At 48.6% G+C, this 113,451-nt stretch overlaps 1 protein-coding gene and 1 pseudogene across 1 annotated transcript; one reads left to right on the top strand and one right to left on the bottom strand.

The window, feature by feature from the left end:
• Positions 1-4,374: 4,374 nt before the first annotated feature.
• Positions 4,375-77,102, top strand: NUDCD3 (NudC domain containing 3). Its single transcript, XM_022593088.2, has 6 exons — positions 4,375-4,641; positions 10,218-10,510; positions 53,524-53,656; positions 62,148-62,291; positions 71,965-72,153; positions 75,334-77,102. Exons 1-6 carry the CDS (start codon positions 4,450-4,452, stop codon positions 75,442-75,444), a joined length of 1,062 nt encoding a protein of 353 aa, XP_022448796.1. The 5' UTR covers positions 4,375-4,449; the 3' UTR covers positions 75,445-77,102.
• A 15,666-nt stretch (positions 77,103-92,768) lies between these two features.
• LOC111184567 (homer protein homolog 2 pseudogene) lies at positions 92,769-112,574 on the bottom strand (annotated as a pseudogene).
• Positions 112,575-113,451: the final 877 nt, after the last annotated feature.

Genomic DNA, 113,451 nt, shown 5'->3' with positions numbered 1-113,451 from the left:
ACTCATTTGGTGGCAAAAACCGATCAGACAAGATGTATCTATTTATACTTTATAAATAGGACACTTACACTGTTCAACCAACTTGTTGTGAATAGTCATATATTTCAGTGCATTAATGAGTTTGATTTTGTGTCGCTGCCCCAGATCCTCCTGGGGTCTAATATCTAATGTACTGTAAGCATCAAATTACCTTTCTAAAAAATGTTCTAAATCCTGAAATTCAGCTCACCTATGGGATTTCAGGTATGGAACCATGGACCTGTGTGATGAGCACGTGCTTACACGTCTCCTGTCTATGTGTGGGGAGCTACCATCGCTGTAGCACTGAACAGCATACAGGCAAATGCCTCCCAGAGAGGTTGCCCTGTTCACACCAGCAGTGGATGAGGGTGCCTCTCTCCCTGCACCAATACCACCGAAACGCTCCACTTACTTTTGAGAGGCAGGAGGGTACGATTATGGATGATTATCCCTTTTTTAAAAACACTTTTTTAAAAGAAGACTTTTAAATTTTAGAATAGTTTTACAGAAATATTACAGAGATAGTACAGAGTTTCTGTATGCCCCCCACCCAGTTTACCCTGCTAACATATTACATTAGTATAATACACTTGTCAGTGTACAATTAATGAACCAGTACTGATAATTACTACTAACTAAAGCCCATACTTTGTTTAGATTTCCGTAGCTTTTATCTAGTGTCCATTTTCTGTGCTAGGATCCCATCCAGGACACCACATAATACTCAGATGTTATGTCTACTTAGGCTCCTCTGGGCTGTGACAGTTTGTCAGACTCTCCTTTTCTTTGTTTTTGATGACCCGGACAGTTGAAGACTGGTCAGGCATTTTACAGAATGTCCTTCAAATGGGGTTTGTCTGGTGTTTCTCCTGATTAAACTAGGGTGATGGGCTTTTGGGAGGGAGACCGCAGAGGCAGAGCACCGTTCTCAGCATATCGTGCCAGGGGTGCCTGCAGTCGCCACCACGCATCGCTGTGATGCTGACTCTGACCACCTGGCTGAGGTTGCAACGGCCAGGCGTCTTCCCTGTACAGTTATCTTGCACCTGTTTCCACGCTGTGCTCTTTGGACGGAAGTCGCTGTGCACAGCCCACACTTAAGGAGGGGGGAGTTATGTTCCACTTCCTGGCAGGTGGGGTGTTTACATAACTTATTCGGAACTCTTCTGAACAGGAAAATTGTCTGTTCCTCTCCATTTATTTATTTATTCGGTATGATATCTATATCAGTATGGACTCACGGATACTCATTTTGAACTTTGGGTTCTAATATACTACTTTATCTGAGGCTCAAATTGTTCCACGTTTGGCCATTGGGAGCTCTTTCAATTGGCTCCTGGGTCCCTTTGGCATACTCCCATCACTGTGGAATTTTTTCCCCTTTTTGAGCACTTCCTTACTTTCTGGCATTATAAGATGATCCAGGCTCAACTTGTATATTTCTGCCCCAGTCCTAGAGTCAGTTGTTTCTCCTAGGAGTTCTAGCCCTTCTATTGGAGATGGGATTAGAAACCAGGATCGGGGTGTTCAGTGTGTGCGTTGCTGCTGGGGCATTGTTGCTTCTGGGTCCTCTCAGCTGAGAGAGCAAGGAAACGTGTGTACGCTGACCCATGTATGTACACATTTCTATAAATATTGCTATATGTAGCCATTTGTATCTATATTAAGCTAAACAGGAGTTAATGCTGATGCCTCCGCCTCTAACCCATAACCACGCGAATCATTCTAGACTGCTCTCTTGCTTATCTGTAGCCTCCCATGCCAATAGTGAGAAGCCCGGCTGTACCACCCTCACCATTTACATAATTGTTCATTTCCTCTGTACATACGTAGTAGTTTCAGAAATGATAACTCATATCCCTGTGGAAAACAACCTTAGAATTAAGTGTCTGCTATGTACAGTTCCTTTAGCCTTTAGTCTTCCAGACACCATTCATTTCCAAAGTTACTTAGGTCAGCATCTTCTTCTACCACCCCTTTCGGAGAGGCTGTTTCGTACATTTTTAATACAGTTAGATTCTTGTGTCACATTCTTCCTTCCATTCTGGTGTTACAAAATCATGTGTGTAAAAAAGATTGTTGGGGGCGGGTAATCAAGAGAACACTATCCCTGGTTGACCCTCCAGCTGGACTCAGGCAATAGGAGACCCCTCACCCCTTCTGCTGTCCTTGTACGCTCTGCCTACCGTTCCCACAGTGGGAGCTGTTTTCAGGGAAATGGCCTTGAGAGAGTAAGGTGTTGATGAGACCATCCAGTCAGTGTACGTGACTGAACCCAGTTAAGGCTTCTGTATAAACTTCTAAGATTCTGGCAGAGTGGCTGCCCAGGCTAGCCTTGTAAGTTACTTCCCTTGCTTATTAAACCTGCCACCTACCAATCTGAAGTGGTTTGCCTCTTTCTTCGGTCTCTCCTTGCCCTGGGTGTATGGGGGCTAGATTGTGAACCAACAAAGATCCATTCAAAGTATAGGATAGACCAATGGGTATTAATGTGACAAAGTAGGAAACATTTATTGATTGGGTTTTCAGCGTCCATATTGCAACTAACCACTGACAAACTACAATCTGTAGAATTTTGGTGTAGTGTCCAAGAATAATACTCACGTTTATTTAAAAAGACAAACTACTATTTGTATGAGACTGGGTTTCTTTTTTTTTTCTTTTTTTTGCGGTACGCGGGCCTCTCACTGTTGTGGCCTCTCCCGTTGCGGAGCACAGGCTCCGGATGCGCAGGCTCAGCGGCCATGGCTCACGGGCCCAGCCGCTCCGTGGCATGTGGGATCTTCCCGGACCGGGGCACGAACTCGTGTCCCCTGCATCGGCAGGTGGACTCTCAACCACTGCGCCACCAGGGAAGCCCCAAGACTGGGTTTCTTATACTTCAATCAAAACAACATATTGCAATGCAGTGAATGCAGCAGATGAGAGAATCTTGCTGTCTTCAATTAGCTAGATAGTAAAGAGATTTGCAAAATTTAAAAGGATGCTATGTTTCTCATAAACTTTTACTGTTTTGAAGAACATTATTTCTTCATAAAAATATGTTAATACATAATGTGTTTTTTATGGTTATTAGAATGCATAAAGAAATATTTAAAAATTTTCTCAGTTTTAATTTCCAATGTGGTAACTACCGATAAGCATAATCTACATAAAATATTGAAGACTCTTTGGAGTCTTCAATAAATCTTAAGAGTGAAAATGGGTCCTTTTTTTTTCTTTTTCTTTTGGCCGTGCCTTACGAAATGTGGGATCTTAGTTCCCTGACCAGGGATTGAACCTGGGCCCTCGGCAGTGAGAGCTCAGAGTCCTAACCACCGGACCGCCAAGGAATTCCCAGTAAATGGGTCCTAAGTCCAGGAAGTTTCAAAACCACTGCTCTAGGGCAATTTATCTGAGTTTGCCTTTATTTACAATTCATTAGCGCCCATGCACTATGAAGATATATGTTAACGTGTAGATTTTAGGCCAGTAGAGATGCAAATCATTTCTATCCACTGGAAAAGATAATCTACATCATTTTGTAGGACACCAGCCAGCTTCATATCCCACCTAGCAATCTTACTCTGTTTTCTCAAAGTGCTGATAAATATCCAGTTTCTCCAAAAGCTTCTCCAAACTAGCTTTGTCATATCACTGGTTACTTTACTTAAAATGTATAAATGTTTCACATGTGTTCATGACATATTTGTATGAGTGTTATATTTTTAGTTTAAGATTATGCTTTGACAGACACTTAGGACACGTATACACGCTGGGTGTATACTACGCATACAATGTACATACTACACACAAATACATACGTATGTGTATATTTCACGGGATGGCACGCCAGATTCTCTACTCTGCACCTAGCTCTTTCCATTTAATATTTGTGCATGCACTCACTTTACATTCTTGTCTTTTTGTATTTATGCACTTCACCTTGCATTTCACCCACGGCTCCGTTATTAACAGGACAGACACCACCCGCAAGCGCTCGCATTTCCTCTTCTGACGCGCCAGCAAAAGGCTCCCGCCGTCCCGCCTGGGGCTCGGGACACCCAGTTGGGAACGCAACCCAAAGACCACGTGACAACAGCGAGGCGCACTTAACACTTGCCCGCGCTACACGTCTTCCGTCCGTTGCCAACATGGCCACTAGGCGCCCTCAGTCCCGCAGCTCCGGGCTTTCTTGCGTTTATGGGCCCACGTCCGCTCCTCAAGCGAGACCGCTCGGGAAGCCAGGGGCGGTGGGGGCGGGGCCCGCGTCAAGTCGACTCAAACTCAGCCCAGCCGAGCCCTACCGCTGGGGCGAACTAGCGCGGACCGGAAGTTTCACGGGCGAGCTGGCTGCCGGCGCCATAATCACAGCGCACCGGAAGTGGGCCCAGGCCGGCGTCCGGGCCGCGCCCGCAGTGAGTGAGCTTCCCTCCGGCCAGCGACGCCATGGAGCCCGGGGCGGCGGAGCTGTACGATCAGGCCCTGTTGGGCATCCTGCAGCACGTGGGCAACGTTCAGGACTTTCTGCGTGTGCTCTTCGGCTTCCTCTACCGCAAGACGGACTTCTACCGCCTGCTGCGCCACCCGTCGGATCGCATGGGCTTCCCGCCGGGGGCCGCGCAGGCTCTGGTGCTGCAGGTAATGCGCGGCCGGCGGGAAGCTCGGGGTCGGGGGAGGCCGTGGGAGCCCCGACCCCGACCCCAGCGAGCGCGACCCCGTAGTCCCCGACTCTCCGGGAGCCCAGACCCCTGTGAGCCCGCCGCTCCGTTCGCTGCCGGCCTCAGTTCATCCTCTGGCGCTGCCCCGGACCAGCCTCCTGGGGCCGCGGCTTCAGCCGACATGCTCTTGGGGTATCAGTTTACTCCTTCCGTGCGAGAGGGGCTGGCTCTCGAGCAGCCTGGTACGACCGGGTGCACTTGGATATCAGAAGTAGTACATAGACGCTCAGGGCCAGGGTTAGCTCCCGCAGCGTGTAACCCCCTTCGAGGTGCCAGGGCCTGCCAGTCAGAGAATGAAAATAGTGCAGGCTAGACGGGGGAACGGGCGGCAGCACGGACACCTGCACACCCCAGAACTGCGACGACTGGACGTGGAAGGGAGACTGATTGATGGGTGTGGTCCCCCTGTTCGAAGTGTGACTTTTCAGGTCAAAGACGGTCATAGTAGTACTTAATAAGTTTACATTTGAACATATATCTGTACATCCCAGGTTAAGTTTATTGTCTGTTTGAGGTGCTAGTAATACTTATTCACTGACGTTGACGGGGTACTTGGAATGTACTAACCAAGAGTTTATGTACTGAATGTATTTATACTCTCAGCTGCCAGAAGCATTGGAGATACACTGGTAATGCAGATGGTTAAATAATGGTCTCTCTCCTTGGGATACTTATGGTCTAGTTAAGGAGGTGAAATACAGTAACAGAGAGCTATGCAAGGCCAATTATGTGACAGAGCCCATTGGAAGGAAAGGAATAGAAATGATGGTTTGGAAATGGAGAAAAGTTTTATAGAGGAGGTGGGACTTTTTTTTTTTTAACATCTTTTTTGGAGTATAATTGCTTTACAATGTTGTGTTAGTTTTTGCTGTATAACAAAGTGAATCAGCTATATGTATACATATATCCCCATATCCCCTCCCTCCTGTGTCTCCCTCCCACCCTCCCTATCCCACCCCTCTAGGTGGTCACAAAGCACCGAGCTGATCTCCCCCTGCGATGCAGCTGCTTCCCACTAGCTCTCTATTTTACATTTGGTAGTGTATATACGTCAGTGCTACTCGAAGAGGTGGGACTTGGATGGGATTGAAAGACGGTACTCAGTCAAGCATTGAGCCTGTTTCTAGGAGCCTGAGAAGGTAGAAATGCTGGTGATAACCTCCTGCGGTTCTGTAGCGTTTTACAGTTTATGAAGTGATTTCAAATGTTCATCTTCTGAAGACTTTCTACAAGCTGCAGGTTGGTCAGGTATTTTCCTCAGTGCCTGCATGAAGAAACAGAAGTTTACAATGTTTAACTACCAAAGATAACATGGTCCGGTGAGGAGTGAGGGTGGTATTCAATTTCAAGACTTAAGGCTGTTCCTCACCCTTGTAGTTGTTAAGTGCCATCTGAGTGATCAGAGAGCTGTGTGTCAGAGATGGTTTTTAGGAGGCCCTTATGTCAGATTAATGCTTTCATGGAAGACTGTGAAATAGATAAGGTGGAATTTTATGTGGCAGATGAGGGTGCCAGTTCAGCAAGGTTAGGTGATTTGACGAAACTCATCATAGAGCTGGAACTCAAAACTTCATTTTTCGGATTCCAGATCTTTCTGTTCCTTTATTTAGCCAATCCATTGTAGGGTGGGAACACTTTTGTCTAGGGTGATCTTTTTTTTTTTTGCGGTACTCGGGCCTCTCACTGTTGTGACCTCTCCTGTTGCGGAGCACAGGCTCTAGACGCGCAGGTTCAGCGGCCATGGCTCACGGGGCCAGCCGCTCCGCGGCATGTGGGATCTTCCCGGACCGGGGCACAAACCCGCGTCCCCTGCATCGGCAGGCGGACTCTCAACCACTGCGCCACCAGGGAAGCCCCTGTCTAGGGTGATCTTTTGCAGAAAAGATGTAAAGGAGAAAGGAACATTTACTGAGCACCTAGTATGTACCAGTTGTTATGTAATTTACATTCTAGGATGTTATTTATTTCTAACACAACCTGAAAGGTTGGTCTTTTCCCTTGTTTTACAGGTGAACTGACAGAGGTAATTCATGTAAGACACCTACTATGTTTCAGACACCCTTAAGGTTAAGACTTGGTGAACAGTTTAATAAAGTGGAGGTGGAGAACAGGGCAGAGAGAGGGTTGGGATGGGCCAGAGGTGATCCAGGGTTTCAAACCTGGGCACTGTAATAATGATAATGCATTCACTGAACTGTCACCTGAGTTTAGGGGAAGAAGCTTAGTTGAATTGGAGATTGCAGGCAGAAGTCCCTTCCCACAGGCTGTTGAATTGTGGGGCTGGATTTTAAGGGAGGTAGAGGAGTCTGAGTGGTTTGAAGGAGAGGAACTGCAGGTGGAGGATAGCCCTTTGGGGAAGGATCACAGAGAAGGGATGGGAGACGGAAGAGGCTGCGTGAGTGGGAGGGGGATGGAGGGAAGTGGGCAGGGCAGTAAGTTTCAGGGAAACCAAGGGGGACAGTTTCCAGCAGACGGTTAGGAGGGGTGTAGTGCTTTTTTAAAGTGGTTCTGAATCATCAATATTGCCCAAGGAACTTTAAAAGAGCAGATATTCCCTGGGTATTTTGGTTGGGTAGATCAGGGTAAGTCCTGGGGAGCTGTTCTTTTATCCACAGAGGCATTTGGCAGTGGGGTGCTTGGGGGTCTCTTCAGAACTCAGGCAAAGAGGGTTTGGATGGGAGTATTGGGGTACTCTGTTCTGGAACCCAAAAGTTCTCCGTTGATATTTTGGGGTATGGGCTGTTGGTGAGGTTTAAGCCTTCTCAGACTTTTCCTGCTAATTCTTAGGGCTTGCACAGTCTGAATGTACAGCTTGCCAGACCCTCAGCAGGGAAGATGCATGTAGAAATTGTATTGCACTCCATGATTTATTAGTATGTTTTAAGAAAACAATGATTTTGAATGACGTTTCATTCGTATCAGTGGATCCTCTGTGTTTATTCTGGAGTCCAGTTTGGCAAGCTTAGAGGTCCCCCCATGAGAGTCAGGAAAGCTGGCTCTGTCTGTTCTGAGCTTGCTGGGAAGTCTTGGGAGAATCACTCTCCTCTCTGTCAGTTGAGAAGGTTGATTGGAGGTCAGGGACATCTCTTCCAGCTCCGCAGTCCAGGATTCTGAAATGAGTGCTGAGGTCAGTGGCGACATGAGAGGTGTAGCCAGGGGGCAGGCGGGGTGCTGAGTAAGCAGGGGCGGTGGGCGCCGCAGTGTAGTGAGGAACGTGAGGCCCAGGGTCCGAGGGAGGCCCCCGGCGTTTGGAGAGAGCCCTTGCTGTTGCTTGTTTTCTGGAGTTAAGATGAAGATGTGTGGCGTCAGGAGGATGAATGGCTCTGAGGGCAACGGGTCTGGTGTCCGGTGTCACTGACGTGAGTACAAGAGGAGTGAGTCAGGGGCTCAGGTTCTCTGAAGAAGTAGAGAGAGATATTGTTTCCAGTTTTTAGCCTTAGGGCTTTACTTATCTTCCTCTGCCTACATCTCCTTTCAGTGTTTGGTGTGTTTCCTGTATAATTTTTTACTTTCTTCTTTCACTGGCAGGACCTTGGGCAGGTTACCCTCTCCGAGCTTAGTTTTCCATTATCTTTGAAATGTCAGTGCTGTCTTCCTCACAGCGTTTTCACGAGGGTTTTGAGAGAATGTCTAAAAACATTGGCAGTTAGTAACTTCTTTGGCTCTGTCTTCCTGCCCAGTGCACGCAACAGTTATTGAGCACTTGTCTGCATTCTAGCCCTTTGGAAACTGACTCCTACACACGTTAAAACATTTTTATTTTATTAAGACTGTTTTTTAGAGTAGTTTTAGGTTCAGAGCGAAATGGAGGGGAAGGTACAGAGATTTCTCATGTCCCGACCCTGCCCACCCCCCCCCCCAGCGTCCCCTATACCAACAGCTGCCACCAGAGTGGTGCATTTCTTACAGTTGATGGACTTACATTGACATATCATAGTCACCTAAACCCACAGTTTACTTCAGGGTTCTCTCTTACTGTTCATTTTACGGGGCTTGGACAAATGTGTGATGGCATGTAATCCTCATTGTGGTACCACACGAAGTATTTTCACTCCCCTAAAAAAATCCTGTGCTCTCTACCTGCTGCCTCCCACCTCCCTCCCTGCATCCTCTGGCCACCACTGGTCTTTTTATTGTCTTTAAAATTTTGCCTTTTCCACAGTGTCATATAGTTGGAATCATACACTGTGTAGCCTTCTCAGATTGGTTTCTTTTCCTAATATGCGTTTAAGGTTCTTCCATGTTTTTTCATGGCTTAATAATAGCTCATTTCTTTCATCACAGAATAATATTCCATTGTCTGGATGTACCACAATTTGTTTATCCATTCACCTGCTGAAGGATATCGTGGTTGCTTCCAAGTTTTGGCAATTATGAATAAAGTTGCTATACACAATCCGTGTACAGGTTTTTGGGTGGACATATTTACAACTCCTTTGGGTAAATACCTTGGAGCGAGGTTGCTGGATTGAATGTAAGGGTCTTCTCCCACCCACTTTTCAAGGTGGATCTCCCAGCTTTCCTGTCTCTGGGAGGAGATACCATAGGATATATTTCCTGATGACCCTTCCTCCTGTCATTCCCTCTGGAAGGTGTGCCTTTCATTCAAGGTCTGATGCAGAGCGCCTTCTTCCAAGAAACTTCCTTAGCTCTCTTTCACCGGAAATGCTCATTTGCACCCTCATTCTGATGGCATCACATGTATTCATCACAGCCTCTTCCTGTCAGAGTTGTCACGTCTGGGTCTGTCCTGGCTGCACTTCAGGGTTATGTGCGCTCTTGAATGGTGCATACAAAAGGCCATTTTCTTGTGCACTTTTTGGATGGAGAGTCCCAGCACTTTTGTGGGTGTGACTGTGGCCCTGAAAAGATTAATGACTGATCCACACACCAGAAAATGGAGTTCTTCGAGGTTGGGAGCTGTCATTTGGATTTTGGGTGCCCCTTGCACATTGTAGGCACATCATGGATGTTTGTTGAATTCCCAGGCTAAGACCCGCACCTTCCCTCAGCCCATGCAGTATGGGAAGATAGCAGCAGTCCAGTGAGCCAGCTTGTATTTTGTGGATTGAAATTCAACTAATTCCCATCTTCTCTTCTTTCGTCTGAGTTGTTGGTGCCTTTACGGCTCTCAGTACCAGGACAGCGTGTTCTTTGCATTTCGAACAAGGCTCTCTGGGGCTATAAAAGTAATGACAGGTGAGACCATTTAGTTATGCATCATTTAGACTTGAAAGTTGGCCTCATAGGCGTGTAAATATTTTGAGCCTTGGCTTGTAAAGGTTTCACTTTCATTGATTTATAACTTCCCTTTAAAGATTGTTTTCCTAGCGGCATTTGTTGAAGTTGAAGTGCATTTCCATTTTGCCAATGGGAACATTTTTTTAGTCTACTGCTTTTTCATTCGTTATTTACCAGATTTTGCTGTATTTCTGCAGAATGTGTGGTACAGTACTGGGCGGATGAACTCATTGCAGGATTGCTGTTTGATTTTAGGTATTCAAAACCTTTGACCGCATGGCCCGTCAGGATGATGAAAAGAGGAGGAAGGAGCTGGAGGAGAAGATCAGGAGGAAGGAAGGGGAGGAGGCCGCGGCCGAGCAGGAGCCAGTCCCAGCTCCGGTTCAGGAGGTGGAGGTTGACTCCACCACAGACTCAGGCGGCCCTCAGGAGCCCCCCGGCCCGCAGGACGCCGTACAGGAAGTGGCCCACCGCGCCAGGGAGGCAGAGCCACCAGGAGCGGATGCTGGCGCTGCTGAAGTCCCGAGGAGCCCGCCAGCTCTTCCCAAGTAAGAATTTCTACTTTGTGGCTTCTTTCTTTTCTTTTCTTTTTTTCATCATGGTTTATGACAAGATTTTGAATATAGCTCCCTGTGCTATACAGTAGGGCCTTATTGGTTATCGATTTTATACATGGCAGTGTGTATCTGCTAATCCCAGACTCCTAACTTATCCCCACCTCCCTTTCCCCTTTGGTAACAATAAGTTTGTTTTCTGTGTCTGTGGGTCTGTTTCTGTTTTGTATATAAGTTCATTTGTATCTTCTTCTTTTTTTTTTTTTAAGATTCCATATAAGTGATATCATATATTTGTCTTTGTCCGGCTTACTTCACTTAGTGTGATAATTTCTAGGTCCATCCATGTTGCTGCAAATGGCATTATTTTGTTCTTTTTTATGGCTGAGTAGTATTCCATTGTGTGTGTGTGTGTGTGTGTGTGTGTGTGTATCTCACATCTTCATCCATTCATCTGTTGATGGACACTTATGTTGCTTCCATGTCTTGCCTATTGTAAATAGCGCTGTAGTGAACACTGGGGTGCATATATATTTTCAGATTAGAGTTTTCTCTGGGTATATGCCCAGGAGTGGGATTGCTGGATCATACGGTAACTCTATTTTTAGTTGTTTAAGGAACCTCCATACTGTTCTCCATAGTGGCTGCACCAATTTACATTCCCACTAGCAGTGCAAGAGGGTCCCTTTCCTCCACACCTTCTCCAGCATTTGTTATTTGTAGAGTTTTTAAATGATGGCCATTCTGACCTGTGTGAAGTGATACCTCATTGTAGTTTTGATTTGCATTTCTCTAACAATTAGCGATTTGAGCATCTTTTCACATGCCTGTTGGCCATCTGTATGTCTTCTTTGGAGAAACGTCTATTTAGGTCTTCTGCCCATTTTTCATTTGGGTTATTTGTTTTTTTATTATTGAGTTGTGTGAGTTATTTGTATATTTTGGGAATTAAGCCCTTGTTGGTTGCATTGTTCGCAAATATTTTCTCGCATTCCTTGGGTTGTCTTTTCGTTTTGTTTATGGTTTCCTTTGCTCTGAAGAAGCTTATAAGTTTGATTACGTCCTATTTGTTTATTTTGCTTTTGTTCCTTTTGCCTTGGGAGACTGACCTAAGGAAACATCGCTAGTTTTATGTCAGAGGTGGCCTCTTTCTTGCTTGACATCTGGTGGTTGGGTTTGTCCCTAAGTGGGTCTTACTTGGTAACACACTGACTCTATTTCAGCATTTAGTTAGCTCTTCATGTTTGCAAACTGCCTTACAGTGTGTAGGATGGGAGGTCAGCTGGTTTCGGTATTCTTCCTTTTTCTCTCTATAGGGTAAGGTAATAATCTGCCCACAGTCAAACAGCCAGTTGAGAGCTAGACCAGAGTTAGAGTGCTGGGCTCATAGAGTTATGCTTTCCCGTGAGACCTGCCGGTCTGTGTGTCTTGACTCTGTTTTTTCCCTGCAGGAGCAACTGCTGGGACATGGGCCCACAGTCCTCTTGGTCTGACGTACACCCGAAGAGGTTGTCTGGAATGGGGGTCTGCGGACCCAGAGTCCCCTCAGAGCCTGCCACTTAGTAAATGTATTACCTTGGGCAAGCTGCGTCACCTCTGTGTCTCAGTTTCCTCCTTTGTAAAGCGGAGGTGATGACAGCACCTCCCTCAGAGGCTGTTGTGAATATTGAATGAGCCGAGGGCCATGCAGCTGATGGGTGGTAGGGCTTCGACCAAGCCCTGTGCTGTACTTGTCCTCGCTTCTCAGGAGTTCTGCTTCCTGGTGCTTCCCTGCCTCTGTTTGGGTGAGAAGAGCTGATGCCTCCTTGTGTATGAGCTGTGGCAGTGTCTGAAAGACAGCATGCTGCTCCTGGCCTGCTCTGTTCTTAGGCGAATCTGCGCTCTTCCCTCTTTCATGGGACTGTTCCCTGCCCTCTCCTGGGTTTTCTCTCCCCCTTGGCCCTTCTCTGACTAAACTTCGCATCTCCCCTCTCCTTGCACTCTCCCTCTAACCTGTTTTGGGGACTCTTTGAATGTAGTTCCTAGTTAATGAAGCAAAGTGAACAACTTGGAGTGGCATAAAATGCGGAGTAGGGGGAAAATAAACTTTGTGGAGATAGGTTGGGGCAAGACTGCAGAGTCTCAAAGTCCAAGTTCGACTGCATGGCGGGTCGGTGCCCCTAACCCCCTGTTGTTCAAGGGGGGTTAACTGTACATGCAGAGAAAAAGCCCAGAAGGAAATACATTATGAATAGTGGTGGAATTGTGAGTGTTTTTCATTGCCATCGTTGCCCCTTACTGTATTTTCTAATTTTTCTACAATGAACTATACACTTTGCTTTACTAATTTTTTTGCATTCTTTTTATAATTTCTAAAAACTCTATTAAAAGAGGGGATTTGTTTTTAATTCCTGAATAATAGATTAGAATAGCTGCCTTGTTATCTTGTAGAGACCCTATTCTTTATTCTTGGACCAATGAGTTGTATTCCAGGTGAGTATCAGCGTTAGTTTTACTAGTCCTGCCGTGGTGTAAGCATAGACTGAAGACTTGGGTGTGTTCCAGGAAACCTTAGTTTGGTGCTGCAGGCTCAGCGCTTCCATGGACTGAACCTTCTCAGCCTTCAGGTATTCACTGGTTTTCTATGAACAAAACAAGAAATTGTGGTCCACATCTCTCTAGTTCCATCTGAAAGGCTGCTCTGTGGCAGATCTGAAATGGAACATGAAAGCCATCCTTATCTTTGTTGTAGCTTTTGTGGCCCCCCAAGTCCCTCCAGTCAGTGCCCAGAATTGCTTATCCTATAAGCTGTAGATCTGGGGGTTCTGTTAATTAAATAACGTAAGATAGTTGTTCTTCAGGTGACCACCAGAAGCACTGCCTTTGTGGGGCACCCTGTCCAAAAACCAGTTACATACCTAGAATCTGGGTCTGACGTCGCTGACTTGTGATTACTCCTGCTTGCTACCCATTTGCTGGTGGTTCTGCCCAGTATTAGGTAGTGGTGATGGCAACTTCGCTCCACCTACAGGCAAATCACACTTTGGAGTCAACCCCCTGTCCCCAGCCTAGGCCCTGCCAACCGTGGGTTAAAGTTTTTGAAGTGTACATTTTCATTTATACATAAAATAAAGTACAGATTTTTACACATAAAGCCACATGCCACCACCCTAGTGCTCAAAGTGCCCAGTTTTATTCCTTAGAGATGAGAGAATTTGGGTACACAAAAATTTCCTTGTCCATACAAGATAGCTTTGAGAGGTGCACATACTCTGCAAAGGAGCTTCACAGTTTATGAGTTATCCGTAGTGAAGATATTGTAAAAAGTGCTGCTTAGAGCCCCAGTGTTTATATTGTACTTGACCCAGTGATCTGTGCTCAAAGGACTTCTAGGGAGCTGGGAAGCTTTCAGAAATGCTGATGACATTACTAGTGCTGTGGAAGGAGAGAGGGATGCAAAACCAACAGCATCAACGTCCTAATCACTAAGTCGGGCACCTCTCAGAGCTGTTGGTGGGGTTTGCTTCTTGGGTTCCATCTGTGTCTGGTCCCGCTTCGGTGGCCATAGGTCCTGCAGTTTCCCTCTCGATCTGCAGGTGTCGCTGTAGGCAAAACAGTGATAACTGCATTTGCTTGTGCTGGGATGCACAAGCAAAATGTACAAAAGGCTGTGCCACCTCTGGCTTTTGCCCTTGTAAATCACAAACAGGATTCTTTAAAAAGAAGAAAAAGGAAAGAAAGTAGCACTGAGAGTAAATTACAGTTGGCCCTGAACAACACAACCTTGAACTGCACAGATCCACCTATACATGGATTTTTTCCCGTAGTAAACGCTACAATACCACAGAATCTGTGGTTGGTTGAATCGTGGATGTGGAACTGTGGATACAGAGGAGCCGCTCCTGCGCTGTCAGTGTTGAATGGTGGTACATGCCCTGAGTCCCTCCCGAGCTACCCCTCTGTCCTGCACAGGGAAGCAGACAGCAGGGCCTCGTGAGAAGGGGGTGTCATGGAACTACTTGATGTGTTGACCCATCTGGTGAAATCCTGGTAGAACAAGGGTGTGTTAGAAAGCTGCTCAGTGCTTTCTTTTATTTTGGGTGGCATGGCCTTTGTGTCCAGCTGTTACAGGGATCCATCTTGGGAAAGGGGTGGTGTAGTTTGGAAGAGAAGTTTCAGATTTCTAATAGTATCCTCAGCAGATGCTTCGTCTTCATCACGCCTGGTTCACTTGCCCCAAGCACAGCACTGTTCACGTTCTTCAGTGCTCTTGTCCACGCAGCAAGGCCTTCCAGCGCCTCTGTCCCTCTGCTCCCTGCCGCAGGTAACTGTGTCTCCTCTGAGCCTGGGTTTCATCTTACATCTGTTTATGGCTAGTTCTTACACCTTTCATTTTTGGGGCAGAGACTTACTCAGCCCCTCTCAGCTCCCAGCTGTGTGTTAGGTGAGCATCCGATGCGTGCTGAGTTCATTCCTTAGTGCCTCTCCTTTGGTTCTACTCACCCATGTCTCGTGATGTCTGTGGCTTAGATGTCCCTTAGGCAGGCTGTCACAAGAGCCAGAAGGGTGCTGCTCTCTGCTGGGGCATCCTTTCTGTGTGCAGTCATGCTGCCTGAGAGCTGGCTTCCTGGATTTGTCTCTAAATGGGGTCCTTCCTTTGTTGGTCCCTGCTTTTTCAGGTGCCCGTTGCAGGAGGCCCTTTGATAGAGTCACGTGGACATACCGGAATGCTACCCCAAATACCCACCCTGTTGGCTTATGGTGAAGATTGACTGAGGTCAGTGTGTAAGACCTGGTGAGCAGGATTCCTGGCGCATAGTGAGCCCTCAAGTAGGTACGAGCTGTTCTCAGTATTGCTTTTCTTAACTTAAACAAGAACAAACTGTTTTTCTTCCTCATTATGCTCAGTGTAGACTATTTGGAAAATAAAGATAAGTGTGTAAAGAAGAGAAAACATCCTACCACTCCCTATTAACTTTCTGGGATATTTCTACAGTTTTTTTATGCATATAAACGTGTGCGTGGGTGTGTTTGAACACACACACACACACACACACACACAACAAAGTATGCTTATAAAATTGTCTTACACTGTGGCTTCTGTTTTGCTGAACATTGTATGCTGAGCGTTTCCTGCATCCCTTTTGCTGATTTTGAATTCATGTTGTACACTCTTGAGTGTTGTGTGCCCAAGAGGTTCTTTTGCTCAGATGAGGTTGTTGGCTGTAATCATGCACTCAAGAGAATAGTAAACAGAAAGCCAGCAGTCCAGGGATGTCTGCCAGCTTTCCCCGACTGGGGCTCTGCTGGGCCTGCCGGCCTCAGGGTCTGTTTTCAGTCTCATCTGGTATAGAAGCTGTTCTTTCACCCAATTCGCCCTGAAACTGCCCCTTCTCTAAGGAACCTCAGGTGTAAGTGGCCTCAGGGATTTGATTTAAATCACAGATGAGGAAAGGTTGTTTGTTAGAAGTATTTTTTTTCCTCTAGAAGCATTGTGTTTTTGTTTTCATTTTGCAATTCATTTCTAGCTTATAGGCTTCATTTTTAGAAGAGGTTGGCCTGTATATCTTACAGCGATGACTTATGTTGAGTTGGTTGGATACTGAAGCCGGATGGTAAAAATGACCTGGCGTCCTAGCCTGTGAGAGTGAGCATGTTTTGGGGCCGGAGGAGGAGGCCAGTGAGACTCCCCCAGGGTACTCTTCCCCCTGGGAAGTGTGTACTTCCAGATGCCAGAGCCCAATCGGCTTCCTTTTAACAGATGGAGAAATGGAGATGAACAGTGGTGAAGTGCTTTGCTTGAAACCGTAGTTAGAAAGGAGGGCCAGAGTCATGGGGAGCTGAAGCAGTTCCCAGTGCGCTTAGAGGCCCAGACATGGGTATGTTTGCTTTGCTGTTGTTAAGAAAAAGGAACTATTACCAGAACTGTCTAAGAGATACTTTTCAAAACTAACACAACCAGTTTCTAATTGAATATTTTTCTATGTCACTAAAGAAGTATAACTTTTTATGCTAGCTTTTTTTTTTTTTTCCTATTGAAAAAAAGGTATATGCACCTTGTGGAAAATGTATTAGGTTGAATTTAAATACAAAGGTGAGTAGACAGAAGAATGCAGTGAATCCGCGTGTACTGACTGCCAACCCTGTGAAGTACACCCGGCCACTTCTCCCCTTCCTGTGTTACTCAGAAGCAAATTCTACCTCATCATTTCATCTGTAAATGTTTTCAACTGGTGTTTAAACTTCCAGTTTTCTCATAATGTCATAATTTTTTAAAAAAAGTTTACGTCTATAAGGCTCCAAGCACATATCACTTTGTAGCTGACTCTCTGTTTCTCTTGCTTTTATTCTCTCAATTTATTTGTTAAGAAAAAAATCAGGTTGTTGGTATGTTGAGTTTCCCACTCTCTGATTGTTACGTGGTGTAGTAAATTGGCAATTGGATTTAGGGTCAATACTTTTGGAAGTTATAAGCCTGTGTAATGAAAGTGAATTCTCCCTAAAGGCAGCCATTGTGTGTACTTTTGTAAAAGTTTTCTGTTTTATAAACTTTTTATTTTTCATATTTGTTTATGTATATCTTATCTTTTGTATACAATATGCTGTGTGTGGACTTCTAGTTACATCCCCCCGAGCAGCTGACAAGCAGCTAACAAGGAGGCAGTCTCCCTGTTGCCAGGTGCCATTTTTCCTGGTGTGCGTTGTATCTGTCCTCACATCTGTGGGGCTTTAAGATGCTGATTCCTGGGCCTGCCCCTGGAGATCAGATTTAACTGGCCCAGGTGCGACCATGTGTCAGGATTTTCAGAAGCTTCCCAGGTGACTCTGCCTGTAACCAAGAGTCAGACTTGACTACAGTCTTTCTCTCGACTCCCTCAGAGTTCTGTCCTGTGGATGTAGCGTCATTATTTAGTGAGTCTCCACAGGCAGTGTAATTAGGTTGTTTCCAATCTACTGCGGTCACAAATGATGCTGCAGTGACTGTGCTGTATGTGTTTCTTGGAACATGTGTATGAATATCTGTTGGACGAATTCCCAGAACAGGAATTACTGGGTCAAAGGGTATGAAGTGTGTAATTTTGATGGATGTTGCTAAAGTGGCCCCAGAGAGATTGTACCAGTTTGTTCTCTCACTGCCAGGCTGTCTGATGGTGGGTACCTGACCCACCCCAGGTGCCAGCCGGCATCCCTAACCCATTTCTTGGCTGCTCTTGCTTTTGCTTCATTGGTTTTATTTGAAATGCCATTCATTGTGACGTATGTTGGGTTCTGATTGGCTCTGTGTATGTTTCTGTGTTTTTTTCCTTTTCTATTCCATTTATTCATAGATACTAAACCATTTGTTCTATTTGTTTGCCAGTACCAAGCTGTTTTATTTACCATAGCTTCATTATGATACATTTTAATACTTGGTGGGACTAGTGTTTAATCCCTTGCCCCCAGACTTTTCTGGAAACTTTTTCCATGTGAAAAGTCTGTTGAAGTTTTCATTGGGAATACATTAAATTTATGTTTTGAATTAGAGAGAAATGACAGGTTTACATTATTGAGTCTTTCTGTCTAAGAACAGGGTATATTTTATTTATTCAAGTCTTGTTTTATGTTCTTCTGTAGAATTTTAATGTTTTTATTCAATAAGCCCTGTACACCGATACTGAATTCTCTATTTTCTGATAGTTTCTCTGTTGATTTTCTTGGATTTTCTAGGAATATAGACTCTTCAGTTTTTATTATAGTATTTTAGTGACAAGTATATTTAGTAATAAATACATTTTTAATATTTTGAATTTTAAATGTAACTTCATTTTTTTTCTCCTTCTCAAAATGTGTTGCCCCGAGCACCTGGAAGGATGGAGCTGACACTGGCTGCAGAGGGAAGGGGTCGCGGGCGGCTGGTTCTGAGGCTGGCAGGTTAGCCTTTGGCCACAGCGGGGTCTCTGGGGTCTGAGAAGCTGTGAGCCATGTAGGTGGAGTCCGAGGGGAGCAGGACTGGAGGTGGGAGTTTGAAAAACATCGGCATATCAGTGGGTTTAAAGGTACAGACTGGATGAGGTCACCGAGGCTGTGAGTGTAGATGGAGAAGAGGTCCAAGGATTGAGAGCCGGGGGGTCGTACATGAGGTGAGGGGCCGTCTGCCTAGGGGGCCAGGAGAACGGGGTGTGTGACCTGGGGGAGCAGGCCCGAGCAGGGCAACCAGGAGAGTGTCCTGTCACGCGGGAGGAGGCCAGTGGTGACACGCGCTGCACCGTCACATGCGCTGCTACTTCACCCTTCGCTTGCTCCGTGCAGCCGTCCAGCCCTGAAGTCCTCAGCTCGCTTGTCACCCCTTTCCTTTGGGATACACTCCTGACCTGTCCTCTGGTTTCTGTTTCTGCGGTTGGCTCACCTTGTGGCAGGTGATTCTCTGGCCTCTGGCTCAGACCGCACCCTTGTCTCTGGCCCCGGGTGGCGGCTCCCGTGTGTGTCCCCGTTTTTTTGTGTGTGTCTAGTTCTCTCACCGGGGAAGCCAGGAGGAGGGCAGTCGGCAGAAAGTGCAGCTTTTCTGTTACTGTGTGCACCTTGGTCTATTTATCTTGTCCACCGCGTGTCCAGTGCCTGGAACGTCCCTGGCGGCATAGTTGGCACTTAGTAACCAGCTGAGTGAGTGAGTGATTCAAATTAAAAGTCATGTGAAAAAATGATAAACCTTTGAATTTTAACATATCGAATGAATTCCATTATCCAGTAACATTGAGTTTTTCTTGAATTTTCATAGTTAGGGCTTTCACGTCTTCTGTGTACTGTTCATCCCTGTCTTCTTTTAGGGCAACTCAGTGTTCTGTAACCTCCCTAATTGAGTCCTGTGTGGTCATAGAGCCCTGAGGCCTCTATCGTTTCCCTGTCTCTGTACTGAAGGGCCAGGCACTCAGCTTCCCTAGTGGCGAAGAACCCTCTAGGGACAGAGCCCGGGACTGGGAGTCAAGAGCCCTGGTGTGAGCAGGCCTTGGGCCCTGTAGGCTGTACTGCAAGGGAGCCGGGAGCAGGCCTGAGTTGTTTTTTTTTTTTGCGGTACGCGGGCCTCTCACTGTTGTGGCCTCTCCTGTTGCGGTCCAGACATGGGAGCACAGGCTCCGGACGCGCAGGCTCAGCGGCCATGGCTCACGGGCCCAACCGCTCCACGGCATGTGGGATCTTCCCGGACCGGGGCACGAACCCGCGTCCCCTACATCGGCAGGCAGACTCTCAACCACTGCGCCACTAGGGAAGCCCGGCCTGAGTTTTTTGTCTCTTTTTCTTAAGCCAGGGAACCTGCCCTCCTGTGGGTAAGTGGAGTCCTGGGAAGGCCTCTGCGTACAACAGGTGAGGGCTCAGCAGTTGGCTGATGTAGGGCTGCGAGGCACGGGTGGCTTCATCTCCAGGCTCACTTTGAGAACCCCTGGAGTAGGACGTCTGGGATGACTCAGCTCTGAATCCTGCGTGTCTGGTTGGTTGTGAGCCTGGGTTCTGAGTATCTCTCGAGGGTCAGGTCCGTGGCTTCGACAATGTGATGGAATGGGGCCAGTCCTTAGCTGAGCAAGGGCCACCACGTGTTCTCGCATATAACCCTCAAGGTCTATTTATTTTGTGGTCTCTAAAGAAAACTTTCATTTTTAGATAATTAAGATCTGCCCCCAAAAGTTGCAAAAATCATGCACAGGACCCCATACATCCTTCTCCCAGCGTGCCAGATGTCTGTGCCTCCTGTAACCCGGGGCTGCTGTGAGCGCATCTGAAGACCTTGTTCCAGTTTCATCCATTGTTCCAGTAGTGTCCTTTCTCCCAGGCCAGCGTTGCATCCGTTGTCGTCACTGCATTATGGGCACGTCTCCTCAGTCTCCTCTGTCTGGCACAGTTTCTTAGTCTTGTCTCTCATGACCTTGACCCTTTCAAGGAGTACTGACTTCTTTTTTTCCTTGGTAGAATGTCTCTCAGTGTGGTTTTGTCTGATGTTTCCTTGTGACCGGCTAAGGCTGCCGCAGTGGCTGCTTTTCTTCTGTGCTAAAGAGTTACTATTTTCCCTTTTGTGATTAATAAGTGTCTTGTGTGGAGATACTTTGAGACTCTAAATATCTTGTTTCTTCTCATACTTTGCCCACTAATCTTAGCAACCATTGATTATTCTTGCCTGAATCAGTTATTGCTGTGGTGTCTGCCAAATTGCGATTTCCTGTTTATATCCTTCTTTCTACATTTATTAATTGGGATTATATTGCTAGGAATGGCTTTTCTTTCTCCTCCACTCACTCACTCATTCATGCACTTGTTTGTGTGTGTCATCGTGTCCTTACAGATGTTGACTACATAGTTATGGCCCCACTGTCTTGGGTTGTTGCTCAGGGTGCCCTTCAAATGGGCTTGTCCTTTTGACATGTTCGCATCATTTTTTGAGCACTCCTCTGTGTGCTTGCACCACAAGATGTTCCATGTCATCCTGCTGTGAAGTCGGCTTTTTCTCCAAGTGGCCTTCGCTTTTTTTGCTTAAATTTAAATTTATTTATTTATTTTTGGCTGCGTTGGGTCTTTGTTGCTGCGTGCGGGCTTTCTCTAGTTGCAGTGAGCGGGGGCTACTCTTCGCTGTGATGTGCGGGCTTCTCATTGCGGTGGCTTCTCTTGTTGTGGAGCACGGGCTCTAGGTGTGCAGGCTTCAGTAGTTGTGGCATGCGGACTCAGTAGTTGTGGCACGCGGGCTTCAGTAGTTGTGGCTCGCGGGCTCTAGAGCACAGGCTCAGTAGCTGTGGCGCACGGGCTTAGTTGCTCCGAGGCATGTGGGATCTTCCCGGACCAGGGCTCGAACCTGTGTCCCCTGCATTGGGAGGCGGATTCTTAACCACTGCTCCACCAGGGAAGTCCCCAGCCTTGGCTTTTGATTGGAGAATGGTCTGAAATCAAGGATCTGGGCACCAGGTGTGCTGTCGCTGCTGGTGTCCTGGCTTCTAGGCCTGTTTTATGCCCATTTCCTGGTTACTTTACCCTCTGAAACCATCCTGCCCAACTTTTCACTTCCAGTTTTCTTTCCTCCCTTTTGAAAAATTCATGGTATGGATTAAGAGTGTGAATCTCGGAGTCAGAAGCCCTGCATTCAGATGCCAGCTCAGACCTTGCTGAGCCATCTGGCCTTCAGGCCTTAGTTTTCCCGCATGTCAGGTAGGGGTGATGATTCTCAGCTTAAAGGGTTGTTGTGAGGGTTAAATGAGAGAGTAAAATGAGAGTGGTCAGCACATGCTGAGTGCTCAGTTGGGTGCTTTCATTCAGTAAGTATTTATGGAATGAATGCTTGTGTAGGTTTGTTTCAGGGCCTGGGGCATGTGGGGTTTGGGAGTGCCAGCCCGGTGGGGCCTCTGGCCGGCTGGTGCAGGGGCAGCGCCTCCGACGCCTCCTTGATCTCGAGCTGCTCTACAGCTGGAGGGATGCGGGGAGAGAGGAGTGGGTGCTTCGCTGTCCCCAGTTAAAGGAGCAGTCCTGGTTCTAGCAGTACGTTCTGCTTCCGACAGCAAGCACCCCGCTCATTGCCCATCTCTGGGTGGCACTGTCCTGTGTGGGGTTGGAAGGAACTTCTCCTCCTCCTCTGGCGTAACCTTTCTGCCTTTCTTGGCCGGTTCTTCCGTGGAGTGGGGTGTGGCTCGCAGTAAGTGCAGCCTGGGGGCTGGTGAGGGGGGCAGTCGGAAGGAAACCAGCCAGCGCCCCTTAGTTTTCTGCAGTGGTGGCCACGAGCCCCCAGATGCTTAGACAGAATCTTCTCTGCGGGGGAACGGCAGGAGGGGTGGGAGACAGGTCTGGGCTGGTCCCCCCACGAAGCCCTGTGCCTTGGGCACCCGATCCGCCCCTGCCAGTGTCCCTGGGCAGGAAGACAGGCTCCCTGAGAGCTTTCTGTTCTGCTGCTGCTGCTGGAGCGTTGCAGTAAGTGGGTAGGTAGGACTAGCTGTGACCTAAAAACACTTGAGCATTTTCTGGGCGTCCCTGGGGAAAGCTGAATAAAGTAGGAGGAATGTCATTTCAGATGCTCATGTTCTCCCAGGAGAACAAACTTCCAGGTCTCTTCTTGCCTCTTGTTTCTGAAGGCAGTGCTGCTGACTCTGTGAGCCTGGTGCCTACAAGCTGACCTTGTGACCTTGGTACCTCCGGGGTGACCCCATGACCCCAGTGCCTGCATGCCTGGCAGGATGGGTGCTGCACAACGCGGTGTGGTGACGACTGGTTTCCTAACTTGCTTCGTGGGACCGCCCACCCCTGCCCACCCTGCTGGGTCCGGAGTAAGAGAACAGAAAGAAGTCTCTTCTCCTTCCCAAGAAAAACAAGTCCCAAACTCTCCAAACAGCAAAAGCAGCAAAACTCATGGAAGTACCTCGCAGAGCTCAGAGTCAGGAAGGAGGGGGACGGTTGCCACACAGCGGATGTGGGGTGTGGTCCCTGTCCTCCAGCAGGTTGGCAGTGCCCTCTTAGCGACACAGAGTAGATCTCACTATTACCAGCAGTTTTCAGGTTTAGGCTGAAATCTGATGAGGAGGATGGTAGAGAGAGCCCTGCGAGCGAGGGTGGCCCTGGGCCCTACAGTCGCAGTTGGCTGCAGGGTAGAGGCTGTGCCCCTGGGTCCCGTGGTCGTTTCTTTACAGACTCTGCCTCCTTGTGCCAGTCTCTTCCCCACTTTGTGGCTGAGCGCCTTTGATTTTGCTGCTGCAGCCTTTACTTAGATCTGTCTCCCTTGTACCCCTTTAGCCCTAGAACTTCCTTTTTCCTTGAAACCATTTTTTACTGGTGTTTTGAAAAATGCCACATGCCGATATTTAAAGAGATCGCAGTAGCAGAAAGGGGGGCCGTGGAACATTAGTCCTCCTCCCATGACCCCACCTCCCTGTTCTGTCTGCAGAGAGGCCCCCCGGCGTGAGCCTGTCACCACGGGGACACCACAGGGGAAGTCTGTGAGGATCCGAGGGTGCTTATGTGCTCCTCTCCCCTACTTTTTAGAAAAACAAGCTGTATATTTTAGAGTAGTTTTAGGTTCCCAGCAAAAGTGAGCAGAGCACAGAGTCTACGCGCAGCCCCGCTCCCACACGCACAGCCTCCCTGTGTCACCATCGTGCCTTTCGGGTTGATTTCCTGGGGGATAGCGTGCTGTGTACACTGCTCATCCCTGGCTTTTTTCACACGGTGAACCTTATAAATGTGTCCTCTTCGGTGCTCTGTGTTCTTTGGAGCGGCCACCTGTCGTGTTCCTCTGTGTAAACTGTGCTCAGTGACTCTGTCTGCTCCGTCGGCCTCGTTTCTCATGGAACTAGAGGAGAACAGTGACTAAACAGACTATGAGATTCTAACAGTTCTAAAAATACCTTCCGAAGTAATGTGTATTCACTGAGGAAAATGAATGAGGGGGCACAGACTGTCCAGAAGCCCAGGAGTGGGCGTTGCCTTTTTTCCAAAAGGCTTTTGGTTCATAGAATAAAAAAGAATGAAAGCTGACACGCAGATTTGGGCATCTCCAGTCGTGAATGTTTCTGTGGCAGGTGTTCTTGGAGCATCAGTGACTCACTGGCCTGCGCTGTGGCACCGTCACCTGGTGGCCCTGGAAGAGAGAAACGTGTGATCTAACCCAGCATTTACCAAATCAGTTAGACCGCAGGGCCTTTTCCTTCCTTCCTAATTGGCCTGCTGTCACCTTGAGGGACTTTTTTTTCGGAGGAGCCTGAAAGGTTATAGAAGTACTAAGTTCTCATTTATTTCATCCAGAAAATATATTTCTTCGAAGTTTTTCATTAATTTTAATTTACACAATAGTTAAAGAGTACGCTCAGAAGCATAGGTAAATCTCAGGCCCCCTTTGACCACCCCGATTGCAGTTTGCTCCCAGAGGCAACTGCTTTTCTGGAGCTCACCTTCTGTGTTTGTTTTTTTAATTTCAGTGATCACAGGTTTTAGTTTCTCAGATGGCTGGTTGAGTTTTCGGAGTGCAGTGTCCCTCCCGTCACTTGGAAGGGTGATCGTGTCTGTTGTGGAGTCCTGGTGCCCGGTTTCCTCCGTGGCTCTCAGCAGCACTTCTTTCCCTGTAGAATTTGGTGGCCTCCGCCCTGGGAAGCTGGCTTTTCCCAGGGTTTGGTGATTCCTGATTTTGTGTTCATTTTTGTGCTTGAGACTCCTGTTACCCTGTCTGTGAATGCTGTCACTGTTCCACACCTGGTCTCTAGAAATTTTTAGGCAGTGGCCTAGGGTGTCCTGTGCTGGTTGCTGTTCTGCAGGAATGGAGTTCCACTTCCCGGCTGTCACCAGACATGTCCCCACACTCTCTGGGCTGGGTGCCACTTGGTTCAGATTTTGTATGTGTTGGGAAGGGGGCAGGAGGTGGACTCGTGGCCCTTCTGTTGTCCTGCCATCAGCACGCTGGCCCTCCTTATTTGGGAGAGACCAGAGCTGGGTCCATCTCTGCATCTTTGACCCCTCCACGCAGACCGGGGCTTGAAGCCTCCTGCTTGGTCCGTGGCCTTTCTCCATTCCACTTAGCCTCATACACATTCATGCAGGTATGTAAAATACTTCCCTGAAGCCGGGTGGCCTCCTCCCTCCCTGAGGCTCTGAGTCACTCAGCCCCGTCTCAGGACCCAAGCTCGTTGGGTGCTTTCTCTCCGGTCCCTGTCCTCCTGCAAGTCTCATGCTCTGCACTTCAGACTTCTGCCCAGGGTGGCGTCTCCTGCTGTTCCCCCTCCATCCTCGGCTCATCCCCTGATGCCTCTGTGGACCTTCCTTCCCCCTCACAGGAGGATGCTCCCCCCTGCGCGCCGACTCCTTTTCTGTCGGCCTCCCTCTCCGGCCTGTGCACGCTCGCTCCAGTGCTGTCCAGGCCGGGCCTCCCTGAAGTCTCTCGGGTGCGTTTTCCCAGCATGTATCACTTTCTGCATCTCAGACTTCATTCGTGTGCGTAAGTACGACATAGGCTTGAGGGGTGCGCCCTGCAGCTAATTATCCGAAGCAGGTTGTAAGTTAGAAACCCAAAAGGTTATCCTGCCTGAACTGCCCCCTCCACGTGCAGCCTGGCCAGCTCTCCTGATTCTGGGGAGGGAAGTACTCTGGGCACCGGCGCTGCCTCCGTCCACCTGCTCAGCAAGGTACCATCTCAGCACAGGGCTCACCCCCGTCTCTGCTGAGGAGTCGGGGCCACCCCTGCATGCTGCTGAGGGCCCCCCGACCCTGTGATCTTCCCTCTGTCCCTAGTCACCAGCTCACCTGGGCCCAGACCTGGAAGGCCCCTGGAATACTTGGTGGATTTAGCCACATACTGCTTAGTAGTGGCTCTTGCAGGCCTGATGGGGGTCTGTTCAGCCACCAGCAGGCGAAGTAATCCTAGTTAGGTCTAAGTCACGAGGTTGAGCTGGAGCCCACCAGACACCCCGGGCCTGTCTGACAGTTGAGGCTGCTACCCCCTCAAAGCTTTCACTTCCATCCCTGGGCAGCTTCTGGCCGACTCTAATTCAGAACCCCCTGGGGAAGGGGGTTCGGAGAGACAGGCCCCCTTAGCCAGGGTGGCACAGCACACACATCTGTTATGGGTGCAGTTTTCAAGTGCAGTCTGATGTATTTTTACAAATGAGCATTGCCGTGAATCACCACCCAGAACAAGATATTCCCAAACGAGAAATAACTGGAAGTTTCCCCACGCGCTCCTTCTGTGTGCCACCCACTCCCTTACAGTCGCTGCATGTGTGTGTGTCCGTGGTTTTGTTAGATAAGCCAATGACATTAAGGCTGTGCCGTCTGCATCCCTACTGCGAGCCTGTCCCCACAGCTGGGCAGTGGACTGTGTGTGCTGAGCTTTTGAATTTTTACTCTTTGAAAGATGAGATACACTCATGTTTTAATGTTTATTTATTTTATCATGTGTGAAGTTGTGCGGTGTCATGCATTTAAGGGCTGATTGTATATCTTTTTTCTGAGAATACTCTATGTCTTTTGCTCATTTTTCTGTTAGGGTTTGTTACTTTTTTCAACGTTTAAGAGCTCGCTCTCTATATTGGGGAAATTAGACCTCTATCTGTAATATATTATAAATATTTTCCTCCAGTTTGTCTTTTGACTTGGCTTATGATAGGTTTTGCTCCAAGCGAAACTTTTTTTTAATATTTAAAATGTTTGTCATAAACTTTATCAGTTTTTTATCTTTTTAAATTTTGAGTTAGAAAGCTTTCCCTGTGTTGAGTTCAGGAAGGATTTCACCCATTTTCCTGTGGTACTTGTGTGCTTTTTTTCTATAGTTCTGTGAAAATAACCCTTGTGTGGTATCATTTTTTATATCTATGCCTCTGATCCATTTGCTCTCTTTGTACGTGTGAGGTGTGGATCCAGTGTTACCATTTCCGAAATGGCTTTTCAGGTGTCCTTATGACATCTGTTAGGGACCGCGTTTTGCAAGAGGACTTGACAGGTCTGAGCCCCAGGGGATGTGAACCTTTGGCTCAGCCTTGGTCCTCCCTGAGGCACTGGTGACACTGCCCGGGTCCGCACATCGTCCAGAAGGCGTGTCCCACGGGCCACTAGTCTCCTGTTGAGTGGCGCTCCTGCCAGGGAAAAGCTCCCTCGCTTCCCTCTTTTAGGGTGTCTCTGAGGCACCGCTTCAGCACCTACTCCCCGAACGTGTCTGAGCGGACTTGACTGCTGAGCCTGGGTCAGGGACAAGGCGGTGGCAGAGCTGTGTGCCTGTGGACAAGTCACAGTTCTGTCCTGGATAAATGAGGGGGATTGTGCCGGATGATCTCTGCGGTCCTTCCAGCCCTCCGTTCTGTAATGCTGGGGGCACAGCATTTGCACAGAGCACTTGTCCTGCATGGAGCCACAGCGTCCCCTGAGCGTGGCCCGAGCCCTGTGCGTGCTGCTCGTGGGGGGCACAGGGCCGGCGGGTGGCTTTGTCTGTGGGGAAAAGCTGTGTGGCTTGGAGCCTCACAGCCAGCTCCTTATGTTGTGTTTGCTTTTCAGACCCGTAAGTTTATATCAAGAGGTGATTCTCTGAAGAGTTGCTAAGCGTTCATTTATTTAAAAGTGAAAACTAGGTTTCCTCCTAAACTTCTTAACCCTGCCAGACCATGCTCCATGTTTGTAAGAAATATTTTGTGCCACTGCATTTGACTATTCTAGGTGAAGTCTACCAGTGTCGCTTCAGTAGCGCTGTGCTGGTCATGAGTTTTCAAAAAGGTGACTAACTTTGAGCCCAGAATCAAACAGATTCACACACGGTTGTGTGCCTGGAAGATTCACAGTGTGATGAGACCAGGCAAAAGATTGTTAGGGTTTGTATCTAAAATTGAGCTCTTTTCCAGGCTCAGATTAATTATGAACGTGCTGCCACCTGCCTGCTGTCTAGAGGGATGTGTAGAGGGGTGTGGGTCAGAGGACAGTGCATAGGGCCCAGCGTCACCTGCTCCCTCCAGGCCACCAACACTCCACGGTGTCCCTCCCTTTGAGAGCTGCCCATCAAGTAGGGCTTTCCTGGTTTCATGTACATTTAAACAAGCGGAGTAATCTGCTTTAGGGTTTCTTTATTCCACTAGAAGTTAAGCTTATATATTGATCAGTTTTTCTTACCTAGGACTTTTCCTGGAGACATGGCCATTAGAGGATTTTAGCAGGTGAATTGCATGTGTGTTAATTTATTATAGGTTACATTTGTTCAGTAACTGTGACTAGAACCCTGGAAATTAGTTTTTGTTGAAATTTTAGGGCCATTTGTGAAATGTTTGTAAGCAAAACATATCCAGCCCTTTGACTGAGTAAGTTGAAATATGCTCAAGGATCTGGAGGTAACACACATTTCTCTTTGTCTTTCCCTCTCTCCCAGGGAGTGTGTGTGTGGCTTTATTTTTACAATGCTACAGAAAGTCTCCTAGGGAGGCCACCTGTTCACGGACATCTGCCTGCACAGCTGACTGGTCTGAGCACTGATGTTTGCTGTAGAAGTTGTCCTGTCATCACCTGTTCATCGCAAGTGTGGACAGCTTCCATGGGGTCACGGGTTCGGGGCCGGCTGCCGAGGAGGGTGGCAGTGCCCCCAGGAGCCGCTCTGTCCCACCTGTCTGGGCTTGGCTCCCAGGCTTCCCTTTTCCTCAGTTTCCTCTGTTCCGGCCGCTGGGGCTAAAGGCATGGCCACACTCCATTCAGAGCATGGCCCAGTATGCACTCACAGCTGTGGGCGCCGGGTTCTGACCCTCAGCGCTGGGGGTGGGTTGTCCTCTGCCTTCCCACACACCCCCAAGGGTGGGACTCAATCAGGCCAGTGACGGGAAACTCCGGTTATTTGCAACGCCCCTTGTTTCACAGGCCGCTCTGATGTTAGAGGAGGTGTCTGTTCACGGGCCTACCCTTCTCCCCTCGCATCCGACGTGCGTGTTGTGTCTCTTGCGTGCTGTACCAGGCCCTGCTGTAGGTGCTGGGGGGACAGGGGTTGCTTGCAGGCTCACGGTGTGGGGACAGGGACAGACAGCTGTAGTCCAGTGTGCTGAGTGTAAGGAAGAGGTCAGACAGCTCCCTTAGACATCCGAAATGCTTCCTGGCGAGGGTGTGCTGGCCAGGGCCCTGGGAGCCAGGGGCGGGGGCTTCCCAGTCCTCCAGCCTGTGTGGCGGCAGGCGGGCAGGCGGGCGGGCGGGCACGCCAGGGCCCTTCCCCGGAAGGGTGCAGCCTTGAAGGAGCTTGTGAGGCGGGTAGGGTTGCGGCCAGGCTAGTCCTTGGGTCTGCTGTCTGGGGCCACCTAGGATGTGTGGGCGTGGAAAAGAACCATGATGCAGTTCAAATAGACTTTAACAAAGACTGAAAGTTTTTCCAAGAAAACTAAAATCCCTTATTGCAAATTTTGTGAAAAGTATAACGGTCACAGGTTGGGTAGTGGAATTACTTCATGTGGAGTGTCTTGTGTTTATGAATTCAGTGTAAATTGCAGTTGTTTCATCCTCCATCCAGTACTTAAACTTTTGATCTCCCTTTTCTTTTTTCCCCCAAAGTTAAAGCATCAGGTCCTTTTCACCTTTATTTTCATGCCACAGTCATATTTTCCTCTATTTCTTGGAGGTAGTTGGTTCGTTAGTGTCCTTTGGGGAGAGTGTGTATGGGTAGATTTGAAGCCTCAGGGGTCATCAGTGGTGAAAGTTTTTTTCCTGTGGTTAGTCTAGCTTTGGTGGTGGTGAATATTACACATACTGATGGTTTTTTAAAAAGGGCTTGTGGTAGAGTCTGGTATGCTGTCTGTAGAGAGTCTTGTGGTGACGGGATGGAGCACATTCCTATTTCTCTGTGTTTTGCCTCTTCTGGGACAGGCCTACTTGGTCGTCATGGATAACAAGCAAGTTTTAAATTTCAGTTAAACATATGTGACAGTACTTTACACCTTAATTTGCATTAATTTAATTATAAGAAAGATTACATTTTCTGTGCAGTGATTTAAAATTGGTGTTTCCTTCTGTTAACTATTCCAGTACCTGGAATCTGGGTATTTCCCTTCTGTAGAGTTTCACAAATAAAACTTAACGTGTCTTCTTATTTGCTGCTTTTCTTTTTCCAGTTGATTCATTGAACTTTGTGCAGGGAGTTTGCCACATCTATCTTGTGTTCAGTGATTTCCTTTATGTTGTTAGATTTTAGAAATTTCTCTTTTCAAGTCGTAGGTTGGATGTACCGTTCCATTTGTGTACAAGGGGCTTGAGACTGTTCTTTAATATTGTTTGATTTCTTTAAAATGAATTTTACTGTGACTTGATCAAGTTCTGTGTTATATGCCTTGGGGTCTTTAATTGATGTTACGGTAAAACTGCATATTACCTTGCAGTATATGTTATCATTATACTCCCATTAAATACCCTGTTAAAAGCAGGTATATCATTGCATTATTCATGGCTTCCTTTCCTTCTCTCATTAAATTCAGTTACAGAAAGTTGCCCTGGAGGGTTATAGACAGATTTCATGTATCCTGAGTTCAATTAATATCCACGTTTTTAATGTTCGTGTTGCATTTAGGAATGGCATTTTCTCTGCCACTGTTCGTTACAGCTCGTGGCAGTTAGGAAAGCAGTTAATTAATTATAAAAGTAATAAAGGCAGGTTTTAGAAAATTTGGAAAATAGAGAAAATTATTCAAGTTCCATCAGTATTACTATACTGTTGAATTTCCTTCCAATTAAAAAAATTACATTTGCTATTTCTTTTTTTAGGTCATTTTAACATTAGAAACTACTTGGCCACTATAATAGGTGAATTACAAGTATATTTAAAAGTAAACTCTTCCTCCTAATTCTGTAGCTAGTGTTAATATACCACGAAATATATTCTTGCATACCTTCCTCCATGCTCACAACACACACACACACACATACACACCCAGTTTTTAAAACTTGAGATACAATTCACACATCATAAAATACCTATTATCATATGCTATTTAGTGTTTTTAGTAAATTTGCAAGGTTGTGCAATCATCACTGCAATCTAATTCTGTTCCAGAATATATTTATTATCCCCAGAAGAACTTTATGCCCATTAGCAGTCACTCCTCATTTCCTCCCAAACCTCCCAGGCCTAGGCAACCAGCATCCTACTTTCTGTCTATATTTGCTAGTTCTAACATTTCATTTAAATGGAATCATATGATATTTGGCTTTTTGTGTCTAGCTTCTTTCACTTAGCATAATGCTTTCGGGATTCATCAGTGGTATAGCATGGGTCAGGACTCATTCCTTTTATTGGCTGAATAATACTTCCTTGAAAGGACGGACCACATTTTGTTAAGTCATCCACTGATGCATATTTTGGTTGTCTGTTATGAATAATGCTGCTGTGAACATTCACATACAAGTTTCTGCCTGGATACATGTTTTCGTTTCTCTTGTGCATATTCCTAGGAGTGGAATTGCTGTGTCACATGGTAGCTCAATGTTTAACCTTTTGAAGAACTGCCAGACTGTCTTCCACGGCGGCTGCACCATTGTACACCAGCACTTTATGGGGCTCCAATCTCTCCACGTCATTGCCAACACTTGTTATTATCTATCTTTTTGATTGTAGCCATCCTAATGATTTTGATTTGTATTTCCTAGTGACTACAAATGTTGAGAGTTTTTGCATGTGATTATTGACCATTTGTATATCTTCTTTGGAGAAATGTCTGTTCAGATCCTTTAATACCGTTTTTAATTGTGTTGTCTTTTTATCATTAGATAGAAGAGTTCTTTACATGTTCTGGATACTAGGCCCTTATCAAATAAATGATTTGCAAATATTTTCTCCCATTTTGTGGGTTATCTTTTCTCTTTCTTGAAAATGTCCTTTGAAGCTCAAAAGGTTAAAATTTTGATGAAGTCTGTCTAGTTTTTCTTTGGTTGCATATGCTTGTGGTGTCATATTTAAGAAATCATTGCCTAACCCAAGATCACAAAGATTTACTCTTATATTTTCTTAGAGTTTTATTATTTTAGCTCTTGCATTTAGGTCTCTGATCCATTTTGAGTTCATTTTTGCATATGATATGAGCTATTGGTTTAACTTTATTCTTTTGCATATCCAGTTATTCCAGCACCATTTGTTGAAAAGACTGTTCTTTTCCCCATTTGATACTCTTGTTGAAAATCAGTTGACCGTGAATTTGAGAGTTTCTGGACTCTCGGTTCTGTTCTGTTGATCTCCATGTCTGTCCTTACGCAAGTACCGCATTGTCTTGATTACTACACCTTTGTTAGTAAGTAAGCTTTGAAATTGGAACCTTTGTTCTCCTTTTTTTAAGATTGTTTCGGTTATTCTGGATCACTTGCATTTCCGTATGGATTTTAGAATCAGCTTGCCAGTTTCTGCAAAGAAGCCAGTGGGGGTGTTGATAGGTATTGCATTGACTCTGTAGATCAGTCTGGGGAGTATTGTCATCTTAACAGTATTTAAGTCTTCCAGTCCTTGTACTTGAGATGCCTTTCAATTTTATTTAGCTCTTCTTTAATTCTTTTCAACAATGTTTTCTTTTTGGAGTGTAAGTTTTTATCATTTTTTTGTTAAATTTATTCCTAAGCATTTTATTCTTTCTCATGCTGTTGTAAATGGAATTGTCTTAATTTCTTTTTCAGATTGTTCACTGCTACCATTATGAAACCCAATTGATTTTTTCATATTGATTTTGTGACCTGCAACTTTGCTTAACTCTTTTATTAACTAATAATTTTTAGTGAATTCTTAAGCATCTATCTGTCAGTCTGTCTATCTGTCTGTCTATCTATCTATCTAGATCATGTCGTCTGCAAATAGAGATAGTTTCACTTCTTCCAGTCTGGGTGTCTTTTATTTATTTATTTTCTTGCCTAATTGCCCTGGCTAGCATCTCCAGTACAGCATTGACTAGAAATTGTGAGAGCGGACATCCTTGTCCTGTTCCCAGACTTGGGGAAAAGCATTCAGGCTTTCACCCTTAAGTGTGATGTGAACTGTGGGCCTTAGTCTTTCTTTACTCTCATGTTTTGGTTGAGAACACCTCCTAGTAACTCCCTGAGAAAGTGACCATTGAGAGAAAGTTTTTGAGACCTCACCAACCTTGCTGATTTTCCTGGGATTAAAGGGTTCTTGGGATTAGGGACTTTTAGTTTTATGGGCAAACTATTGCCCATGACTGAGCAGGTTCCCAGGATGTGAGAATCCAGTGCTGAAGCAAAGAAAGCCCCAAGGAAACCATGGCAAGCCGGCCACTCTACCAAATGTCTGAATGTGTCTGTGTTTTCTTTATACTTGATTGATAGTTTGGCTCTATATAGTGTTAGGTTGGCAGTGTGCCCTGCATTCCCTTGTTTTCTTCTGGCTCACAGTGTCACTCCTAGGGAGTTGGAGGGTGTTCGGATTCTTGCTCTTGGTGGGAAGCTTACTCTTCCCAGTGTTCCTGCTCTTCCAAAAGTGTATCCTGCTTCTCTGAGTTTGGCTCTAGTTCAGTTTGATGTGCTTTGTGCCTGGTGGGCCCGTCAGACTGACGGGCACACTCTGCAGATACTGCAGGTTTGGTTCCAGACCGTTGCGATAAAGCAAATGTCAAAATAAAGCGAGTCACTCCTAGTGCATAAAAAAGTTAGGTTTACACTATAAGTCTGTTAAGTGTGCAATAGTATTATATATAAAAAACAATACACATGCCTTAATTAAAAATACCTTTTTGCTAAAAAATGCTAACCATCATCTGACAATGAACATAAGGTTGCCATAAACCTTCAATTTGTAAAAAAAAAAAAAAATGCAGTATCTGCAAAGTGCAATAAAATGTGGTAAGCCTGTGTATTCTGTCTCTGACTTTTTTCTCTTTTTTTCTGGGAAACTCATGCACGATCTCCTCACCTGTATCCTCCAATCCTTGTATTGAGTTGGTTTGTACTCTGCTATCAGTATTCATTTCCGCAAGTTCTTTCTTTGTTTTCTGAAAGGGGTTGTTTTTTACATAATCTGTTATTGTTTCAAGGCTGCGGTATCTTCTCACTGTTGTGAGAGGATGGACACACACACGAGGATGGAGATGTGTGTATGTGTGTGTGTTTATCTGTCTCCAATTCCCTGTAGAGTAAACCTCTAGGGTTTTGGAGGGTGGGGGGGGTAGTTGCCTCTTCGTGGAATAGAAGAGGGGGCTGACTTCTTCCTAGACAGATTCCTTAACCTGTCCTCAGTATTTAGCCCCACTTCCCTACTTCCTAAGGTAACTTGTGTCCCCAGCTCGAGAGCCTTTGGGGGTTCTGTGGTATAAGAAGTGTGTGTTTGGTTTCAGGTATGAGGTGACTGGGACATGTGAGTGGAAGCGGTTAGCTGACAGGGACATGTCAGTCTGAAGTTTAGGGAGAGAAGCAAAAGCTGGAGCCAGGTGTGAGAGTCATCATCTTGGCAGTGGTGGTTGTAACCCTGGAAATGAAGTTTTGTCTCTGAGGGGAGTGAGAAGGGCAGCGGCCAGTGAGAGACTGGGGGAAAGCGTTCTGAAGCTCTGGGGACTGTCGACGGTGGAAGAAAAGGAATCCCTGAAGAGGGGTAAGACGGGTGGAGGGGGAATCTGAGAGCAAGACGGTTTGGGAAAGACTCGCTGACCCGAGCTGGGACAGCGGGCAGAGCCGTCTGGCGGGGGCAGGGTGGGACTCAGTGGACTGAGAGTGAGTTCGAGGAGTTGAACTCACCCATTCAGCCATGTGGCCACATTTGGGATGGCAGGACTTGGTAGATCAGCAGATCGTTCTGTTCATGTGCTCTTTGCATACAGTTTTGACGTGGAAGAAGATTGATTGATTGATTTATATTACAATGTATTTGACTTACAATATTGTATTAGTTGCAGGTGTACAACATATAGTGATTCAGCGTTTTTATAGATTATACTCCATTTAAAGTTATTGTAAAATATTGGCTGTATTCCCTGTGCTGTACAATATATTGTATTTTATTTTGTACATGGAGTTTGTACCTCTTAATCCCCTACCCCTACCTTGACCCTCTCTCTGGTAACGATTAGTTTGTTCTCTATGTCTATGAATCTGTTTTTTGTGTTGTTATATTCATTCGTTTTATTTTTTAGATTCCACATATAAGTGATAACATACAGTGTGTGTCTTTCTCTGACCTATTTCACTAAGCATAATCCCCGCAAGGTCCATCCATTGTTGTTGCAAATGGCAAAATTCCATTCTTTTTTATGGCTGAGTAATAGTCTATTGTGCGTGTGTGCGTGTGCATGTGTGTGTGTGTGCGTGTGTGTATCACATCTTCTTTATCCATTTATCTGTTGACGGACACTTAGGTTGCTTCCATATCTTGGCTATTGTAAATAATGCTGCTATGAACACTGGGGTGCAGATATCTTTTCGAATTAGTGTTTTTGTTTTCTTTGGATATATACCCAGGAGTGGAACTGCTGGATCATATGGTAACTCTATTTTTAGTTTTCTGAGGAACCTCCCTACTGTTTTCCGTAATGGCTGCACCAATTTACATTCCTACCAACCATGTACTAGGGTTCTCTTTTCTCCATATCCTTGGCAACATTTCCTTTTTTTTTTTTAATAAATTTATTTTGGCTGCGTTGGGTCTTCATTGCCGTGCCGGGCTTTCTCTAGTTGCGGCGAATGGGGGCTACTCTTCGTTGCGGTGCGTGGGCTTCTCATTGTGGTGGCTTCTCTTGTTGCGGAGCATGGGCTCTAGGCGCGCAGGCTTAAGTAGTTGTGGCGCACGGGCTTAGTTGCTCCATGGCATGTGGGATCTTCCCGGACCAGGGCTCGGACCCATGTCCCCTGCATTGGCAGGTGGATTCTTAACCACTGCGCCACCAGGGAAGTCCCCGTGAAGGCAGAACTAGTTGCTTTTTATCAGTAGCCTGAGTAGATGTGCTGCATTTGAAAGGCTGTCTGTCAGAGATGCCTTTCTGACACTAGTTTTGTTTGTGACTCTTGTTATAGTAAGAAAGACCTTTCTCTATAAGCCTCTACATAGAACTCTCCAGCCTACATTGCCAGAAACCAGGCTGCATTCCTCAGGCATTGTTAGTCCAATGAGGTAATTATGTTTGATAGAGCATCTAGTTCTGCTTCTTTAAAGGGTAAAATTACAGAGATTGCAAATATATACCGTAGTCTAAGAGGCTCCTCTGAAGCACTATTTTTTTTTTTTTTTTTTTTTTTTTTTTGCCGTACGCGGGCCTCTCACTGTTGTGGCCTCTCCCATTGCAGAGCACAGGCTCCGGACGCGCAGGCTCAGCGGCCATGGCTCACGGGCCCAGCCGCTCCGCGGCACGTGGGATCTTCCCGGACCGGGGCACGAACCCGTGTCCCCTGCATCAGCAGGCGGACTCCCAGCCACTGCGCCACCAGGGAAGCCCTGAAGCACTTTTTAGGAGGCAGTAAAGTTAACAGTTCATGCTGTGTGGGGACAGGCAGCAGGAGCCAAGCAGCAGAGTAGCTCAGCGAGGCTGGGTGGCATCGTGCTGCAGCTCACTGCCGGCGCTGCGGGAGGACCTGGCCAGTCTGTGGCCTGGGTCTTGTCCAGCCATCCGTTCAGCCCCCCTCAGAACAGCACTTGCTGGAGGGTCTCAGCTCATATATATGGGGGGAGGGGGCTGTTAGGGAGGATCGAGTCTGACACAGAACTTCGTAAATAGTAGGAGTGTTTCTCCAGCCTGTCTTCACTGTCTTCACAGCTAAAATTCCCTGGCAGCCTGTAACTATGAGAACGGAAAGTACTATTTGCAGAGACTGAAATCCAGCAGGCGTTAGTGCTCCCATGGCACCTTGTTGCTTTGGCTGTACTCTTGGGCCGTCATCTCTTCCAAGCTGAGCTGTCGTCAGGAGGCGGAAGCAGCCACACAAGACCCTGGACATGTATGGAGAAGTGCGTTTTGTCAGCGTGAAAGTCTGACCACACACTCTCAGGGCTCAGGGTCGTGTGGGTGGGCAGGTGGATGGCACCCAGAGGTCACAGCTGGGCCTAGAGCGTGTGTCTGGACCTGAATTGTGCAGCCTCATGTGTGTAAACTGGGGATAAGGATTGGATCAACACAACCCGTAGGTGGGTTCTGGGGGTGTCAGCCATTGCCGGTCTGTTAGCTCGCAAGTCCATGCTGTTTCCGCAGCGAGGGGTTACATCCCTCATTGCACTGGTGAGCACACCAAGGCTTGGAGAGCGGGGCCAGCTTGTCCAGGGTTCCACTGCTGGTCTGTGGCCAGCAGGGACTTTGACTGCAGAGTCTGTGTCCTCGAGCACTAAATTATTCTGCTTTATTTTTTTACCTGAAATCCTTCGAAGACCTTCCTTCCCTTAAGGAGGTCTGACATGTGAACCCCTTTGCCTAGTCTTTCACTTTCTCACTAGGGTCGGGTACTCATTGCTTCTCAGTGTCACATCAGCTCAGAGCTGCTGATTCCGGTCCTGACACCGTGTGGACCGCCTATGCTGTGTTAGAGTCTGGAACGCACCTTCTACTGTGCACATGTGTGTGCACACACGCTCACAGCAGCAATCCTTCTCCCTTCCAAAAACAAAGCAGACAGGAACACCAGGAACAGTCGGTGGGGAGACTGTGCCCGACTGTGGGGGAGATGGCATGGGAGGTCAGCAGGCTGAGAAGGGCAGGCACCCTGTCAGGAGGAATTCCTGTACAGTCAGTGCTGGAGTGCTTGTGGTCCCGCGGGAGGTCGGAGGAGAGAGGGCTTGTCTGTGTACCTGGGGGGCTGGGATGACGCGGTCAAGTACCCTGAGTATCGTGCTGAAGAAGTGGGTCTATCTTGTGGAGAGTGGGCTACCCAGTGGTTTCTAACTCAAGAGTTCCGTACTCCGGCTTGTTTGAAAGTTAACAGGGAGCAGACACAGTGGATGAGGTTGGGGATGCAGACAGGATACCTCACTGTTGCAGTGTTTCCCGGGGTGTGTGTGGAAGAGGCAGGGTTACTGCTGTGTCGCCTGGAGCTTATGGGGAGGAGAGGTCAGCCGAAGGAGACCAGGTGGTGGTGGGTGTGATGGTGGAGGAGAGAGGGGGAGACCGGGTGTGTCTAGGGCAGGATGTTGATATCAGATGTTGTAGGGGAAAGCAGGTTCTGAAACCTGTGAAAGGCCAGTTTGGCTTTGGCACTTGGAGGTCGCTGGGCTGGCCAGAGTTTCACAGTGGGGCGTGCTGGAAGGTGAGGTGGAGAGAAAGTGACTTCCTGAAGGGAAGGCAGGGTGGGAGCAGGATTTCGAGTCCCTGTTTGTTTGTCTTTAAGGTTGGGTGAGGTGTGAGGGCTGGAGCAGTGTGGCTGTGAGGGACAGGGGATATCTGTGGGAGGGGTCGAGCAGGAGCTGGCCAGGGGGCCTGGCCCGTTGACCTTGACAGCAAGAAGCAAGAGCACAGCCCAGGTCCCCAGGACTCAGCATTTCTAGTTGACGTCGAAGTTCCGTGTTATATAGTGTTCAGTGAGGAGTGGAGCTTTGCTGTGTCAAAATAATGTTTCACTTTACCAAAAGCATTTACCCTAAGATTCCATTCAATAGCAGACTCCTTAGTTCATTGGGGATTTTCTCTTTGCAAATGTAGATACAGGCCACGCCACACCCGAGTGAAGGTCTTCAGGGGTTGGTGCACCTCCTCCCGCAGCCCTCCCGAGGGTGGAGAAGGTGTGGAGGGAGTGATGTGAATGCCTGGCTGAGAAGAGGGCTGCTTCCCCTGCCTTGACTTTTTCTGTTTGGATTTACAGTCTAGGGGGCGGGCGAGAGCCAGGCAGCGGGAACCTGAGGTGGGGATGGAGGAGCCAGGCCAGTTTCATCTCAGGGAGCTTGAAAGCAGAGAGGATAGAAATGGCCGGACAGGGCCTGGGCCTGCAGCTGCCCCGTGCTGGCCACCCAGTCTTATGCCAGGGTCCTGTTTCAGTGCGTCGGGCCTTCAGTTCGTGATCGATATTTACTTCTCAGAATTTAACGGATTATGATCTTAAATTCCAGGTGTTTTTGCCTGCAGAAAAGACATTCTAGACTTTACTGAGAGGAAGCTGGTGCATATTGCAGAAGGCTGACCTGAGGGCTGACCCGCAATAGGACACCTTCAGGCTGGGCCTTAGGCTGCGGTAGAAACCCCTCTGCACCCCTGATAACTCCGGGCCTTCACAGCTGAGGAGATGGACTACATCTCTACTTAGAGTTCCAGGGTGTTCTTGTGAGATTGAAAACAAAACTCAGACATTGGTAACTTGAAGCTTTTTGGATGGATTTAAAGGAAACAGGGGGAGAAGTTCTTCCATAAGATTATGATGTATGTATTTCGTTAAGTTCTGTGGTTTACATTCAGTTTGTTCAAAATTTGTCCCAACTGTATACCAGTGTGTTAGACTCCATGTTAGGTGTGGTTTTTCTTCTGGAAGATTGTGGTCTCATATGGGACCCCATGACAGCTATGCATGTGGCTGCCTGAGTGTAAGTGCAGGATGACCTGCTCTGGGTGTGTCTGCGGTGTCGTCTGTGTCCTGGTGTTGAGTGTGAAGGGGGAGATTCACCCCTGTCATCAGGGAGGAAGCCTGGTCCTGGTAGAGGTTGGCGGTGAGGGGAAAGGATGGGATGAGCGGGCTGAGAAAAGCGGGTGGATGAGGTGAGGCAGGCCTCCGGGGGGGGGGGGGTCCCGGCCCTCAACCCTCAGCCCCCACGTTCTGAGTGTCGGGCTGTGCCAGCCCTCCAGGTGCTCGCCTTCCTGCCACCCTTCAGGCTCCTGTGCCGCCTGCAGGCTGGGCCCCCAGCACCCTCGCCTCCACAGCTTTTCCCATCCCTGCCGACACCCCACCAGCCCGACTCCCGCCGGCACTGACCAGTCTCCTTTCCCATGCGGTGGGCGTCCTGCCATCCGATCGCCTCCGCACGGCAACCTTGCAGGGACCTTTTAAAACAATCAAATGATGTCACTCCCTGTTCCAACGCTGTGGTGACTACCTATGACTTTTTGATTAAATTCTGAACCCTGCCTGGTTTTAAAAGCCCAGGTCTTGCCTGGCACGACTGCTTCTTCTCTTTGACAAAACAGTGGCAGTGTTTACAGGACTGATGATCCAGGTGAGTAAAGATGTTGATGATTGGGACACCTGCTCTGGGCCAGGCTCTGCTCTGAGGGCTTTATATATATCTCGACCCATTTAATCCTCACATCTCTGAGGTCGGTACTAATGCGTCCCCATTTTACAGGTGAGAAGCTTGAGGCATCCGCTCAGGGTCATACGGCAAGTCAGTGGCAGAGCTGGCTTGGAGCTGTGCGCCTCCCTTGCTCACCGGGGTCATAGGCACCCTCCTCCTACCTGTCAAGCCTCCGAGTGGCTCCCTTGACCGGAGTTGTGGCTCTGTGACCTTTCTGAGCAACTCTTAGTTGCGGCATGCATGCGGTATCTAGTTCCCCGACCAGGGATCGAACCCGGGCCCCCTGCGTTGGGAGCGTGGAGTCTTACCCACTGGACCACCAGGGAAGTCCCTATTCTCTGCATTATAATCCAGTGCTGTTTTATATATTTAGCCACTCATATGAGTTCCAGCTCTGCCCATTGGGAGCTCTCCGGTTGGCTTCTTTGTCCTTTTGACATTCTGCATCCTGTGGTTTTTTGAGCACTTCCTTACTTTCTGGCACTGCCAGGTGCTCCAGGCTCATCTCGTATTTTCTCTTCCACCCATTCTCCAAGGAGCCTGATTGCTTTGTGTGAGGACAGTGTTTAGAAACCGTATGTGGCAGTGGATGAGCTCACTGCTGCTGGGCGCCCCTGCCTCTGGGCCCTGTCAGTGTACATGCTTGTCTCCTTATTTTTATATCTCTCTTTCTGGAAATATATTAAAATCTTTGTACCTTTCTCTGAGAACCAGAGCATGGCGCCTGTCACCTGCACCTGTGATGCAATTAGCAAATCCTTCTAATAGGTGAATTCTGTGTCCCAGCTTGGATGTGTGCTGGAGGAGGTGTTCCTACATTTGTGATTGATTGGTTGACTGTGAGCCCCCAGCTTCTTCTGTCTCTCTCTTGTGATGATGGGTGTGTCCTTCCCCCAATGCTAGCACCACTCAGTCGCTAGCACCACTCAGTCGTTACCCTTCATCTTTAAGCTCTGTTTCCAGTTACTCAGCCTCATACACCGGGCCACTGATTGAACCTGCTGTCATTTGTTTATTCACCCTCACTGGCTACTAGATAATCTCTGATGTGGTGTCCTCCTCACTCTGTGACCCCCTTTCTACCCCAGGACCCTCCTCCCTCCTGGCCCTGTGACCCCCTCTCGACTCCCTGACCTCTCCTGACCATGGTGCAGTTCTTCTCCTGCGTGTGTGATAGGTTCTCTTAGGCAGCGACTTGCACACTGTCTTGGCTGTGCCCTCAGATTCCCGGTACCAACATGGGGGCAGCACCATGAAGCTGTGCTGGCTCTTTCTCTGCAGTACAGCTTCCCGTTGTCTGTTCCATTTTGTGTTCTGTTCCACATGTAGATTTTATGCCCCGTGCTCTGAGAAGTGCTGTTCTAGGGTGTGCACCCTCCGGTGGTGTGTGCAGAGTTACGTTCCTCCTGCCCTGCTCTCTGATTACCTCAGTGGTTTCCTTTCCTTTTTGTCAGTCGATGGGTGAGTCCGTCATTTTGGTCATGATTGCAGTTACTCGGGAGACCATGCAGCCCTATGCTCAGTGGCAGTTCGGGTTCCTCCTCTCTGAATGTCCTCCTTATAGCCCTTGCCGACTTTCCTATTTCTGTTACTGATTTGTAGAAATTGTTTATATGTTCCAGTTCTTTGTTGGTTATGTGTCACAGATCTTCCTCCTCTCTGTGGCCTACCTTTTTTTTTTTTTTCCCCAATTCATTTATTTATTTATTTTTGGCTGCATTGGGTCCTCGTTGCTGCGCGCGGGCTTTCTCTAGCTGTGGCAAGTGGGGGCTTCTCTTCGTTGCGGTGCATGGGCTTCTCATTGCGGTGGCTTCTCTTTGTTGTGGAGCACGGGCTCTAGGCGCACGGGCTTCAGTAGTTGTGGCACGTGAGCTCAGTAGTTGTGGCTCACAGGGTCTAGAGCGCAGGCTCAGTAGTTGTGGCGCATGGGCTTAATTGCTCCGCGGCATGTGGAATCTTCCCGGACCAGGGCTCGAACCTGTGTCCCCTGCATTGGCAGGCGGATTCTTAACCGCTGCACCACCAGGGAAGTCCCTGTGGCCTATGTTTTAACTTTGTGTACTCATGGGGCCTTCTCATACAGAAGTTTTACATTTAGTTTAGAGTTTTATTTTAAATTTATTTATTTTATTTTTGACTGCGTTGGGTCTTTCTTGTTGCGTGTGGGCTTTCTCTAGTTGCGGCGAGCGGGGGCTACTCTTCATTGCGGTGCGCGGGCTTCTCGTTGCGGTGGCTTCTCTTGTTGTGGAGCACGGGCTCTAGGTGCACAGGCTTCAGTAGTTGTGGCTTGCGGGCTCAGTAGTTGTGGTGCACGGGCCCTAGAGTGCAGGCTCAGTAGTTGTGGCACATGGGCTTAGTTGCTCCGCAGCATGTGGGATCTTCCCAGACCAGGGCTCGAACCTGTGTCCCCTGCATTGGCAGGTGGGTTCTTAACCACTGCGCCACCAGGGAAGCCCTAAATGATCGGTCTTTTCTATGCTATAATGTGTCTTGTTAATACTTCTCTACTTGGATTTAATAAAAACATTTCCCTATAAAATTTTTAAAGACAAGTGTGTTTTTCACATATAGGTTTAGTTTTTTGCCCTTTGTCAGGCAGCCATTCTTTCCCACCCGTGTGCCACCTCGGTCTCCGTGGGAGGGGCTGGTTCAGGACTGGGTGTTCTCCCTGGTGGCCATTTGCTCCGAGTGCCAGGATCACACTTGACATCAGCAGGGGCTGTTCTCCCCCCTTGTTTTTCTTCTTCTTTAGAATTATCTTGGTGATTCTTGGCATCCTTTTTGGTCTCTATTTTAATTCCCCTACCTCTCTTTTTTCTGGGCCTTATCCTCCTCTCTCTATGGTCTGGACTGGAGAGATGCAGGCATGCCACCTCGGTCTGTGGGTGAGGTCGTCCAGTCGGTGGGACGGTCAGGAAGATGTTGAGAGAAGAGGACAGCAGACAGCTTCCAGGATGAAAGGGCATTTGGTTTCTTCCTTGAGGAGTTGCGGGTGGTAGTTTATGGGAGGGAAACACTAGATAAAATCACACAGAGCATGCCTGTTACCAGATGCACTGTGTGCACGCACTTCCACATGATTCTCACCTAAGAATCCTGGGAGGTGAAAAGGAGATGAAGAACCTGCAGCCCAGAGAGGGTGTGAGCGGTCGTAGCTAATCATCCTGAATCCCTTGTGCGTCTGCTGTTCCATGCTGCCCCTTCCCAGGATGGAGCCCCTGGGAGTGGAGGAGGCCCCATCCCAAGTGACCTGACCACATGTCCTAGTGATAAGAGTCGCCACACCTCGCCTTGCTCCCCGTCTCGGGGTGTCCACGTTCTCCCTGCCCCCCCCCCGCCTCCCCGAAGTCCCTCAGTGCTCGCAGGTACTGGGCAGCCTGGCGCTGGCAGCTAACACTTTGCACCTTTCATCTTGGGCTGGGCACACGACTTTCCCGGATTGGGCTGTAAATTCTTTGACAGTGATAGTGGTGGTGTCATTAACCAGTTCATTTTGTCACCAGGACAGAGGTGGCCAGCCGATTGTATGGCCTGAGGCTTGCCCCTCAACCCTGACACTTTCACCGCCTCTTCACCTGGGCCCAGGGAAGCCCTCCTCAGCCCTCCCAAGTTTCCTTCTTTCCTATTTTTTGATTTTTACTTTCAATAAAAGTAACGCCGATCTCTTTCCTCCAGTGTGGTACTTTTCATTCATCACAACTTGGTCCACCTGAAGCAGGAGTTGATGAACTTCACTTATTATGGGATGTCAGCATCAGAAAGAGCAGACCCTGTGGGTTCAGAGCCACCCTGCTGTGTCCTGACATGCACATCACATGGGCACATTGCATGCCTGCGTACGGCAGCCCCAGAGACCACCATGTCATCTGTTGGTGAGACAGCTGAGTACTGCTCACCTCGGGAGGGACAGCACCACCTCCAGAGCTCTGACAGCCTCTCGGAGGGGGTGGTAAGGCCAGAACTTGTTGAGAATTAGAAGTTTGATATAAGGTGGGTCTTTCAACGTGAGAACGTGGGGTGGGAGTCTTGATTAGGACTGGGTGAGGACAGTCAGGATTGGTGGAAACTGCAAGGCTACGATTTTGAGGGATTCAGAGGCTGGGTGTAAAGTGGGGGTTGAGTTTACATTCATGGAAGAGTTGAGGGCTCTTTGGGGAAGTTGCTGTAATGAATAGTCAGTGCTAGTGACGGCAGGGGCTGAGTGCTGAGGCTTGTTGATGTTGCGGCCAGGTGTGGCTTCTAGTCTGCATCTGTGGTGAGCGTGTGGCAGTGCTCGGTTCTCACGCACGCATCTGGTTTGGGTTCCGTTTCATCCCCTCACTGGGCCTCTTGCCCCTTGTTACGCTGTCTCCACGGGCAGCTTCTGATGCAGGCGATTCTGACAGGTGGCTGTGTTGCTGGGTTCACCCCTTCTGAGGTTTGGGTGTTGTTTCCCTCTGGTCTAATTGCAGGCTGTACCTCACTTTATTGTGCTTTGCTTTACCGTGCTTCGCAGATACTGTGTTTCCTACGAGTTGGAGGTCTGCGGCAGCCCTCTGTCAAGCAGGCCTTGCAGCACCATTTTCCCAGCAGCGTCTGCTCACTTCAGGTCTCAGTGTCACATTTTGGTACTTCTCCCAATATTTCAAACCTTTTCAATATTATTATATTTGTTATAAATACAAAACTTAACGGATGAGGAGTTGCTTCTTACGGATGAGCAAAGTGGTTTCTTGAGATGGAATCTACTCGTGAAGATGCTGTGAAGATTGCTGAAATGACAGCGGAGGATTTAAATATTGCATAAACTTAGCAGCAGGGTTTGAGAGGATTGATTCCAATTTTGAAAGAAGTTCTCCTGTGGGTAAAATGCTGTCGAACAGCATTGCCTGCTAGAGAAATCATTCATGAAAGGAAGAGTCAATCGATGCGGCGGACTTCATTGTTGTCTTGTTTTAAGAAATGGCCATGGCCACCCCAGCCTTCAGCACCCACCATCCTGATCAGTCAGCGGCCACCAACACCAAGGCAAGACCCTCCACCAGCACGAAGATTATGCCTCGCCGAAGGCTCAGATGATGGTCAGCATTTTTTAACGATAAAATATTTTTAATTAAGGTATGTACATTGTCTTCTTAGACATAATGCTGTTGCACACTTAACAGACTACAGAATAGTTATATGGTATAGTGTAGAGGACACATAACTTCTACATGCATTAGGAAACCAGAAAATTCATGTGACTCACTTTATTGTGGTGGTGTGGTGGTCTGGGACAAAGCCCACCATATCTCTGAGGTGTGCTTGTATTCCTCAATTGGGAAGTCTGTTGGGACTTGAAATAGTAAAGCTGGTCATAACTGTCCTGATTTTGGATGACTAGGAATAGAAAATTGAGTTAAAGACTAAGAATTCAGCATATTTATGGAGTAGATTATCTAGTTTTTGTTTTAAAATGTATATTTCATATTTATATACTTGTAAAAAATTGGAATGCCTCCTTCCCTTGTTGAAGTAATTAACACGATTTAAGAAAAAGTTTCACTATAACCAACTTATATCTTTAGTTAATTAGAAGAATTCATAGTAAATATTGATTATGTTTTTGTTGGCTGACCATCTGATACAGATTGTCAAAGACGTTCCCTAAATTTGCATTTTTACCTGTCAAATGATTCATGGGCTTATCATGAGACTCCAAGCACCTTGCCTCATTTATTTTAGGTAAATATAGAATCGTCTCATATTTTTAACTGTGCTACAGAATTAATTTTACAATGTTAAAAGCACATTTTCAAAATACACTTTTTGTAAGAATTTTTTTTATTAAACTGAGCCTTCCTGACAGCGTCTTGGCCATGAGTGGGCGCTAAGGAATGGAAGGCATCCCGGCGGAGCTAGGCTGGTGCACGCAGTGACCACGGGCCAGTCCTGTCCCCAGCTGGCCCCTCTGTGTTCCTCAGCTGGACTTTCCCTTTATATTTAGACAAGCTCCTGGTACAACTGGTCAAGAGAAGAAAAGACTACACAAGGAAACCATGTTGAATGCAAAGGGAGCAATAACTCCAAAAAGTAGAGATTAAAAAATTAGAGTATTCCTGTTAGAAAATAGGCGCGACGACACCCTTCAGACCTCAAGGAGGTGAGGAGCTGTGAAGATCTTTTGGTGGTAGTGATGGAGCTTGAGTTAATCAAACATCTGGAAGGAAGTAGGAAGACAAGTTAATAAACCAGGAGAAGTCGTTTGTAAACTATGAAACCAACGAAGAATTCTTATCAAAAGTTTATAGAGAACTTCTTCAAACCAGGGAAAGCACAAACAAAAGCCATGGCAGGAATTTCACAGAAATGAGTCGCATATACGGCCAGTTAACATTAATACGCAGAGAAATGTGAATCAAGACCATACGGAAATACTATTTTTTATATATTTTTACTTCATAAAACTTTAGAAAGTGTGACAGTGTTGAACATGACCCCGTGGGTTGACGGGACCCCGTGCACACCACTGGTGCATGGTGAATTGGGGCAGCCCTTGGAAATGAGTTCGCACTGCCTTTTAAGGGTGGGTTGCTTACTTTTACACTCTTGGCCCAGCAGGCCCACTCCTGGGTGCATAACCAAGACAAACCCTTCAGGTTTTGTGACACAAAAAGGAAAGCGTAGCATAACGAATGTCCACGAGGCTCCCCCCCTTCCTTGTTAGCAGCATGTCATGATTCGTGTTTCATTTCTCTCCCTAATCCCAGACTTTTTTTTTGATATGGCAAATCCCAGAAATCACAGACTTCACCCATATATATACTTCAGTAAAAAAAATAAGGGCTTAATGTAATTATCATAACTTATAAATTTATGGTTCCTTATAATCATCTAATGTCCAGTCTGTGTTCACTCTTTCCTGATTGTCTCAAAATGTCTTTTTTCAGTTAGTTTTTTCAAAATAGTATTCCAGCAGGTCCAAACATTACATTTGGTTGCTGTATCTTCTAAGTCTCTTAATTTAGAATCATTTCCCTTCTCTTTTTTCATTTTATGCCATTTATTTGTAAAGAAACTTAGAGTTTTGTCTATTGTAATTTTCCAGATTCTGGACTTGGCTGGTTTTATTTTTTTTTTGGTGTTGTTGCTTTTCTGGCTGCGTTGGGTCTTCGTTGCTGCGCGCGGCCTTTCTCTAGTTGCAGTGAGCGGGGGCTACTCTTCCTTGTGGTGCGCGGGTTTCTCATTGCAGTGGCTTCTCTTGTTGCGGAGCATGGGCTCTAGACGCACGGGCTTCAGTAGTTGCAGCATGCAGGCTCAGTAGCTGTGATACGTGGGCTCTAGGGCACATGGGCTTCAGTAGTTGTGGCGTGTGGGCTCAGTAGTTGTGGCACACGGGCTTAGTTGCTCTGCAGCATGTGGGATCTTCCCGGACCAGGGATGGAACCCGTGTCCCCTGCATTGGCAGGCGGATTCTTAACCACTGCACCACAGGGAAGCCCCAATGTACATGGTTTTGATGAAGATGTTCTCTGTCCCTTGTGCTCCCTATAGTCTAGTGATTAGACCTGTGGGGTGGGGTGGATTTAAGGCCCAGCGTTGGTGCAGGACTACAGCAAAGGTGAGGCTCTCTCAGGAGGTGCCTGGTATCTGGCTGTTGCGGACATAGGTGATTTTCTGATCCTTCCGTGGGCAGACTCCCATCTGCCGCTCACCTAGCGCTCAGCGTCTGTCAAGGGATGCTGCCCAGCCTCAACGTTTCCATTGTAGTTTACACAGTGGTGATTTTCTCATTCTGTTATACCTTCATTTATTATCTTATAGAGGGACTTGGCTTTTCTGGAATCCTTTATAGAGGGACTTGGCTTTTCTGAGATTCCAGTTCCTGTAGAACCTTTTTTGTTTTTAAATTAATTTTCAGACTGAGCTATGCTCTGCTCACCAGAGGTGACCACTGGGGTTTTATGAGCTCATGGATCTTTAACTATTTCACGTTATTCTTTTTGATGCTCAAATTGTCCCATCTTTGGCCAGCAGGAGCCCTCTGGGGGTCTCGTGTGCCTCTCGTGGGACCTTCCTCACCTTGAACGGCATCTCTGCTCTCAGGGGACTACTTAGCTTAGGCCGGCTGGAGACTAGCCACCCCTCCACAGGGGCTCTGGTCTTGTCGGTGAGGCAGGCCCGCTACTGTCTGGGGAGACCGATTGGTGGCAGATGCTAAACTGGTGAGATCAGTGTAGATAAACTTATTGATGTGAGATTTTTAAAAAGAAACTCAAGGGTAGAACTGGAAGCTTATTAGGCAGAATGCATAACTTCCCTCCCTGAATGCCCCAGAAGGTCAAGAAATCTCTATTCATAAAAGTCACTTGTTGAGTCTTGCGTCCGTAGGCAGACTTTCTAACTGGGTGGGAAGGCACTGAAGAGGGCAGTGATCCAGCGCGCAGAGGGCGGTGACCCTGAACATTTTCCCGTTTGGGCCATTTTACACGTTTGTCTCGCTTATTCTTCTTGGCCACTCTTTGGGACAGAGCTGTCAGTGTTCTGGTTTTATGGTTGGGGACCAGGGACCGGAGTGCCATGACCTGCTTGAGGATTCATGACTGGCACCCAGTGACATGGGGTCGGCCTTGGGCCTTGAGTGCTGTGGACACGGGGTTTTCAGTGACCACTGGGCCTGGTGTAGAGGGCTCTGGGCCCCGCACCTGGGGCCCGGTGGTGTTGGCTCCTGTTGCCTGAGGAGCTGAGAAGAGGCAGGTACTAGAAAGGATCCTGCAGGTGGGGGGCCCCAGAGGAGACTGGGCAGGAGGCTGGGGAGGACGGTGGGGCGCCTGGTGCAGAGCGCCCTCTGGGCGGGTCATGTGGACCGACGCTGCCATCTGACCCTTTCCTTTCTCAGCTGCAGAGGTGAAGTGTGACATGGTGTGGCGTGGTCATCCCAGGCGGTCACAATGGCTAAGGATCCAGGCCCCGACAGTCACATTGCAGTGCTGAGAATGCTGCCCGGGGACCTGCTTCCAGGAGGGCACAGTTGGCGCTGGGCTTCGAAGCAGGGAGTTGGGGCTCCGAGGTGGGCAAGTGTTCTAAGAATGCTCACTTTGTATAGGTTGGAAGATGCAGAAATCCAGAGGAAAAACCACTGTGTTTCCAATGGCTCCCATCCACATGTGGGATATGGTGGGATCAGTGAGAAGAGAAGGAAGTCGATGAGAGATGGAGCTGGTCTGTGAAGAGAGAGGATGAGCTGCTGTCTACTGACCACCTAATACACCCCGTACATGCGCACACACCACAAACATGCGTATAAGAGACGTGCACACCACACGTACACACCACGCACATGCTTACAGCACACATGGTCACATGATGTGCTCATGCACACGTACCCACGCACGACACGTGTGCTCGTACACGCATAAGCCCTGGCCCCTCCCACTGGGTTCAGGGGCAGTGGCATCTACAGGTGGGTAGGGAGGTGTGGCCAGAGCTGTCACACCTGGGCACCACTGAGGACAGTGGAGAGGTGGCCTTTGCCTTAGGTCATGAGGGGCAAGTGTGAGTGTGTGGAGGCAGGATGTTCCAGGGTGAAAGCAGCTCTTTCTGGCTCTGGGAACCTGGTGATCACTGCCCAGCACCTGTCTTCACGTAGGGGGAGCCACCCCCAACCCCGGGAGCCTGGGAAGGGGCCTGAGAGCAGCCCCAGCTTCTCCCCGAATTATAACCCATTCCCTGTATGGGCTCCAGCCTGCTGCACAAAAGCCTTTATCTGGGGGCTGTGACCCCTTTTACCCGCGACGACTCCTACTTGCCACTGGCTGTTCTAATTCCCACGCTGCCGTGGCGCAGGGGCGTGGAGGGGGAGAGCGGGGGCGGCCCGAGCTCATCTCCCACCTGTGCAGGTGATGCTGGCTGTGGGCGTCTGCCCAGCAGAGCCGGTCCCTTGGAGACACAGGGCCTGGCGTTTCCTTTAACACGGTCGCAACCCTGTAATCCGCTGCTGCGGCTCCAGGCGTGGGGGCTGCAGTGAGGCCTGTGGCCAGCGCCGCCCGCCACCGCCGCGGCGCCCTGGCTGCTGACTCACGCTCCTCCTTCCCCCTTCCCCACCCCCAGCGCTGGCCAGCAGCTGCAGGGGGGTGGCCGCAGGCTGGTGGGGGACAGGGTGAGGGCGGGGGCCCAGAGCACCTGCACATGGCAGGAGACTTATTGTTGCACACTGTTGGCTGGAAGTAATCAACTGTATTTAAAGAGAAGGTGGATTTTTAGAGTTAAAAACGCCAAGCAGCTTGCTGCTCTGTGCTGGGAGTGACTCTCCTGGCTCCGCTGGGAAGAGGCTGCAGGTCTGGGGGGAGGGGGGCAAGCGCCTGCTGAGCAGCGCCCCTCCTGCTCTGGGGGAGGGGGTTCCCTGAGCACAGCCGCCCGTGGGGTGGAGGGTGGCCCCTTGAGGAGGTGTGACCTCATGGCATCTCCCGTCCTCTGCTCGTCTGCTGGCCGTCCTGGTCGGAGGGCCCACGTGGATGGCAGCCGATAAGGGCTTAGCCGTATGTCATGGGAAGTAGCTGTCCCCCCACTTTGAGGGTCCTTAGGTTTATTTCCTAACCTCTGCCAGTGCCAGGCCACATAGGCTTTTATTTTGTGTGTGGGTATTTTATTTCCGTGTTTTCATAACCTTGATTATTTCACACAGGTAACGTACACACACGATTCAAAAGGCCATGCAGAGAAGATGTACGGGGAGGGTCAGGCCTCCTCCCACCCCTCCTGTTACTTGGTGCTCATTGGCGGTATTCTGTGCACGTTCAAGTGTTTGTCAGATGTGAGCTTTACAGCTGCAGTAGGTGCTAGAGCGGGGAGGAAGCCTGTGGGTCAGGGACACGTGGGTATTGGGCCACCCTGTCCCCCGGACCTGTTTCAGGGGCTCAGCAGGCAAGCAGGCTGGCGTGGCCACTGGAGAGCTCCCGGGAGTGGGGGCCACAGGGCAGATCACCGTCTCCTGTCAGTGTGTTCTTAAAGAGAGCTCTTTTTCTCCTGGTGGTAAAGTGTCTGTATGTTGTAGGGAATTCGGACAATACCTAAAGATACAGAAAAGAAAATCAAACTGCTTGTGATCCTGCTACCCAGAGACAACCACAGAGGCTTAATGGACTTCCTTTTATACATACACACACGTCTTTGTGTGTGTGTTTTCTTAGAAGACTGAACCTGTACCATGCACAAAAGCTGCATGTCCTCTGTCAGTTCTGTAGTATATTGAAAGCTTTCCTCGCATCACTGAAGCCCCTCTGCAGACGCTTGCGTTTGGTGGCATCCGCATCAGGCTTACTCTGACCACCCTGTGGCCAGGCTTTGGCCGTTCCCGTCCCCTTTGCCCCACCCTGCTTCCTCTGTGGCTCTAGGGCCCCACAGGGGCCCGCCATCCCTCCCTGGCCACGTGAGCAGGTAGTTTGGGGCTGGCATCTGTTCTGATTGGTCAGTGCCCAGCCCTGCCCCTGACCTAAACTGCTGCAAAAAGTACCACAAACTGGGTGGCTTAGATCAACAGAAATAAATCTTCCCGTAGTTGTGCAGTCGTAAGTCCAGGATCAGGGTGTTGTGGGGCTGCATTCCCTTGGGACTCTGGGTAGAACCTTTCCTTGCCTCTTCCAGCTTCTGGGGTGGCTGACAGCCCTCAGCGTCCCTTGACTTGCAGCTACCTCGCCGTCGCCATGTGGCTGTCTTTTCCCCGAGTCTCTACACGTTGTCCCTCTGTGCGTGTGTCTTCGTGTCTGGATCTCTCTCCCTTTAAGGACACGGTCTCGTTGGATCAGGGCCCACCCTAACGACCTCATTCTAACTGGATTACCTCTGTGTAGACCCTGTCTCCAAAGGAGGCGCTGAGAGTTAGGGCTTCAGCGTATTAATTTTGGGGGACATGGTTCAGCCTGTAGCCGCCGCCAGTTTACCAGCCCAGAGAGCCTGGGCTGTGATGGACGCCCAGCCTCAGATACAAGGTGTGTAAAGCATACCCACAGGAGGTAAACATGTTCTTGGCTTAAAACTTTTGCCAGAAAAAGTGCGTCCTCATTAACCACCGCTCCCAACTCCTCCTGACCAGAGGTGAGGGCTGATGGGGTACACGTGTTCTTGACCCTTTTCTGGGTGTTTCCATCTGCACACATCAGATGCTCACAGTGAGTGGGATCTCATCCGTCGGCCTCTCCCTCCAGGTGCATCTGCTGGGCTCTCCGAGGGCAGGAGAAGGTGGCCGAATGAATCTCTTTTGGGGGATGTCCTTCCTCATAGGTGTTGCCTCCTCCCCGACTAAGCTTCTGTCTTTAATTTAGATCTAAAACTCACTATGATGGACTCTACACTTATTTTTGTATGGTGTTCATACTATCATTAACACTGTTAAATTCTGTGGCAAGTCTTTTATTGTATTTTATTTTTAACATCAGCTTCTTGGCCATGCCTGTTTGCATCTGTGCTGGGTTGGTAATGCGTATACAGGAGGATTTGGCTGACTGGGTTTTTTCTAGGCTGTCTCATAAGCACACTGCTCGCATCTTAGGAAAGCCTGCAGTTTAGTACATTGCCTTGGCTTTCATTTATTTACCGAGAGAAAATGGAGGCTGGTGTTGGATTAGGATTCAAGTTGAGCAGCTGTAGGCTGAACTTGTTTTGCCAAGTAGTTTATGAGAAACCAGGCACCCACAAGCCCCAGGATTTTTTTTTTTTTTTTGGCTGTGTCGGGTCTTCGTTGCTGCACACGGTCTTTCTCTAGTTGTGGTGAGCGGGGGCTACTCTTCGTTGTAGTACGCAGGCTTCTCACTGCGGTGGCGTCTCTTGTTGCGGAGCATGGGCTCCAGGTGTGTGGTCTTCAGTAGTTGCAGCACACGGGCTCGGTAGTTGCGGTACTCAGGCTCTAGGGCGTGCAGGCTTCAGTAGTTGTGGTGTGTGGGCTCAGTAGTTGTGGTTCTCAGGCTCTAGAGCGCAGGCTCAGTAGTTGTGGCGCACGGGCTTAGTTGCTCCGTGGCATGTGGGATCTTCCCGGACCAGGGCTCGAACCCATGTCCCCTGCATCGGCAGGCAGATTTTTAACCACTGCACCACCAGGGAAGTCCCCTCAGTATTTTATTAATGAGGCTCTTTGGTTTGTGGGCTGGCCTGGTTTCTAAGCTTCATGAAGACCGGGAGGACCAGGCTGTGCCGTGGTCTGTGGTGGCGGATACTTTCCCTAACCTTAAGGGTGCTGCACTCAGGGTCTTCTCCTTGGCTTTTCCCTTTGTTCCTGTGACCTCCCAGGAAGCCCGAGCTGGGGGGTCAGAAACGAAATCGACCAGAGAGAGGGAGAGTTTTAGATGCAAAACCAAGTGAGATTAGGTGAAAATTCTCGCAACCTAGAGACAGTATGTACCTGGGCTCCCCTGTGGCCTTCCTGCCCTGTGTGTGGGCCTGGGCTGTCATCTTACTTCTTGTTCTTTCTCAGGAGGCAGGAGCAGTTCCAGAGAAACCCCGACAGCTACAATGGTGCTGTGCGTGAGAACTACGCTTGGTCCCAGGACTACACTGACCTGGAGCTCAAGGTGCCGGTGCCCAAGCACGTGGTGAAGGGCAAGCAGGTAACCTCGGGGGTTCTTCCCAGCTTCTCTGCTCAGCTTCTTTCCTTGGGGCGTAGGCTTCAGGCTGTGGGCTGCACTGGAGCAGGTCTCCCTGTTTCGCCACCAACACAAAACCACTTCTTTTCTGCAGTCACAAGCCTGCCACCCCATATCCTCTTTAACCACGTCAGTATGAGACCCAGCTCAGCCCCCTATGTGAATAGAACCTGAGCTTTGTTGTTGCTTTTTAATGACAGTATTTTCATATCATTTATTGCCTTTAGTCTCTGCAAAAGCACTACAGAGTAGGCAAAGCAATTATTGTTATACCCATTTCATAGATGGAGAAAGTGGAGTCCCAAGAGGCAAAGCAAAGAACTACATGTTCTGTAGTGACAAGTGGACTTCCAGTCCTGTGCTCTGCGGAGTTGTAACGTTTACAGCTTGAGTTGATTTCTCCATCGTAATGAGCTTGAGTGAGTAGAAATTTAATCTTTTAGCAGGAGAGAGATGTTTACTTGGGGACGTTGCTGAGAATAACATGATTGTAGCTCGTTGGAAACAGGTAGGCATCACTTTAAAGGAAAAACTCTCACGTGAAATGGGACATTGTTACTATAATCCGTAATATAAAAAATTCCGATATATGCCAGAAACTGTTTCCTTATTTCAGTCATAATGAGAAACTACAACGTGCAAAGTAAGTAGTATCTTTTATGTTTTATAGATTAGAAATTGAGGGCGAGAGAAGTTACTTGGTTATCCAGGTGACATGGAAAAGTCACCATGTGTCTCCGTCACTCTTGCTGTGCCGGGGCCAGTGAGCACTGCCCGAATATTTCTGAAGGAGTGAATGGCTGAATGGGTGCAGTGGTAAAGCCGTGGTTTGATTCACGTGTGTTTGCTTCTGAAGCTCATGCTGTTTTCCCTGTGTCCCACTCCTCTCTTGATAAAGCGAAATAACTGCTGGCTTCTTTCAAAGAGAAGGTCCCAGAGCATGTAAAACAGAAGTTGAGTTTCATATACATTTTCGAGAAACGATGCCCTGTAAAGTGGCTCCTGCTGGTCTGGGTACGTGTGTGGATCCAGGTTCTGGGCAGTGAGCGAGCCCCTCCAGGCCTCCCCTCCACCCCACCCCCGTCCTGAGGCCCCTGCTGCTCCCTCCCTGGTTCCCTAGGCTCTACCTAAAACAGGCCTGCCCTGTGCAGGAGTCCGGGTGGGGCCCAGGGAAGCCTCTAAGAATACTGCTACTTTCCGCCAGTGTCAAACGAATGCAGTTCATTCTGCAGCACAGAAGAAGGAGCCGGACAGGAGCCCCTGAGCCTTCACGGCTCCACGTGGGTGTGCGTCAGGGTGTCATGGAGATGGTGGCTGCAGCAGCACTGTCTGCTCGTTCCTCCCTTTCTCCTTTTCCCACCCCATCCCAGGAGATCTCACCAGGGCTCAGTGACCAGTGACCCAATGGACTTTAGGATCCAGGTCAGACCAGGTAACTAGGGGTCATCCCTACAGAGTCCTACTTTTGATGACTGTGTTCCCTCTGATTGTGGTGGGTCATAGTGGGTGCAGGCTGACCTTCCTTGTCAGAATAGTTTGTTCAGCATCCTTTAGAGTTTTAGTGGGTCAGGTGTTGATTTTCATTTTGATTTTTGGTAGGATTGCCTTGTGTGTAGGCGAATAAATTATGAAAAGCGTTGGTAACTATACTTCACTACTTGGCTAAAAATGTTACAGCTTCCTGGTCTAGTGTCTGTCTTCTGGAGCTTTCTCTGGAAGGACTTGTGTTAGGCCCAGCCTAAAGCTAGTTATTTTGGGGACTTCCCTGGCGGCCCAGTGGTTAGGACCCCGCGCTTTCACTGCCGATAACGAGGGCTCCGTCTCTGGCCGGGGAGCTAAGGTCCTGTAAGCTGCGCTGTGCGGCCAGAAAGAAAAAAAACAACTAGTTAGTTTCTCTTTCTTTGACTTAAGAGACACAGGTTACTTGGCATCTCTTGCCGAACTTCCCACAGCCATCCGGGAAACCTTCCCATTGAAAACAGCATCTCAGATGTGCACGCTGGTCATTGGGGTGTCAGTCTCACGGTGCTGCCCTGCCATGAGCGGTGTGTTGTGAGGGGCCTGTCCTTCGTCTCATCGCGCTGAGGGACAGACCGTCATGCCTCAGTCATACCTATGCCTCCTAAATCCACGTGTTGTGACCTCTGGGAGGAGATGGCCTCGCTTTCACTGAGGATAACCCTGGGTTTTGCTCATCCCTGCATTAGACGTTTACTGACCACATGATGGTCCCCAAGACTCAAACAAGATCGCTGCTCTGGAGCTGACCTGCGTGGGGCTCAGCTGATGACAGCAGGTGCGCCAGTACAGTTCCAGGGTGTGGCGGGTGCCGTGCGGAGCATAAACAGGCTGTTGGCACCCCTCGGGCCCTTCTTCCCAGCAGCCCTTCGAGGCATTGCGGTGTGCACGGGGGGAAACGCGGAGACAGTGAGGGTCTCTCCAGGCTGGCTTGCTCTGGAGCCAGCGCTCCCACTACTCGCGGGGTGTGGATGAGCCTGGGTGTTTGTGACGCCGGGATTGGAAGAGGCGTGTTCCCCGTAAGGCATTTATTTATCTAGTGTTGGCACTTTGTGACACCTGCTGACTTAATTTACACTAGTCTCCTACGTGGTTGAATTTTTTTTCTCCTTCAATAGTATTTTTCCCCATATCATTAAAAAATTGATGTATAATTGGCATACAATGTTATATTAGTTTCAGGTGTACAATATAATGGTTTGATATCTGTGTGTGCTGCAAAATGATCACCACAGTAAGTCTGGTTAACATGCTCACCATATTACAGAACTGTGTGTGTGTGATGAGAACTTCTAAGATTTACTCTCTTAGCAACTTTCAAATTCCAGGTCGCTTTTATACTGCAACCTTTGAAAAATGCATGGTCTCTCTAGTTCTTGGTGATCTGAAGAGTTTTAGGCATGCCTCACTTTAAACCTAGGGATAAGTTTATTTTGTATCTCTCGGCTTTTGCTGGCCTAAGGGTTTTTTCTGAGCTGCCACTTTCTTTCTGGGCTGGCTCCTTTCCAGCTCTTCCCTGCGGTACCTGTCACGGCTACCTGTCAGCAGTGTTTATTTTTGGTTTTTGTCTGTGGCACCTATCCGATAGCATCATGCTGGTAGCTGTGATTGTAGCGGCTCAGCTGATGAAGTCGCAGTTGTTCTGGGTTTGTAGTTAGCTCTGTGTGTGAGGGGCCAAGGGTGTTGGGGGTAATGGGTAGATGTGGGAGCACTGAGGGTTAATGCAGGGGGGTCCTGGGCCCCCTCTTCTCCAGCTGTAGCTTGGTGCTTGAGGCCTCAGAACATTGCCCCTCCTTTACTCCTTGCGGATTTTTTCCCTGTGGAAAACGTATTTGCCTCTCAAGGGTAGTGGGGAACAGATAAACGCATGTGCGTAACGCTTTAAGTTCAAGCGTTCTTATTTTACATGCGACTGTTTTTTTGTCTGTGTTGTTTTTATCATTTTGCTGGTGCATCTAACGGAAAACTTTTCAAAATGAAGCTTTGGTTTCATTTATCAGTGAAATGTAGTTAGGTCTTTGCTTCATCACGTTCTTTGTTCTGTCCGCTCTGCACGGGAAAAGCAGCCGAGTTCCGCATTCTTTCCTCAGCGTAGCCATGGGGTAGGGAGAAGGAACTTTGCCATCAGGATGTTGTGTGTGTGATCGCTAATGCCAGCTGGGGCTGGTTATAAACCTGGCATTTCATTGAATCATAGGATTTTAATGCAGGAAAATTGAACTCCAGAGAGTTTTAGTCTGACTCTCATTTTGAAGATGAGAGAGCTCTCCTGGAGACATAAACCTCTAGGGCGCCACACTGTCCGGTGAGACGGTGGTGGAGCGGAGCGCAGGACCCGGCTCCCACCTCCTCCCCGTCTGATCAGTTGTCTTTTGCGTGGAAAATGTCATGATATTGTTGCACACAGTCATGACTGGATGACATTGAGTGACAAGTGAATTACTTTCCTTCTCAGTATTCTCTTTCCTCTCGGAGATTGTGCATGGTCTTTACTGACGGATGAGGCCCTTCCTGCTGGCTGGTGGGCTCACGGCCATGCTGCATGCCATCTCTCGCCTCACCATGGGAACCTTCCAGAACAGCACCAAGGCCCCTGGGCATGTCTTGTACAGTGACGCTGTGCCCCAGAGCTTGATTCAGCTGTAGGAATTTGTGCTTAAAAGCTCTATTACACGGTGTTCCCTTCTTAGAAGGCGTTTAGAAAAAATGTAGGAAGACTCTTTTTTATAGGAAACTTCCATAGCAGAAAAGGCTAATAGGCTGCATTTATCTGTTAAAAAATTGTTTTTGTTTGAATGCATAGGACATTTACCTGTTCAAAAGAATAAAATGTACAAGGAGAGGTTTCTTTCCTGCCTCTGCCCTTTTATCCTATACCAGCCCCCACCCCAACCTCAGAAATCACAGTACTAGTTCCTGGGATCTTTGGGCAGATGTTTTCTATGCATATGTTGTCAAGTTGTCAACTATGAATAAATAGCCTCGCGGCCCCACCTTCAGCACAGATGATGTGCGCGCCCCCGCCCCCCCCAATTCCCTCTGTCAGCCCCACCAGGGCGGTTCTGGTCTCTGGTGTTTGCCGCCGTGCCCCCAGGGCCTCAGCCGTGCCTGCCAGCCAGAGTGGCTGCCCGGGCAGGTCTCAGGGGACCTAGGGTTTCCCGTGTCATCTGGCTCAGGCTGTCGGGACGCGGAGAGTGCAAGTGCCCTGAGCCCGCCACCCCTTACGCCCAGGGCTCTGCTCTCTGCTGCTTCTCCCGTCAAGCTGCTTGGCAGGTCCTTACTCCATTTTCGTTACATCCCTTTGGATCAGTAGTTTCTTGTATAGTTTTTTGTTTTTCTGGAGTTTCTGGCCGTCTTTCTTTTTTTCTTGTCAAAAAATAGTACACTTTCATCATAATCTCAGAATTATTCAGACTCTCACTAGTACTGTGTATTGTCTAGAAATCACTTCCTGCAGACCCTCTCGTCTCTGACTCCCATCCGGACTGATTATTTTCTGGTTCGGTTGTATAGCTTGCATCCTGGAGCTTCTTTTCACTGCACTTCTAGGTTAAATTCACTGTGTTTTAGATCCTTGTTGGATCTTCCTCTTTTTTTCCCCTAGTTTTATTGAGATATATTTGACATGTAATGTATTAATTTCAGGTGTACAGCATAATTATTTGGGATGTGTATGTTTAGCAAAATGATTACCACAATAAGTTTAATTAACCTTCATCACCTCACATAGTTATAAATTTTTTCTCGTGATGAAAACTTTTAAGTTCTACTCTCTTAGCAACTTTCAAATGTACCGTTTAGTATTGTTCATTACAGTCACCATGCTGTACATTAGATCCCCAGAACTTACTCATTTTATAAGTGGATTTTGACCCCCCTCCTCATCCAGGATCTTCCTCTGTTTTCATCCTCATTTTGTTGTGGTATAGACTCAGGTAACTTTCTCGAAATGATGTGTGGCAATAAATGCAGCGTTCTTGAATGTCTTAAAATGCGGTTATTTTAAACTTCCGCTTATTTTGTGGTTTGAGTTTTTATAGAATTCTAACTTTAAAAAATACTTTCCTGGGAGTTTCCTGCTGGCGTAGTGGTTAGGAGCCTGGGCTTTTACTGCTGTGGCCCGGGTTCGATCCCTGGTCGGGGAACTGAGATCCTGCAAGCCGTGTAGTGTGGCCAAAAAAAAAAAATTTCCCCTAACAAGATTGAAGGCATTATTCTCCTGTCTTCTTACATCCGCTGTTACTGCTTCTAGAAATGTCTTCCATTCCGGTTCTTTGTGAGTAAACTTTTTTCCTCCTATTTGGAACTTTTAAGACCTTATTTTAAATACTCAGTGGTATGAAATGTCATGAGTTTGTGGAAGTCGTCTTTCATTCGTCCTGTTCAGCCCTCAGTGGGTCCTTTTAAACTGAAGCCATATTTTTCTTAAGCTCTGGAAAATTGTCTTGTTGCTGTCACAGTTTCTGGAATGCCAAACTGATTGCCTGGATTGGTTCCTGGCTCTACCTTGATTTCTTTGACTTTTATCTTCCAGCTTTTCTGTTGAAAATCTTATTTTCACTCTCTTTTTTTCTAAGCGTTTGTTTTGTCTAGTTCTGTTTTCATGTTTTATTCTGGTTCTATAGATACCGTATCTTCTCAGATCTCTCCGAGGGTATAAATTGGAAATATTTTAGAATTCCCTTTTTTCCTAATTAGCTCTGTAATCTTTTTTTTTTTTTAACCTAAGTCTTTTTGTGCTGCTGCTTTTTCTCATAGAATGCAATCCTTAGTTCCCTGTTAGTTTTTTTATTTTAAAAATACAGTGGGAATTCCCTGGTGGTCCAGTGGTTAGGATTCCACACTTCCACTGCAGGGGGCACGGGTTCCATCCCTGGTCGGATCCCGCATGCTGCGTGGTGTGGCAAAAAAGAAAAAAAAAATCTTCCCCATTCTTTGGAGTGTGGGATGAGGTTGATGGTTTTCTCCTTTACGTGTCTGAGGTCTGCCGCTCCCATCGCTGCTCACAGCTGAGGAGTTGACTGCTGCCTTTGCCATGCAGTGTGTTGGGCTGGGTGTCCACCCAGTTCCCTCAGACTGCCGGCCAGTTTTTCTGGAGCAGGGCCCCCTGTAGCTCCATGGCACACAGTGGGTTCTTATCCCTTCTCACGGGGTTTCCGCTGGCACGGCTGCTCGTGGACTGACTCAGCCGCTCTGCTTCCATGCTCCATACCTGCTAACTGCCAGCCAGAAGCACCACTCAGCTGTGCTTGTCCCTGCTCCGTGCTGTCTCTCGCCACATGCGTCTCCTTCCTCTCCATAGAGTTGTTGAAAGTTTCTCTGTCCTGGCCTCTCCCTTCTTCCCTGTGTTGTCTGGGGTTTTTCTCTGCATGCTTTCTTCCTGTCATCTCTGTGGGTCATGGAGTTCAGGAGACGGCCGCCTGTTCCCAGAGTGACGTCTTGAACTGTGGAGCTCCTGGAAGCATCTCTGGTCTGGTTTCCCCTCGGTGCTTGGGTACATCCCCTTTGTATAAGAGACGAGCGTTGTGAGAAGCTCACCCAGGTTTGGAAATTATCCTGTTACATAAAGTTGGCTGGAGGATTTTATTTGTTAAAGTGAGCTTGTTCCTGGGAGGCCAGGACTGGTGGAGCCTTGATCCGCTTTGTCAGGTGTTCACCGCACATCGGAGTTCGTGGTCAGGGACACGCGATTTGGCCAGCGATTGTCTGCATCTGTCTAGGAGTGCGCTGGGCTGCTGTTGGGCAGCTGGGAGTGAAGTGAGTTGTGCCCGTGCCTTAGCAGAACCGAGTTAAGTGATACATTCTCTCAGAAATTGGGTGCAATTGGAGCTGGGGCTCACAGGACCCCCCTGGGGCCTGCATGCGGACACGGTGTGCGCAGGCATCTCTCTCCTTTCCCATCGCTTATTTATGGTTATTTAAAATACAGGTAGGTTATAGTATCAGATTCCACTGACAGGTGTAGACTCCAGTTTGAAAATTCTGTGACACTGAGGGTTTCTTTTCGAGTGCATTTAATAAGCACTTCGCAAGTGACATGGGAGGGCCATCTCCAGGCTGTTTTGACGCCTTGACTGACACCACCCGCCCGTGAGAAAGTCCTAATGCGGACATTATGCAAATACTATTATAAAAGATTTTTACGTTATAAAACACAAAATTTAGAATTTAGAAGAAGTGGGGGAAAAATAAACCCGGAGTTCTGTTTTCTTTCCTCTCTGTTTACTGATCTGCCGAACGTCCTGGGGTCCACGTGCTTGGGATCCTGCTGGCCGGGGTACACACACGAAATAAGGCCCCCAGTCCAGCAGCTCCAGCGCTGTTGTGGAGACAGACGGTGAGAGCAGGGAGAGGGCGTTTCCAGCGAATGAGGAGATGGGAGAACAAAGACAAAATATAAAACCAGAGCACCTGGCCTCACCCTCCTGGGTGAAAGCTGAGCTGTGGCCACGGATGGCACAGCAGCTCCTGACAGGCAGCAGAGTTGGGCTCGCGGCTGCTCTGCCCCCCCGGGCGTGTCCTCCAGGGCGGGGCTGCTGTCCACGCCAGACAGCAGGGTGGGCGTCGGGGGAGCACAGCCCCTGCTGCCGGCCCTGCTTGCCCTCTGCCCAGGGAGTTGGCCTCCCCTAACCGGAGTAGAGTTTGCGGCGGGAAACCAGCGGTTCCCACAAAGCCCCCCGCGTCACCGTTGCGCGTGTCGAGGCACCTTCCAGTGCGTTTCCTTGAAGGAGGCGATGATGCAGAGGCTGCTCCACGTGTGAGTTGGTTGGTATGGTTTTCGTCATTCAGAGAGCCTGATGACCTTCGGGCTGGTTTTGCATCTTGTTCTCCTGCAGTGTGTGGTCAGGCGCCTTGGAGACCTCCATTCCCTCCCACCCTGGAGCACGCCGGCCACCACCTTCCCAGCGCGAGATGATTCTCCTCCGCTCTGTTCCAGGTCTCTGTGGCCCTCAGCAGCAGCTCCATCCGGGTGGCCGTGCTGGAGGAAAACGGGGAGCGCGTCCTCATGGAAGGAAAGTTCACCCACAAGATCAACACCGAGAGCTCCCTCTGGAGCCTTGAACCCGGGAAGTGCGTTTTGGTAAGTGTGGGCAGTGATGCTGTGAGGGTGTTGATTTTTGCCAGCTGGGGAGTTTCCTCGGTGTTTTCCGAGCAGCTCGAAGGGCACCTTTGTGGGCCTCAGCTGACTGTCACTGCTGCATCTACAGCCTTGGCCTCTCGGCGTCCCACTGCTTGCTTCCTTGAGGTGGGGCCCGTGTCAACAACAAACGGAGGGGCGCTGGAGTGCAGTGTTTCTCACTGCTTCCTGTCCTGCCCATGCACAGACCGCATGCAGTGACCACGGAGGAGGTCCTGCTGGGGCATCATCCCCAGAGCGCGGCTGTGCTCACACCGGACATGTCCCCTCAGTTCCAGAGGCTTCTGCTCTCCAGGGATTCAGTTACATCTATGGCAAAACCAAAGAAGTTAAAAATTAAAAGGCAGGTCGCTTTCATGAATGCCAGTCTGGGGGATGCAGAGTTACTAAATTCAAACAGACAGCCTGTTTGACAAAGTGGGTCTCAACTGGCTAAGCTAGCCAAGGGTGCAAGATCCAAACGAAGGGGTACATGTTCCAGTTACTAGAGTCTTCGGTGGCTCCATCCTCCCTCGTCAGAGCCTTGCACCTGGTCAGTGGGCAGCACCCAGGGAGGCTTCATACAGCGAAGAGAGGCTTCATACAGCGAAGGGAGACTATATATTTGGGTTCGTTCCTTTCCTCTTCCTTCCTGCTGGGATGCTTAACCAGGGCGTGGTGAAAGGGGTAAAGATGAAAAGAAAAATACTAAGTCTTTAGGCACAAAAGACCTCAGAATTTTATATAGGCATGTTCTTTATACGTGCAAAGTGTGCCGTTTCTTCGTGATCCACTCTCTCTGGGAATAGGTGCCCATGGGCCTGCCTGCTTGGTCCTGACCGACAAGGCCCGCGGCGCTCTCTTCTGGCTGCTCGCAGCTCGCAGACACACAAACCCGGTGGAGCGGAGAGCATTCCATCACTGCTGGGGGGGCTGGAGGTCTCGGCATGCCCGGGACCCCCGAGCACACACAGGCCCCTCTGTGTGACAGGAACAGCCGGTGGCAGAGCGCCGGCCAAGTCTGCCCGAGTCTTGCTTAAACCGTGCTCTGTCGCACCTCCCCTGCCCTTCCGAGGTTTCTGCTTCTCGCCACTAGTGTGCAACAGTCATGATGATTTCCCCCTTATCACCCTGGGGTTCAGTCGCTCGTCTGTTCACCCCCGTGCCTCCCCACCCCCAGTGCCGCTCCCCAGACTACGGCCCATGCTCTTAACCACCAGTTCCATTTGCAGAATACCTTCATGGGCATGGTCTCATTTGCACCTCCCACGATTGTGGGAAGTAGGAAGCCAGGGTCTCATTATCCCCCCGCCTCCCGAGGTCACGCAGGCAGCCAGTGGGAGGGGGCAGCAGGCAGCCCACCCTCTCCCGGTGCCGCTGTGATGGCTCAAGTGGTCGCAGGGAGCGTGGACCCGTGATCCTGGGTGCCCCACTGTCCACGGATGCCGGGCCTCACTCCTCCTGTGTGGGGTTGATGGACCGCCCAGAGCTGTGCACGTAGAGCTCGTCCCGGCAGACAGCTGGTTGTGCTTTGCTCCCTCTGAGGGGTGCTTCTGTTGTCTTCAGCCCTGTTGTCTTCGAGTCCCCGCCTGGGACGGAAAGACTGACCTCGTTGCTGGACGCTGAAGGTCCACAGCCACTGTTTACACACAGGTCTGTCGGGGTTGTGATCAGGGTACCGAGGACTCCCTGTACTTGACGTGGCTTCTGCAGAGATGTGGTTGTTAACCAGGTACCTCACTCTTGGGATTTTCGTTGCCAGAGGTGATGTTGACTTCTTCATGCCTGTTCCAGAGCCGTGTCACCTTTTTTGCGTGTTTTGTGCACCTTGCGTCTGAATACGGACGTGGCTCGTGGCCAGGGCATTAACTCCTTGTAATTATGGCCTCCATCTATTGGGTACACTTTGGCCCCGGCTCTGTGAGGTGCCTGGTGCTGCTGTTTCATCTCTGCAAGCCTGTTGTACAAATCAGGATGCTGGCGCTCAGAGAGGGTGAAGAGCTTGCTCATGGTGGAGCCAGACCCCAGACCCAGAAGCCTCCCGTTTCCCTCCTTCTCTAACTTTCAGCTGAAAGGCACCCAGGAGCGAGTAGGCGCAGGGAGGAGAGCTGGCAGCGGCGCAGCGTAGCTTGTGACCAACAGCCCCGGGCCAGCAGGGAGACTGGTGCGTCGCCTTCCCTGCTGACCTTGATGAGACGGCCTTGGTGTCCGGTCATGCTCCCAGGCCCCGTGGTCGTCCCAGGCCCTCCTCTGGTCCAGGGGGAGGCTTGTGCCCTGACTGCCTTTTAGTTTTCCAGTTTGCTTTTGCCAAGCACCTGCTGTTCGAGGAGTTATAAAGAAGCAGAACGGGCTGCGGTGCACCTGTCACTGCCCGTGAGCGTGGCTTCTGGCTGTTCTGCTCCTGCGTAACCCTGCGAGGTCCACGGAGACACCTCTCAGAATTGCAGGTGCTGGGCTGGTTCTTTCCCGAAGTTCCTTCGAGTGGCTTTCATCATCCGTGGATGGCATCACATTTCTAATGCTGCTCCACCACTTGTAGAAAAAGAAGAGGACTTAATTTAGAGCATCACATCCTCTTCCGGAGCTTCCCTGCCAGCCCAGCCCCCTGCACACCTGGCGTGCACCTTCTCAGGAGTTGCGGGGATCCCGCCTGTCTCCGCCTTCCCCCTGACCACGGTCCTCGGGTACAGCCGATGCCAGTGTCTTAATGGAGACATTGCTGCTTATGGAGCTGAAGGTTGGGTGTGTTCTCAGTGTAATTATTTATTTACTGGTGACGTTGAGGACCACGTATCTGAGATGATATTGTAGCTCAGTAAGCACGTGGCTTTGACGTGTGAAGACCCTGGGGCCATTCCCTCGAGCCTCTGGAGGGGGAGAGCGTGGCTGCCCAGGTGGCCAGGCCTGCTTTATGCCTCAGCCCCACTCACTGGCCGCCTTTAGCCTCACTGGACCTCCGTTCCTCGATCTTAAAGTGAGGCCCAGAGCCTTGGTTGGTCGATCCCCAGACGTTTGTTGGTTGCTTATCACTAAGTGGTAGACCCTGTGCTGGGCACTGGGGCGACTAAGGAAAATAGCCAAGGGCCCTCCTCCTAAAGGCTGCGTGGGCCGAAAGGGGCCCCCAGATGTCCTCACCAGATCCCAGAACCTGCAAATAGGTCCTTATTTGGAGATGGGGCCTTTGCAGATGTGATGAGGTTAAGGACCTTGCGATGATGAGATCATCCTGGATTATCCAGGTGGGCCCTAAATCCAGTGACAGGTGTCCTTACAAGAGGAAAAGAGACAGACACAGAGTGAAGTGAAGGCAAGGCAAGGTCCCCTGGAAGCTCTGGAGGGAGTGCAGCCCCGCGACACCTTGGTGTTGGCTTCCCAGCCTCCAGACGGAGAGAATAAGAGTCTTGTTTGAAGCCCGCAGTGTGTGGCGCTTTGTTACGGCTGCCCCAGGACACTAGCCCAGGCCTTACGTGGCATGATCTCTGTGGGGGCCACTTGGGACAGGAGGGGGTCACCCCAGGGGTGCCTGTCACCTTACCAGAGTCCGTGGTCCGGGTCCTGCCCTCCCAAGCAGGCCAGTGCAGACATGCCCCTTGATGCCCAGCCACCACTCCCTCCTTGCCAGAGCCGGATCCACATCAGACAGGCCCGGGCAGGCTTTCAGAGCAGGCAGGGGTGGCAGCTAAACCCGGATGACAGCTCCTGCCTCCCTCCCTCCCACACTCGAGAATGTTAAATGAGGCTTCTTGATTCTGAGGCAAGCTCCTTTCTTGGTTCCCGAGATGCGAAATCGGGGCCTCCCCCCGTGCCTTGTTCTGTCCCAGAACCCACCTCAGCTCACTGTCCTGGTTTCTCCCTGCAGGTGGGGCTAATGGCCCTGCCGTGGGCACCTGCAGGCCATGGCCTCGAGCCCTCGAGGCTCCGCGGTCTCGGCGTTTGTAGCCATTCGTGAGGCGATGCCAGTCCACACGCTGACACGATCCACACTCGAGTCATTTAAAGCTGGTGCAGTAGCTGCAGAGTGTCCACAGGCCTTCATCTGCTTGCCTTAAAGCTCGCGCTACTGGGTGTGTCTGGTGCTTGAACCTAGAGTGTTTTGTATGAGCTGCGTGCCCGTATTTAATCACACATTTAGATTGCAGCTCTCAAAAGCAGAGCGACAGGCTGAGTGTAGTCCTCGGCCATTGCCGTGGGCTCCCCTAAGAAGGATGTCGGATTTCTGTGGCATCAGCAGACCCCCGTGTGCCCTGGCACTGGGCTGTTTGCGAGTGGGGATGTGTGTTTCTCTGTGAAGTGGTTCACCACTTCTGTTTTGTCGCTGGTGGCCACCGGCCCCCTGCCTGGCTCTGAGGGGCCATCGTTCAGCTTAAAATACAAGTTAAATTACGTTAGTATTTTGGCAGGAGCCCAAAGCCTGGAAATTAGTCCAGGGACTGAAATGCGAGTTCTTGGCCTTCAGTGCTCATGTCTCCCAGGACCCGTCGTGTTTCTCAAGGTGGTCACATTTTTGGCATCATCACCAACCCCTGGATCTCCACCGGGTGTTGAGAAGCAGGTAGCCCGAGTCCGCATGTTCTAGAGAAGTTGCCCGTGAATAGAAGGGACGTGTCGAGCAGAACTGGAAGACCACGCTCCTGGTGGACAGAGCGCGCGCCCCCTCGTCCCGCGGGGGAGGAGAGTGGAGACGCAGCTTGGCACTGCGTGGTCACCTGCCTCGCAGCCACAGCCCACCACGGCCGGGTTCTGTCTGGCCCTACAGTGCTTTAATGTTTAAGCTTAAAACACTTGTTGACGACATTAAAACCAGGAGGTTGCCCACCGCAGTGCCGCCTCCGGCAGAGCCCTGAGAGGCCAGCGGTCTGGCCGGGGCCGCGTCCTCCCCGCAGAAGCGCCTGGAGCTGAGCAGGCCCCCGCTGCCTCTCCCTGTCCTCTGTCCTTGTTTCAAGGCGCCTCTCTGAAGCCCCATCCCACAGCTTTCACCTGCATCTCCTTGGCCCAAGCTTGATCCCACGTACGGGCAGCTGCAAGGAGCCGTCCTCCTCGCCGGGCGCACTGCCTCCCTCTCTGAATAGAAGCAGCGTTCTGTGACAAAGGAGGGGAGGGAGATGAGTGTGGGTGAGTCATCATCACCACACAGATCGGGGTGCTGAGGTGAGCTGAGCCATGTGGAGTTGGAAGTTTCTCTGAGGACATTTTGGGAAAACTGTTCAACCAGCACTCTAGGGGTTCCCCTGAGAAACTGATTCTAGGTCTGGGACCGATTGCTAAAAGGAACCTGGAGGAAAGCCAAGGAACGAGGGTGTGTTATCAGGTCACAGCAACCACCCGTGACCAGCCAAGATGGGGCACTCTGAGCACTGTGTGATCAGGGATGGGAATGAGTGAGCCATTGAGATGCTACGTGTCCAGGAGCCGGTGCGGACAACAGAGGCGTAAGTGGCTCCATCATGGAGGAGAAGGCCCCTGCTGGCCCCTGCACAGCACCTGTTGGGGCTGGAAGTGTCGTGTCCCTGCCATATTGTGGGGCAGATGGGGTCAGGGAGGAACCCTGGGAATGTGGCACGTGACATCTGTGCCTGCAGGGGGGATATCCCAGGAGGGCTGCAGCATCACCTGTGCAGGTCCTGCGGGGGCACATCCCTGAGCTTAATCAGGAGGAAGCACCAAACAAACCCCAAATGAAGGATGGTCCTTAACAACAAAAGACAAAGGCGGTGGAATGTTCCAGATGAAAGGGGACAGGCCCACTAAGATGTAGTCAGGACCCTGGACTGGATCCTGTGCAGGAGGGAAGGTGAGCTGAAGTTACTATAGTAAAGAACTTCCATACCTTCAGGAAGGAGACACTCACCGAAGTATTAGGGGTAAAGGGCCAAGATGATTCCAAAAAAATACCGGTAATTTACCCCATATTATAAACTTACACACACTGAGTGAGAGCGTATGTGCAGACACACACACACGTGATAAAGAAAAGGCGTAGCATGTTAACAGTGGGTGACTCGAGGAAAAGGTGTTCTTTGTACTTGAATAATTCTAATGACTTACAAGTTTGAAATTATTCTAAATAGAATGTTTTAAGAAATGAGATGGCAAATAAGCCCATGAAAAGATACTCAACGTCGTTAGTCATTAAGGCAACACCAATTAAAACCACGGCGACATGTCACTTCACGCTTATTTGATTGGCTCCTGGAAAGAATCGACAGGAGCAGGGACTGGTGACAGTGTGGAGCCCCTGGGTCTCCCCTGCACTGTGGATGGGAAGGCCAAACCGTGCAGGTGGTTTGGAAAACAGTTTGACAGTTTTTATAAAGTTACATGTGCACTTACCATAGGACCTAGCAGTCCCACTGCTGGATACCTACGAAGGGGAAAGGAGACCACAAAGCCCTGCAGGCAGCCTGGTAGCTGACCGCTGAACCCTGGAAACACCCACCTGTCCACCCACAGGTGCGTCGGCCTATGTCAGGGGGTGACCCCCATGCGCGCGTAGCATGGCTGAACACCAGGCCACTGCGCTAAGAGAAGAGCAGACCAACAGACACAGACCAGTGAAATGGCAAAGCAAGTATCAGGGGCTGAGGGGATCGCCGTCGAAAGGGGACCGCGAGCTTTGGTGTGTGCTCGATAGCAGTGGTGGCTACGTGGCTGCATTTGTCAAAACTCATAGGATGCACCCTCAAGAGAGTGAATTTTACTGTGTGCCAGCTTACGCCTCCACAAACCTGATATAAAAAAAAATTTAAAAATGTTAAAATAAAAAATCAAAACCAAATGTTAAAACATCAGACTGCTTTATCAAAGATGTTACTTTTAGACCTGAATCCTTGAGCTCCATTCCAAGAACATTTCACCCGTGTCCTCTTGCTGCTGCACTCTGTGTTATTCCACCTGAAACAGGAATGAAGTTCTGGCTCACTAGCGTATGAATGGACCGTGAGGACGTTGTGCTGAGTGAAAGAAGCCAGGCACAGGGCACATAGCCTGTGGGTCCGTTTTTGGGAAATGTCCAGAACAGGCAAATAACTGATTTGTTGCCAGGGCTGGGGGAGGGACAGAGTGGGGAGTGACTGCTCATGGGCACGGGTTCTCCTTTTGTGGTGATGAGAGTGTTCTGGAACTCGATAAGAGGTGGTAATAGCTCAGACCCTTGTGAATGCACTAAATGCATTGAACTGTTCACCTTAAAATGGCTAATTTTATGTTAATGTGAATTTCACCTTAAATTATTTTTACTATGGTGCTGGGCTCATCTTGATGTTTATTGGGTCTGCAGAGTGCCCATGCAGACTTGTTCTGTGGACACACGAGGCCCGGGCAGTGAGGCCCACCAGGCTCCTTGTTTTCAGGGTCAGTCCCGTCGAGCCCCCGAGCTGTGTCGGGCCTGGATGTGTGTGTGGACCTGGCTGGGACACCCCGTGTGTGGTTTGTACGCGCAGAAGCAGCAGCAGAGCCCTGGGGCGGGGATTGGGCTGACCCCACAGCACTGTCACGGGCTGCTGGCCCGAGCATGGCTCTGTTCTGCCTGTAGCGCTGGGTGATCCAGGCGAGGCGCTGACTTCCAGGTAGAGGTAATAGTGGGTATTTTATAGAGGTTATAAGCGCTAACAATACATGTTAGAGAGATCTTGGCCATGATGACGACTAACGAAGATACAAGTAAAATGAGTCTAAAGGGTCTGTTGTCTCGGGAGATTTACAGTCGTCTCTCAGTATCCTCAGGGGATTGGTTCCAGAACCCAGCCCTCCCCCCACCTCTCCCCCGCCCCCCGAAGGATACCAACGTCCAAGGATGCTCTAGTCCCTTACATAAATGGTGTAGTGTTTGCATGTAACCTGCGTACATCCTCCTGTTTACTTCACATCATATACCTAATGCAGTGTAAATACTATGTAAACAGTTGCTGAAGTGTGACAAGTTCAAGTCTTGCATTTTGGAAGTTTCTGGAAATTTTTTTTTCCAAATATTTTTGATCTGGAGTTGGTTGACTTCAGTGGATGCAGGACCTGTGGATACAGAGGGCCGACTTCCTCAGAAGTCTCTCCTGGAATGGTAAGAAGAGAATGTATTTCCCCCGTGGAAGGTTTCTGTTGCACTGGCGCAGCGATCTGCAGCTCTGTAAAGACGGGGCTCAGTGCTCGGCCCTGGGGGCTCTGAGGGCCAGGTCAGGTCTGCGCGTGCAAGCAGGAGAGTGCAGTTGGCCAGAAGCTGGCTAGACAGAGCATCTGAAAACAGAAGCTGCACCCTGAATGTAAACAGTGGCATTGGCAGGGTAGAGGTCATTCATCTGATCAGGTGGGCAGCGGGTGCTCAGAACCCCTGCCATCTCACCCCTGCCATCTTCACGCCCGCGTCCGCCCAGGATGGTCAGAAGTGGGGCGACTTGCTTCTGTAATGTGCTGAGATGCTGACATTAGTGCTGTGCTTGTGGTTTCCTGGAGGTTGTCTCCACTGTGTGACCCGCCCTCATCACTGCCCACGCCTCAGCCGCTCTCAGGGCCGGGACTTAGCTCTGCTGTGACGCTGTGGGACCCGGGCTCCGCAGGGGCTCTCCGTGGACTCGGGCAGCAGGGCTGGAGCTGGCAGCACCGCTCCCCGCAGCCCGTGAGCCACGGGGCCGACTCCTTAGGACCCGTGGGCCTGCGGTGTCTTCACAGATGTCGCCTGTGGGCCAGCTCGCACTCCACTTTGTCAGGATTGCCCGCTGGCCAGTGAGCCTCTCCTCATGGTGCTCCTGTGAGGAAGCGCCGCTCTCACTGCTGGCTCCGCCATCTCTGTGTCTCCTCCCTGCCCCTCTGGGCATGAGTGGGGCTTACACCCCGTCTGAGAGTGGACAGAGTGAGGGAGCGTGGGCAGCCCCCCTGTCAGTTCTTGGCCAGTCAGTAAAGAGTTGCCCAATGAGCCGGCCAGTGACCATGGGGAGGAGGTGGCCTGGGTCCTCCCTGTGTGGTCCCTGGGATGTGTGTACTTGGCATCAGCTTCAGGCAAAGCCCTGCTATTCTGCAGTCCCCGTCTCTGAGTTCTTGTGTCCCCCCGACTCCCCCCGTCCCTCACTGGGCTGCACCATGAGGCTGAGTGGCAGGTGAGTCACATGCAGCGGTCGCAGGGCTGGGGAGCCACTCTTGCAGCCGCCTGGCCAGGAAAGAGAATGGGACAAGGCGCCTGGGCGTCTGGCTGGGGGGTAGTCATTGTCAGGCCGAGCGCTTGGTCCCCCCAGCAGGCAGGAGCCTGGGTGCTGCCCTTGGAGGCGGGAACGGTCAGCAGGAGGGAGAGGGGTGAGCTAGCGGGGCCCGGGCAGGTGGATATTGACAGAAGCTCCTGTTTGGGCTCAAGCTTCCCTCGGCAGCTCGGGAGACCGTGACGGGGTCTGGGTACCAGCGGATGGGGCAGCTCGGAGTGCTGGGAAATGCCCCACTCTGGTCCGAGCGGCCTGGGCTTCTGGTGACTGAGCAGTGCGGGTGCTGATGCCTACGGGGGTCAGTGTCTTCTGAGAGGACCTGGGGGACAAGGACCGCAGGCACCGCCCAGTCATGGTGGTGGGGAGTGGAATACTCAGTGCTCGGGGTCCGGACAGCCCCGCTGGGTCCCCGGTGCCACCTGCCCGACACTGACTGTGTCTCTGCCCTTGTGTGCCAGGTGAGCCTGAACAAGGTGGGCGAGTACTGGTGGAACGCCATCCTGGAGGGGGAGGAGCAAATCGACATCGACCAGATCAACAAGGAGCGCTCCATGGCCACGGTGGACGAGGAGGAGCGCGCCGTCCTGGACAGGCTCGCCTTCGACTACCAGCAGAAGCTGCAGGGCAAGCCGCAGAGCCACGAGCTGGTACGGGCCCTCTGGGGCCGGAGCGGGGGCAGGGCGTGCTGCTGCGGGCTCCTGGCGCGGGCACGCTGGCCTGCTGGCCGCCTGGGATGGGGCGCCCAGCTGGCAGAGCCAAGAGCTGTCTGTCCGCGGGGTCCCTGGTATCGCGTGTTGCTAGCTGACACGCTGGGGCCGTGCGGACGGATCCCTCCCCTCAGCCCCTCCAGGACCCTCAGCACAGGAGGGAGAGTCAGGCCCAGCCCTGCCTCGGGGCGGTGCGGGTTTGACCACAAAGGGCCAATGGGAAGAAAGTCCTTCCAAGTCACTTCCAAACGTCAGAGGCGTGAGAAGTGTGCCTGCGGCTGTGGGGGGACGGGAGGAAGTTAGTGACTGAAGAGGAGGCTTGTGCCTGAGCCTGTGGTGGCCACAACGAGGAGGATTAGTTAGACGTGTACTGTCTTCCTTCTGCTTTAATACTCCCAGGAGTGGCTCTGTGCAGAAGTGAGGGTTGCTTTTCTCAGGTTATTTTTAGTTCCCAGTGTCCCACGTGAACAGCACCGGGAGTTTGAGCCATGGCACCACGGCCCATCTCCAAGGCTGCTCATGTGTCAGACGCGAGGCCCGCCCTCCACCCCACCCCCAGTGCCATTCAGATTCTCAGGCGTCCTGTTTTGTCTCCCAGGGGCCTCACTTTGTGGCTCCTGTGAGTGTTCTAGGCCTGGGGCCGTCGAGCGCCCCCGCCCACTGCCCCGTGCCTGTGGTCCTTCCTTTCTGTCTCATTCAGACCTCGCATGCAAACGGCCCGCCTCGCTCTTTCAACGGCCAAGGAGCCATGGAGGGGAGTGCTTAGTGAGTGCTTACTGCACGCAGGTTGGGTCGGGTTGGCTGGGTCATGGTCCCCGTTGCAGCACCCCTGAGAGGGGGGTCGAGGTTTAGAGGTCACAGCACGTGTTCAAGGTCCCACAGCTGGTCTGGCAGCAGGGCTGGGGTTTGAACCCTGAGCTGGTTCCAGTCTTGTCTGTCACCCCTCCCCGAGTCTCTGAATCGCCTCTTGGTCTGGCTCCCTGACCCACCTGGGCTTTTGGGGCTAGAGGCCAGGGCTACGGTTGACCACTGGATCACAGGCATCTGCTGGTCTTGTCTACGGAAACTGGCCCCTGGCTGTAATCGCTGAGCTCGCAGGGCACAGGACGCGGAGTGCAACCCACCTCTGTGCACGTTTAGGTGGCAGTTTTAGCCAGTTGTGCTGCATTTGCCTGTGGCCACCAGGTGAAAGAGCACTCTGAACGCTGGCCTGACGGGAGGGGACCTTGTGCAGCCATCGAAAGTGTGGGTGTCGCTGCCCCGAAGTGGGCAGGCACCTGGCTGTGAGACCCAAGTAGGAAGCCGAGTCCCTGTTGATGAGCTCAGGGATGGGGCCGGCCGATCAAGAAGGATCTGAAGAAGAGCCTGGAAGACCCTGCAGTCTAATGGAAAGACCTCTGTGGTTTGAGTCGAAAGGGATTCTGGAAGGGCTTGCCGTGTGCCAGGCAGTGTGCTGACCATGAAGGGGCGTGAGTGCCTGGCCGAGTGCAGTGCCCTGCGGAGACCTTCAGCAGACACACAGGAGCCCATGGCTGGTGGTGCAGGCGGCAGGACTCAGGGGTGACCCCTCGCCCAGCTGACCTGCTCCTGGACGGGCAGGGGCCTCCAGCTCGCTGGCCCTCGCTGGAGATGGTAGAGGACTGACACCTCAGGGCCGTGGTGGTAGAGGGGGAGCACCAGCACTGCTGTCTGGGACTCTTCTGGGCTTAGCAGACATTCGGGGCCTCCCAGGCTTCCATGTGGACTGTCCTCAGTACACGGGGCCTTGAGGGAAGCCCAGTGTGGGGAGCAGGACCTGGACGGAGAGAAGAGCTTTGGAGGCGCGAGGAGCCAGTAGAGCTGGCGTGGCCTGGCGGTGAGGGAGCTGGGCTTCGCGGTGCTGAAGCCACGGACAGTCTCTGGAGTCCTTGGAGGAAAGCGTCCCCAGGAGAAGAAGGAAATCGGGGCTGGAGAGTCAGCAGGACTGGCTGGTGGCTTCAGATGGGGGCTACGGGGAGGAGGGGCGGCTTAAGAAAGCAGGTGGTGGCCATGAGGGGCGTGCGGCAGGACCAGCGCGGGCAGCGGGCCGGGGCCCCGTGGAGCTGGAGCATGAGGGGCCCGTCAGGTGGGTCAGGGCTCACTCAGCAGAGGAGGTGCTCAGGTGAGGGGCACAGAGTGAGTTGAGAGACTGGGAGGAGGGGGCTTCGGAGGGGTAGGTGGGCGAGAGCTAGAGGAAGAGGGATGGGACGGAGGAGGAGGCCTGGCCCAGCAGGGCTGCCAGGAAGCCCCGGAGTCAGGCTGGTGGGCGGGGCCGGCCTCTCTGGCCCCTTCTCCCCGGGGGGCGGCCTGCGGGCAGCACTGCCCGCTCCTCCAGTGCCCTTCCCAGCATCCCTGGCGTGTGCCATCTGTACCGAGTTGGGAGTAATAGGGATTAATCCCTGAGATGTACTACCCATCTTTGATGTGTTTGCTGCTGCACCACGCAGGTTTCATAACAGGGAAAAGAAGGCCCCCGTCAGGAGGGGAGTCCTGCAGCCTCGCCAGACACCGGGAGTTTTCCCCTCAGCTCAGTCTGTCAGCCTAGAGGCCAGAGGTGGGCAGGGCTTTCTGGCCCCGCGGCAGTGAGTCTCTTTGTTTCTCCTGGTCAGAAGGAAGGGGAGATGGTTCCCAGCCTGATGTATTCGCAGGGAAGCACAGAGGGCAGACCCGGGGACCCGCGGGGAAGGAGGGCCTACAGCACCGCGAGGGACCTCCCTCATGGGCGCAGCCTCCTGCCGTGCCCTGGCCCAGGCCACAGTGCTTGGCCTGCTGCCGCCCCTGAAGGCTGGATGGTCCAGGCTGCCCATGGGGAGCAGAGAACCCCTCTTTGCACCTCAGTCAGCCCTGTGGGCTGTAGCCCTCAGGCCATTTGGAGTTCAGACAGGTATTTCTGGTGAGAAGGGACAGCATCTGAGCCAGGAAGATAGCCGGTGCTTCGCTGGGGACAAGATGGGGGTGGAATCTGCATGTGGGAAGCACAGTCTTGCGGAGGGTCTGCTGTCACCCTGGGCAGGTCCTCTTCCGGAGGAAGCAGAGCAGAGTCCTGCTCTAGGACGTGCAGGCCTGGTGACTACAGTTAACTTCTCTATTTTCTGTTTGTAGAAAGTCCATGAGATGCTGAAGAAGGGGTGGGATGCTGAAGGCTCTCCCTTCCGAGGCCAGCGATTCGACCCGGCCATGTTCAACATCTCCCCCGGGGCTGTGCAGTTTTAATGACCGAAGGAAAGGAAGCCCTCGCCGGCGGGGACTCGCTCGCCTGGTTCACCCTTGACATCCTTCTTTTCAAGGGGGAACCCGGCCTCCACGCTGGCCCTGCATCTCCAGACTGTTGTAGAGCAGGGCGGGGGCTGCGTGGCCCGTGCCGGGCGGGTGTTAGAGAGCAGGGGGTGTCCCGGCAGGCACAGCTCCGGCCCCTCCTGGCCGTTAGCCACCCCCTCCCTCCGCTTGCTGCTCGTGTGCTCTCTGCTTGCTGTTCTCACGCTTGGGGCGGGCGTGGGTGCTGCTCGGCTGTTGAAGCGTGGGCAGGGCTGTGCAGCCTGAGGGCCGAGCTCCTGGCCAGTTTGGGGAGAGCGCAGCCTCGACCTTTTGCTGGGTGTGTTCACGTGTGGTCTTGCCCGCCTGCTTGTACGCGTTCACCGCCTGCCTCAGCCTCGTTGAGGAGCTGCGGAAACTGGGGTCCTGCCGCCGGATCTGGACGCTGGAAGAAAGTGTCTTGTGGCCTCAGGTGCAGGCACGGCAGCATCTGTCCCTCTCCTGACCGGGCTGCTCTGCTGCCACCCAGCCTAGCACTTTTCTCTCGGGGGATCCGGTTCTTGTCAAAGTGAGCTGGGCCAGGCACCCTCAGGAGGCCCCGTGGTGTGTCAGCTGCTCGGTGCAGCCCTTGGTCCTTTCCTGGCTGAGGCCAGACTGCACCGCACAGAGCTCGTGGCTCTGCTCCCACCGCTGTCCCAGGACCCAGAGCCTGTGCCCTTCACCAGGATTGTGGGGCTGCCCTTCCGGGCAGTGACCTTGCAGGTCTCTGCACCCTGGAACCTGCCCTCGTGAGCTCTGTTCTCTGGGCTGGGGGAGGAAGGAGCCCTGTCCGGGGGGGGCGTTCTTTCTGGAGACTTACCCCTTCAACTGCAGAGGTGGGAGCAGCTTCATCACAGTCTGTGGGGGCAGGTTTCTGGCTCACAGCGCCCTGTAGACACATCCCTGGGTCCCTGGGAAGCGTTTGCTTGCTCTGATGCCATCACAGGAGGCGTGGACACCAGGCGGCTGGGGGAAGCGCCACCACGGGAGCACAGGGCCCTGCTGTTTGCACTTGTCACCAAGGCTGGTCATGGAGCTGCTGGAGGCCCCTCTGTAGCGCCCTCAGGATTTGCACACCTGTCCCACGCAGTGAAAGGTCTCACTGGCACGTGTCTGTGAGAGAACCATTCTCAACACGCCCCTGTCTCCTCCTCCCCTCTGCCACCCCCGTGGGGTCTTCTGCTGTGACCAGGTGGGGTGTGGTGCCTGCACCTCAGCTGTTTGGGAGACTTTGGGAGCTGTGGACTCGGTGGTCAGTTGTCTTCCTTTTGCCCGATTTGATTAACAGTGTTGGTTTCTCCCCACCCCGCCCGCTGTAACAGCAGCTCGCAGGCATCTGGGAGTGCGGGGCTTCAGGGGAGGGAGTGCTCGTTCGCCCTCGCCGTCTCGTGGGAGACCTCTGCCCCTCGCTGCCGGCCTGGGCCCTGGAGCCTGTGCACTCTGCCTGTTTTCTCTCTTCAAACCTGGCAGCAGCAGTTCGGCCACTGAGCTCCGTCAGCTGAGGTCCAAGGAAGTGGGGTGCACACCTGTGAAATCACCCTGTCTCCGGTGTTGGTTTGCAATAAATCTGTATTTAAGCACTTGTGGGTCTGTGTGTGACGATCGTTGCCAAGACAGTTCTCATTGTGTGGTCATTACCCGAATTCTAGCCCTGAGGCCCGCGTACACAGCAAACGCCGAAATGGGAAATTCCTAAATATCCCCCAGAGGTGTTTCTCATCCAGCCTGCATCCTGGCCAGACTCCACACAGGTTTCAGAAATCTAATAAGCTTTTGGTCAGGAGAAAAGATTGTAGCTCTAGAGCTTGCGTGCATTTCCAAACAGGAGTCAGAAGGCTGCAGCCCGAGGGTCCTCAGTGCCCCATTTACCTGCACGGGTCCCGGAACGCTGGGCTCACGAGTCTGCCTGCACCCGCTCCGGACATAACAGGTGTGTGACATATCCCCTTCCTCAGTCACATGGCAGCCTCTCCAGAGCCCCCCCCCCCCGCCCGTTCCCCCATTCCAGGGGCCATGCTCAGTGGGCAGGACCTGGTGAGCATTTCTTGAATGAGTGAAGAATGTGCAAAGGGCTCAGCAGTGGAATTACCAAGCGAACTGCAAACTCCCAGGGCAGGAAAAATCTGCCAGGAGGGAGAGGCACCATCTCTCAACAGTTTGCCTCCAAAGTGTGCGGGAGGGAGAAGAGTCAGGAGTAGTCTATGTGCCATTGTGTCCAGGAGGTGGCAGCTGCCTTACAAAGACCTGACCACCCAGAACACAGTCTGGGGAACAGACCCAAACCCCCTTCCGTTCTGCTCCCCAGACGGCCAGCTGGCAGCAGGCTCAGCCCAGGTTGGACGACTTGTTTCCGTGAATAAAGAATGGTGTGTGGACTCGCAATCGCCACTCCTCGGTAAGCGCTCTCTCCCTCTTCATCAGAGGGCAGGCTCCAGAGCAGAGCTCCTGCCCTCGACAGTGGCGCACACGTGGGACTGGTCCCCCCTGGTCTGGGAGCCGGGTGGTTGCAGCCTGGCCGCTGCTGGGCATACCTTTCCTGGACACCAGGTTGGCATGCTCTCTCTCAGCTCCCTGATGCCCCCGTGGACGTGGTTAGGAATCCCGAGGCCCCTCCTTCAGGTCCCTGTCACAACTTCAGGGGCAAGGAAAAATTAATATATTCTGTAGTCTCAGACTCAGCTCACCCCTCAGCCAGTCCACACGAGCATGGTTTTATCTGGTCTATTCTGTCTTACGTCCTTGGTTTTATTCTTTACAACTGAAGGTTGGGTCACTGGCTTCCCTTCAGAGGGAAGAAAGGACCGTCGGATCCTAGCTGGGGGTCCTAGATCCTCCCCTTTTAACCCGGAGCCCTGAGCTGGACGCCACTCTGCTGTCCTAGCCCCACTCTGCAGGCTCGGGCACCTGCTGCTGCTGGCATGGGGAGGGCGGGGCTGGGGTCACGCACTGCAGCCCACCCTGGGAGAGTCTGGCGACTGACTTGGACTTGGTGGTGCGGAGAGGGGCCAGCCTGGTAGAACAAGAGTCACGCCAGCTGTGGACAGAGAGCCAGTGGGCCTGACGCGGCCATCCTCCTGCAGGGCAGGCCCGAGCCTGTCCCCTGGAGATGGAGGCCGTCGCGAGAGAGGTGCCTGGACCCGAGAGTGAGTCAGGGCTTCTCCAGGGAGCTCGAGCCAGGCCTTCTACCACCTCTGTCCTGGTTCCTCCTGGGAGGGATCCTAGGCTTTTTGGCCAGCACTGGATGGGGCATTAGGGACATTTTGGTTCAAACCCCCACTGTGCAGTGGTCACAGAGGACGTGTCACCCCCGAGGCGTGAGCTGGGCCCCCGCTCCTGCCCCCATTCCCAGCGTCACCCCAGAGATGGCCTGGCCCTGGCTGATGCTCTGCAGGTGGATGATGGAAGGTGGGGGAAAGGCCCCCAGCATTCGCCTACTGAAACCCTATCAGCCCAGACGTTGCAGAGGAGGACCCTGAGGGGTGGCTACCTCTGGACGGGACCACCGGAGGTCACGGTGAAGCAATGGCGCAGCAGGGGTTTGGGGGAGGTCCCTCCTGCAGGGATGGGAAGCCTGCTCCTTGAGGGGCCGGGTAATTGGGAAGCTGCCCAGGTTATGACCTTGCAGGGACTGGGGTCAGGAGCATCGTGTTATGGTTAGGGTTAGAGCAGTGTCCCCTGGTGGGCCTGGACTTGGGAACATCGCTGAGCTGCAGCACGGGAAGTCAGAGGCCCCAAAGACGGTGTGCCTCCCCACACAGCGTCTCACAGGGGGTTTGGGGTTAACAAGAGGCCAGGGAAGGGCTGCAGAGCGGGGGCTTCAGGTGGGGAAGCTGCCAGCAGCCTCAGTGACCACCTGTCAGGGCTGGGCCGGTGCAGAGGGCGCAGGGGCAGGAGACCACGGGCCAGGGTGCAGGGTGCCGGCAGAGGGTGGAGGATAGCAAAGGGAAGTGGAAGCAGGGGCAGGAAGGAGGGGAGAAGACGTGCCCTGCTGGGCCCCGTACATCCTGTGTGTCCTCAAGGTGGACAGCCCCGTCGGTGTCTGGGAGGGCAAAGCATCAACGCGGGCCACCCCTAGTCTCCCAGGTGCAAGGTTTGTGCCAACTCCTTGGGGGAGCCGTTAGCCCTTGGTCAAGGGGGAGGCAGGCGGTGTTTCTGGAGCATTCCGTCGCAGTGTGTTGGACTGGACAGCATCAGGACATCCTGGGTGCCCCCTCGGACTGTGGATCAGCGCCTCCCAGCGCCAGTCACAAGACGGCGCACCCTGTGTTTACGCTGGATGGAGACAGCATGGCCTCTGGAACCCCCGACTTCCTGGCTTAGTGACCCATATAAAGCACAGAGATCTGGGTCGGGCAGGCCAGGTGGAGCCCACAGCATGCCCACATACCCCAGGGCCTGGGGCCAGGGATGGGGGAGTGGGCGTCCAAGGAGTCCAGGTCTTGAAGGCCAGGGTCATGCCTTGGATTTCACCCCAAATTCCTGAGGATTCGAGCAGGGAGAAGCTTCTGATGTGTGCTGAAGAGGAGCAGGCTTGGGGAAGGGGAGTGGGGTGGGGGTGGGTGGCGGCCAGGCCCCTTAGAGCCCCCGCCAGCTTCTGCGTCCTATCTGCCTCCCTTCCTCCCTCCTTTACTACCCCACCTCCCAGTCCTCCCTCCTCATTTCCCCACCTGACCCAGCTGGTCCCAGCTCACCTCGCATGATTCCAGGATCCTGGCCCATGACCTGCTCCACTAGGAAACTTGAAACCCTGTGCTGGCGGAAGGTGCAGGCCCGGGCCCAGGTGTGCAGGGTGACAGGTCCTGAAAAGGCACCTGTTGACCCCTCCAGGGGCATCGTAACCCCATGGATCCCCCTAGCCTGCCCCCCTCTCACCCCCACCTCCATGGCTGGAGGTGCACCTGTGAATCTCCCCAACCTTGCCTCAGGCTGGAGGCCACCACGGGGAGGTGGAGGGTGCCTGGCTCCTCGTGCCTCAGTTTCCTCAGCTGCAGAATGACCCATGCTTGCGAAGGGCCTTTGGTGCCTGCAGCCCCTCTGGGATACCACCCCATGGCAGGTCAGCAGTGGGGCAGAGGAGGAGCACCGCCTGCCACCCCCAGCCTCCTGGAGCCAGGCCTCCCGCCCACCCTGCACCTGCAGATCCCTCCGCTTCTCCTGGCCTTGGCTGGCCCCTCACGATTGCCTTCAGAGACCCTGACAGAGGTCACCACCCTGCCCTCCTTCAAGGAGCCCCAGCCCTGGGGGGACAGTCCCTGGCCAGGCCCCCTCGGCTCCCCTCTTAACTCTGTTCCATTTCTCTCCCCCCACCTCTGCTCCTCTGCCCCCCTTCCTCCATCCCACTCCCCCACCTCCAACATTCTCTCCTCTCTCCCCTCTGCTCTCATCTCCCCTGTTCCCATCCCTCTTTCCCTCCTCCCTCTGTTCTCCTCCCCACTTCCTCAGGCCTCCCTTCCTCTCCTGACCTCAAGGTGGGAAGGTGACCTGGTCGCCAGGGCAGTCAGGAGGTCCACATCCTTTAACATGTTTATTGTGGTAAATATGCATAACACAAAATCTACCATCTTAACGATTTTGAAGTGGCATTAAGTGCATTCACCTTGGTGTGCAATCATCACCACTGTCCGTGTCCAGAACTTTTTCATCTTCCCAAAGTGAAACTTCATACCCGTTAAAATATTTTTAAAGGACTTCCCTGGTGTTCTAGTGGTTAAGACTCCATGCTTCCACTGCAGGGGGCGCGGGTTCAGTCCCTGGTCGGGGAACTAAGATCCTGGATGCTAAGATCCCCGATGCTGCGTGGCGTGGCCAAAAAAAAAAAAATTTTTTTTTTAAACTCATTGCTGGTATTGGAAATGAGATTTTACAGAAGTCTCAGTTTCCAGGCTCTCCTGAAAGCTTGGGAGCCCAGGCAGATGGGATCCGGGCGATGGCTGTAGCAGGTGGGCAGTCAGATACTGCAACCCCAGCACTCTGCACTGCCCACCACGGACTCCCTCTGCATCCAGACATTGGAAGTGGGGGGCAGAAGAGTTTGTGTCAGAGTGCTGTAATGATGGAAGGACTTGACCAGCAATTGCAGGTCGAGGGGACCGTGGGCCAAGGAATGCAGGTGGGGTCTGCAAGCTGGAAAAGGCAAGGAAGAGGATTCTCTCCCAGAGCCTCCACAAGGACACAGCCCTGCCAACATTGATTCTCGCCCCACGAGACCCATCTGGGGCTTCTGACTCCCAGGACTCTGAGAAAGTAACGGTTTTTTTAAGCTACTGAATTTGTGGTAATTTGTTAAAGCAGCAGTAGGAAATTAATACAGGCACTGTCAATATTTTGTACTTTAACCAGTTTAATAGGTGGGTCCTGGTATCTTGTGATTTAATTCGTATTTTTCCACTGGCTAACTATGGTAGACATCTTTTCGTGTGCCTTTTGCCATCTATATATCTTTGGTGAAATGTCTGTCAAGTGTGTTGCTCATTTCCTAATTGGATTGATTGTTTTAATGTTAAGGTTTAAATTTTTAAAATATATTCTAGGTAAAAGTCCTTTGTTTGATACGTGATTTGCAAATATTTTCTCCCAGTCTGTGATTAATCTTTTTATCCTTTTAGCATAGACTTCCTCAGAGCAAAAGTTTTTAATGTTGATGAGGTTCAATTTATTAAAAATTTTTTAATGAATCATGCTTTTGGTATCAAGTCTAAAAAATCTTAACGTAGTCCTAAATCTCAAGGATTTTCTGTTTTTTTCTAGAAGTTTTATAGTTCATGTTTTACATTTAAGTCCATGATCCATTTTGAGTTAGTTTTTGTATGCAGTGTGAGGTATAGGCTGAGGTTCTTATTTTTACCCCCTGATGGCTCCAGCACCATTTATTGAAAGGGCTATCATTCCTCCACTGAATTGCTTTTGCTCCTTCATCAAAAATTAATTGGACATATTGCAGTGGATCTATTCTGGGTTCTCGGTTCTATTCCATTGAGTTATGTGTCTACCCCTCCATCAATACCACACTGTCTTGAGTGTTGTAGCTATATGGTCAGCTTTGACATTGTGAATCTTTTTCTCTTTTATACTTGTTTTGGTTATTCTAGGATCTTTCCCTTTTCATACAAATTTTAGAATAAGCCTGTCTAGACTACAAAAAATCTCATTCGGATTTTGGTAAGAATTGCGCTAAACCTGTAAATCAATTTAAGAAGAATTGACATCTTTACTGTGTTAAATCTTCCAATCCATGAATGTGGTATGTCTCTCCAAGTATTTACATCGTTGATCTCTCCATCAGCATTTTGTAATTTTCTTCATATAGATTCTGCATGTGTTTTATTAGATTTGTACCTAAGTATTTTTTTAACATCTTTATTGTAGAGTATAATTGCTTTACAATGGTGTGTTAGTTTCTGCTGTATAACAAAGTGAATCAGCTATACATATACATATATCCCCATATCCCCTCCCTCCTGCGTCTCCCTCCCACCCTCCCTATCCCACCCCTCTAGGTGGTCACAAAGCACCGAGCTGATCTCCCTGTGCTATGCAGCTGCTTCCCACTAGCTATTTTACATTTGGTAGTGTATATATGTCAATGACATATGTACTTAAACACTTTGTATTCTTTGGGTCAATTGTAAATGGTATTGCATCTTTTATTTTCCTTTCCTCTTATTCATTTTCAGTATATAGAAATGAAATTGGCTTTTTTTTAAAACATCTTTACGGGAGTATAATTGCTTTACAATGTTGTGTTAGTTTCTGCTGTATAGCAAAGTGAATCAGCTATATGTATACATATATCCCCATGTTCCCTCCCTCTTGTGTGTCCCTTCCACCCTCCCTATCCCACCCCCTCTAGGTGGTCACGAAGCACTGAGCTGATCTCCCTGTGCTATGCGGCTGCTTCCCACTAGCTATCTGTTTTATATTCAGTAGTGTATATATTCCATGCCACTCTCTCACTTCATCCCAGCTTACTCTTCCCCCTCCCCGTGTCCTCAAGTCCATTCTCTATGTCTGCGTCTTCATTCCTGTCCTGCCCCTAGGTTCTTCAGAACCATTTTTTTTTTAGATTCCATATATATGTGTTAACATACGGTATTTGTTTTTCTCTACAACTCAATTTCTTTAATGGTTATGGGACTATTCAGGTTATTATTTCATCTTGTCTGAGTTTTGGTAGTTTGTAATTTTTGAGAAATTGGTCCATTTCTTCTAAGTTGTCAAATTTATGTGTATAAAAGTGTTCATAGCATCCTCCCATGATCCTTTTGATGGTTGTAGGATCTGTTATGATATCCTCTGTTTCATTTTCGATATTGGTAATGTGTCTTTTCTCTTTTTATCTTGTCAATCTTAGTAGAGTTTTATTAATTTTATTGATTTTTTTTAAGAATCAGCTTTTTACTTCATTTATTTTCTCTGTAGTCTTTGTGTTTTTTATTCTGTTTATTTCTGCTCTTATCCTTTGTATTTTCTTCCCCTTCCTTTGGGTTTATTTTCCTCTTCTTTTTACTGGTTTCTTGAGGTAGGAGCTTAGGTAATTAATTTGCAGTTTTTCCTCTTTCCTAATGTAGGCATAATGCTATAAATTTCCCTCTCAGTGCTGCTTTAGCTGCATCCAACAACTTGTTTTTAAATTCAGTTTTCTATGTCTTACTTTTCTTTGAGACTTCCTCTTTCAGATATGTTGTTAAATTTCCAAGCAAGTGTTTGTAGAGTTTCCTACAAAGTCTTGTCTTTCTACTGATTTCTGCTTTAAATCCATTATTGTCAGAGGGCATACTCTGTGTGATTCAATTCCTTTAAGTTTGTTAAAGTTTGTTTTATGACCCAGGATATGGTCTATCTTGGTGGGTGTCAGTGGGCACTTGAAAAGAATGTGTATTCTGCTGTTGTTGGGTGTAGAGTGTGTTCTATAAGTATTAATTCCTGTTGGTTGATGGTGTTGTTCACTTCTTATATCCTTGTCTGTTTGGTAGTTTTATCAATTGCTGAGAGTCCTCAACTTTTTTTTTTTTTTTTTTCAGCTGTGCCATGTGGCTTGTGGGATCCTAGTTCCCCGACCAGGGATTGAATGTGTGCCCTTGGCAGTGAAAGTGTAGAGTCCTAACCACGAGACTGCCAGGGAATTCCCTGAGAGTCCCCAATTTTAATTCCAGATTTTTCAGTTTCTCCTTTCAGCTCTACCAGTTTTGCTTCATGCATTTTGAAGCTCTGTTGTTTGATACATACACACTTAAGATTGCTATACCTATTTGGTATATCTTTTTATCATTTGATACATACACACTTAAGATTGCTATACCTATTTGGTATATCATTTATCATTAGGTAAAGTCCATCTCTGTCCCTAGTAATTTTCTATGCTCTGAATACTGCTTTATCTCAACTTAATATAGCCACTCCTGCTATATTAATATAAATCATAAAAATAATAAAAAGTATATGTTTTGATTAATGTTTACATGGTATACTTTTCCCATCCATTTATTTTCATTCTATTTTGAACTGAGTTCCTTGTAGACAGAATGTAGTTGGGGCATGTTTTTTTATCCATTCTACCAATCTCTGTCTCTTAATTGGTGTATCTAGACCATATATAGTTAATTATTGGTATGTTAGGCTTTTATTTGTTATTTAAATTTTCTGTTTTTTCCCTTTGTTTCTCATTCCTCTGTTTCTTTTTCCTTGGCTTTTTTTGGATTTCTTGAACCTTTTTTAATAATTCCACTCTGATTTATTTGTAACATTTTTTAGTATATTGCCTTGCATACTTTTATTTAGTGATTTCACTAGGTATTTCCATATACATATATAACTGATCACAGTCCATTGGTGTTGACATTTTATCACTTTGAGTGAGTGTAGACACTTTTGTTAATGTCTCTTTATCCTTCCAAATTTTAAAATACAACTGTCTTCAGTATTTCCTCTACGTTGAGGAACCACATTAGATGGTATTAGGATTTTTGCTTTAGCCATAAAATGTGATTAAAGAAATTCATGAAGTGAAGTAGTCTATTGTGTTCATCTTTATTTACTTTTTGGCCACATCACGTGGCTTGTAGGATCTTAGTTCCCTGACCAGGGATCTAACCTGGCCTCTGACAGTGGAAGCACAGAGTCCTAACCACTGGACCACCAGGGAATTCCCTGTTTACCTTTATATTTGTCCTTCCATTGTTCTTTTCTTGAAGAAGTTTCCAGCCTTCTTTTGTTATTATTTTCTATTTGGAGAGCTTCCTTTAGCCATTCTTTAAATTTCTCTTAGTTTTTCTTCATCTAGGAATATCTTTATTTCCCCTGCCTTCCTGAAGGATAATTTCACTGGATTTTGCAATTGGCTATTCTTTTCTTTCTGCACTTGAAAAATGTTGTGCCACTCACCTCTGACCACCAGGGTTTCAGGTGAGAAATCTGCTATCATTTGAATGGTATTCCTCTATTATAAATACATCATTTCTGTCTGGCTATTATTAAGATTTTCTTCTTTGCTTTTAGCTTTCAGAAGTTTAATCATGATGTGTCTTGGTGTGGGTCTCTTTAGGTTTTTCCTATTTAGGGTTTTCTCAGCTTCTTGAATCTGCACATTTATGTCTTTTGTAAGAATTGGGATTTTTTAAAAGACCTTATTTAATTACTTTTTCACCCCCTCATTCTTTCTCCCTGCCTTCTGAGATGATATGAATGATATGATATAAATGTTGGATCTTGTGTCGTTGTCCCATAGATCTGTGAGGCTCTGTTCATTTTATTTTTCAGTCTGTTTTCCTCCTGTTGTTCAGAATGAGTAAATTCTATTGATCTTTCTTCAAGTTTACTGATTCTATATCCTCTGTCATCTCCAGTCTACTAGAGAGTTCATCCAGCAAAGTTTTTAATTTGTTTAGTATATTTTTCAGTTCTATCATTTTTTTGTTTTTTAATAAGTTTATTTTATTTGTTTATTTTTGCTTCGTTGCCACGTGTGGGCTTTCTCTAGTTGCGGTGAATGGGGGCTACTCTTTGTTGCAGTGCATGGGCTTCTCATTGTGGTGGCTTCTCTTGCTGTAGAGCATGGGCTCTAGGTGCGCGGCCTTCAGTAGTTGTGGCACCTGGCCTCAGTAGTTGTGGCACGTGGGCTCTAGAGCACAGGCTCAGTAGTTGTGGTGCATGGGCTTAGTTGCTCCGCGACATGTGGGATCTTCCTGGACCAGGGCTCGAACCCATGTCCCCTGCATTACCACGTGGATTCTTAACCACTCCACCACCAGGGAAGTCCCCTATACTTTTTACTTTATAGAAAATATTTATTTTTTAAAAATTTATTTTATTTAAATTAAAAAAAAATTCCTCCAACCCCTAACCCCACCTCTGGCAACCAACAATCTGTTCTCTGTATCTATGAGCTTTTTTTTTTTTTTAAAAGGTTCCACTTATAAGAGACATTATATGGTATTTGTCTTCCTCTGTCTGACTTATTTCACTTAGCATAATGCCCTTGAGGTCCATCCATGTTGTCACAAATGGCAAGATGTCATTCTTTTTTATGGCTGAATAATATTCCATTGTATGTGTATACCACAATTTCTTTATCCATTCATCCAGCAGTGGGTATTTAGGTTGTTTCCATGTCCTGGCTACTGTAAATAATGCTGCCATGAATATGAGGGAACATATATCTTTTTGAGTTAATGTTTTCATTTTCTTTGGATAAATACCTAGAAGTGGAATTGCTGGATCGTAGGGTACTTCTATTTTTAATTTTTTGAGAAGTTTTCATACTGTTTTCAATAGTAGCTGTACCAATTTACATTCCTACCAACAGTGCACAGGAGTTCCCCTTTCTCCACATTCTTGCCAACACTTGTGTTTCTCCTCTTTTTGATAGTAGCCTTTCTAACGGGTGTGAGGTGATAGCTCACTGTGGTTTTGATATACATTTCCCTGCTGATTAGTGATGTTGAGCACCTTTTCATGTACCTATTGGCCATCTGTATGTCTTCTTTGAAAAACGTCTATTCAGATCTGCCCATTTTTAGATTGAATTTTTAAATTTTTCTTGTTTATTTATTTTTTATTGCTGTTGAGTTGTATGAGTTCTGTATGTATTTTGGATATTAACCCCTTATCAGACATTTGACTTGCAGATATTTTCTGCCATTCAGTAGGTTGCCTTTTCATTTCGTTGATGGCTTCCTTTGCTTTGCAGAAGCTTTTTAGTTTGATGTAGTCCTGGTTCCAGTTCAAGACTGTGACTTAGGAAGATCCTAAACTCCCCTCCCCCCACAGAAACGCTGACTCTACAACTATATATGGAACAATTTCCCCTTAGAGAAACCTAAGGGCTGGCTGAGTGATAACTGTACTCAGCAAATGAGAAGAAAACCACATCGAAGTGGGTAGGAGCGGCTGGGAAGGAGCTCAAAACCTGGAGCTTCTCTCTGATGAGAGGTGCCCACATCAGGCACCCCAACTTTTAAGACATGCACTTGAAAGACGAGCCCCTAAAACACTTAACTTTGAAGACCAATGGGACTCACACCCCTAGACCCACAAGACTGTAACGATATGAGTGGAGACGCTTATAAAGGGCTGGTGCACTTGGACCCACACACTCTAGGGCCCAGCTCACAGGCAGCCGATCACACCCAGACTTAGAGTGAAGAAGGCTCATCTGCTTATATTAAAGCACTGGCCTCCGAGGCAGGCATCTAATTTAACACACACACCTAAGAGCCTGCTAGAACACTTTCTGGGGATGGAGACTGGTAGCGCTTTGTGCTTTCCCTTTGCCATGCTCCAGAGCACCAGTATCTCCTGGAAGGGAACTTCTACACACATCTGATTTTTGTGGCTGCTGCCGAGGGGATGCCTCTTGATCACCTGGCTCTGGAGGTCAGAAGAGCTTGCATTCCTCGTCCCATAGGACCGTAATAACTGGCGTCACCCAGAAAGGAGCTCATACCCTTGTCTGGTGCCCTGATTTTTGTGACTGCTTCCAGGGGACACATCTATTGATACATTGCCTGGCCTTGGTGGCCAGTGGGGCGTACACTCGTGGGTCTCACAGGACTGTAAGCAATGGAGAAAGAGTTCTTAAACAGCCATCCTCAGGCACAGCAAGAAGTAACAGACCCAGGAGCTTTGTATTTCTATGAAAAAGGCCTGTTGGCTAATCATCATGACTGAGGCCCGAGGGGCAGGCTTCTAATTAGGTATGCATTTAGGGGCTAATTATAATCTTTTCTAGAGATCTCGGAGGGTGGATGTTGTCTTTCTGCTTATCCTGTGCCATGCTACAGAGTGCCATGTCTTCTGGAGGGTATCTTTACCTGCATTGGTGCTCTGTTATTTTTGTGTGGTGCCCATTTTTCGGTGGTGGCCACCCAGGAAACACCCCTTGATCACCTGGTTCTAAGGACTAGGAGGGCTTGCATTCCTGAGTCGCACAGGACTGTGGCAATTGGAGAGATGGTTCTTGGCAGGCTGCCACCCCCGGGGCACAGTGGACTGAGGCATACCCTCCAGTCTTTCCGTGAAGAAGCCTTCTTTGCTTATCTTAGAGCATCAGCTTGAGGGACAGACTTCAGGTTTGGCCCACAGTTAGTGGCTTATAGAGCCACTCTCAAGGCGTGTAGGCTGTTGACACCATCTTGGCACTCTCCACCTGCCTTGCTCCAGCTCACTGGTATCACCAAGAAAAGAGCTATGCTCATCAGGAGCCCTGATTTTTGTAACTGTGGCCCAGGGGATAACTCCAGATCACCTGGCTCTGGTGGCTAGCAGGGCTTACGCTTACAGTTCCACAGGACTGTGTGTATTTGCATACTTTAAAAGCTGCTGCCTGAAGGTCAGACTTCCAGTCAGCATGAGCATGAATCTAGGTACTGAGATCCTCTTCTTTGGGACATTGACAGGTCTTGGCACATTCTTAACTACTGGGAGCTATTAAAAATAGAATAGGCTGTTTGGACAAGTACAGAATTTGAGGGAAAATCAAGAGTTGGGGCAGGGTTGAACAAGTTTTATCTTCTAGACAAGGTTACTCCTTCAAGACTGGGAGAGGTGGTTGTTTCATCTACTGGATAGAAAGCTACACAAAGTCAAGCAAAATGAAGAAACAGAGGAATAGTTTCCAAATGAAAGAACAAAATAAAAACCCCAGAAAAAAACTTTAGTGAAATAATTAAATGATATTTAATTGTTTACCTGATAAATAATTTTCCTGGTAAAGAGTTCAAGGTAATTGTCATAAAGATGCTCACTGAACTAGTGAGAAGAATGGATAGACACAGTGAGAACTTCAACAAAGAGATGGAAAATATAAGGAAGTACCAAATAGAAGTAACAGAGCTGAAGAATACAATAACTGAACTGAGAAATACACCAGAGGGTTCAACAGCAGACTAGATGAAGCAGAAAAAACAATCCGTCAACTTGAGGACAGGGCAATGGAACTCACCCAATTACAGCAGGAAAAAGGAAAAAGAATGAAAAGAGTGAAGGTAGCTTGAGGGAATTATGGGACAACACTAAATAGACTAACATTTGCATTATAGGAGTCCCAGAAGGTGAAGAGGGAGAGAAAGGGGCAGAAATCTTATTGGAAGAAATAATGATGAAAATTTCCCTAACTTGGGTAAGGAAACAAACAACTGGAGCCAGGAAGCCAAAGACTACCAAAAGAGAGGAACCCAAAGAGACCCACACCAAGCACACTATAATTAAAGTGTCAAAAGTTAAAGACGAGAGAATTTTAAAAGCAGCAAGAGAAAAACAACTTGTTGCATACAAGGGAACCCCCATAAAACCATCATCAGATTTTTCTTTTAGCATACACTTTGCAGGCCAGAAGGGAGTGGCATGATATATTCAAAGTGATGAAAGAAAAAAAAGACTTCCAACCAGGAGTACTGTACCCAGCAAAGTTACCATTCAGAATTGAAGGAGAGATAAAAGAGTTTTATGGACAAGCAAAGCTAAAGGAATTCATCACCACTAAACTACCCTTACAAGAAATGTTAAAGAACCTTCTTTAAGCTGAAAGAAAGGCTGCTAAGTAGTAACAAGGGCACATATGAAAGTATAAATCTCATTTGTAAAGGTAAATATACAGTAAAGGTAGTGGTTTGATTACTTATAAAGCTAGTATGATGATTAAAAGACAAAAGTGGTAATAATGAGTATAGTAATTAGCTAAGGGATACATAAGATAAATTATATGTAAAATGTGACATCAAAACCATTAAGCAGTGGGTGGAGAGGAGTAAAAATGTTGAGTTTTAGAATGGGCTCAAACATAAGTTGTTATCAACTTAAAATAGACTGTTATAGTTACAAGTTGTTATATGTAAGCCTCATATAACCAGAAAGCAAAAACCTACAGTAAATACACAAAATATAAAGAGAGAGGAATATAAGCATACCACAAAAGAAATCAAGTCACAAAGGAAGAGGAAGAAGAAGAAGGAGGAAAAGAAGAAGAAAGAGAAGAAAGGAAGAGAGAGGAACTATAAAAACAACCAGAAAACAATTAACAAAATGGCAGTAAGCATATACCTATCAATAATTACCCTAAATGTAAGTGGGCTAAATTCTTCAATCAAAAGATTTAGAGTGGGGCTTCCCTGGTGGCGCAGTGGTTGAGAGTCCGCCTGCCGATGCAGGGGATACGGGTTCGTGCCCCGGTCCGGGAGGATCCCACGTGCCGCAGAGCGGCTGGGCCCGTGAGCCATGGCCACTGGGCCTGCGCGTTCAGAGCCTGTGCTCCGCAAGGGGGGAGGGCACAGCAGTGAGAGGCCCACGTACTGCAAAAAAAAAAAAAAAAAAAAAGATTTTGAGTGGCTGAATGGATTAACAAAAACAAGACCCATCTATAGGCTACCTACAAGAGACTCACTTTAAATGTAAGGACACACAGACTGAAAGTGAAGAGGTGAAAAAAGATATCCCATGCAAATGGAAACCAAAGGAAAGCTGGAATAGCTATACTTATATCAGACAAAACAGACAATAAAAGACTGTAATGAGAGATAAAGAAGGGTATTACATAATGATAAAGGGGTCAGTCCAACAAGGGGCTATAACATTTATGTATGCAGTGAATGTGGAAGCACCTAAATATGTAAAGTAAATATTAACAGGCCTAAAGGGGGGAATAGACAGTAACACAATAGTTGTAGGGGACTTCAATACCCCACTTACATCCAGACAGAAAATCAATAAAGAAACATTGGTCTCAAACAACATGTTAGAGCAGATGGACTTAACAGATATTTATAGAACAATCCATCCAAAAGCAACAGAATACACATTCTTCTTAGGTGCACATGGAACATTTTACAAGATAGCTTGTATGTTAGACTGCAAAGCGAGACTTAATAGGTTTAAGAGAATTGAAATCATATAAGCATCTTTTCTGACCACAATGGTATGAAACTAGAAATTAATTACACGAAGAAAACTGGAAAATTCATAAATATGTGGAGATTAAACAACATGCTACCGAACAACCAATGGGTTGAAGAAGAAATCAAAAAATACCTTGAGACAAATGAAAACAAAAATGTAACACACCAAAATTGATGGGATGCCGCCGTAAAAACAGTTCTAAGAGGGAAGTGTTTTTTTTAAAAAATACATTTAATTAAACAAATATTAAGCACCTGCTTTGTGCCAGGCACTGTGTTATGCACCCTCACTGCATGCTGTCCACACAGCATGGTAATCTCAGAAATTAAAACCAAGAAAAGGAAAGTTGTCACAACCCTACAAACTGGGGGCGGGTGGAAGCAGGCAGAGTGCATATAGGCGATTCCCGTGCCAGAAAACACACCCACCAGAAACTTGTTTTCTTTCTCGGGACAAGTTTCTGCTAAGTGGTTGTTTTAAAGCATCTCTGTATATACTGAGAGGGAAGTTGCTGTCACCACACCCCCATACACTGAGGCTTGATGGACATTCGAATACTATGAATGCTACTCAAAAACAGGAGGTGGAAAGGGTATTTATATTTGGATTAGAAAATACTCTTTCAGTTCATATGGTTGCAACAGCCCTTCAGAAAGATATAAACATCCCTGCCCTGACTGCATAAACGTTTAAGGTAGACCTAGTTCTGGATTCCTGAGTCAGAATTGTCCAGTTGTCTGCAAACTTGCAAGGCCAGAGAAGCGAGGGGAGATTTCTGTTCTGGAGAGGAGAGGGTGGATGGCATCCCTGGTTTGGAAACACGCCAACCTGCACCTGCATTTACAGAAGCAACGCGAATGGGAGGACATCGTAGTGCTACTCTGTCTCACGCACACACTGGGGACTCAGAAATGGCCCTAGTGGTTGGCGCCCAGCATGGAGAGGCCCCTGCGGAAGTTGTGCAGGTCGTCAGTCTTCCCATCCAGCACCTCCAAGAAGCTCTTCAGCTCCACCTTCAGGTGGCGCTGTCGGTACTTACTCTTCTCAATGTCCGTCTTCAGAGAACACACGTTGTCTTCTAGGTTCTGACTGACTGCTGCCTCTAGTTTCTCAGCGATGTATTCACACTCTGACCGGAGTTGTGGAATGATTTCACTTTGTTTTTGGAGGTCTTTCAACTTCGTCTCCTTTTCTCAGAGTTCTGATTCCAGCTCCTCAACTCTTCTCTTCAACTGGATAGTCTTCTCCTTCTCTCTGTTTATCTCACTGCATTGCTCTTCCAGCTCATCAAATCTTGTTCCAGAGCTGGTCGTTCTCATCGTGGCAGAGGGAGAACTGACTCTTCCACTGCTCCACGCTGGCTGCCGAGTCCTGTAGTGCCGTGGTCAGCTGGGTGTTGCTAGGAGGGAAGTTTATAGCAATAGGTGTCTATCTCAAGAAACAAAAAATAAAAGTCTCAAACAACCTAACTTTATACCTCAAGGAACAAGAAAAAGAAGAACAAAGTTGAAAGTTTGTAGAAGGAAGGAAATAACAAAGATTAGAGTAGAAATAAGTGAAATAGAGACTAAAGAGACAGTAGAAAAGATCGATGAAACTAAGATCTGGTTCTTTGAAAAGATAAAATTGCCAAACCTTTAGCTAGACTTACCAAGATAAGCAGAATACATAAAATAAATAAATAAAATCAGAAGTGAAAGAGGAATAAACAGTTATACACCAAAAAATCGGACAACCTAGAAAAAATGGATAAATTCCTAGCAACATACAACCTACCGAGACTTAATCATGATGAAATAGAAAATCTTAACAGACTGATTACTAGTAAGGAGATTGAATCCATAATCAAAAATCTCCTAACAAACAAAAGTCCAGAACCAGATGGCTTCACTGGTGAATTCTACCAAACATTGAAAAAAGAATTGATACCAGTCCTCTTCAAACTCTTCCAAAAAACAGAAGAGGAACGAACTCTCCGAAACTCATCTTATGAGGCTAGCAATATCCTGATACCAGAACCAGCTAGGGATGCCACAAGAAAAGAAAATTCCAGGCCAATATCCTTGATGAACATAGATGCAAACATTCTTAACAAAATATTAACAAATTGAATTCAACAGTCCATTAAAATGATCATATACCCCATGGTCCAGTGGGGTTTATTCCAGGGATGCAAAGGTGGTTCAACATCTGCAAATCAATGTAATACATTAACAAAAGGAAGGGTAAAAACCATATGAGCATCTCAGTAGACTCAGAAAAAGCATTTAACAGGATTCAGCATCCATTTCCGATAAAAACTCAAAAATTGTAGGTACAATTTTTACTTTGTAGAAAATATTTTTCTTTATAGAGAAATTTTTTATAAAAAAACATAAAACTTCTTTGCTGAGACTTTCCATTTCTTCATTTTTTTCAAGAAAGTTTGTAATTGCTTATTGAAGCATTTTTATGATGGCTGCTCTAAAATTCTTGCCCCATACTGCCAACGGCCAGTTGAGCTTGGCATTGCCCTCGGTTGTCTTTTCTCATTCAAATTGTGGTTTTCCTTGTTCTTGTTATGACGAAGGATTTTCAACTGTATCCTGGATATTTTGGTTATTATGTTATGAGTCTTAATCTTATTTAATTCCTCTGTTTTTGCAGGAAGTCACCCTTTTCAGGTTTAATGTATACTTTCAGGCCTACTTTTATGGGTTAGGGTTCCAAGGTTTAGTTTTTGGAGTTCTTGCATGGCAGCGCGGCCTGCGAGGCCGGCGTGCTTCCACTGGGCCTGGGGCTCTGCATGGCACTGGCTGGAGGTGGAGAGACTCAGGGCTCCATGACGCTTTCTCCCTTAGGTGTCTGGTGGGGGAGCCCACAGCACCAGCTCTGTTGGGCCTCCCCTCTCCCATCCTTGGGCCCGAGGGCAGCCTTTCCTGTTGTCTGCCTGTTTTGTCGATGCCTAGTGGCGATTCAGATTGCAGGCCCCTGCGCCAGCCCTGGGTATGTGGGAGATAAAAAGCAATGCCGGGACATACAACATGTTATTCTCAAGTCCCGTGGCCCCAGCCTGCCTGACTTCTTCTTTCCAGCTTTCAGGATCCTTTAATGGGTGTCTGCTGGATTATGTCCAGGGAGGAGGAACTGGAAAAGGGAGTCCACGCCATCCATCCTGTTCTGGAACTGGAAGTCCATTTCCGGGAGGTTTTACCATCACAATATTTTCTCTCTAAAACAAGGAGCCATGATGGCTCCTAGATGACAGCTTGGCAGATGGCAACCCACACAAATGGCACTGGGGCTTGAGGCTGCCGGAAGGTTCCCATCATTGTGAGGGGCGGAGAGAAGGCAGGCGGAGAGGAGCTGGGAGAGGGGTGCGAGGAAGTGGTCCAGAGCATCCTGCAGCTACCCAGCCTGCTGTGACCCCGGCCCCACAGACCCCCCCAACCCCGCGTCTGCTGGGGCACGAAGCACAGCACAGTGTGGAAAGTGCAAATTATCTGGGATGGGGGGACAGAGGGATGAGGAAAAGGAAAAGGGAGACAGTGAGTGAGGACAGGAAGACAGGCTGCTTAGGGAGCCTCAGCATCCATCTAGCGTCTCCTCACGGACCTGGGGGCTGACATTGCTTGCAGGAGGCTCTTGCGATCCCCGTCCCCACCCCCCGGGCTCAGGGACCACTGCAAGCAAGAAGGGAAGGCAGAGCCGGGCCTGGGGCCAGGAGGAGCGTGTGGGGACGTGGGGTCCCCAGGTGGTGCAGGAGGAGGCCACTTTTCTCAGCTGTTCCAGTCCCAGAGATAAAAATACCAGTTCGCAAAATCAGCTGCTAATCTTGTTGCTAGGTAGAGTTCAACCCCAGAATTGCCACTTTGTGCTAAGTTTGGCTGAACAGCTTTTCCTGGGAATTAGACTCAGACACAGGCCCAGGTCTTAGAGGGGGCACAAGGAGACAGGCGCTTTGCTCATAGCCTTGCGAGGGGACAGACCAACAGACAGGGTGTGTGTCACACCCAAACTGTGGAGGGACAGTGGCCCCTTGGAGGAGTCCCCACTCCACGGGGAGTCTGAGTGGAGGCAGCACACGGGGCTGGGGGCTCCCAACGGGGAGGGGCTGGGGGCAGGGGATACTGCAGTGAGCACCCTTGGGCACCTTGGGGGCAGGGTTCCTGAGGTGCGGCCTAGAACCCAGCCCCTCCAGCTGAGGACCTGGGGGCCAGAAGCCCTAGGGGACTGTGAGCCCTGGAGGGGCAGGGGAGAGGGTTAGGAGCCAGGTGGAGGGGATAAAGCTGAGGTGCTCTGCACAGAAAGGCCTGGAAGATACATGGCCACAGCAAAAGGAGGCATCTTAATGACTGTAATTAAAATGCCAAGGCGGGTGTGCAGCGGCCAGGTGGTTGCTGAGTCCTGCTGAGGAGCTGCAAGTGCCTGAGACCAGGGGCCGCAGGCCAGCCAGGCCCCTAGGGCCTCTGAGCCAGGAGGGGGAGGGCCATGCCCTCCTGGGAGCTTACGCTCTGGTCCTTCTCCTTCCTGGCTTCATGGACCTCATGGGGACAATTGTAGGACCCTCTCTCCAGGCTGCTTTGTTCGTCTGTTGGTTTGCTGGTTTTGGCCACATTGCGTGGCCTGGCCCCCAGCAGGGAAAGTGCTGAGTCCTAGCCACTGGACCCCAGGGAGCTGCCTTCCCCAGCCTGCATTCGCACCCAGCTGCATTCTGCTTCCTCTGGGCCCCTGCTCTGCTGGGAGGCACGAAGTCAGAGACGGCTCAGGGCCCCTGGGGCCTGGTGGGGAACCCGAGCTTCCCGGGCACAGGCCCACTGGGGGCCACACAGCAGTGGCACCAACCAGACTGGCTCCCGCCCTCTGCTCCCAGCCTAGAGCCTGGGTCATACGGAGGGGGCCGGGGGTGGCCCAGGGACCCATACACAGTCTGTCAGGCACAGCCCTCACCCCGTGTCTGCCACCTTCTCCTTTCTGGACCCGGTTGTCAACAGCCTCTGCCTAGGAAGACCACTAAGGTTGCCTCTCCAGGGCCCCTGGAAGGATGCTGACACCCGTGCCCCTCCAAGTGCAGGAAGGGCTCCCTAAAATGTGACATTGCAGAGGAGAAAGAATCCTGGGCCTGGGCCACGTGTTTGATTTAGAACACAGCCCTGGCAGTGCAAGAGTCTGGCCGGCAGCCACTGGAGGCCACGGGAGGGCAGCATGTTTTCTCTCCTAGAAGCAGGAGGCGGGGCTGCCAGTCCTGTCCCCCTCCTAAGGGGCAACCAGCTGTTCTTTTTGTTTGTTTGTTTTAATAACAGCTTTATTGAGGTATAATTCACATAGCATAAAATTCACCCTTTTAAAGTGTACGATTCAGTGGTTGTTAATGTATTCACAGAGTTATGCAACAATCACCACTATCTAAATGTAGACTATTTTCATCATCCCAGAGAGAAACCTCCTACCCATTAGCAGTCACTACTAATCCCACCCCCCCATCCCCAGGCCTAATCACCCACTAATCTGTCTCTATGAATTTGCCTGTTTCATAGGATGAAGTTGGACCCCTACCTCACACCATACACAAAAATTAACTCAAAATGGATTAACAACCCAAATATAAGAGTTAAAAGCATAACACTCTTGGAAGAAAAAACATAAATCTTCAGAACTTTGGATTTTATATTGGCTTCTTAAATATTACTCCAAAAGCACCACCAACCAAAGAAAATTAGATAAAGTGGACTTCATTAAAATTAAAGTGGTTATTTTTTTTTTTTTGCGGTACGTGGGCCTCTCACTGTTGTGGCCTCTCCCGTTGCGGAGCACAGGCTCCGGATGCGCAGGCTCAGCAGCCATGGCTCACGGGCCTAGCGCTCCGCAGCATGTGGGATCTTCCCAGACTGGGGCACGAACCCGTGTCCCCTGCATCGGCAGGCGGACTCTCAACCACTGCGCCACCAGGGAAGCCTGAAAATAAGGTTTTAATATCCAGAATGTAGAAAGAACTCCTACAACTCAACAACAAAAAGACAAATCAACTAAAATATGGGCAAAGGACTTCAATAGACATTTCTTCAAAATAAATATACAAATAATCAATAAACAGATGAAAAGATCCTCCATGTTGATACTCAATAGGGAAGTGCAAAAACTACAATGAGATACACTTCACCCATACTAGGATGGTTATAATGTTTTTTAGAAAGGCAAATAACAAGTGTTGGTGAGCATGTGGAGAAATTAGAACACTTGCATATTCCTGGTGGGAACGTAAAATGGTGCAGGTTCTGTAGAAAACAATTTGGTGGTTCCTTAGAAACTTAAACATAGGATTACCATATGACCAAGCAATTCCACTCCTAGATATATGCCCAACTGAACTGAAAACAGGGACTCAAACAGATACTTGTGCACCATTGTTCACTGCAGCATTACTCACAATAGCCAAAAGGTGGAAAGAACAGAAATGTCCATCCACTGATGATTGGATAAACAAAATGTAGTATATCCATACAACGAAATAAAAATGAATGAATTTCTGATATAGCAGTTCACCCTTATCCATGGTTTCACTTTCCAAGGTTTCAGTTACCCATGGTCAACTGTGATCCAAAAATACTAAATGAAAAAATTTTAGACAATTCATAAGTCTTAAATTTCTGCCATTCTGTGTAGTGTGATGAAATCTTGTGCCATTCTGCCCGAGATCCCCAATCACTGACATTGTCTGCTCCTGACATTCAACCACTGACATCATCATGGCTCGATGTTCCAGGATCACTCTAGTCAGATGATCCTCCTTCTCACATATGGTCAGAAGGTCAATAGTAGCCTGATGCTACATCACAATGCCTACTTCGTTCACCTCATTTCATCTCAGCATGTAGGCATTTTCTCATGTCACATCATCACAAGAAGAAGAAGAGTTACTACAGTACGATAAAAATATTTTGAGAGACCACAGTGACATACTTTTTATTACAGTATACTGTTATAATTATTTGACTGTATTATTGTTGTCAATCTCTTATTGTGCCTAATTTATAAATTAAACTTGATCATGGGTATGTCTGTATAGGAAAAAACACAATATACATAGTGTTCAGTACTATCTACAGTTTCGGGCATCCACTGGGGGGCTTGGAATGTTTCCCCTGTGGATAAGGAGGGACTACTGTACATGCCACACCATGAATGAAACTTGAAAACGCTATGCTATGGGAAATAAGCCAGATGAAAAAAATGGCAAATTGTGTGTGATTCCATTTATCTGAAATATCTAGAATAGGCAAATTCATAGAGCTAGAAAGTAGATTAGAGGTTACCAGCAGCTGGATGGTGGTGGGATGGGGTGTTACTGCTTAATGGCTACAGAGTTTCTGTTTGGAGTGATGAAAAAGTTTGGAAAGCGATAGTAGTGATGGTTGCACGTAGTGAATGTACTTAAATCTCACTGAACTGTACACTTAAAAATGGTTGAAGTGGTAACTTTTATATTACATATATATTACAATAAAAACAACTTAAACTTTTTTTCTATGTATTTCGGTTCCAGGGGATAAACAGATTGCCTGGACAAGTTAGTTTGCCTCTCTAAGCCTCAGTTTCCTCATCTGCAAAACGGGACCGGATGTAATACCTACCCTATGAGGTTGCTGTAAAAATCAAATGACATAACACATGTAAGTACATAGCACCAAGTTTGGCACGTGATAAGGGCTCCTTAGGGGGGGAGCGGTCATCATTTGTGTGTGTGTGTGTGTGTGTGTGTGTGTGTGTGTGTGTGCGAGAGAGACAGAGAGAGAGAGAAACCTGTTCAGTTTCCAGTTTGATGCCATCCCTTCCTCGAGTTACTACTTCCAGCTGTGGTGGAGGACTTGACTGGACCACTGCCCTCACTGAGAACAAGTAGAAAATCCAGATGAAAAAATTGGTTTGAAGGCATCAGACAGCTGCAGACAACCATGAATTGAAGAGCCAAGTTTCCAAAGAAAAGAGAATTGGAGAGATGTGAGCTCGTATTCTGCACACCACTTACATCTCCAGGTGTGAACCAGTTCTTGGCTTAGAGTGGCTAGGAATCTGAGCATGGGGCTACTACAGCTGAGAGGCAGGGAAGCCAGCAGAGTTCTCAGCAAGTTCCTGGAGAAGCAGAGAAAATTTTAATTATAGCGCTGACAAAATAGCCAGCACTCAAGAGGCTGGAAGCCCCAAACTCAGATGTTGCCCCTGAAGCACTTGCCTATATATTTAATGCACATGATGAGAGACTAAGAAGCTAAGAGTGGAATTTTCAACAATCTAATGGTTATGAAGAGACAAAAATTGGAATTTAGGATCTGGGTTGGGGCCTGGGGAGGGCTCCACCCTAGGAATGGCCATGAACCAAAGATAGAAGGAGGCATAAAGACTGAAATCCTGCCTCCTGTTACTTTGGATTAAGATAGTCTGCCCACATTCTAGCTGCCTCCAGAGGATAAGATGAACACTCTATGGAGAAAGGTAAAAGAACCCAGAACCTCAATCAATTGTCATGGACTGTGTCCAACATTCAATTATAAATTATAGACATACCAAGGAAACCTCAGATGACTCAGATCTTGGAGTTATCAGACAAACTTTAAAATAACTTTTTAATATTTTAAAGAAAATAGATGATTAGATGAAGAATTTCACTAGAGGAAAAAAGTAAATATATATATACATTTTAGAGCTGAAAACACAATAATTGATATTTACAGTACAATCCATGTGTTTATGATAGGACACGAGAGAATAGAGGATTAATGAAAGTTGACTGATAGGATTAGTAGAAGATAGGACAGTAGAAAATATCAAGGCTGATGCACAAAGATGGAAAATACAGAAAATAATGCAAGAGATACATGGAACCTGTTGAAAAGTTCTAAAATGTGTACACCGGAGTCCTAGAAAGAGAAAGATATTGGAGCAGAAGAAATATTAGTGGACATAATGGCTGATAATTTAAAAAAATAAATGAATGCTATCAGTCCACAGATTCAAGATACTCAATGAACCCCCAAGCAGGATAAATACAATGGAACCAGAGTAAAAATAAACAACCATAAAGTAACTTCAAAGGAGTAACAATCAGACATAGCAGAGTTTTCAACACAAATGAATAATCAGAAGGCATTAAATAACATTTTTAAGTGCTGGAAAAAATAACTACCAACCTAGAATACTATAGAATTTGGTAGGAAAAATATTCTTCAAAAGTGAGGGTGAAATGAAGACATTTTAGGAAAAATAAAAACTTAAAAATGAGAGTCTTCATTGGCAGAATATCTACACTTAAAAAAAAAAAGTACAGGGAGTTCTTTGGGCAAAAAGATAATCCCAGATAAAAAGATGGAAACTGAGGAAGGAATAAAGAGTAATGGATGGAAAGCGTAAATCTAAATGAATAGTGACTCTATAAAACAACAACAATAAGGCCTTCTGAGGTTCAAAATGTACATAAACCCATGGGGGTACAAGTTAACAATTCTGATAGTACTATAATAAGCAAATAGATGGTGGATGGTGGTAAAAAAGGAAAGAGAAAAAATTTTTAAATAGAAATAAGTATACCTTGAGCCCTTCGTTTGTGCTGTGCCAAAGACAAAAAGGGGAAACACAATGTAGCTCTTCCCATATGATTGCACTCTGCTATGTATTTTGCTTTTGTATTTGATCTTCCCTTTCTGCATTTAGTATTCCCTACTCAACCTACTGAGTTAATTTGTACTCCTCTAAAAAAGGAAGGAAGGAAGGAAGGAAGGAAGAAAGAAAAAGAAAGAAAGAAAGGAAGAAAGAAAAAGAAAGAAAGAAAGGAAGAAAGAAAAAGAAAGAAAGAAAAGAAAAAGAAACCTATTCTCTACCCCAAAGCTTGGCTCTTATCATGGAAAGCCAGGCTTTCAATAATATTGCTTCAGCTAAAGTTTATAAATTAATTCAGGTAGTAATGTATTTCTTGGTTCTCCACTATAATTACCTTTTCCATGAAGCAGTGAATATCACTGAATAAATGAGAGAAGGTCCCAGGCAACAAAAATTTTAGGGAAAGAAAAAGACTATGTAAATATGTAAAAATAAAATGCATGACAATAAAAACAAAAGAACTAGGAAGGTTGGAAATGGAAATAGAGAGTTTTAAGGTCTGGGAAGAGGTTAAAAAAAAGAGTGCTAATTTATGGTAGACCCTAATACCCTAATAAGTAAAGGATGCATATTGTCATCAAGGGTAACCACAAAAAGAATAATAAAGGCATGTAAATAGTAAATAGTAAAATAATAGTAAAGGAATGTTTACAACACAGGGAATATAGTCAATATTTTATAATTACTATAAATGAAGTATAACCTTTAATAAGCGTGAATCACTATGTTGTACACCTGAAACTTAAATAATACTGTACATCAACTATACCTTGATACATTTTTTTTTTAAAGTAAAGGGATGCGTAATTAACAGGCTAATAGATGGGAGACTGGAATAATAAAAAAAAAATCCAAAAAAAAAAAAGAGGCAAGAAAGGAGAGGATTGAAAGAATATAAAACAGGTGGGATAAATAGAAAACAAGGATTCACATAGTAGGTATAAACTCAAATATATCAGGAAGTACATTAAAGGTAAAGGGACTAATTACTCCAGGATAAATACTAAGACAGACTGGATCAAAACAAATTAAACTGGTAACTGCCTGATCGGGTGCCGCCTAGACTCGGAAAGGGCCGCAGAGAGAAGTCTGACGCGGCCTCCAGCCCCCGGGAACTCAGAATCCAGCTGGAAATGGAGCTCCTGGTGAAACAGGAGCTGGAGGACTTGTACCATCAGCATCATCACTCACTGCAAAGCGACAGTAATTACCCAGGGTGGCCTTAGTCAAGGATAGACAAATAGACCAATGGGGGCTTCCCTGGTGGCACAGCGGTTGAGAATCTGCCTGCTAATGCAGGGGACACGGGTTCGAGCCCTGGTCTGGGAGGATCCCGCATGCCGTGGAGCAACTAGGCCCGTGAGCCACAACTACTGAGCCTGCGCGTCTGGAGCCTGTGCTCCACAACAAGAGAGGCCGCGATAGTGAGAGGCCCGCGCACCGCGATGAAGAGTGGCCCCCGCTTGCCACAACTAGGGAAAACCCTCGCACAGAAACGAAGACCCAACACAGCAAAAATAAATAAATTAATTAATAAACTCCTACCCCCAACATCTTCCTAAAAAAAAAAAAATAGACCAATGGAACTGAACTGAGTCCAGAAACAGGCCCACACATGTATGACAACATTAACACTTGCTTATAAATTGGGGGAAGAAGAGTCTTTTCCAGAATTACTGCTGGGTGAATTGAATGCACGTATGGAAAAAAATCTTGATGTTTACTTTGTATTACACACACACACACACGACACACGTGCACATGCACATACACACTCTTAATTCATAAGGATTGTAGAACTAATTCAGAGGGAGAAACGATAAAGTTGTAGGAAAAAGACCTAGGAGAATATCTTTATGACCTTGGGGGTAGGCAATAACTTCTTAAATAGGATATAAAAAGCATAATGCCATGGAGGAAAAAATTGATACGTTTAATCACACTGAAATTAAGAGCTTACATTTATCAAAAGATACTATTAATAATGTGCGAGAAGGTGAAAAGCCAAGCCACAGAGTGGCAAAAGATATTTCCAATGCATATATCTGACAAAGGATTCTGATCCAGAATATTCAAGAATTTCTACAAATCAGTAAGAAAAAGACAAGCAACCCATAGAAAAATTGGGGAAAACATGAACTGCACTTCACAAAAAGGGATATCCAAATGGCCCAAAAACATATGAGAAGGTGCTCACCCTCAGGTTATCAGGGAAATGAAAGTTAAGATCACAGTGTCACACGCACCCACCTGAACGGCCCCAAATCTTACAACACCAGTTCTTACTAGCTAGACTGTAGAGCAGCCAAAATTCGTATATTGTGTTGGTGGGAATGTAACTTGGTACAACCACTGTGGGAAGAATTGGCAGTGTCCATTAAAGGTGAGCATACTCAACCCCAATGACCCAGAAATTCACTCCTAGGTATTTGCCAAAAGAAATGCACACACGTTCACCGAGACATGAGCAAGGATGTTCACAGCAGCATAATGGATGCAGGAACAGTGGTATAGTTGCATGGTTGGAGATAGTGTGGCAATGAAAATGTTGCTAGTCCTAGACACAGAAACATGTTTGGACATCACATGGTATTGAGGGGGAAAACCTGGACACAAATGAGAAAATGCTTCACAGCTGCAATTGTTGAAACCTCACAAACAGTCCATACTAATCTGTGTTGGCAAAGGTTGCTATAGCGGCTGTCACAGTGGGGGTGGGGTCGTAACTGGGAGAGGATAGGAAGCATGCAGCCATTGTTTTGTTTCCTAACCTGGGTGCTGGGTGAAGGTGGAAGTTTTTTGTGGGTACATACTTGTGATTTGTGCACTTTTCTGTATATATGTGATACCTCAATAAGAATAATTATTTAAAATAATTATCTTTCTTGAACTTTGACCCATTCTGTTGCCCTCTCTTCCTCCTTTTTGCCCCAATGAAGATGCTTCTTATTTAAATGTTTTTTAAAAATAATCTCGAATTTACAGAAAAGTTGCAAAATAGTACAAAGAGCACCTATATGCTCTTCAACCAAATGCCCCAATTGTTAACACTTCACTGCATTTGCCTTATAAATCTGTTTCTCTATGTATTTTTTCTGACTCATGTGATAATAAGCCATAGGCATGATTCTTCATTATCCCTCCACGCCCCTGTGCAAAACAAGAGTCCTCTCCTACATCAACCCAGTACAACTGTTGAAATCAGGAAATTATTCTTGCTCCAATATCACCATCTAATCCCATGCAAATGTTGCCTGTGGCCTTAATAATGTCCTTTATAGGCTCAGCATTCAGCCCAGGACCCCGAGTTGCATTTAGCTGTTGTGTGTGTTCAGTTTCTTTCTGCCTAGAGCAGTTCTCCAGTCTTTCCTTCCTTTTGGGCCTTGAAATTTTTGAAGAGTTCAGGTCTGCTGCTTTGTAGAATGTCTCGTTTGTTTTACTTCCCCTGTGTTCCTCATAAATGATGCAGAGGTAATGTTGCAATGTCGATTTGTTCCACTCTGGTGATGCTCACTTCTGTTGTGTGGGTAAGATTGTGTCTGCCAGGTTTCTCCACCTGTGCTCTTCATTCCTTCCTGTAGATCTGAGTTTCCACCTGGTGTCATTTACCTTAACTGTAGTGTGTGTCTTGTGTCAGTGGACTCTCTTAGTTTTGTTTATGTGAATTTATTTCAACCTTTTATTGTTTAAGGACATTTTTACTGGATAAGAATTTGGGGGGGGTTGATAGCTTTTTTCTTACAGCACTTTGATGATGTCATTTCATTGTTGTCTGGCTTCCATTGTTTCTGGTGAGAAGTCTGTTATAATTCTTATAATCGTTCCCATGTAAGCAACGTGTCTTTTTTCTCTGACTGCTTTCAGAATTCTCTTTGGTTTTCAGAACTTTGTCTGTCTGAGTGTGGTTCTTATTATATTTATCCTGATTGGGGTTTGTTGAGATTATTGGATATGTAAATTGATGTTTTTCATCAAATTTGGGAAGTTTTTGACCATTGTGTTTTCATTCATTCTGCCTCAATTTCACACTCTTTCCTTTGAGACTCCAATTATACGTGTGTGGGATCATTTTATATTGTTCCACAAGTCTCTGAGGCACTATTCATTTTCCTTCAGCCTTTTTACTCTCTAATCTTCAGATTAGATCATTTCCATTGATCTATCTTTATATACACTTGGGGACTGAAATTTCCAATCCATTCACTGATTAAGACCATATCTTTCTTTAATTCTTTGAACACAGTTATAATAGCTGCCTTAAAGTCTCTAAGTTCAACATCTGGGTCATTTTGTGTCCAGTTTTTCAGCTTTTGTAGATTGCTTTTTTCTTTCCTGGGGATCATATTTCCTGTTCCTTTGTATACATAGTGATTATTTTTTAATTGACTGTTGGACATTATGACTAATATGTTGTAAAACTCAACATTCTGTTAATTTCCTCTGAAGAATTTTGACTCCTGCTTTGTAGGCAGTTCAGTCACTGGCTAATGACCTTGGTTTTGTGCTTTGTTGTTGCAGATCCTGGAAAATCCAAGGTGTTTCCCAAGGCCCTCTAATTTAGCATGACCCGATCCTGCCCAGCCTATATGCACAGACTGGCTCTTGGCCAAGGACTTGCAGGTCCCCACGTGGAGTTCTGGGGACCTGCACACAGCTCCCTCTTCTCCGGCATCCTGTCCCACATACTCCCACTGCTTCTCTGCCCGATCTGGTCTTTACCTCAGCAGGTCCATGTGACCTCTGTGCCACAGAGCTGAGTGATTGTAAGTTGTCCTTCTCTCAGGGATTCAAGTCTGGCCTGTCTGTCACCTATGGCCTGCAAACAGTTGTCTTACACATTTCATCCAGTTTTATGGTTATCTCTGGTGGAAAGGTTATTCTGGTCCCAGCTCATCCACAGTGTCTAGACATGGAAGTCACAAGTAAGCTTTTTGATGGAGAAGGTGGCACTTATCTCCACCCCCTGCCCCCACACCCTCCTTGAGACATTGTGCCCCAGCCACTGGACCCACCCCCAGTGTTCTCTGTCCAGGCAGCCTGGACACTTCTCAACTCTGGCTTCCAGGACTCTTTCCTCTCCTAGTTCTCTCACCCTCAGCTTTCTCCATCTGATCTCTTTGATCAGCCCTTCCTCAGACCGTCTGCTCAATGCAGGCTTCCCCCAGAGACCCATAATTGGTCTTTTACTCTCTTCCTGGTGACGTTCACTATGGCTCCCACCCTCCTCCTTCTGATGATTCCCTGGTCTGTACCTTCAGTTTCCATCTTTGCTCTGGCCTGCAGGTCCATCTTCACCTGATGCTGCAGGTGGTGGTGCCAGGAGGCCCTGAGTGGAACTTAATGCCTTTACCCCAAAGCTGCTCCTCTCTCGTGTCTTCCCCCAACCCTGCCCCCTCAGCAGGAGTGGTCATGCAGCCCTGCCCCCACCCCCACCCCTACTCACTTCTCCCTTGCAATGGCTGCCAAGTCCTGATTCCAGATGGGTACCTTCTAGCCCCCTGCCAATAATGGTAGCTATTATTAATATTGTTAACATTAATACCATGAAGAAGGTGAGATGTGCAGTTTCCACAGTGTGGCCCCTAGCAGCTTCTCTTGGGAGTTGAGAGAAAGGGGAAGCTGAGGAGGGTTCAGGAGACCCTGGGTCCTAGGGTAGGACCGGAATCAACATGGCCCCCCTGCAGAACCCTGGGCAGAAAGCCCTGGGCACCAGCCACTTCGATAGAGACTCAGCCAGGTAGGAGCAAGGGAGCTGCGGTGGTTTGAGGGGCAACCTGCCTGGGAACCGACCGCAGTCGGGGCTGCTTTGGAGCCTGTGCACACTGACTGCTATGAGGGTCCAGGCCCACCAGCCAGTCTGCCGAGACCCCAGCTGAGGTCCTGCCCTCCAGCCGTATGGAGAGGGTTTCTGTAGTCACCTTCCTGAAGGAGAAGGAGCCTCCTCCTCTTGTGACTGTCCTATATGAGAGCCCTCAAACCCTAGTGGCCTGCCAGGCTTGGGGGGATGCCGTGCAGGAGGGTCAGGGACCGGGGAAGGGGCAGGAGGGCTGTGTCCATGGTGTGAAGCTTCTGATCCACCAGGAAGGCCAGGTGCAGGCAGCAGCTGGTGGAGGCCAAGGCACCCTGGGCTGGGGCCTGGGCAGGAGTGAGCCCAGTACACTCTGCTGGCCTCCTGGCAGAGTCTACCCGCCCCCTCTTCCACCCACTGTCCTCAGGACCCCTGGGTGGAGGGAGCCCAGAAACCGGGGAGACCCCCACGTGATGACTGCCAGAGCAGGAGACCCTGCACACGGGGGTGGGGGGCACCTCAGAAGAGGGCCGGGGGGAGTCCTGGCAGGATGAGGGAACGTGGCCCTCTGGGGAGAGTTTAAAGTGTTACCTCCCCTCCGCTACCTGAGATCCACGTTTCCGGGGTGTGCGAGGAGGCAGCACGCTCAGAGGTAGGCGTTGCTTCCCTGGGGCTAAGGCCTGTGATCTTAAAGTTCTGTTTCCATCATTTGGACCCTTTCCAGGCGGCGCTGCACGACCGGCTGGATCACTTGCCCCTACGCCTTGGGAGGGCTGGGCTGTCCCCAACCCTTACCGCTGTCGACCCTACAGCTCAGAGCCCAGTGTCCTCATTCGCAAAGAGGTGACCATGTGCCCGCATACGGAGGGCCATGGCTACACTAGCACTTGAGTCACCCTGGCTGTTGGCCGCCTGGCCGTGGCCTGACACCTCTGAGGGAGCGCATGCCTGCAGTGTCCCATAATTACGGTGGCTGTGTGCAAACTGCATTATATTTGGCTCCCCCCACGCACGAGGCTCTCGTCTCCACGGAGCTCTCCCTCCCCACGTGTCACGTGGCCCGGCATCTCCATCCCCTCCTCCGCGTATCTGCCAGGCCAGTCCCAGTGGGGGGTGATTTGGGTTGCTTCCAGTTTTCTGGGTTATAAATAGCACTGCTATGCATGTCTTTATTACAAATCCTTCTTTCCTCCCAAACCCTGAATAACCGGTGCCCCGCGAGCGCATCCTTCCAAACCCTCCTTGCTTCCCGGCACGTCCCACCTGCGCCACGTAGACCCTCGCTATGGACGGTCGCCTGGCAAGTGGACAAAAAGGCACCAGGGGCAGGAATGCAGCCCCTTCCAGGTTCATGGGCATAAACAAACCAAACAAAAACTAAAGGAAGGAGCACCCAGTATTTCCTGATGTTTTAGTCCTTTAAATTTAGAACAAGCTCCTCGTGCACCTGGGCAGAGGCTGTCAGGTGCCCTGGGCCCTGGTCATTTCCTGGTCAGGGCTGTTGGGTTTGTTTACTTACCTTTTTTTTTTTTTTTTTCATATTCTCATTGACTTTTAAAAATAGTACAAATATAATAAGTGAAAACATTCTTATTGTGCAAAGTTCACCATGGTTTTTGCATTTCTTCTATGGTATTTTTTTTTTGAGTCTCTATGAGTCATTTGTATTTTCGTAGAAAATTTTCCATTTCAACTACGTTTTTCCAATTTATTGGTGAAGTTCTGTGCATAGTGTTCTTTTGTAACCTTTATCTCTTTATTTCATTTTTGTCCCCCATTTTAACCTTTTTGGACTTATTTTTGTTATTGACCAGACATCAAAAATTTGTCTATTTTACTATGAAAAATTTTTTCAAACACCCAGCTTTTGGTATTACTGGTTAGTTTTACTACTGGTTGTTTTTTATTTCACTAGTTTCTGTTTGGCATTATCAAACTCCTCCCTTTACCTTTCTTGATGTTGTCATTCTTTTCCAGTGTCTTCGGCTGTAAATCTTAGTTTATTCTCAATCTCGCTTGTTTTCTAGTAAGTCAAGCTGGCTTATCTCCCCTGAACACTGCTTGGCTGCATCTCACAGCGTGTGAGGCATGGTGGTCACTTGTGTCCGTTTATAAGTTTCATTTTTGTAGTTTCTGTAGTTTCTAATTTAAATTTCCTGCTGAGTGGATGTAATTGGCTTCCTGTAGTTATTTATTTTTAATGTTATTGCGCTGTTGTCACTGATTCCTGCTCTTGTAGAAATTTTTGAGACCCTCCTTTGTCTGCTACTTGGCCAATCGCTGGGACTGTTCCATGTGACTAGAAGAACATGGTTCTCCACACGTGATACCAACATTTTGTGTAATTTTATGGTTACCAAAGAGGAAAGTGGGGAGAGATAAATTACGAGTTTGGGATTAACATAAACACACTATTGTATATATATATCAGGTAACCAACAAGGACCTATACTGTATAGCACAGAGAACTATGCTCAATATTTTGTAATAAGCTATAAGGGAAAAAAATCTGAAAAAATACATACATACATATACATATATACATATCTGTGTATATATATATATATATATATATAACTAAATCACTTTGCTGTACACCTGAAACTAACACAATATTGTAAATCAACTATACTTCAATAAAAATAATCAATCAATACTATTATAAAGCTAAAAAAATTTTAGGGGTAATTTACATACATAATGACATGTCACGCATGTAAATTACATTCACATAAAAATGCACTGATTTTAAGTGTACAGTTTGCTACATTTTTGACAGTGTATACACTTGTGTAATCACAAAGAAATACAGACCAGTTCTACCACCCCAGGGACTTCCCTCGGGCTGCTGGGAGTCAATCCCCACATTGCCTGAGCAGTGCAGCTGCTTTTCTGATTTTTATAACCATGGATTAGTTCTAGAATTTTGTAGAAATTGTATCCTGCAGTATGTGTTCTTTGTGTCTGGCTTCTTTTGTTCAACTTTAGTTCCAAGAGATTCACCCATGTTGTCAAGTGTATCAGTAGTTGTTCTTATTTACATACACTGATTTGTTTACCCTGCCCTCCCGTGTGTGGACATTTACGTTGCTTCCAGTTTCAGCTACTATGAATAGAGCTGCTATAAACATTGCTGTACAAATTCCGTTGTTTTTCTTCTGACATACAATTTTTTTCTTTTGCGTAAATACCTGAGTGGAATTAGTGGGTCACAGGGAAGGTATTTGTTTAGCTTTGTAAGAAATGGCCGAACAGCTCTCCAAAGTGGCCGTCTCTAATTTCTGCCCATTTTCCTTTATAGTGCTTTGCGTCTGTTAACAATAGCAAATCCTAACAGCTATTAGGTATTAGCTCCTGTCACAAAGCAGAGACTCCCAATTGGGATCAGAATTAGATCCCCGAGCTGGTGTGCACTCAGGCCCTTGCTCTTCCTGTAGCAGTGGGCCCTGCAGACATCGGCTCCTTAGGACTGACACCTGGAGAACTGGTGAGCTATGCTCACGGGTAAGGTGGCAGGGACCACCGCTTGTCCCCCTCCAAGATGCCTTCTCCCCTCTTCTTCAGTGACGGATCCCCACATTTTAGCTGGGTCAAGACCTTTTCCCCGGCATCCTTTGCAGCTAAGTGAAGTCATGTGATAGATTCTGGCCAACGGGTCATCATGGGGAGGGTCATGTGGCCAAAGCTGACAAGGGCACTCTGTCCATCCTCCCTTTTGCTATCTGGCCACTAGGAACACGGATTTGATGGTTGGGTCTCCATGTTGGGGTCCCGGGAAGAGGGCCTGCCCCTAGTGGTGGAGCAGAGCTGTAGGCAGCTGGGTCCCTGAAGGCTACATGGAGCCGAGCAGCCATGACCGTGACCACCAGGGGTGCCACCTCTGGGTGCCTGGGGAGAAGGGAACAAACGTCTGTTTCAGGGCAGCCCCTAGCTGTTGTACACAGGTCCTCTGTATTGGTGCTGGGGATCCCAGGCCTGCAGCCACTTCAGCATACGCTTCAAGCATGTTGGTGGAGGGTGGGCAGGTGAGCACAGGAGGGACCTGAGTGCAGGGTCTCCTGACTCATGTCAGGAGGCAGTTTCCATATGACAAGTCCCTGTGTCCGTGGCGAGGGAGATACAAGCTGGGAATGGCTCCCTGGCCCCTCCTGGCCATGTGGGACCCTGGTGTCATGCTGCCTGCCCTGCTGGCCTGAGCAGCCCTGGTTGATGGAGACGCCTGTGTGAGCATGTGGGAGGGAGCATCGGCCAGCCAGAGGCCTGGGGTTGGCTCAGCAGGGGTCCCTGCACCCTGAATGTGAATCTCCCAGACAGACCGTGCTGTCTACCTTGTGCTTGGATGTCTGGAGAGAAAGGAGGAGGCCTGGAGGGTTTGCACCCTCATGTCCGTGGGCTGAGCCCTTGGACAGGCCAGGGGACACTGCCCGTGTCCTACTGGTTAGCTTTATTACTCTGTTTGTTAGTCATTCAGGTGGCTCAGACTCCCTTGGAGGACTCAGGTACCAAGCAGAATGTACAGATGAAAAAATGACAGATGCGGTGGTGCCTTTGCAGGCACTGTCTCCTCCGTCCTCTTCATTCCTTAAACACACCAGCTGGTTCTGGCCACAGGGCCGTTGCATGGCTGTTTTTTCTGCCTGAGATGCCCTTTCCCCCTATCCTAGTGTCTCTCTGCCATTCAGATGTCAGCTTAAATGATGTCACCTCCTCAGAGAGGACTTTCCTGGGCACCCACTCTGAAGTTGTCACCCTGTCACCCTCTTTGCTTTAAATCTGGGTAGAGCAAATATCACTACCCGATGTTTTCTTGTTTGTTCCTTGTTGGTATCGGGTGTAAGCCCTGTGAAGGTGGCAACCGTGCCCATCTTGTTCCCTGGTGTGACACAGTGCCTGGGCAGAGCTGGACACAGTCGGCACACACTCACTTCATGCACGAGGCCAGTAGTCACCCTTGAGCAGAGCGTAGTGATTGAGGGCACCAACTATAAAGTCAGGCGACTTTGGAAGCCAGTACTGATTTTTGCCATAGATTAGCTGTGTGATCTGAGCCCAGTTACAGATCTGTGCCTTGGTTTCCTCATTTGTGAAAGGAGGCTAATGATGGTCCCTATCTTGCAAGGTTGCCGTAAGTTTATATGAAGTGGTGGGTGTTGGACCTTTAGAAGAGTTTCCATAGTGTAGTGGGTACATTGTAACTTGTAGCTATGGCCTTCATCACCACCATCACCACCACAATCACCACCACCATCGCCATAATCACCACCACACCACCATCACCATCACTACCATCACCATCATCACCATCATTACCACCACCATCACCATCACCACCATCATTACTACCATCACCATCATCACCACCACCATCACCACCATCATTACCACCATCACCACCACCATCACCACCACCATCACCACCATCATCACCATCACCATCACCACCATCATTACCACCATCACCACCACCATCGCCATAATCACCACCACCATCATTACTACCATCACCATCATCACCACCATCACCATCACCATCACCACCACCATCGCCATAATCACCACCACCATCACTACCATCACCATCATCACCATCATTACCACCACCATCACCACCATCACCATCACCACCATCACCATCATCACCATCATTACCACCACCATCAGCATCACCACCATCACCATCACCACCATCATTACTACCATCACCATCATCACCACCACCATCACCACCATCATTACCACCACCACCACCACCATCACCACCACCACCATCACCACCATCATCACCATCATCACCATCACCATCACCACCATTACCACCATCACCACCACCATCGCCATAATCACCATCACCATCACCACCATCATTACCACCATCACCACCACCATCGCCATAATCACCACCACCATCATTACTACCATCACCATCATCACCACCATCACCATCACCACCACCATCGCCATAATCACCACCACCATCACTACCATCACCATCATCACCATCATTACCACCACCATCACCACCATCACCATCACCACCATCACCATCATCACCATCATTACCACCACCATCACCACCATCACCATCACCACCATCACCATCATCACCATCATTACCACCACCATCA

Source organism: Delphinapterus leucas, chromosome 9 (genome assembly GCF_059928025.1).
Source record: "Delphinapterus leucas isolate spDelLeu-1000000601 "Yukka" chromosome 9, BTC_Dleu_Yukka2, whole genome shotgun sequence".
Classification (NCBI taxonomy): Eukaryota; Metazoa; Chordata; class Mammalia; order Artiodactyla; family Monodontidae; genus Delphinapterus; species Delphinapterus leucas.
The sequence above is the reverse complement of the archived record's forward strand: the minus strand, read 5'-3'. Positions and strand labels throughout refer to the sequence as shown.

Coding starts and splice junctions, on each gene's coding strand:
- NUDCD3 (XM_022593088.2), top strand. CDS start 4,450: ATGGAGCCCGGGGCGGCGGAGCTGTACGATCAGGCCCTGTTGGGCATC. Junction 62,292..71,964: donor AACCCGGGAAGTGCGTTTTG/GTAAGTGTGGGC, acceptor CTTGTGTGCCAG/GTGAGCCTGAACAAGGTGGG. Junction 72,154..75,333: donor AGCCGCAGAGCCACGAGCTG/GTACGGGCCCTC, acceptor TTCTGTTTGTAG/AAAGTCCATGAGATGCTGAA.